Source organism: Nesoenas mayeri (genome assembly GCF_963082525.1).
Source record: "Nesoenas mayeri genome assembly, chromosome: 10".
In the NCBI taxonomy this organism is placed as follows: domain Eukaryota; kingdom Metazoa; phylum Chordata; class Aves; order Columbiformes; family Columbidae; genus Nesoenas; species Nesoenas mayeri.
In genome coordinates this window covers 17,241,757-17,374,124 of record NC_137560.1, presented here as the reverse complement: position 1 = coordinate 17,374,124, position 132,368 = coordinate 17,241,757, and the positions used below count along the sequence as shown (strand labels likewise).

The following is a 132,368-nucleotide window of genomic DNA, read 5'->3' as shown; positions in this document are numbered from 1 at the left end:
GCTGCAGATGCTGGTGGGCAGCTCCTCAATACACAGGCAAAAGGCAGGGAAGGCTCTGAGCACCCAGACTTGCACCGGTGTGTTTGAAAGGAGAGGGAAGATGAAGGCTCAGCGCAGTAGTGCAGAAGATGCAGATAAGAGGAGTGCTTACTGCTTCTACTCTGCTGTGCCTGTGGGGATCTGAGGAAATCACATACACTCAAAGCCATAAAAATATCCAGGTGCCAAAGACCCCAATAGAGTCAGGTCCTTAGTGACTCTCAGGCATCTCAATATTTCAGAGGGACAGCAGTTTCCCCCTGGCCCAAGACTTGCAGGGCAAATGAAAGGCTAGTCAGGAGGACTCGATCCGCATCTTTGAGATGCTCAGATGCTGCATCCACACAAAGAAACAGCCAGGCCAGAACATTATTTCTGGCATGTATTTGGGAAAGGGAGGGAAGACATTATCTCACTGGCCTGAATGCTCCTCTTCTCTTTCCGCCCCCAGAAAAGCTGCCAAGAGTAAAGATCTCTCAGGAAATAAACTCCCACTCCCTCGTTCTCACCATGTTCAAAGGGGATGATGCACACATCCTGGCATGGCTGGGCAGGCAGCGGACAGCAACACAGCTCCAGCTCTACCTGTGCTACCATGAGAGTTACTTTCAAAAGGGGTTTTTGTATTTTTGTTTTTAGAAACATCTAGATCTTCCTCTTGAGAGGAGACAGACTCAGCTTGGAGGTGGAGGGTGTCAGATACTGCTGTCAAATAGGCTCAGAAACAGAGATGCATGGATAATATATGCCAGACAGTTTGTCTGACAAATTATTGTTTCTGCTGTCACTTAAATTGTTCCGTACATCATCATCTCCTCCCATTTCTGTTTCAACCAAACCTGCCTAGAGATGACACTTCTTCCAGCCCTTCTCATGACTAAACCAGTTTAAAACCCAGTTTGCTCCATTTGTGCACTGTGAGATGGACTCCTTTCCCTTTGGAAATAATGGATGGTTGAAAGGAGGGCAATGACAGGGATGTTCTTCTTTTTCTGCTCCCTGTTGTGCTTGATACTACAAAAATAATTATTATTAAAATCAAAGAGCTCAGGAAAAGGCAAAATGCAGCTCCTGTGTTAGGTTTCAGGTACAGGTTAGGTGGTGCTGGTGCTGACTTGAGATCAGTGGAGGAAACCAGACCTGGCTGCTGGGCAGGCGTGGTGATGGCCACAGTGAACTGTGGCCACTGCGTCAGCAGGTCACAAGCCCTACAGAACATCTCAGTCCAGCATACACATTGTGCTATTCTTCCTGGTCAGATAAGCAAATTGAGCCTCTGGCAGCAGAAGGTGGAAAGAAGAAACCCATGTGGCTACAGAGCTGTTCTTCTTGCCTAGTCCCATGGTATGTGCCCAACCTCACAGCTCTACTGAGTTTCACCTTGTACCCTGCCCCACCACTGCACATGGAGGAGAGATGCTGTTAGTGCTCTGCTCACCTGCTGACCTCCATGAGCTTTGGGACACCAGCTTGAACAAATAGCAGGAGCGAAGTCACCGTGTCCAAGACCAGCAAGCAGCTCTTATCACCTGGGAAGAGGAGCTGCAGGTCCTACAGCAGTAGCTGCAACCTAGGGATGGGAAATATGGGGAAAAAATGTGCCACCAAAAACCATGGAGTCTGTTCGACCAGCTCTGGCCCAGCTCTTCTGGATGGGAGTTAGCTGGCAGACACAACACTTCTGTGTACAGAGCCAGGAAAATTTGCTAGTCTTTCCAGGAAAGTGCCCCCAGCTCTTCTATCCTGCAAACCATGCCTTGTGTTAGGAAATAATCTCCAAAATACCCATAGAAAACTCTTAGCATCCACGCATCAGCTCTGACACTGCTGTGCCTCCTACAGTCCAGCCCTGGCCATCAGCACTGGGGCAGTGGTACCACCCACAGAAAACGTTGGAGTAAGGCAGAAAGCAACTCTCGTTTTGTCAGCTTGACCCATGTGTTTCTCCAATCTGCCATGTCAAGGTGAATTCGGCTGTTATGCACCAAGTCAGTCCCCTTGTGGTTCCTCTTGCCAGTAGCCTGTGCAGGTGAATTACAGCTCAACACGAATCCCGTCTCCATCAGTACCCTGAAGGTAATAAATGTCTGACTGTTATTAGGCCGTTACTGTCTGAAGACATTCAACAACAAAAGGAAAGCTTAAAAAATGCTTCTAAGTGCCACAGCTGCTGAAGGAGCGTGCTAGTGACCAGGCTTCTATTTTACTACATAGTTCTTCCACAAAACCTCCTCCTTCCTGGGTAAATGTGCCCTCGTGAGGGTCTTTTAGGAGGGAAACAATTCAGTGTTTCCGCTCATTTCGGCTTTGAGATTTGCAGTTACTGCAGGCAGAAAAGACTGTGCAGAAACCCCAGTTTGAGGTGGGGATATGGAATTTCAATCTGTGCTGTGCATAACAGGAACCCAGGCTGGGATGAATCATGCTATGTTACTTCAGTTTTCATTTTTTTTATTGCACTGCGTAGGTTTTTCTAGGGCATATTCCGTCAGGCACATACTGGTCAAATTCACTTCGAACATTTATTACACTGTTAGTCTGTGGTGCACACACTTCAGATGTCAGAAACAGCAACAAAGTGGGCTTAGCAACTTAACAAAACCCTTCCGTCATTTCTGCAGATCACCATACATTTTCCAAGTGCTCTTTATCACAGCCATTTGACTACTATTTTTTTTGTTAGATTTGTCAGTTCTGAGGTATTTTGATTAAAACCGCACTGAGTAATTTAACTGTTTTTCCTTCATCAATACAGTAATTTGTAAATATCCCAGGAATATTTTTTTGTCCTCCCACTCAGGAATGCAAATGGCCATTATGTGCTCCCCAAGGTATCTCCAAATAACCCTTCTCCTTTTAACCTTAGGATTTTATTGTGTTAGTTGCTAGGTAACTGAGTAAGATTTATAGCCATCTATTGTTAATTTTGAAGGCAGTCTTCAATTTCCCGGTAAATAGCATTTGGGAGTTGGAGTCCACACCAATAAAAACTTGCAGCCCAGTCCCTCTCCATGGAGAGGAGCACCTGTCATGAAACACAGAGCCAAGTGGATATAAAGCTTAGTCCTCTCCCCCCAAAAAAGGGCCCTGCACCTCTATAACCAGCCAGGGTGAGCAATGCTGGGGTGCTGGACGGACCCTGGGCTCCCCCAGCCTCTGGTCCTGGCACAGTGATGTGTCGGTGCTGGGGCTGTGCCATCCTCTCCCTCCTGTTCTTTTTCCAGCCCCCTCCTCATCCTCCCCAAAACAACAATGCTGCAGGTTTTTCCCAGAACTGGCTTTCTTTTCCGCCAAGCTCCAGCCGCCTCAGGCGCAGCTCTACCTCACCTCCCTGTTTGGGGAGAGGTGGGTGGTAGATGGCCCCAGTTCATGCAGTTCCTTAATGCTTCTCAATTTGAGGCTAAACAAAGCAATCAAGTGGGCCTCTGCCAATTTGCACAAAACCTCCTTGCGCTATAGCAACAAGTAATTTTCTGTTATCCTCCCCTCACTCCCCTGAGCTCTCTTGCAATCCAGCAGAATTATTTGCTTTACGCTGTAAATTCACCCTCCTTCCACACTACTCTTACTCTTTAGGATCATTCCTGAAATTGAGAAAACCGAAACCTATTTGGGGTAACTCTCAGAGGGGCAAGTGTCAGCAGCCGAGGCAGGAGGTGAGCTCTCAGGAGTGAAGCCATCCTGCCCTTTGCTTGCAACAGCATGGGAAGCACCACAGATGTTGTTCAGTCCCCCACATTAATCATGCCTTTGCCATCCCACAGGTGGAAAGGTCCTTTTATTTATTTTTTAAAGCTGCTTTATTGTCTCTTCTCATCAAGAGAAAATAAAAGAGCCTTTTCCTTCCTGTTTCACAGGATCGAAACCTGCTGATAAATAAGAGAGTGAGATACCTGAGAAAACCAGACTGTCAGTGGTCACTTCAGGGTGGTACCTCAAATCAGGCAGAAGTTACCTAGCTGCTTGGAGGGAAAATTCAGAACACTATATCTACGGCTCTTGAGATGCCAGAAATGATTTCTCTTCTGGCTGTGAATGTTGTCGAGTGTACCTGCTGGAGGTACCAGTTCTTTGGCCAAGGCAAATAGCTCAGGACCTACTTGGTGTTGAAAGCTTCTGATACTCCCAGGTTAAAGATTCTGATAGTCTCAAGTTAAATGCTTCTGTACATTTACGCTCTTGAAAGGCCCAGGCCATTAGGAGCGATCAAATTGGAAAATACCTGGAAAACACCATTAGTGAATCTGAATGCAAGTTCTATCTGGAAAGCTTCACATACCACTTGCACAACGTAGAGGAAAGCTGATGAAGAGCATATTATCAGATTATCGAAGGCAGCCTCTCCTGGGGCGGGCGTGCAGCTCTGCGGGGTTATTCCAGGTGAGCTACACACCAGCACAAGGCACACCCGCTGCCTTCTCAACAGAGAGTGGGATGAAGCTGCAGATGTTGACAAGAGCTGTTGGAAGGACTTGAAGACACCCCACTTTATGCAATTCAGTGAGCAGAATTTAGGAACATCTCTAAAAACCCCCATATCTGATGGGCAGCCTCTTTCCATTTTCCCCACCCGGATGGGGGCAGAAGCTCAAGCAGAGCGGTCTACTCTAACACCCCTGGCTGAGGTTTCCTTAGATCATCTGGGCCACTGTTCCAGGTAGATTGTCCACTGAGACACTGCGATTTGAAGAGAACTCGTGTGCTCAGGGATGCCTTGGGAAGAGAGCAGTGAAGGAGAGAGGAAGACAGTAAAGTCTTTCAGCAGCTGAGCCCCAGCACAGATGGGAAGAAAGGCCACTGGCTTCTGCTCTCAAAAGGCAATTAGACTCACCCTGTTGATCCCCGTTGCTGCCAGGCAGCAAACCTCCGTGGCAACCGCCGCACTATGCCTCCTTCCAGCAGCTTGGCCCATGCCATATGTGGTTTATTATTTCAGAGCTCAGTTATTTGCCCGTTCAGCTAATGCAGGTATCTGTTTTATCTGTAGCTGCATTTTCTCAAGCAGGGCTGGATTGCCACCAGCGGGTACGTGTTTGCTCTCGCGAAGCTCCGGCAAGGTGCCATCCTCAGGGGCGAGTGCACAGTTGCACGCTACCGACACCACAAGTCTGGCCCTTGCTCCAAAGGGCTGGTCAAACTTGAGACCTGCAGTTGATACAGCTTCATTAGGGGAGCCCAAGCCAGGCATGAGGCCAGAGCTCCAGCCCCTGGCAGCATCTGGTACCTGCTTGCATCCTTTGCTGCAGGCAGCTTCGCTCACGCCTGCTGGGGGGATTACAGAGGCATGAGAGCAACTAAACTCCTGCTCATATTTGTCAGTCACTAAGACCTTCACTGCCTGCACAGTGGCTAACCTGGACACGTTTGTTCTTGCCACTTGGCAGGGAGCCATCCCCACTTCCTTGCTATCGTGAGCAGGAGCAATTAAAGCATTTTGCAGCAAATACTCCTTTCTGTGTGGGGGTGGGGGAAGGCAGGCGGTAAGCAGGGAATAGCTTCAAAGAGAAAGGTCAGCAAGCCAGTGAGGATGGATTAGTAAAGGACAATGCAGCAAAGATGTGATTAATTTAATTGTTCGTCTGAAATGTAGTCACACATTAAAGAAGGATGAAGAAATCATAAGCATATGAATTGAGCCAAGTAATGATTTTAAGGGAGAAACATAGAGAGCCCTGCCTCCCTCTGCACTCTCTGCCCTGCCTACAAAGGGGTTTGTATTCAGGGATTACTCCAGACTTCTGGCTCTTCTTCTCACACAGTCTTCTCGGAGATGGAAACACCAACTACCAACAAATTTTTGAGTAGCTGTGGTTTGATATTGTTGCTGGCAGCTCAGACTGAGCAGGAGCATTAAGGCTCGGCATGTGCCCCAGCTTGTGAGGAGATGTAATGTGGAAACCATTTGGGTTCTTACACTCCCAGCAGAACTGAGGTTTTCCTGGTGGAAGTGGAGTGATGGCCTCAGCCTCTGCAGTTCATATCCAGCCACTGCCTTGGAGGACCTGAAACAGCTTCACAAAGCAGAAACTATTTTCTACCTTCCTTCAGCTTAAAATAGTACCTGCATCACTTACAGTCAACAGACCATATCTCCAGACACTTCAGAAGTAATATTTGTAACTAGAGAGAGGCAGAAGTTATTTTATGAAAAAAATCACAGTAGTGTGGGGTTTTGTTGTTATTTGGGTTTTTGTTTGTTTGTTGGTTGTATTTTTTTAATTTGAACAAACAAACAAACCCAGGAAACAGTATAAAGAGCATATGGGTTAGGTCAAAAAACTATTCTCATTTTGATTTTCCAAAAAAACCTGCACCTTGTGTTTGGTAAAATAAAATAGCTGAAAAACTAAGCCAACTTAGAAATAGAAACTCAGACTGTTCTGTGAAGGCCCAGCATAACTTCTTAGCATTCTTCACCTCACTGCTGCAAAGAGAGGTCAGAAACTTGTCAACTAAATCTGCTTCTAGAAGGCTACACTTCTGATTGCCTGGATTACTCCAGCACAGGCAAAAATACTTGGAAAATACAGGAGTGAGTCCGACAGGCACCGCTTTTGGCCATCAGCTCCTTCTCCCTGCATAAAGCAAGCTGGAGAGCTGCCTCCAGGAATTTGTACTGCAAAGGGACTCATCCCCTCCCACTAAATGTCCAACAGCTACTAAGATTAGCGACTTTTGGATGAACTCAAATATATTTATTAAAAAGACTTGATTGGAAAAGTTCTCAGTCTGGAGAGTTCAAGTGATGGGAGAACTTACCACGTAGGCTGAGCTGCTTCAGCTGTTCAGGACTTCTGGGTTGAGTTGAATTTCTGTTCCTTTGCCTGGTAGATGGAAGAACTATCTCACTTCAATGCTGTTGCCCTGGCGGAAATGCTTTCTTCAAGTCAGCCCACAATTGTCTGTTTGGGAAGGGGAATCATGTGAGAAAGACCCACTAGACCAAGTCTGGAAGTGCCTCAGTGGAAAACTGTCTTTTGAGCCTAGACTGCCCTCCTTGGTCTTTTCTGCCTCTCCCAGTTTTTCAACAGAATTTTCAAAACATGGCTATGCAGGAGAAGGTTTTCTAGCAGGTGTCATTATATGAGACTAGCTCCTTGAGTTATGCTTTTACAACAGCCTTCAACAAAATCCATTTTATTTTTCTATAGAGGAAAAAACACCCATTATAGAAGCAGAAAGAAGAGATGAAGAAATCAACTCTGTCTCTGGACCAATTAGTTCTGATAGGCCATGCAACAAGGCTGAAGAAGACCACTGTAATTTTCTTAGAATAACTGGACCTAAGCATCGAAAGTGATAAAATGACCCTTTCATTATACAGGGCTGGAAGGTTAAATATGATTCAGGGGCTGTGCACAGACCCCCTGCTGGCTTACCTCCATAGCAGCCCATGTTTAAAGCCTTTATGATCATTTATTAAGGACAAATGATAGAAAGGAAAGACACCTTTAAGATACTCGTAATTTAAACTAAGAGTCAAGCTTTTGAAATACTGCATGTTCTGTTTTCTGCATCTGACAGTGATTTAGCATGAGAAAGGTATCCTCTCTCCTTTTTGGATTAAAAACATAGAAGCTGAAAAAGGCTGGAGCTGCCAGCACTAGATCTGCTGCATTTTCTGAGACAAAGCAAGAGGAAAATACAGAAGAGGGAAGAAAAATGCAACTTCTTCACTCCTACCTGCAGCCTCTGGGACAGAGGCGATGTAAGACCATGGCAGTTTATTACTTGGTTGCTCTGCTGAGATTCCATCCCCACATTTGCTTCCTTTTGACCCATATTTCTTCTACCTGAATTTTCTTGTATATTTGATACTATTTTTTTCAAACTTGGAAAAGTGTTGTGGTCTTTTTGTTTTCTTTACATAGCACTGCTAGCAGTGTGGACCAGGTCCAGTATCTCAAATCATCCTTCAAGAGCATTTGCAAAATGAACTGTTTGGCTCCTCTATCATCCCATGGCAAGAGATGTCCCTGGCATGTGGATGGCAGCACCAGCACCAGGTATGTCTAAGTAGCACATGGGGAGTCTCTGAGAAGTGCTCGTATATGTTTTGTACCTCGGGACACTCCTCTCCTGGGCAGAAATGAGGCAACATCTGTCTCTCTCTGATGGCAGGGCACGAGTGGATGACTGTGGCCATTTTCCAAAATGATCCCTGGTCCATGGAGTCCAACCCGAGCTTGGGGCAAAGCTCCATATAATCAACATTATTACTGTCCCTTGTTCCTTTTGCATGGGACAGTCGAGCTTGGAAAGAAACACCAGCACAGAAAGGAATGTTTACCATTCAATGTATTATTCCCTTGTGTACAAAGTAATTTTCCTCTATAATAGCACACAGGTATTGAAATACGATGGCAAATGCAGAAAGACCATACAGACATGTCTTGCGGGTCTTTTCGTTTCCTTTTGAGTACAAGCAGAAATAAAAGAAACACTGTACAGGAAAGTGCTTGCAAAAAACCCCACCCAGTTTGTAGAAAAATAATGGCATTGATATACAAAACCCGGAGTTGTTTCCTGAACAAGAAAGGTCTAATATTTCTGATTCTCAAAGTCTGTTCCTATTTAATGAAACCCATTAATGAACCACAGGATCAGTGCTCTATCATTTTTTCCCTTATAGTTTATTTAATATTTTTTTAGGTTCCTCTCGCTCTTTTAATAGCTGCTATGAAATTATATGGTAGAAATGAATGTGTACAGGTCAAAATAATATTTCTTTTTATAAATAGCCATTCAGTTCATTAGAGAAAATATAATAAGCCTGTACTTTCCAAGCACCGCTGTTTCTTTCTAAAGTTCATAGTGCAATTTTCCCTTTTCCCCTACAGGAGTTATACCTAAGCAATTATCATTAAAAAAGAAAAAAATCACTATTCCATTCTTACTCCTTTCCCCTTTCCCTTTTTTTTCCTCTTTCTCTTTCCTTTTTCTCCTTTCCCTTTCCCCCTTTTCTTTCACCTTTGAAATGGTATTTTTGGCATTTTTCTCAGAAAGGTAGAATTTATTATCGTTATGCATAGACAAACAAAATAGGTGAAAAAGTAATCTTTCTAAGATGTGATCATATCTACTTATGCGCTATTAAGCCAAAACCCCCAAATTATACGTAAGAGTCTCATTCTTTCCTCTAAGTCTGAATATTAGTAAGAGTGACAGAAGTACACACAAAATAAGTGTAGAGCACCCCAACTGTCAGGTCTCACTCTGAAGGCTCAAAACAGCCCAGTGCATGCACGGGTTATGAATTCAGGGATCAAATAATTTATCACTATTGATCTGACACTATTTTGTAACAGATTGATTACGCATCCTTTGGGGAGCTCTGCAAAAGACTCACACAAGATCCTGAGGTTACTTATTTTTAACTATTTGCATCCAAAATTGAAAGAATTATCTGTAGTAGCAGATAAGCTTCTTTAGTTTTCCAAACTGCTGGCAATTTTGTGCTGAAAAGCTTCCTTTCCTTGCACTTTGTGCTTCTGTCTGCCCCAACATATAAGGTGAAGGGGCAGTGTATTCCTATTGCTAAGTAAAATTGTGGAGAAAGAGATAAGGAACATAGTCATAGACTACAAAAATAATCCGGTCACATCACCCCCGTTCAATGTGCTACCAAGCTCTGCAAAAATGTGGCATGCCACCAGCGACAGGCTATGTACAGGAGGGAGCCATCGCACCACCGCATTTGGCACCTATGGGAGCTGTCTCCTCAATTTAAAATAATAATAATAATTTTAAAAAACAGCGCTAAAGGTCTGGTTGTACACGGGATGGCAGATAGGCAAGGAGCGCATATGCCTTACCAGGAAGATCCGAAGCAACACAGAAGTAGGCGTAAAGCAGCCTGGTTTTGAGGGGGGGCGGGCAGAGTTATCTGTGAGTACAGAGTGATCTTGTTGAAAGGAGGCAGAGCCGGCGCTGAAGCCTCCCTTTGCAGATGGTCTGCGAGTGAGTAGGAAGCCAGGGAAACACTGCAGGTGCCTGCAGTGAAGTCCTATGGCCAAGAGGATGGAGTGGCTTGGCTGGGCGTGCTGTCCCTGAGCCCCTGCCACAGACCCCACGGTCCTCACTGGGGAGATAACGCGACAGGGATGCTTTCGGCTTCGGATTTTGGTGACAATGTCTGCAAGAAACTGTGTGGCTTCTGAGCACACAGCCCAGGGAAACATATGGCATGATCAGCCTGTCTGGGATGAGTTAATACCCCGCTTCCAGATGGAGCCAGGAAGCACAGTGGCACATGCAATTAGGAGACAAATACATGTTTTTTTTAAAGAGTGAGTTCACTTTGGAGCCCTGTGAAAAAGGAGCTCAAATTGAAGATCCATCTGCAGGAATTTTCCTAAACCTGGGGTAGATCTCAGTTTATTTGAATCGCCTGAAAATTTTTACTGCTTTCTTTGCTTTTTCACTGATAAAGGCACTGGATTAATTAAAACTACAGAGCATTAATAAATATCATGTTAGCACCAAACCAGTGCTCTTAGCACTGGCCACAGAGGTCATGTGAAATTCAAAACATACCAAAAACATAAAGATTGCTAATGCAACTAGCACTGTATTCATTGTCATGTTTTCCTTGAGTGCTGTTGGCCTAATCCCTAAAATAAAATTTAAGCACATCATGTCTATTTTCCTTACAAAAAGACAGATTGAAATGCCAAAAATACCCCTATGCAGATTGTGTAGCACCGTAGAGGGCCAAAGCAGCCCATAACTGAAGGAAAATTACTGATTGAAAAGTAAACAACTGAATACAGTGACAATAAAGTATCACTTGTCATAATGCTACATATAATGTAGAGTACACAAAATGCAGTGGTTTGACTGCAGGATTTAACAATAAAAAATAAAAAACAGTAAAAGCAGCCTTAATATAATGATTTTACGTACAAAAATATTAAATCAAAATAAATAATTCCAAACATAAATATTATACTGTACATTAAGAATATGCGATCTATATACACATATAAACAGATAAAAAAGTGGAAGGCAGAGGTATTGCATCGCTATCCTTCATCCATCTCATCTCCGCTGGCTGCTCTCAGAGAACCTGGAGAACACAGACAAGGTGCACATTAGAGTCAGATCATCCTCTTCACCCCTGAAACCTGTACCTGGAGAGATCTGCACAAGAGCGGTGCCAGCGAGGTGGGAAGTGTGTTACCAGTTGATGGTGTTATACCCATAAGGATTACTGGCGGAAGCAAGGACTGGGAGAACGGGATCCCATTGCTCCACAGATGCTGCATGGTGTGGGTGGCTGCCACCGATGTGCTCGAAGCACAAGTGCTTTTGCAAGAGTAGTGTGGTCTGCTCTTTTTACAAGGGTATGCAGTGATAGGACAAGGGGTAATGGCTTTAAACTGAAAGAGGGTGGATTTAGATTAGTTATAAGGAAATTCTTCCCCACAAGGGTGGTGAGGCACAAGAACAGGCAGCCCAGAGAAGCTGTGGATGCCCCATCCCTGGAATTGTTCAGGGCCAGGTTGGATGAGGCTTTGAGCAACCTGGTCTAGTGGAAGGTGTCCCTGCCCATGGCAGGGGGATTGGAGCTAAATGATCATTAAGGACCCTTCCCACCCAAACCATTCTATGATCTTATGATTCAGGATGTTTTCAGGAAGATTTCCCTTTGTGCAGAAGCAGCTGGGAACTCACCATCGCTATAACACCTGAACATCGAGGCCTGTTCCAGATGATGGAGTACACTTCCCACAATAACCGCCACATTTTCCTACTACTTTGGTACCATCCTGCAGGGAAAATCAGAAATAACATCACATATAAGGGCTTACGAGCTCCATAATGTAAAAGGACCACATCCAGGTTATTCTTGTCAGAGTTTTTAACAGAAAATGTCTCGGAAGGAAAACAAATTATTCCTAAATCAATCTACAAAATCATCATTATATTTAAATATATGCAAATGTAATTCCCTTTGGTGAAACCAGGTCAGATGGTGAACACAAATAAGAAAGGGTAGTTTTGATGTATTACATTGAAAGATGCCCAAGGAGAAGGCCATTCAGAGGGATACTTCAGGGGTATCTGCTTTCTCCAATTTGCACCACAGTGAATAACTGTGATGAGTAGAAGACTTGGATCGTGCAAGATCAAAACCACATCTAGACAAAACCAGCTCCTCAGTTGTGCCCAAGCATGTGAAGGGCACAGGAAGGATATTTGCAATTACTGCCAAGAAACATCCATTTGTAAGGGAAAGGCCTCGAGTGGCTCCAGAGCCAAGACAAGAAGGAAAGTGATGGGGTGAGGCCATTGCTGAGGTGCCGTCCCCCCTCAGCTCTGCATTCCCACAGCCAGAAGAAACAAAGGAAGATGTGGAGTGGTCCTGGGGTTGACCTGGTCTCCAGGAGAGCCCAGCAAGTGTGGTGCAACTCTGGTTTTCAGTTAGGAGATTGATACCTCCATCTGGCTTTCCTTCTCCCACCTCTGCAGAGTCTTTCTCCTTTTGGTGATTACAATGGACAGACAGTCCTTAAGGGGAATTCAACCCTCAGTTACCAGAAAATCGGACTTAAGTACACGACAAGCTTGCACAAAGCATTTATTTTTAAATGTGCTCCCTCCTGCCCTTGACACTATCGATCTGTGATTGAAGCAGGCTGCTATAATCTCTTCTCACTATGCCTTCCTTTCTTCTGCTCCTGCGGGCAATTACACTCCTGAAACAGCGTTTGACAGATGCCACCGGGTGATGGAGGTAACAGCTGTCCCTTAGATAACCCATCCCTTAAAGTTTGTTTTAATTCTGCCAGCTGTGATAGTGGCTGCTCTCTGCAACCCCAAAGTCAGCTGTCTGGATTCTCCATTCTGAAGGGCAGAAAAACAGCAAAGTATCTGCCAGAACCAAGACACGGAGTCTGTGCTGGTCGTCTTCTATCTGTACTGCTTTGCTGCAGCATGGTTGGTCCAGCAGCATTTCATTCTCCTTTAAGAGCCCCAGTGTTGATGATGCTCATGGTCCCAAGGTGGTTCCCAGAGCCAGGTATAATGAAAGCAGTACGGGAGAGGATATTTTGCAAATTGCTTTTTGTTAAATGATTATGGTGGCCTCCTTTGGAGAGTTTTAACAGGGGCAATCGGGATGACTCACGTGAAGTAACAGCCAAAAAAACCATCCTGGGTCTCTCCAATTTCAGAACATGACACAGAAGAAACAGTGTGAAGGCATACAGCGATGGAGGTGTTAACGGGCAGGAAAACTAAGCTATACAAATTTGAATTTGGCTGCAGAGTGATTTTGAAGGTCTGCCTGGCTTATCTGAAGGTATCATGTCAGCAGAGCTGTGGGCAGCCACAGAGGACGGTGTCCTGGGGCGCAGCCCCAGCCCACCAGAGCTTGGGTGAGTTGGGTGTCTCCCAAGGAGGTAAACTCAGATCAGCCCAATGGGAATGTCCACATCCTCCATACTTTATTAGCCAAATTTTGGGAACAATTCCTACTCAGGGCACTCTCCTTGCACCCGGACCCTTTCCGGCAGGTCAAGCCCCGTTCTGCGGCCCTGACCCTGTGTGCCCTGGTCCTGCCTGCCGCGTGATGCACGCTCCGTGCCGGACATCTCAGATTACTAATTAAGGATATGTCTGCCCCACAACACGCAGCATTTTCAGCTTCACGGTTAAGCAGGTTCACTAATTAATTACAATAACTCAGGCCAAGTTAAACCCCCTAGCCCCTCCCATCCCCCCTCACCCCCCCAGACAATTACAGGCAACACTTAATTTCTGATGTTAGATTTTTGTTAGGCTCTGCATGGAAGATGTTACTGCGAAAGCCAACAGTTAGAAACTTCCCATGAGTGGGTATAACCACAATTAAAATTATAACTTACTGGAGATTTTTGGATTTCCGACACTGCGTAATTCCCTTGCGAGAGCCACTTTGCCGTTCCCATTAAGGACAGGCCTGTCCCATAAAGGTCTATGCTGAAGCGACCCTAAAAAACAAGCAGATGAACCTGGTTATCCTGAAACACTGTGCTTTTGCCACAGCGTCACTTTTCTAAAAGGACCTTGCCAGCAATGTTTTCATTTTTTTTCCCCATCACTCTGATCCTGATTAGCACATATTGTACAAATCACAGTGTATCTCAGGTTAGGAATTTCTTCCTCGTTGGTGGCTGCAGGGAAGGAGGGGCTTTATCTTGGTTTTTCACTGCTTTTTCTCTGTTGTGCACTGCTTTTTCACGGTTTGCCGGCTGAGGGCATTCTTGGCTTTTCCATGGCAAACCGTGGAGCCTGACATGCTCCAGCAGCTGATGGGAAAGATACTCCAGGGATGCTCTGCAGCTGCTCTTGCTGCTCCCTCCTCGACTGGAGAGGGCACCCTTGTCCTTCTTTTCTTTATTTCCCACTGGGCTTTTTTTCTTTTCTTTCCAGACTTCACTAAAATCAGAACTCTTTCATTTATTTATTTCTTAAAAATGTCCTTCGTTTGGTTCCACACTGTCTCAAAATGCATAAATGCACAAAACAGGTGGAAAATTAAGGGCTGTGTCTGCATCCAATGTGGATCCCCCAAGCCTCCCCCTTACCCCATGACAGACCCCAGCCCTGCTTGTTTCTGAACCTAAGGAGGGAACCTGTGTCCATGTCCCCAGGCTGACCCACAGCCCAGCACAGCCATGAGATACCAGATGGCTGTTAGCTTTGCTCCCTGCACTTACTGCCTTGGGAATGTTGATTTTCTGCAAGGAGCAAACTGTCTGGGTCAGGTGGATGGATATTAACATTCATGAGCCTTCCTGAGGTAAGAAGTGAATCCCTAAGCTGCTGAGCTGTGCAAAATGTGTCAGCTCTGAAAGTATGGAGGGAAGGAGATGGAGAGCTTTGCCCTCTGCCGTCTGTTGCTGCAACTTGCTACTTAACACCCCTCACAAATATGGTCTGCCCAACACCTTGGAGTATCCAGACATACCACTTATCATCCCCCAGTGCCATAGAAACCAGTTGTGCTTGGGACATGGAGCAAGCCAACTGTTGCACAGTATTAATTAGTCTCCTAAGGACTTTCAAGAAAGCATATTTCTTCTAAGCAACTGGGCTAGATGTCCTACATCACCTCCTGAAGCTACAGAAGATGTGACTTTGCCTGCACCCAGCTCTGTGCTTTTGTGGCCGGGCACCTCAAGGTGCTGGAACAGGTTGGATTTGCCCTGATACGTGGGCACTGCCTTCATTTTGACAGTTTTCCCGGTCCCAAAGTGGACCGAGTCGTGGTCCCACCACACTGCAGTGAAAATCAGCAGCAGGGCATGAGGATGGTGTGACAACAGCTGGTAGGTACCATTGCAGTCTCTGACTGATGGAACCTGTCCATCCAGCAGTAGAAACCCAAACTGTTCCTGCCTTGCAAATGCGCTCTGCTTCTTGAGCATCCCCTCCCTGAGCTGGCTTGGCAGGAGTCCTGCTGTCTGTCTGCTCCCTTCTCCATCCAGAGAGGTTATCTCACCCATCTTCCCACACCTCTAAAAAAGAGCAGTTGCAGCAGATATGAAATTGTGGAGTGCAGGGGCAGGGTCCCAGAGCATCCCGACAGTCTGACTCACCTCTGCTCTCCCTGCCCAGTACTTCCACCAAACCCTGCCATGCACTGATGCCCCCTCTTTCAATTCCATGTGCAAAACCCAGCCCTTCTCCCACAGCTTATTTCTTCTTTTCTCCTTTATTGTTTGAGCACTCGCAGGGGAATGCAGGAGCCCTGGGGAATGTCCCTTAGCCAGTCCCAATGCTGGTCTGATAATAACCTGATGTTTTCCCATAAGGAAAACGGAAAGTGCTTTCTGCACGGACAAAGGGAAAAGTTTCCAACCACTGAGATGACAATGTGACGCTCACTGGTGTTGGGCTGATGCGATCAGCAGTAATTAATAGAGGGCCTGAACAAAACAAATGGCATCAATTCCTGTAAAATGCTATTGTCGAATACCTGTGGGCATTTGGCAGCGCTGTAGCAGTCTCCAGCAGTGGCATAAGGAACAGGTCGTCCATCATGTGTCCGTGCAAACTGTAAATCAGTTGCTGTGGAGAATAGTTGATAAACAACATGAAAAGAAAAATATAGGAAGAGAGACAAATTAAATGTAAACGTGCTCTTTGTTAATGTTTAAATTCACTAAAGCTGGTTTCATACATCAATCTTGAGAGTCGAGACTGCTGGATTTTTAATACTAAATTCCCCAATTCATCCCACATGTGACTCCCAGCACGTAAGCACTGAATTTAACAGGACATTTATATGCTCTATGTTTACAGCTCAGTTTAAGTACATTGGCTATGTAGGGCCTAGATATAAATAACAACAAACTCAAAGCCATGTCTTGGGTTTTATTCCAATACCAGAAAATTCCCCACTTTCAAGAAGGCCATGTGATGTCCTAAATCTCCCTTTTAAACAAAGGCAAACGACCATCTCAGTGCTCTCCTGGGTGCCCCAGCCCAGGGGTCGGGGTTTCAAAGGGAATTGGGGTAAAATACTCCGGAGGGACTAGTCAAGACTAATTTAGATGGGGATGTGAGATAGCTCCTGTCTGACAGAGGTAGGTGCCCAGCTCCTTTTGAAATTCAAAGGGAGCTGGTATCAAATTCCCCGAGGGTGGTTCCTTTGAGATCTTTACCTAGGAGCTTTTACAGACTATTAGTAGCTTTTTTACAGATTGATAGACTGGGAGGTCTCAGGGCTTGAAAATTAAGTGATAAAAAAACCTTTATCAGATAAAGAGTCATTTTGCAAGAAGGATTTTGATTTGCTAAAAAATCACAGCTATTTACTGAATGAATCACCAACAATATGCTGTATTTTTAAAACATTTGCTGGAAACTGATAGCATCCCTGGAGTCTCCGTGACTGAAACCATAACCCTATGGGACGCTGCAGGCTCTCTGGCGGCAGGATGGCTCCCAGCTCCCATGAATGACAAGACAGACAGGGTATCACTTATATTACACAGCTACAGTCCCCTTCCTCTCCCACAAATCCACAGCCCCAGCTCCATCCTCTCAACATAAGTTATTTCCCCATGGCCCAGAGGAAGCAGCATCCTGACCCCATTGGAATCCCCTGCACTGGGATCTCCTGACATGGCTGTAAGTAAAATGGGGAGCCAGCTTTTCCCCAGTTCAGCTTTCTGTCTGAGTCCAGTCTGAAAATAGAAGACCAAATGAAATTAAATCCTTCAGAAAGTACACTGGCCTGCTGGGAGCACACAAATATTCATTCTGTATAGCAGATGCACCAGCAACTGTCTTAATATTTTCCCATATTACAGAGAAATAGTATGAGCATTTCTCATGTTGCAGAGTTGCAGTCTCTAAGCACAAAGCAGAAAACAAGTGACCAAGTTCAAAAGCAGCTTTTAACAGGAGAGCTCAGGAATATGGCTCACTAGAGTACTACTGCTTGCTTGTAGTTACAGTTGTATTTGTGTAAAATAAACATATTTTTTTTAATGGTAAGGCCCTGTTTTTACTCACTTATTATTTGCATAGTGTTCAGGTCCAGCCTTACTTTGGTGAAGGTGGAAAACCCAGCTGCTGTGTAATCTTTCCTACACTGGCAGTCTTCTCGTCTGCTCCCGTTATATGGACATTCAGTCGGGTTATGCAATCTAAATCAAAAGAAAACCCCTTCTACTCATGACCGGAAAATATTGCCATGGAAAACAAAAATAATGTGAAGCTCGAGATTAAAGGATTTCTTACCTGTATCCATACACTTCTGAAAAATTCTCTGCATCCCCATTTACAAGGGTCACGTACTCCTTTGGGCTGTCAGTCTGCATCCCAGAGCAATACAACTGAGAGAGAAAAGACAGAATTTTGTCAGGCATCATACGCAAAGGGATTGCTGAGAAAACCGAAGGTAAAAAATCCAAGAGTGGAAGTGAAGAGCACACGCAGGGTCCTCTTGCACCTTCAGAAAATGCATTAACTATCAATCTGTTGCTGAAATGCACCTTTAATGTCTTTCCTTTGACTTGAAGGAAATATTCGCCATCTTCAGTGACACCTTTGAGATTTTTAACATCTTTGCAGCTCCTTGGTAATTCACCTGAAAAGAAACAAAACAGAAATAATTGTAGTCACTGAGCAACTGTACATTGAAATTTCTTCTCTGTCACTGTGAGGCATCCAAAGCATCAAAACACCTTGTTTATTTGTCAGAGGTTTCCCTGAAGTACCTTAGTGCTTACTTGGATGACTCCCAATGCTTGGAAATAGTGCATATCTCTAGGAGTTTGATGGAAAAAGAGGATGAAACCAGGAGAAAGGCAAAGGAAGGTGCAAATCTGCAGACTTACAGTCATGGACGTTGTGACACGTCCTTCTCTCTTCAGGTTTCAGATCTGCATGGCACAAGCTGCTGAGCTGGTCATTGTTTGTCAAACACTGCACTGATCGGTGCATGACTCCAACTCCACAGGTGACGGAGCACTGCAAGACAGAAGTTCATATTTTATCTCAGGGGTTTCTGGGCTCCAGAAGAACAGAGACACCCTGTTTCCCTTGTATCAAGAGACAGCAGCAAAGGCCTCAGTCCTGCAAAGTGTTCAAACACAGGCTAAATTTTAATCAAGTAAGTAGTCAATTTGATTATTAATCCCTTCATTATTATCATTGTCGTTATCTATTTCAAGAAGACCACCATACTTTGCTTAGCACTTGCACACTTTGGTGAATGAGGCAGTTGGTTAAGGTGAAACATGTGCTCATATGAAATTGCTTATTTTTCACATTAGGAAGGTCGTACAAAACAGAAATGTTCACCAGGGAGGCTGAATGTAGAAATATTCTGGTGGCTGGGAGACATTGCTTGGGCTACTGACAGGGGTCTCTGAACAAACATTAAATGGATTGTTGTTTTCTATCCAAATTGTACTGAAAAAAACCAGAGCTTCCAAACCCTCTTTCCGCTTGCTCTGGAAAAAATGGCTAAATCTGTGCAAGCACTGGATTATCCTCAAACAGCCCAAATCAAAGGCAATCTCAAGGCTGAAATTGCACAAGTTACTGGAGCCACCAAGCAGGAGGTTGTCCAAGCTGGCTGATGCTGAATGTGGCTATGGGAGGCAGGAGCATCTTGCTTCCCCTCTGCAACTTGTTCTTTCAAGTACTTGAGAACTGAAAGTCAGCTCTTTCTACAGGTACCAGGTTAGGTTGCCAAGAAAATGATGCTGCTCATCTATTTAGAAATGTTTACTCTAAAGGAGTACACTGTGAAGGAGATGGTCTTCAACAGCTTATGGCATTTGCATCTTGGCATTTATTCTTTATTGGGTCCAAATTCATAGAACTTAACTAAGCAGTTGAGCAGGGCTTTCTTTGTCCATCAAAAGGTGATGGTATTTTGCATTAAATCCCTTTGAAAATCAGAGATGAGAAGGGTCGTGGCGCTCAGTTGTCACTGGGATGTTCAGTATCCCAAAGCAAGGAGAAAGGTCTTGCTCTCTGAAATGGATACTCTTCTCAGTGAAATCGTACTAATGAGTTGAACATTTTGCACTGAAATTCTGGGGGAAAATACCAATTAACTGAGGCAGAGCTCTTTGCTGTAACTCCTCTGCCCTGACTCACAGGGAGGATCTGAGACTTCCTACAGGGCAGGAGGAACTTTGGTTTCAAACGGTTCTGCCATTTACTGTGACAGCTTCCACTACATTTTGCTTGACTTGACCCTTGTTGCCTTGTAAAGGTTTGACAGATTCCTACAAATGCCTGAGCTGGGCTAATAAATCAAATTTATGGAGAAACAGTACATTTCAAAGAATGTCAGAAGCCCAAAGAAGTGAAATATTATCACCTTAACTACAATTTGATCTTATAGTTCAGGCCCCAGAAGAGGCTCAACACAAATAACTTTAGCAGAAAGGCAAAGTTCTTTCTCCTGTCCTGTCACAGCATTTGTAAAAAGGAGAGGGGGAGGAGGGAAAGAAAAAAAAAAAAGAAAAATCATTTTTAGGCTCAAATTACCAGTGTTTCAGTCTATTGCTGGTTCCCAGGTCTTGCTCACAAACATGAGCAAGTAGGAGCAAACCCAGCTGCCAGCTAAGCCATCTCTACCTATACTCTCATAGTTTCCAAACCCTTGTTTTGTGGCAATGACCTCACTTTCTGACTAAACATTCAGCATGATCCTCAACATTGCCACAAATTTTGGCTACAACTGAATTTCCGTGGAGATCATGACCTCACTTGTGTCTGCTGGGACTCCCTCATATGATGGGCTTCAGTCTGGAGCATGGAGCCCTACACAGACTGGGGTTGCTGCTGCATGGGGGTATCCACTGCATTATTTTATGCAGCTTTTAAACATTTCCCTGCCAAAATGACGACTGTGTCCCCTGTCGGGGGGGCTAGGGGGGGGCGAGGGGAGGGCTGGAAAGTTTTTCCAATGTTTTTGGTTTAAAAAAGGAAGTTTGCCAAACTTACGCTTCCCCAGTTGCCAACGCGCCAGGATGCTGAGATGGGGCACTCTCCGAGGTAGCAGGGCTGGATGTTGGGCGGCTGTGTGCCCGGACAGTTGACAGTGTTCTGGTACCCGTACTCGTAGTGGTCCTTCCCAGTGTAAATCTCGCTGCAGGACACCAGGCGCTGCCTGTATCCCTTCCCGCAGGTGACGGAGCACTGCAGGCAGAGGAGGGACCTGTTAGCACCACATGCTTTGGGAAGGCTGCCCGAAACGGGGAGGAAAAAACAGCTTTTAACATGTCAGGCTGTTCCAAGGGATCACTAGTAAATATTTAAGCCAGCCATGAGTATTATGAGTGGCTACAAGTGGGCTGGCACCTGACACTGCCTTTGAGCACCCAATTCCTCCCTGTGCTGCTCCTACCACTGCTCCTGGACTGAAGTTATTAATATCTCTCCCCAAGGGCAAAGACAGGAGCAGAAGACCCTTGGGAACTCAGAATTGTCTCTAGTATTTGAAGTGCTGTGTGGTTTTTCTTTTTTGTTTGTTTTTGTTTGTTTTCTTTTTCACCATAGGATGCACAGAGAAAGAAAATGGTCAAGATTGACCCTGACTTGCAGGTACTTGGCAGCAACTGGAAGAAAGGGAAGGATTTGCCTCTAATGAGAGGACAAATAGTGCCCCTGCCCTCCTTACCAAAAGCCTTGAGCTTTGAGACGTGGGGCGAGCTGAGCTCCAGCTCTGTGAGCTCTCACCGACCTCCTCATCTTCACAAGCCTGAGCACTCCCGGGGGGTCACAGGCAGTGGGAGTGGGTTGAGGGTTTCTGGGCAAGGGGCAGCCAGAGCTCCAGCCTCACAGGCACCTTAGTATTTCTCTTAGGACACCACCCAGGAGACCAGGCTGCTCCGAGAAATTCTCGTGTCTCCACATTTCTCCCTCCTGCACTATCTAGGTGGCTTGTCTCTCCTCCCCCTCAGTCCTGGCATGTTTTCTTTTTTCCCTTTTCTTGTTCTTTCTTTTTAATCAGTGCTGTGTCAGCAGCTGCCTTGTCATTTCCCTCTGCTGTTCCTCCAAGTGGAAAATAATCCTTCACTCGCTGCAGAAGGAAACAGGCTGAGATTAGCCCAGGTCCTCCCGCATGCAGTGCCTGCTGCAAAGAAAACTCATCTATTTTCCTTGCCAAGCCCTCTCCCAGCCGTGAGGGTGAACCTGCTGCCTTCGCTCGCACCAGGTCTTTGCTCCTGTGAAAGACGGCAGCACAGGAGGACGTGTCCCCACGGTCACATCCAGGCTCACCTTCCCCCAGGGTGCTCACCTGAGCCCTCACACAGCTCACGGGGCCCCAGAGCTTGGCAGGAGGGGAAGGGAATAAAACCAGGTAAATAAATAAATGAAATAAAATGGCGCAAAACCAAAGAGGTTTTGCTGGATGCGATGTGCTTTGGAAGAAAACTGTCTCTAGATATTAGCTAGGACTCTGAGCTTGCTGGCGTTTACTCTTTAATATCCTGGTCTCCCACAGTCCTGCTCCTTTCTCTCCAGCAGGGAAATTACGCACAGAAACAAAGCGAAAAATAATAATTGAACCACGCAGCACTGCCCTGCCACTGTTGATTTGGGTTGCAATATCTCAGCAAGGCCAGCGGTGAGAGGTGGAAAACGTGGCCCGGTGCTGAGCGGCACAGTCCCTGTGCCAGGATGGGGACGGGGACTCACCTCTGACCACTCCCCGGTGATCCAGACATACTCGCAGGGCGGCAGCCTGCAGCTCTCAATTTCGGGGGGGCGTTTGCTGGCATCGCAGTAGCCACTGTTCTGCACCTGCTTGTTCTCATCCATGCAGACCACTTTGCGGTACCGGGACGATTCACCACACGTCTTCATGCACTGTTTGCAAGAAACAACGGCTCATGCAACCCATGGGGACTTCAGCAAATTAATCTGCACCCGGAGCGAGCCCTCCTCCCAGCAGCCCAAGTGAGTAGATGGCTCTATGCCCCATGTTGGCTCCTCTCATTGGTGTCACCTGGGGGCAAATTTGAGACCAGGTCCCCACCATGCCAGGCACTGCAGGAGCATCCAGTGATGAACTGCTCCCGTCCTCTGGAGATTCTAACCCAAATTGCAGATGCAGGAAGAGAGGAGAAACCAAGGGAGCAGGTATTGGTGTGAGGCAGATGTGAGCTCCAGCTGTGATGGGACCAAGAGACGCAAGGGTGGGCATGCCAGGTCAGGAGATGGGACAAGGGGGAAAGAAAGGGGCCAACCCCCATCATGTCATTCTCCAGTAAATACAGCTGCTTGGAGAATGATAAACCAGCCATTCCCCTTCCAAAATACACACCATTGCACCCTTGGCTGTAGTTGTCATTGGGGAGCCCCTTCCCCGGTCCCTGACAGTGGGTGAGCAGCATGTGTCCCCATTGGGGACACATCTCTGTCACCGCTGCAGCTGAGGGGACCCTACAGCTTTATTCACTTTTAAATGCTGCCCTGCCCAATATTAAGATTAACCCATGCTAGCTGAGCACAACTGCTGCCCTGGACTTCAAGGACTTGGTTCTTTCTCTGCTTGTCTTGGAAAAACCATCCTGGCTGTGAGGCTGTCCCCCAAGGACTGGGTCTGTGCTTGGAGTGGGTCTTACAAAACACACACATAAACCAAAATAAATCAGCATAAGAGCAGCTGTCTGGATAAGACCCTATTTTCTTAAAGTTACCACCTGTAATAGACTTCTAACACTTTCAACTAACTGGATTAACAAGGAGAAAATATGCAGGAAAATAATCATTTTATGTAACATGCAGGAAATGTCTTTCCCCAAGGAAAAGGATAAAACGTTTAACCAGACCATTCCTCTCTGTATAGAAACACTGTTTGAAGTCACCTAGGATTGGAGGACCCTGCCAGTTTAATCTAGTTAGAGTCTCACCCTCCAAATATAATTTCCAACCTTCTTGAAATAGCTTCTGCTCTCCTGGCTGGCCCAAAATTAGCAAGATCTCAGTGGGTTCAGCTAATTGCAAAACACAGACACTGTCAGGCCCCTGTTTCTGTAATTAGCTGTCAGAAGCCAGATTGCAAATTATGTGAGAACTTTGAAAAATCAGATCAATCCATGGCAGGAGCAGTAAACCAGGAGAGCCGCAGCGAGCGCAACATCAGGTTGGTTGTAAATATTTAGTAACCATCTGAAGTGGAGGGAGATGGGGAAGGAAAGGCAGCCCCACAAAGCAGCCTTTATACTGAAAGAATAACCGAGGAGCTCTCAGGCAACAGTCAACGTTGCAAAATCCGCAGTCTGCCCACAGACCCTAAGGGCTTTGTGTGCTTTCAACCTTATTTACTCACTTGCTTTAAGTCCTTGGAGTAGAAGCTCCTTCTAGGTCTGTGCTAAAACAAAGCGACCCTATGGGGGCTGGAGGAATTTGATGGAGTGTGATTTGCCCAGAGAGCAACCCATGCTATATTTGCCCTCTCTGCTACCTCGCTATTATATAAGTAAAATCTGAAAAACTGCATGTGGACAAGGCATCAAAAGCGCTCCATTATCATGTAGCTTCCCTGAGCAGCACCTTCCAAGAAGTAGGAAGAAACAAGGCTGATTTTGTCTCCTCTCAATGTATATTTAAGCCTAAATTTGCAAAGTACATTGGCTCACGCTTAATTTTATGAGGGTGAACCATCTCTATGCCATCAACGCATCTTCTGACACTGGCGGTGAAGAGCTAACATATGAAAAGCCCATCCTCATTTAAAATCATTAGTTGCTGATGAGGGATTGACGCTCTCAAACACACGCCAGCCTGCTTTGGGTTTCTTTACAAATAATGGTCATACGGCCAAATAAACCCAAGTCAGCTCTGTGCATTATGTCATCATCAGTAAATTAAAGTTTGAGTTTTTGTATTTTTAGGGATAACTGGCAATTGAAGTAATACCAATGAGATATTAAATATGGCTCAAAGACAATGAGACCATCATAAAACAAATGTAAGAGAAACACTGCAGAGGTTCCAATCAGCCACCCCAAAGCTATAAAACATTATTCACGTAGAAAGTGGACAGTTCAGCTAGCAAGAAAAAGCTATTTTTCCTTTTAATATGGTGATATATTTTGTATGAAATCTCACATTCATGACTGATCTAAATCTCACATAAAACAGCAGGGCCAGGCTATAACAGCTTTTGATAGCAAGAGCTGAAAACAAGGTCAGGCCTTTTACATTATTTATCTCTTTTGCCTCATTTCCCAAATTCTGAACTATTTTCCTGGCAGTTCAAATTAAGGACCATTTCAAGCCCTTCTGCATCTGTTTTAGAAGAGTAATAATAATAATTAAAAAAACCCCAAAGGCATTGCTTTGCAAAAGCGTTAATTTCATTTTTTTTTTCCTAAATTAAAATCTGACACAGAGATGAAACAAAACCCCACACCATGAACACTTCAAACATGCCTTGGGTAACTCTGCAACATAAATCAGACAAGGATGGCATGATTTACCCCAAATGGCAAACCCCAAATTCAAGAATTGCACTGCAGCTTCCAGAGCTATAGATTGTGCTTCCACAGAAGTTCATAGTAAAAAAACCCCAACCCTCTCCTCTCCCAGTTGTCCCTTTTTGCTTTGTGACCCTGGTCCGAGTTTTACTTTGACATTAGCAAGGCCTTTTCTATTTACTTTCCTCTCCCTGATGCAGGCACTGAGAACAGCTAATTAATGGTGATACACCAACAGAGCAATAAACTGTTTCCAATAAATTCCCTATTCCTTTTCATTGGCAAGACCAACTTTTTTCTAAACAACAACAACAAAAAAGGAACAATAAAAAAAAAACCCACCACCCTCTTGACAGATTCCCTTTAAAGATAAGAAATCAAGAAGATGACAGCACTGGGATGTTACTTTACATCTCCACTTTCATGTCAATTAGGGTTCATTGCCGTTCCCTGCTCAGAGAATACTAATGCAATCTGAGCCTCCTCACTATAAATAACATGCAGCCAGTACCTATGGCTGGGGAGAAGGTGCTATTACTTCTTCTCACTGGGTACATCAGAAGAAAACAAGAAGTGCTCAGAAGAAGAACTGCTTGGAGTCAGCCAAAGCGTGAGCTCACATTGGGCATCTCCTGCATGTTTCTATTAAAGGTTGCTTATGGGTCAGGAAACTTCCAGTGCACCCCCCTGGCAAAGCTTTGCTGGTGAAAAAAATATCTCTGTAACACACTAAAAATTTCCCTCATGCAATGGGCAGTCCTGGAAAACTTAGGTAAACATCAGCATCCACCTCCCCCCAAGGGCTTGGCTGGGTGAGGGCAGGCAGGATCCTCTCACCACTAGTTTGAACAATTGCAAAAATAAAGGAAAGAGGGTAAAAGGATGAGGTAGGAGCCATGGCTTTTCAGGACTAATTACACCATTGGGTAAGGACTGTTAACTGCATGATGTTTGGTGACCTACTTTGCTGCCTGTAAATTTATTAGCTAAAAAATTAACCGGGCTCTGTAAAAGCAAAGTTCATTGCAAGGAATTTGCTGGAGCCCCCTCAGCTATTCCTATGTTTTTTTTTGCAGGCTGGGGTGTTTCCATAGGGTACCACTGCCTGGTCAGCTCGGCTTTGCCTCCTGCTGCATCCCATCCTACTCTGGTTCTCGGGCAGGTGAGAACGGGGCATGGTCCCCTCTGGCCTCTGGTACTTGTGGCTGCATTACACAGGATTATAAAGCAACTTCCAGCACTGCCGAGATCAAGGAATTTAAACTAAATTTGTTTGTATCATCCCAGTCAGGTCAAGATATCATGGTGATGGGATATCATCTAATGTCATGCACCCAGCTGGCTGCAGTCTGGGGTGATCCAGGCAGTAATGAGCCAAGAACAAGCTCATGAGGAAGGGAAGATGAGGGGAAAGCAGATGCTACCTTCACCTTGAATTTTTTTCTAGCTGCAGCAGAACAGTTGCGCAGCCTCTGCGTGAGATGCATTTTTTTCGTATCAGTAAATTTGCGTTTCTTATTCTCCTCCTTTTTTTCATTTTTTTTTTCATTTTTTTTTTTTCAGTGACACAACAAAGGCAGCTCTGGAAGTGTCTGTGAGTCTGTAAACATCAAGATTTTGAGCAAGAAGCTGGCGGTGCCTTCCTATCTTTTGTTATCAGAGCAGGAGGCCCTGTTTTGTTTTTCATAGACACCCCAGCCTCTTCACACCGTCTTGGCAGGCAAAGAGACCTTGACCAATTTCACCCCCTTCAAGACCTCCCTGGGCCATGCAGGAGAGGGATCTTCTGCCCCTGTCCATCCCCTGCATCCTCATGAAGGGCCCATGACGGGCCATCCTCTTCTCCCTATGTGGCAAGCACATCATCTCCATAGGAGTGGTGACCTTTTCTGCGGGCTGTGTGACACAGGAGTCAGCTCCCCAGAGCTGGCAGCTCCATTGTCTTTCCCATTTCCAAGGCTGGCAGTCCCTGCATGGCAGGGAAGAACCTGGGACAGTGAGACAGGGATGGAGGAGAACCGAGGTAGGACTTTTGTACCCAGGGATGGCTAAAAATGTAACAAAACCAGAATGAAAATAATAATTTTGGTGCCTGGTCTGAGCTTTCTCTGCCAAAACCTGTTGCGCACTCGAAGCCTGACACAGCACCCCATGGGAGGGCTTCCCCTGGACCCATTCCTCCTGCCCAGAGTCCCCTTGTCTTCCTGCCACCCATCACCTACACTGCAGGCAAGTCCAAGTCACTCCCCCCGAACCACCAGAGCCATAGCTTTATCCCCCGATCCAGCCTAAGAAGCTGGTTTTGCTGGGGACAGATGCTGCTCACTCAGAAAAGCACCATCTCCCATGGGACAACTTATCTCAGTGCTGCACACGGCTTGGGAAAAAGCACAGACCAGGAGCTCGGCGAAGGAGAGAGCTGTCAGAAGGAGCTGGAGTAACGAGGCAGGAAAGTGGGAACTACCAATATTCCCCAGTTTCTTCAAACCCACAGGCATGGGGCTCACCGTCAGAGCAGTATGGCAGGGCTCAGCCTCCAGGAACAGCCCCAGATTCACCTTAGCTAAAACCTACTTGATATTTGCATAGGCTCCAGCCAAACACAGGACAGCACAAAGCAATAAACCCCACGGAAGTATTTCTCCGCTCTCCCTTCCAGCTGGCACACGTGAGCGTTTCCTCTGCTTTCTTTTTGGGAAGACCGAGTTGCAGCCCCAAAGCCCCATCTCCAGGATCAGTGACCCCCCCTGGTCTCCAGCATCGTCCCGCGCTCCACGCTTGAGAGCACAAGTGACGTGACCCCAGGAAGGGCGGAGGGGGGGACCCAGCTTACCGCTTGCCATTCGCCGGCTGCCCAGTGGTGCGTGGGGCACTCGGGGAGGTGGCAGTCCCGCTGGGGAGGGGGACGGCTGGCCGGGTCACACTCTGCCTCCGGGGCTGCCTTCGGGGTGCCGCTGTGGCAGTGCACGGTGCGGCGCTGGACACCCCGGCCACAGGACACTGAGCACTGGAGGAAGGGACAAAAGGTGAGTGGCCGTTCCCATCGCAGCCGTCACGGTAAGTTCCCAGGGTTCACCCTCTGCTCTGGGCTCAAAGGCAGCAATAGCAAAGCTCTAACGCCGGCATTTAAACTTTCAGGTGAGGCTTTTCATTGTACAAGGGGAAATTTTGCAAAGGCAGAGCAGACAGGCTGAAATCCTGGTCCGCTGAAGCCAGCGGGAATTTTTGCTGTTGGTTTCAGTGAAGTCAGGATTTCCCAGACAGGATTTATACAACAAAAACCTCTGGAAATAGCGGCACTGCTAAACCATCTCAACATGCCGGAGGTGGCAAGGCTCTGTGTATTTCTTCTTAGGCACTCGGCTCAAAAAAGTAATAGTTCAAAATATATAAAATGCCACAAGTGTCACTGGAGTGGACTTTAATGAAAGCAACCTTGTATTATAGAGAAGATGGTCTGTAGCAGTAGAGGGGTAGAGGTGTGGTACAGCTGGGATTTCTTTCAGCATGGATCTAAACATGCACATGCACATAAGGCAGGACATACTGTTAGTTTGTGAAAAGAAATGTCTTCTTTAGATTAACTGCATTTCACATTTCTGTCATTACACTGTGGGTACATTTCTCCTCTCTTCTAGGTATAGCCAGAAAAGCCTGAATTTCTGTGTTTCTCAGACATCTTCAAATTGTTATCTACACTACAATGCTTTTAACAGCTTGCTTTTTCTTTCACGCAACATTTCTTACTGTTGTGACTGCACACTGTAATATGTTTAACAGTACTTAATGTCCCTCTGGTATGGATTCTTCCTTGCTAGATATTAAAGTACATGATTCTTCCTTGCTAGATCTTAAAGTATATGATATAGATTTGGAATAAAAATAATTTGCATTTATAGAAGAAAGCATGTAAAAATCAAAGACACGCATTTAAAACACAGCTATTGTGATTAGCCATTTGCTGAGTTAACAATTAAGATGAGCAAACTTATTAATACATCTGCAACTAAGAAAACAAGTTTAGAGCCCATTATTACAATAGCTATAAAAGCGAGCCTTCTTATGGCAGGGAATTAAGTGGTGCTTAATGGGGAAGCAATTCTCTCTTCTGCAGAGTGTTCCTCCCCTAATGCCATTTGCTTTACTATCTGAACGCCCCATAAAGCCGAGAGGACCAAAGAAAAGCTGACTGTGAATATTTGCCTGGCTCTAAATATTTGTAAGAAGGTAGGGTTGCTTTTTTTTGGTGTGTGTCACTTTTAAAAGTAGCAGTTGCTCTCTGTCACTGGTGATGCAAATGCTTCCCATATGCTGTGCTACGTCCTTGTCCTTGTGATTAACGGTGCCGTTTGTCCTGTGCATTCCATAGAGGACCGTTAAACTGAATAATGGGTACAAACATGGAGAAACACATACACCAGGATGCACCCCATGCTCTAAAATGCTTTTTGGCTTTCAAGAGACAAGAAAAGGTGTTTTTAAACACCATTCCTGGCTATTTTTATCCAGAATACTGGTCAGCCAACCTGTGTCTGACTTGGGGAAATCCAGCCGGCTGACACTGACAGAAGACAGTTAGTCTGGGGGCAGCCAACTTTTGCTGTATTTATATATTGTTCTACGAGATGCCATGAGCCAGGCAGCCTGCTTGTCCTTTCTACAGAGTCTATATGTTTTCCCAGGAGCGCTCCTTTCTCCACTGAGAATGTTCTTCGCCAAACTGCCAAGTGCCAGCTCATCTATGGAGAAGTTCTAACTGGTGCTCTACCTGTGTTTTTAGACAGGGCTGGATTTCAGCCTGTAGCTGAAATATGTAAATACCAGAGAGCAGAATAAATATTGGTATTTTTGCTAAGTGAAAGGTAAATGGCCATAATTGATACTACTTAGGAGATGCAAACACATTAAATCTGACATTTCAGTACAGACACAAGCACATTTAAAACTTGCAGAAAAAGCCTTATTTTCTTCCCTTCTTATTATTAACGATACATTAAAATGCTTTGCTGCAGGAAAGTGGATTCATAACAATCTAGAAAAGAATTAGCTGGCCTCTGAATACAAAACATCCAGAGAGAAAATAACCTGGGAGCAGAGCACTTAGCTTGGCCAGCTGGGATGCATTTTTAACAATTCCTGTATTTTTCAATCCTGTTTCTTCTTAAGCATTCCTTTTCCCAAAAGGAAAAGAAAAAAACCCAAACCAAACCAACCTAAAGGCACATACAACAGGTCCTGTGCACATACAGCGACAAGGAGGATGTGCTTTTATGGGAAAACCTCGCCGTATTTCTCACAGACTTTAGCTGGTTTACCCAGGACAAAAGGCAGCCAGCTCACAGCAGCTCAGCTTTGGGATTATCTCTTGGAGGCAATTAGACCTTCAGAAAGCCTTTTCGATAGTATCTAAGTGCGAACTGATCAGGGCTCTTATTTTCAACCGTGTCACAGGTGATGTGGAAGGTGACACGGAGTTTCTATGCCCATTTAGATCCTGATCTACTGGGTATTCAGGGTGCCCAACCCCTGCCTGTTCCACAGCCTTAATGAACAGTTCAGTACCTACATGCACCTCGGCTCAGAGGCATTAAAGCTTTTGCAGAGCTGTGCAAGCCCTGCGCACCTCTCACAGGGATGGCCACAGCCAGCGCTCCGAACATCTACCAGTCCTGCCTTTCATCTGTCACAGGCAAAGAAACATTATCAGCACAAATGAGGATCAGGACATGAGGAGGCCAAGTCAGAGCATTTAATGCACCTTTAAAAAGCCCAGTTTGATATTGCAGAATAGGTGTTTCTACCTCTTTTTTTTCCCCCAAAACAAGAACCTGGCTGGCTGAGCACATACAGCATCAGGGACCTGGGCTGCTGTGCTACCAGACATGTTGAAATGCCTGCCTATTCTTAGTCTGATCATTAGCATACAAATATTCCTTAATTGCCTAGTCACAAGAGATTACCTCAGGCCATAAATCACCTTCATCTTTCTAATAACTTGGGTTTCTTTCTCCGCTTGCATGAAATTAACTCCGATCATGCGGTGGAACATTGGAAATTTTGAAACACTTACTTTTATCAATTAACATTAGAGTATTTTAACGCAATCAACAGACCATTACATTATTATGTTTACAATTACCAGCTGTAAAAAATTGCTTTCAGGAGCAGTCACTTTAAGTAAGGTGCAGATTGGATATGACAAGACTATCTAATGGCCTCACGTTTCTTTTCAGTCTAGCTTCCTGTATAAAATTGAGGTTTCGGTCTTGCAGATAATAAAGGTAATAATATTGACTTAATTTCCAATCTGGAAGCAGTGCTGTGCATCTCACAGGGCTATGCAGGGCTACCCTGGTGCTCCCAGCCATACCTTGGGTAAAAAGCCCAGACCTCAGTAACCGAACCTCCATTGCAAATGCATGTTTAAGCCTTTACACACATAATGGCAAATACTCCTAGCCTATGGACTCAAAGGTAAGCACTAAAAAATAAACACAAGTCTGAAAAAAATAACAGAACATCAGGAGATTTATTGTCTTTGTGAATAGTCAACATTATACAAGTGTGCTGTCCTAGTCCTAACACTTGCATGGGTGCCTGTAGAGATGTTAATGGTTTATCTTTCAGGGAACTTGCATACAGTGAGAACTGGTGTTTTGTACCTTAATTTGGAAGACAGACGGCAAGAGAACATGATGTTTTACAAGTTAACAGTTCATTTAGTCTGGGATTTTCAATAATTCTGCTGATTAGCAGACTAATGAAGTAGAGAGAAAAGTGAGGTTCAGAGATAAAAATGTGATGCAGCAGATTCAAGGTGATGACAAAGACATTATTTTCAGCAAAACAAGGATTCAAGGTATGCTTTCAGCAAACAAGGTGTTTAATAACTCCAAGCACTTTCACATTTCCAGCAGCCTCTGCTCTACGCATCAGTGTCTGACTTATTAATGAAGGATAATCAAGTGATGAGATTGTTGAGAAACAGAAGGAGGTGAAAAGCATTTTTAATGAACAGCTCTGATTGTTCTTTAGACTTTCCCAGGAAGCTGATAGTAAAATTAATTTCAGTTTTCTCAAAACTAAGGAAGATTTTTCTTGGGATGTGACATAGTTAAATAAAAACAACTTTAATAACATGAATAAATACTAGATCCTCTTGAATATTATCTACTAATGCCTTTTCTAGCAGAAACTTAAAGTATACAACATGGATTTTGCTTTCAGATAGATACTAAAAGTTGCAAGTTCTCCAGACAAATCAGTGCTGCCCCACTGCAATCCGTGAAGCTCCACTGATTTACATCACCTGAGGATGTGGCTCAGAACTTTTACCCTTGAAACATTCAAGAGGACAGAAGTGATGTGAAAACCAGCTTCTAACCAATTTGAGAGAGGAAGAATATCAAAGGGTGCAAAAGGGTATACAACACGTCTCACCTGTCCCCAATCTCCTGCTTTCCACTTCGGACATCTGCCTCCTCTGCATTTCTTTTGCACATTGGGCTTAGCAAGGTGCTTGCAATAATCTTCTTCTACATGCCTCCCTTCCTTTGTCAAACAGTACACATTGCGGTGCCTTTGGCCCCTTCCACAGGAGACAGAACACTGTAAATATAAAGTAACAACAGATCAGCTTTCATGCAGGGCCATCTACATGGTTATACATGGGCCATGGCTACCCAGGGCATTTTCTTTTAATTGGACCAAAAAGCACATCCCCATGTCCCCAGCAGCCTATGCAAAGCTTGAGGGGGATACAGATGGGCAGAATTTAACCGCTGGAAATACTTGCATTTGCACTTAATATTGCATGATATTCTCGGTCAAAGCCCCTCAAAATGCCAATATCAAAATAGAGAAAGCAGCTGACATTCAGCAGGGATAACAGGCTAGATTCCTGGCATTGCTCCAGCGGTTTCAAAGGAGCAGAGTCATCTTACAGGGATCAAGGCAGGAGCCCTCAGTATCTGCTTAGAAGAACTTGAAAGGGACCATTCCCATTTACCTTGGTACAAAGGGAGGTCAAATGTTGGTAAATCAGGAGAATAAAGTGCAATATACACCTTCACAGAGGGAAATAACTGCACAAAGGACAAGGCAAGAGACAAAAAAATGCAGTCTTTCCATGTCCTCAATATTTGAGCTTATGTTTGTTTTACTGAGTTTGTGGGGTGTTTGTTTGTTTGTTGTTTGTTTGTTTTTTACTAAACAGACTGAAACCAGGACGTGCTCATCCTTAAGATTTATGCATTTTGAAAACAACTCAGAAGGTGGCAAGAAGGCAGAGCCTGAAGAATCAAAGCAAAAAGCAAATCAGCAGGTATGTTAGCTGAAAGCTTTGTAGTGAAGCAACTAATTTCAATCTCTCTCTGCAGGTTCACTGAACTTTTTCAAAAGTGGCCACTTCTGGCATGCAAACCTCAAGCAACTTCACTTTGATTTCAGATTAGTCTCCTCCAAAAGATTTAGGAATCAAAGGGGTCTGGAATCACGACAAGAATTTAATATGACAGTTTCGTGTAGAACAAGCCTCTTACTCAGCATGATGCACCCAGAGACTCAGCTGCAATTTCTTCATCACATGTTATGCAAGTCATTACATGCTATGTCACAAGAATCCTGGTTTAATCCTTGAGCACAAACACACTGGTTCAACCATCTCTCAATATAAAATGTTCTGCTTTATTTTCAGAGATGAGGTGCTTCTCCCTTCATTTTGGAGCCACTCCATCAGTGTATTTCCTAAGAAATAAATTACAGCCCAAGTTCTTCTCAGCCTATGAATACATTTGAAACCTAAAGCCCCTATAATTTACATATGTAGCACCTCTGGAAGATCCATTAGAACAGAAATTGGCATATGCATTGACAGCTGTGATTATTTTAAATTACAGCACTACTTCCAACTCATTCAGCCCCTATTGTGTTAAGAGGTGTACAAAAAAACCAGCAACAGAGCAGTAACTTGCTCTGAAATGGAAAAGTTCAGACCAACATGGAAATAGATGCAACTCACAAGATCAGACATTGCTGCTTAAAAGCTTGGATAAGTGATGTTCTGGAAAAGGCTGTTTTCCTGCTGCAAGACCGTTACAGAATGAAAAAAGGCAGCTGAGGTCCCTTGGGATCGATAGGGTTTAATGCCATTAACGATGCTCTAGGCGAGAGGCCAGGAAGCCGGGGAGAGTATGGCAGCGATGGGCACTGAGGAATGGGCACCTCTGAGTTTTCCTGAGCCCAGCTCCAGTTTCAAGATAGGCCAAAAACCCCAAAGAGCAACACAGCATTCTACCTTGCACTGAGAATCAGAGAGAATGCTGTTCCTTGTCCTAAACCATGACTTTCACAGCTTACCCAGATTAATAAATTTCAACTTTTTTCTTTAGTATCAACAGAAAAAAAGGTTGAGCTAATGTTATCCTATCTTTATAAGACTTCACATTGCATCACAAATTAATTTTTTTCATTCTTTCTACGTCTCTCCCCAGGCAATGAAAGTCAGCAGCAAGAAAGAAATGTCAAATCCTAACAAACCCATTGTAAACTTCTAATGTTTTCATTCTATTAAGTCTTTGGACTAAAAGCCAATACTAATACTTCAGCAAAAATCCAAGTGCTCCTTAGTAATTGGTCTCCATGCAAGTTGATGCCATTTCACTGGGACAGCCAAAGCTCAAGGGTAAATTCACACACTTGATCAGGACTCTCTCTTGCCCCACATCCCAAGCTGGTATAGTCAAACACACCTTTTATCTAATTTAAAAATACATTGGGTCCACTACTTACTCTAAAGGAAGAAAACCACATTGTGCAACAACACAAGCACGTTTTTGACCTGATGTTGATTGATAAATATTTAGTCTCGTAATTAATATGGTGCTAGTCATTTCCAAAATTGTTATCTCCCTTCTACAAATTGCTTAACTTTGGCATGGATTCTGATTCTGACATTTATTTCACCATCCCACCATCAAACAAGCCTACATGCATACCTCAGTGCACCCAGAGCTTGAGGCATAATTTGCCCAATTTTGTTACTACTTAAAAGTAATTCCCAAGATGCTGGAATGAATGACTTCCATGCCTGTCTTTAATGTAAATCAAAGTTAGGCAGCTGTGTGTTTTTAGATCTAAACCACCCATTTGCTTTCATGAACACGTGAGTGATGATCTCATTTGCACTGAGAGAAAAGAGAGGTAAAACAACCTTATGTAACCAAGAGACTGAAAATTCCTTTGCAAAGAGTCTACTTCATAAGTGCCTTCTAATTTGTTTCAGGTGTTTCCAACTTTTATTTGGCACACAGATTTTAATCATATGTTAGCCACATGCAGAAAATAATTTAACAGTGAGCTTCATCTCAGCACCATGTGACTTAGGGAAGCAATACACCTAGCTACTGACATCAGCCTCATCGTTTATTTCAGATCCTGGAGAAACTTTACATTTTGCTATCAGGACTCTTTTCATCACTGCAAACACTGCTGCCTGTTTACGGTATCTATAAATAACAGTGCCATAGTGAGGTAAGCTTTGACCTTGCCTTCTTTAAAACATTTGAATAGCACAGACAAAACCACTCCTTTCATATTTCTCTTTATTTTTCCTGATTGCTTTCCTACCTCCCATCTCCATAGAAAATACTTTAAAGTACCGGGCATGGATGGGTGGCCCTCTGTGCAACACCACCTCATCCAAAGCTCTTTGAAGTCAACAGAAAGATTTCTACTATTTTAGTCACCTCTGGATCCAGCCCTGAAGGTGTAGCGAAGGTACCGTATTGACTTTTTTCCCTAATCAGCTTCCTAGAGTCAAGGATCACGTGCATTTGAGCATGCCCATGGTCAGCCTGCCTTTGCCTCCACTCGAGTGCTGGAAAATGTTGCTCTGAAATGCTGTTTCCAGCCTGTGGTTGAAGCACAGCAGCAAATAACACTCCTGGGTGAACCTGGAAGGACAGCCAGGCACAGAGGGGGATGCAAAAACACCATGTTGTGTTGTTTCTTAAGAAAAACCCGAGATGACTGTGACACATAAAATAGTAAAGAAGTGTCATTTCAAAAATCAGCTATGGCCATTACACTGAAGACTCTAGTAAACCTTCCTCTTGTTATTATCTTTACTATCTCCTAAAATCAACGCAGTCACACCTGGTGCTTTACATGGAGAATAAGAACAAAAGGACTTTCCTAAGAGCATTAAGATCAAAGCACTTGAGCAGAGATTTAAGGGTATTACATTTATTGCATGATTAGTTTTGTTAACATGCCAAGAAATGGGGATTGGCATGCTGCTGTGTTTTTTTTTCAAATAAATATACTGCCCAGTTTATATAAATGCAAGAAAAAAGTTTAAATAAATACGACAAAAATATTTCCATATCAACAGTTTCCAGAAAGGTCAGAACATGATGCTAAATCTCTCCTGCGATGTATTGCTCTGCTCCAGCGCAGCAGCAAGCCTGTTTTTGTTTACACAGAAATTTGTTTTCTATTTCAGAGTTCAGGAATGACGAAGGTTATTTTACTAAGTACATGCAAATTGCTTTAAACTACCACTTGCTGCATTCCCTATTCTGATACTTTGAAAGACGAGGGTACATCTTGTTCAGTAAGAACTCTCAAACATAAGAAGGCTCCTATCTGATTCACCAGGCTGGTAGCAGAAAACAAAACAGAATATGTACACCAAAAGCTCTTAGAAATGTGTATAAAATTTCTGGCTGGTTGGGCTGGGTTATGACTCTCCTGCAGTGGACTGGGACCTGCTCTTCTGCACCAGGAGCTTGTGCTGCGGCCGTGCCATTGCCAGGCTGAGAGCTGGGAGCGAGGTTTGTCTGACACCAAAAGGACTCAACAACCCAGGGCACGACTTCACAAATCTTGATGAAAAGAAAAAGGCAGCACAGAGCAATCAAGAGCTACAGAGTGGCTCAGCTTCTCCTTAATTTTCTGCACTGAACAAGCAAGCTCAGATATGGGAAAGAAAAATCAAACCATCAGCAAGAACCTGGGGATATTCTCCCCCAAAAGTGAAAGGTTTCAGAAAATGCTGTCAGACCACTTATCCAGGCATCAGCCAACGATTTGGGAGGTATTTGAGATAATGAATGCAAGCTGGAGTGATCACCAGATGAATTCCCAAAGATAGGTATGCTCCGATAGCTCACCAAGGGCAGGGCTGGGAAGAATTAGACTGAAAATGGCTTTATCAGATTCTGCCAGGAGCAACTTTTTGGAGGAAATTAAAAGCAATCCTTGTGGGTTTAGATTTCCACACATTAAAGATTATGTAGAAAGTAAGTGCTTGTAAGTAAGCCCTTGGTCATCCTTTCCAACAATCTGAGCTGAAATGTGCTAGATGAAATAAAACAGAGAAACGGCAGAGCCCTACATGCTTTACGCCCTCTTCCCATGAAGGGTTGTGCTCCTGGATTTCAATAAGCTACAGGCAGAGCCAAACCACGTACCCTCATAGTTACATTTCAGCATCCTATTAGTCCACGTCAGCTCTTACTATAACTGATGCTGCCACTATCAGATGCTGAAATCACAGCTGTATGACATCTGTACCTCTGAAGCCTTTTGAGCAGAAAAGACATCATAAAACACACCACCATAGGAAGCCTGGATCATTCCTCACCAGCTGAACCTTTACAAGAAGTCTTAAAATGCCTGAGCCTTTGTGTATTATCCAGCAACAGAGGCTCTGTGGCATCCGAATGAACTTAATTAACTTCTCAACAGCAAAGTATTTTAGCAGGTACCTCGTTTGGATTGAGTGAGACAAGTAACAAGCTTAAAACAAGGGTGCAGCTCCATGGTATGGTTTCTCCAGTGGCTGCAGGAGTTATTTGGGAAATGTTTGCTCCTAGCTGCTTTTAAACCGTGTTCTTTCCATCTTTAGCCAAGTCTCATGCCCAACTGCATCAGCAGAGTGAGAAGACCATGTCTGCAGGGTGGGAACCTGGTGCACAGGAACAGGATCCCCCAGATGGACTTTCCTTCCCTGCAAAACTGTGAGAGGGAGCTACACCTTAACACACACAGCTGCTGAGAGCGCATGGTCACGGTGATTTTAGCTGGTACAAGGCCAGAAAATACATGTGATTTTTGTACATTTAAAAGGGAAGAATAGTCTCTCCACTCAAGAGAGGGCAACTAGACCAGAGACCTGAGCAAAACAAACCAAAGCAGTGCACCGCAGTTTAAAAGAAGCTTTAGAAATGCTTGATCCATGCTGACTACCTGAAGAAATGGGAGGAGTGAAAAAAATACATGTACATTAGGGATTTATGGAGTGTGTAGTCCAAGAGTGTCAGCAAGCATTGCCCAGAACCCCTGTGGAAATGTCCTGAGGAGCCCTCCCGGAGTCAAAGGGTGGCCCTAGGTGTGCATAAGAGTGGGCTAAGCCACAGTGTCCCCGAGCAGCGCTCCTCACCCCGGGCATGGGTGAAAGGAAGCACCCATGCTGGGTCATCCTGGCTCTGCAGCACACATGGGGTATCCATCCTCTGGCTGCTCTGCTCGCAGCTCTGCAGCGGGAACAGAGTTTCCCAAGTGATTATTTGCAAAAGGGAGAAATAAAACAATCCAATAAACCTTCACCTTCCCACTGCTGAGCTAGGCTGCAGAGACTTGCAAGTGACTTCAGATGATGTCTCATAACAGGCTAAAAAAAAAAAAAAGGAAAAATAGAAAAAAAAAAATAAAAGGAAATTTCTCAAAGAAAAAGGTACAGCTCCATGTGTTGTTGTAGCAGGGGGAAGAGGCTGGCGTGTCTGAAGCCTGTTCCTCCAGCTACACAGACTGTCCAGAGGAAAGGATGCTCTTGGGCTTTTTAATTCCTGCAAGATTTAAGGTCCTGAGCACCGAAGTTAATATAATAATTTCAGAGCTGAGAAACCTCTCAGGATTATGGGAGAAAAGCAGGTAACTACAGCAGGAGAAGCCATGCATCTCCTCTTCTATGGTGTCCACCTACTACGTAGCACCTTCTTTCCCTATTTCACTTGCCCTGTTGTTACATCCCGTACAAAAACCAGGTACAGATATCAGGAGGGCTATGAACACACAAAGCTGCCCTAACAGCTGCATCTCTGCCCCAGTCCATGCAATATAACTTGAACAACAAACAATACAAAGTCCTCAAATAGCCACTGCAGGTCTCTCCAGGAAGGGAGATGTTGGATGGCATTTCTTTAAATTAGGGGATGTGTGAGTTACCCAGCACTCCACTATAATGTGATGTGGAAGGCATTGATGAAGCCTGTTTTCCATGCTGTGGCACTTTTAAGACAGCAGCAACTGGAGCAGCAAGCAGCATAGGCTGACACTTCACATTTTTAGTGAACAGTCTGGCATTATAATGGCATTTAGAAGTACCATTCAAGAATAGGATTTCTCTGTGTCATTGGGAAGGAAACACAAGGTAAAGAGCTCTCCAAGGAATGTCAGCCCTATTGCACAGGTGTGCATCACACAGGGGGGTTTTGTAGGAGTGCTGGGCTGCTTTTTGCTCCCTGATTTTATAAAGAAAAATCTTGGCTTAATGCAGCAGGGATTAGATAGTGTCATCCTGAATATGGGCATCGGACAGATTTTCATCCATGCTGCTGGCTCACTCACCTTCCCTGTTAGCTAGTAAAAATTAAAACAAGAATAGAGCATTAAGTGTCTTTGGAACAAGATTGACTACATTGTTTTTCTTTAATGACAGCACAAATCAGTCACAACAAAAGTTAGAAATACAGTAAATGTCTCTGTGCTTAGTGTCCCTCATAATCACACATCCTTGCTTCTAAATGCTACAATCCCTAGGATCTGAGCAACAGCTTTTATTGGAGTTTGTGGTAGGCTGTGTAAATGTGTAACACGAGCAAAATTTCTTCCTAAGGCCCATCTCTGGGATCTGCTTGAAGATGCTGAACTTTCCAGCTCATCTTTGGAAGTATGTTACTGTTCTAAAGCGTCTTCTGCAGTCTAACACATATTTCAATTACTGCACTTAAAGCCAGTGCTTTGGGAGACAAATGTTCCCAGCAATTACCCTTTTATTTATTGTTTTATTTCTCCTGTGTGTGTGAGTGTGAGCATATGTGTGCATATAGGAGCTCTGCAGACTTTACAAAGTCAGCAGCCGTGGATGGGCCAACCTTGACATGAGGACTACTGCCAGGTATCGCTGAATAGCAATCCCACCATTTGTTCAAGTTCAGGCCAGCTGTGCACAGCCAAGAAAATGACCATCTCATCTAGAAAATGTGTAAGAGGGGAGGTGTAGAAAGGCAACCACAGAGGCACACTAAATGAAGCCAAACAGCCATGGTACTTCTCTGGGAAGAGAAAGGCAAGTATTTCACCATAAGTTAGGATAGGAGCATGGGCTGGACTATACGTGGTAAGAAACATCAGTGAATTCTAATGAGTTACTTACTCTGACTTCAAAAGTGCACTGGGAAACTTGGGAAAAGATGCAGCATCTGGGGGTAGGGGAAGAAGAAAAGTTTCAAGATATAAGAAAACAACCTTCTTCAGCCCAGCCACTATTCCAGCTCACTTCTGTCCTTGCAGAAGCAACAGGAGAGGCTATCGAAGGAGAGCAGATAGGACTGGCTATTTTCTGCAGCTCTTTACCCTGGCACTTCCTCAGCATTCAGGCACTGGATTACAGAGGTTAGAGGGGATGCTCCTGCCTGGTCCTTTCAGTTCTCCATCACACTAAAAGACACTACACTTAAACATCAGGTCAGATCACAATGGGTGCAAAGACTGAGAGGTGTCTTGCAAGGGAGGAGTGTGATTTGCAACAGCTGAGCATTAAGTTGCAGGAGGCAAAGCACTTACGTGCAGGCTCAGTGTTAAGCACACAGTGCTGCAGGGTGGTCCCTCTCCTGCAGTGCGGCAGATGGGCTTTGATAGTTGTTTTCCTGCCAGTGGAACCTCAATACTAGCAAACAGGAGACAGCAGAATCAATAGCAAAAGCACACTCACATAGTTCTCCTTATTTAAGGAGAAACAGAAGTGGCAATGAAAGATGTCCGGTGACGACAGGCAAACAACAAAAACAGAAATGAAAATAAAAATCAGAGATTTTAGAAGCAGTGAGACAGGAATAAAGTGATGTTCCTCTATCAGGCACCTGTGTACCACTGGCTCCACCCTCCTGTAAGCTGTTTAGAAACACCAGTTATGGCCCTGAGCCTTGGCTGGGACAGCAGGCACGGAGCTGAGTAAAGAGCCACAGCAACATCCATCACTGCTCCCCAGAGGAGCAACAGACTGGAACTCTTTGAACAAAAACCCCAACTGCATCCACTCTCTGGGATGAGTTCTCAAAAGGGAAGAGGCAGTGAATGGGTGGGCGGTAAGACAGCTATCACTCAGGGATGTGCAGTTTTGGGGGGAGTGGCCGAAGTTGGGCACTGGGATGCTCTGGATGGGTGACACACAGGACAGAGTACAGGAAATGCCTGAAACGGGTCTGGTTTGCCTTCTTAAATGAAAGCAAAGAGGTCCGCACTGTCAAAAGTCTTTTTCTGACTGGCAAATCAAAGCAGACAACTTCTCGCCTTTTATCAGCTCACTAAACTGGCAGTCCCTGGCGTCAGTCGGTCTGACTGATCCTAGAGGGGAGGCAGCTGGGAACCCAAGAGGGACATCAGCCTCGGTGGGCCAGCCTAAGCGAACAGTGAACAGCTCTGAGATGGAGACAGCTTCAGACAGATAACTGGGGATACCCATAGGCTACCAAGTTTTCATTTTGGTCTGGATCAGCTTTATTCAATCATGACTAAGGCATCTACCTGTTTTTCTAAAGGCATGCAAGGCACCCAGTGCATCTCTCTGCCTGGGTTGTGGGTGCTGGGACTGTACATGAGGCCTTTCTCTGCTGCAACAACATTTGTCCTTCCCCACAGGGCTAGGATTGTTTTTATTAGTTTTCTGATAATACCTGGCACTACAGAGAAATAGAGGCTTGTTATTGCAGTCTCAGAGCCTGAACCAACATCGTATGAATGAAGGACAGAAAAGGCAATGTGAATCACTGAGTGACTGCAGAGTTCAGCATGCCTATCGCTTCCTTTTCAAGGATGGCTTTGTTATTGCAAAAACACGTGTAAAGCATCATACAGCAGCTCAGTAATGCTGCTGTCACAGCAAATTCATTTTCTGCAGAAGAGAGGAAGAGAACAGCAGAGTTACATACACTTGCAACCAAATCTGCCCCTGGTTATCACTTCTGCCATAGCAAGGGCTGACATCCTGCCTGCTAAGAACATTATCAGACAGACGACATGGAGAATATTGCCGTTGAACAGCCTATTTTCAGTCATCTTCACGAGGAGGGCATTTTATAAACAACATGTTGGGGCTTTAACAGAATTAAATACAAATAACCTGAACTTTCCATTGACACCAATTTTAAGATTAAAATTCCTGAGCGTCAGCTCCCTGACACAGATGCTGGCCAGGCAGTCCTGCTGCTCCCCATTGAGTCCAGAGCCCCTTCACTGCTACCCACATCCTTGCATGCAGCCAAAGAGCCCTGCGAAGCCAAAAAGCCCAAATTCACATTGACAGTAACAGAGTTTGGTGTTTAGCCAGCTAATATTCTAATTATTTTACACTAAGCTTCCATATTCTTCATTGTTGGATCAAAAGACCCTCAAAGACTAAGGTACCAGCATTTCTGCCCATTTGATAAAGAGCCAGCAAAGCTCACACCGCTGTTTTGCAGGCACTAAAAGCTACACAACCATTGTGTTAGCAGCTAGAACTTTTGATACCCAAGAGCAATAAGTATTTGGCAAAGCAGATTACTTTTAAAATTATCATACTTTTTAGGAAAACAAGACAAGCCCCTAAAAAACTGAACCAAAAACCCGCCCCCCGATTTTCCACAGACCAAAGTAAAATGATAACTGTCCCAGTGCAGTGAAGCCCAAATGACTCATTTGACTGAACCAGGAATTGGTGCTGCGAGATATGATTGTTTTACCTTATCTGTGCCCATTTCCTAATGTGGAAAGAATGAGAAGCCCATGACAAGTGAATTCAGCATTATTCATAAATTATATCAGGATACAGCTGGGTATTATGTGAAACACTACAGCACCAAAATTCATGGAGATTATTGCAAGGAGCGGATCTACTCTGACAGAAGCGGGTTCAGCCTCAGGTTTTAAGTGAAGAGATGGATAATGTTATCTGTGAGCATCTCCCTCGTTCTGGAGAACACAGTGAGAATTCCTCTCGGTATTCGAGAGCATGTATGGAGATCTGCATTCATAACGTAAGACAGAGGAGAAAAAACACTCTCTGTATCCTGGTGACAGTCTCTGCATGTTTTCTAAAGCATTATTTTAATAAAAAGGTCAGGCCTATCATATGGTGTACAATTCTGCAGTGTTTAAATACATGTTCTTAAACAAGCAAGGAAATAGAAGTGTCACCTCCTCTTAGTCCTCTTTGAACACACATTATAATGACAAGGCATCTCACCAGTCTCTTATTATAAAATTATCATTTCCATACAGAATCTGTTTAGTCATTTAATTATATTTTTAAAACCTGGATTTAACCAGTCAGATAAAAATCACTTGTTTACTGTTCAAAATCCCAGTGGAATTTTGCCTGAGGATGGAGGGTTGAACTCTTCAGACTCTCTGCTTTAATTTCTATGTATTTTATAGTAATAATTTTACTAAAATTTGAGTGAAGCTAAGCCAATCAGATGCTTGCAAGAAATTAGTTATCCAAACTTCGTCATACATAACACTTTAAACTGTTTAATTACTGTGAATGACAGTTTCTGTTGGAGAACAAAGTAAAATAAAAGCAAGTCAAAAGATGGAACATTGCGGTACCATTTCAGAAAATTTAGTAAAAGTTACCAAAGCTAAGTATATGATCTTAATTTAGCAAAAGACTCAAGAAATCATTATACAAATTCATTTATGATTACATTCTACTTGTCTTTAATTTTCACTGTTCAACATTAACATTAAACATTGTAAATGTATGCAATATTTATATAAAATTAAATAACAATATTGGAAAAATAAATACACTTTTACATAAATACATAAATCCATACTGCTGAAAAGTTTCAGCTAATACTATACTCTTGTTTCAAAAGTGACCAAAAAATATGATAGTGACACTCCATCTCAATAGATGAAGTATGTACAGCTACAGAATGATGTTTGCAATTGATGACAGAGCTAAAGCAACTCCAGGTGATACCACACTAAAGAAAAAACAATTTGGATGTTACTACCTACAGTAGTAGCACGAGGTAGACATATATGGGGTGTATTTTGCAGAAGGGACACAAAGCCCTGTTGACCCCATAGATACAATTTAGTCTTTGAGAAGCTCTGGGGTTCCCTATGTCAGAGCCAAAGGACACCTTGGTAATGAGACCTGAAAGATCAAGTCACTTTGTGGCAGCAACTGGGGCTCAGCTCTGAGGCTGGGGAGGAGATGCTGCAGACAGGATAGGATGCCCCTGCCCTCTGTCTCTTTGTCCAACATTGCATCTGCTCCTGGGAGACTGAGAGCAAGGGACAACCCCCACCAAGGTTAATATGACTTAGCAGAGTTAAGGGAATTTTTCCTGGGTAAAAAAAAAGCCAAATCAAATCCAAAATCCAGGACTGCAACCTGCATATCTGACACAGAGAAGCAGAGTCAGCCCTGGAGCCTGCTCCTGGACAGCTGCGAAGAGGCTGAAAGCTGAGCAACACCAAAAGGCAACACAACTCTGTCCACACCTTTGGTTCTTGCAAATGGTCCAGCACACGTAACAAAGGTTGGCAGCAGCTCCCAGCTGGTAGTTCTGCAGGGAAGCCACTGCATGGGTTGCCAGCTCTGCTTAGCTCACCTCACTCATTTTTAGCACCAACTATATCAGCGTACAAGTGATACATTAGCACCTCAAATGAAATATTTCATGTCACTATCCCTTGTACTGGTGAAGCACCATATAAACACCAGTTCAGCGGTTTTATGGCTATTGTATAACTCACTGAGGTATGATAAAAATACTGAGGAGTGTTACTGAAGGCATCCACACTACTGAAAGAACCCGCAGAAATGAGAATGTGGCTACGTTTTAGCAAGATGACTTTTCAAACAGTGACAAATCAGTCCAATACATTACAAACAGGCCTTTTTTTTTTTTTTTCTATAAAGTGCTTTTGAGTCAAATTTTTCTTTTTTTTTTTTAAATCTTCTTCAAATGCTTTTATAACAAAATACACAATAAAGGTCGACATCTGTTTGAAGGCCACTCCAAAACCAGCAGGTCCGTGGTTTCCAGCACACCAGAAGTGCTCCAGGCAGCACTCGCCTTGGTGCTGAGCAGGTGCTGCTGCTCTGGGCTGGGACAATTTCAAAGCTGTGAGACCCAAAAGAGCACCCCAGCAGGGCTGCTCTGCCCGCGCAAGAGCATCTCCGTAGCAGATTCGTCCAGCAGCAAAGGAGCAGTGTAAGCCATCTCTGCTCCAAACACTATTTTGTTATTAGAAAACTCCCAGGGTTTTAAGCCTTCCACCACCTTGCTGACTAATATTTAGAGCAGCAGGTGGAAATGAGGCCTGACAATAACTCCCCAGAACCAGAGAGATGCATGAGAGAAGCTTACGGGTGCCTTTGCATGACACATCATGTTCATACTATATATACACAGGAACAGAAATAGTATGGGCGTTAATGCACATGTGTTTCTATATAGCTGTGTGTGGGGGCAGGTAGGGATGTGCACACACATCTATACACACTTGTACATGCTTGAGAGTTGATGCAATTTAGTACACATTTTCCTCTGTCATCTTGCTTTTGGCAGAGAACACGCGACTGGTAAACCAGTAGGTGCACAGTGCAGTATTACTGTTAAATATCAGAACAATTTAACTACAATGGAAAGAAATGTACTGCTTAAATGCCAGGTTTAAATCCATATGCGAAGGACTCAGTCAGAACCAAGACTCATAATGCACAGCGCTCACACAGTGTAATCAAACGGACAAAGGTGGCTACTTAGCAGAAAGTGCCTTTTAAATTAAAGGACTTGAGCTCCCCTAATGTAAGCCCTTCCTGAACAGGTGTTATTCTCAATATATTGTCAATAATCCTCTTTAAGTGCAGTTTTAAGACACAAAGCATTAGCACCTTGGTTTGAAGCTAATTAAAATCTGTTGTTACGGGATATCCACAAAACGGTTCACAAAGAGAAAGAGTTTATGGTCGTACCGAGCTCCAAGGACCAGCGCTCCAGGCAGCATCTCTAGGACAGTCCTGTACATTGCACTGCTCTCTGTCTGGTGGCTTTTCAAGGATTTCACAGCCCAGATCCGTAAACCTTTCTCCATTAGGGCGCTGGCACACCACCAGCCGTGTTCTTGTCCCTGCCCCGCATGGCTTTGTGCACTGGAAGTCAGCAGAAGACAGGGCAATCACTGTCTGGGCAGCAAAAATACCGTTGACCGTTCCCTCAAGGCACTAGCACCTCTCAAGATGCGATAGTTGTTTCTGTTCCAAACCAACCCACCACCATGGCCAAATCCCCCCCAAGCGCTACATGAGTCTCAGATGGGGCATCAGCTGCTTCAGCTTCTCTCTTCCCAAAGCTGTTTATGCTGCTCCAAACAACAATACTGACAAACCCAACATGATACTGGAGGTTAATGATTCTAATTGTTCATCTCAGATGAATTTTTAGAAGGGAGTAATGTTTGTATTAAAGAAAAAAAGGCCTTCGGTTAAACTGGACTTCTCTTAAAAAAAAAAATCTTGATTTTTACAGAATTCACTTTTGCCTGGGAAGAAGCTTTTCCCATGAGAAATGGAAAGGAAAACATCCAATCTTTCTAATAAATGTCACCGCAATTTCCCCACTTCTCCCATTTTTCAGCCATCCGCTACTGAAAACCTTCCCGCGCACAGGGAGCCTGGGCTGACCGGTGCACTCACCTCTCCCCAGTTGCCATAAGCCCACTGAGGACAGGGGCCAGATTCGCACGATCTCTGCTCCATGGGTTTGTTTTTCTCATCGCAGTTATTTGCGGTATATCCGTTTTCATCCTGGCACACCACGACCCGCCGCTGGAACCCCCCCGCACACGTGCTGGAGCACTGGAAGACACAATTGCCCACGGCTTTGTTGAATCCAGGGATAATTTTGCATTCCCAGGTCCTTCCCATTGCCTTGCACCGTGGGAATGCACTACCAGAAATTTAATACAGCTAACAGGCATTATTAACTTCAAAACCCAGCTATTGCTAATAGCAGTGCAATGACTTAGGCGCTGACTAAGCAAAGAAAATAAACACCAGCCTAGCTTTAAGCAGGTGAGTAATCCCCACTGCCTTTAATGCAGTGTTTGACATCCCATTTGTGCTTAATTCCCTTTAGGGACTTCTGTGATAAAGCACTGTGAACTGCTTGGGGTGAGAGGAGCTGGCATTAAGGCTCCTCTGTGCTTTGGCAACAGCTCTGCACAGCTGTAAATGTCCCAGGAGACAGCCAAGAAGCAGAGGTTGGCCTTTGCCTCATCAAAAATAATGCCATCAGCCTTCTGTCTGCAGAGCTTTGGAGATGTGAAGTGTGAGAGGCTGAGAAGTGATGCCTGCAGCCTAGCGCAACACTTACTTGTGTGTGCAGAGAGCAGAATGCAGGGAGAAGGGTCCCTCTCTTCCCTGGGGGTGATGTTAAGAAAAGCCCTGGACTAGCCCAGGGAAAAGAAAAACAAACAAACAAACCAACCCCAAACAAATCAAACTAAAAAATTCCCCCCCAGACCAACCAAACTAAACAACAATAAAAAAATCCCCAAAAGGCCCAAACAAACAAAAATCAGAAATAAGAAAATCATGGCACTTACAGCACCCCAGGGGCCAATCCTCCACTGATTGCCTCCTGGTATATGGGCATGGTTTCGGTTCGGGCTGCCTCCAGGGTGCAGTTTCAGGCGATGATCCGGATAGAGGAAAGGGTGGATGGGCCTGCCGTAGTCATGGCTGTTCGGATGACAAGGAGACATGGAGCAGTCTTGCTCGGTGGCAGGAAGGTCATCTGGATCGCACTCACTCCTGTCCACCAGCTGGTCACTGTAATTGATGCAGACCACTTGTCGCGTTGCCTTACCTTGACCGCAAGTCACCGAGCACTGCGTTACAGTGGGAAAAGGAGACACAGTCACATTTCTGGCTTCAAAAATCTGACAGACAGCTATTGCTAATAATAAACAGCAGAAGACCTTAATCCCCCCACTTATAAAACGGTACGTGTGACAGATTAATAATGAGGTCTACAGGGTGGCAAGAGACAGCATGATGCTTACAGAGCTCCACTCCAGGGCTTTCCACTGCCCGCATGGTGTCACGGTGCACATCTCCGTGGCTGATGGCTTCGGGAGGTGGAAACAATCTGACTCGTCGGCCACTGAGCCCTGGTCATCCCGACAGCTGACATATCTCATCCGGGTACCCTTCCCACATGTTGCAGAGCACTAGGGAAGAGCAAAGAACACTCCACTAGAAAGTTTCCTGATATATATTATGAGGGCTTTGGAATGAAAATTTGGACAAATGTACTTAATATCACATTGTCTACTGTTGAGGAATCCTGAAAGTATTAAGACACACACTTACCGGTGTCCAGGATCCAAATCTCCACTGTGTCCTGTGAATACCCGATATGGATCTCTTGGCTTCAGGACTATTTGGATGGGGAGGACATGCTGCTATTTCACAGTCCTGCACATGAAATATATGAGGGAAAAGAGGGAAATAAAGACTACACAGATGTTTCAGTTAAACCGCCTCTTCTTCAATGTAATTATGAACAACACAGTGTCTTTTAAACCTGTGACCAGCATGCTTGTGTGTTGGTGGCTTTTCTCCTGGCATTTGCTTGGAGAATCAACAAAACTTGGTACCAGTACCCAAAGGGCTTCATATGCAGAACCCTCAGTGGACTTTTGGCTTATTGGGAACTCTACAACAGGGATTCCCATAACCATAGGCCATCTCTGTGTATTAAAATTAGACATTTTTGAGGCAAAAGGTGAAAGTTCGTTAAGAGTCCTGGTACAAACACACATCTGCAAAGCAGCAACTTCATTGTTGATTGCAGCCCTTTGGTTCCCTGCAGCCCACCAGAACACTTATGTCCACATGCTGAGCTTCATCACATGCTAAACATGCAAGGTTTTGAGGACAGGCACGTCATTCTGCTCGGTCCTGGCACAGTGCCTAACAGGAGGGTTTTGGTCCTGTCCAGACCTCCTGGGAGGTCTGGTGACAGAAAACATGAATAGCCATGACTTTACTTCATAAGCCTACAAGTAGTCATTGCCAAAAATTAAATTACTACTGATCGTCACTGCGAGGGAGAGGGCAGCTCTTGACAAATGGCATAAATAATTTCCTCATTGCTATGATTTTACTTACACTGGAGACATGCGTGCCAAATGATGGCTGATGACAAGTAGGTTTGTAATCCCTTGACTATCGTGCCATCAGTCTCCATACATGGGAAAAACAGCCCCTTCATAAATGTTGTGGCCTTAGTTAAACTCTGTGAAGTCATGCAGGGCTGAAGCCGGGCAGGGCAACAGCATTACGACTCTCCTAGATGACAGATAGATGGTAATGTTCTGTTTTATTCAACTGCTTCAGATGCCCTGGACATGTCCTCTGCTTGAAATGGGAATTCACGTGTTTGCTTCCAAGTACCAGCGAACACAGCATGGAAAGCCTCTTCAGCAAATTTGCAAAGGGTTTGCAATAGTTCTTATTTTATCCAGTCAGGGGGGATGTGTCTGGAATTGTAGCTGGCACATACAACATATTGTCACATGCAGCAGATGAGAAATGACGGTCCCAAGCTGTCATTTGTACCACACAGCAGCAGTCCTGCAGCCACGTGAGCCCAGACCACAGCCAGGCATCCCAGAGCACACACAACCCCAAAGGAGGTGTCTGCTATGTAGAGACTCCAGCCTCTGAGGCCAGTAAATACTGTCCCTTCTTATCCTTCTGGTCTCTGGTTGCCTTCCTATATTCATCTACAGCTCCTTCTTTAGCTCACGAGCTCTTAGAGCTTTAGCTCTGCATCTGGGCACACCCTGCACATCCCATCCTGTGACTACGGCTCCCTGGATATAAACCATAAAAGACCATCTTTACTCCACAAAGTCCTGATGCCCTCATGACAAGCTGCCCATTCCCTTTTTGGCAATCTGGTTCTTCAGAGTGTAATGTTAATCACATGGAGAGAGTCTGGATGGGAACTCCCTTAATACAGCTTCTCTGTCCTGCTTCTGCCAAAAACATGGTGCTGTGCTGCACCTTTGCAACAGTCATACTGCAGACCAAGGTATTGCTCTGCATGGGCTGGTGTTCAGGGTAAAAGCCTTTGCTGCAGCAAGACATCCCCTGAAGATGCAGCCTAGCTGCCTCTGTACACACACTGGCAAAGGATGGAGACAGGAGAGCAGGATTTACCTGGGTATCTGTTGGCCTGGTTGCAGCATTACACTCATTATCATCCACCACTGACACGTAGGTGCCCACAACACACTTCACCGCTCTCATCTGGTAGCCTTGGCCACAAGTCACTGTGCACTGGGAGAGGACAGACAGGAGAAAGAAGTGAGAAAGAAGTGCTGGGTCTGAGTAGCTGCTTTCATTCGAAAGTATTAATCATCCCTGCCTGTGTTTAGGCATGTAGCATGAGCAGCAAAAATAAAGCTCAGCTTCTCTCTGGGTTTCTCTCCACTTCATGCATTTCAGCTTTAAATTAGGTCAAAGTTTTAATTCACTGTGCCCACCAGAGCCTCACACGCTTCACTTGCTTCCTCAGGAATGAAGGTGCGAGCATTCAAATGATTTACTTTGCTGCACACAGTAAATCATACTTTGGCACAACCTGCATCATATCCTTCTTTAAAACTGGTTGTTGGGCCCCATGGTAGCACAGGCAGCTAATGAATGATTTTGCTGATGGGAAATAAGTCTGACTGGGACAACTAGTCTGAGTTTGTTTTTAAGTCAAGAGCTAACAGTTTTGTGGAAAAGGAGATGCCAGAACACTCTGGGAGAAATGAGCAACTTGTATTTTAACAGAAAAACCTTTGCCAACCCAGAAACTGGAAAACATTAAAAACAACAAAAGCTATTCAATGGGAGCAGCTTTTCTGTGAAAATTAGGCCACATATTTATGTGCCTAAATATGGATTTAGGAGCGTAACCTTGGAAACCCTTTTTTTAAAAATCACGGCCAATTTAGTATGACACAAATTAAATTTAGCACAAAGGGCAGGTACTGTTATTGCTGCCCATCCGCTGAACCCAAACGAACAGAGGGCTGCTTTGGTGTGCAAACCAATTAACGCAGTTATGCTGGTGAGTTTGGATGAAAGGGTAGCACCCAGCCTCGGCCACCAGCACCCAGGTCCCACCAACCAGGAGCCCCGTGGTACCTGGCCCCACGGCCCCACTTGCCACGAAGCACATTCCTGCTGCTGGCACGTCTGCACCGACTCCGGCTTCGTTTCAGGGTCACAAAACCTGTCGTTTAACTGATCTTCTCCAAACTGGCACCAGGTCTGGCGGTGTTTGTGCCCTTTTCCACAGGTGACCAGGCACTGCAAGGAGTAAAGCACAAAAGCTCAGGTGGTGCTGAGGATGCACTGCCAGCTCAGCACCTGCACCAGTGTTGAAAAATAAACCTGGAGACCCCGCTGCAACCACTGCTCAAAAACTGGTGCTGAGAGGTGGTTATTTAGCTAATGACCACGTGTGCTGGAAAACATGTGAATGTCTTGCAATGAGACAGGATTGTCCTCAGAAGCTGGTCCAGAGCAGAAACTGGAGTGTGGAGAGCACAGCCAGGCTGGGACACTTTGGCAGAGTGAGACCATGAAGGATCTTTACTTCCAGCAGCTGTAAGATATAGGTCAAAGCCCTGGGACTGCCCGACAGCACTTTAGCTGTGCAAAACAGGGTGCCAAAGGCTTGCAAAAAGCTTGCTGGGCTCTGAGTGTTACGGGTCTCAGCTCCCACAGGGTGCGAGTGCCTCTTCCACCACCCTGGCATGGGTTGCACTGCCAGCAGCTCGACCCAGAAGATAGATTTTTTTGCAAAGAACAATCCCTGTTCCCACTAAATAGTTTTCATTATTTCCTAAAAGAACACGAGTCAAAGAAATGAGAGCTATTTGGCCACAAAGGTGACAAGCTGCCTTTGAACTGTTCTCCAGCATCACTGGTCCTGCTGCAGGGAAAAGCCTCTCAAGATACAATTTTATTGCATTGCAAAGGACACCAACAGCAGCAGAAGAGGTAATGGTAATAAAAAGCAGCGAGAGGGCTGAGCAGGACATTAGTAGGGTGAAATCCTGCCCTCCAGTGACAGGCAGCGCTGCCAGGGCTTGTGAGGACAATCTCAAGGGAAAATGAGGCCAAGAAGGTATTTTTCTTCCCAAAGCTACAGAAGAACCGTGGAAAAACTGGGGAGAAATTTCTGCAGGATTGGAGAGGAATTAACCCCCTGTGGCTTCGCAGGGAGGGAAATGGCCACTTGACCAGTAGTCACAAGGCCAGTGACTTTGTTGCCTATCTCAAGCCTCCCTGTGCACAGCCTTGGGGACACCCTCTGTAGCAGGCACAGTGCCACCATACCCTGGGACAAAAACAGAATGCAAGGGATGAGCAGGGACAGAGCGATTGCTTTGCAGGCACCACCGGGGTGAACCCATAGTGGTGACCAGCACCTACCTCAGACCAGTCACCAGTTTTCCACTGGGGGCACAAGAAGTCGCTGCAACGCTGCACTGTCAGCTTCTCCTGCTGACTGCACTTGCTGTCATCCAGGACGTCGTTGTAGGTGTTCACACACATGGCTCGCCGCCGCCGCGTGCCCCCGCCACAGCTCTTGGAGCACTGGGAAGGAGAGACACCGAGTCAATACTTGCTGCCACTCTATTACGGGTTGAGAGCCCGTTTATTTCTTTCATCCCACTTGCAGACAGGACTGTGAAGAGACTGCAAAAAACCTCCGGAAGAACAATTTGTATTTTAAGTAACAATCTGTTACTTTATATATTCCTTTAAAAATCCAGTCTTGCTAAGGTTAATAATGAGTTTACAAATTCATTTTGCGTTATTACTTCTACAAGTGTTGCCTTTCAGTTCTCCCAAATGGCTGTAGCTTGTTCTCATTTTAGGAGAGAGAAATTATCTCCAACCAGCCTGTTCCCCTTCACTGTGCCCTCCCTGAAAAGCCCCAGGCTCATCATTCTCTAGGTCTGCATCAGGAATATTCCTGGCCATGGAGAAGTATTCTGCAAAAAAGTGTAAAGTAAACAAATTTCAGAAGTCTGCCACTGATGGTAACACATCCTCCTGGCTTCTGCCAGGAGGGCTGCCTGTGATGGGAGAAGAAAACCAGCCAGGCTCAGTGTAATGAAGACAGACCCTGGGATGTTTAAAAGCGTAGGTTCATTGCCGTGGAAAACAATGAGTACCAGGCTGCTTTGTACTACAGTGTCCTCCAGAAAAAGCAACAGAAGCAGAATCACTGTGGCCAACTTTTATATGCTATATGCAACCTAAACAGCCTGACAGCCCCATGTGAGGGGGAGACAGCGTCTGCCGCACCACTGAGCATCCCTCACCTCTGTCCAGGCCGAGTACCGCCATCCTCCCACGTTACAGTCTCCAGTGCACTTCTCCCTCGTGCTGGGCTTGGGCTGGCTGCTGCAGAAGCGGTCATCAACCTTCTCTATTTTTCCCTCCAGCCTGCTGTATTTGGAGCAGTAGATCTCCAGGGTGCGGTACCCCAGCCCACACTGGGCCGTGCACTCACTCTTCCTCGCGATGTGCCACCTGAGCCAAGGAAAGCAAGTGTCAGCCCTGGTGTGGCAAAAATCCACTACGCCATGTGAAGGTGCCTGCCTTGGAGAGGATCAGAAGAGGCAGAAGGAGCTGTGGGGCTCTGCAGGTAACATGTTTAGGGGTGTTTGACATAAATAAGGAATATACACTCTTGAACTGGAAGTTTTGGCTCCTTACAATACTTCCCAATGCTTTGGAGCTTCCAAAAATCTGAGGCAACAAACCCTGGCACTGTTTCATATGCGGAAGAACTGTCACCAGGTCCCTCTTAGAGACAGCAAAGCCACACTATGACTCTGGGGGAGCCATGCAAAGTGGTGGGGGGCTCCGTGGTTGAGCAGGGAGCAGTGCTTTGATGGCTTTCTACTCCACATTCCCCTGAAGGACCGCCACTTGGGCCTCCCAAAACAAAATACTGAAAAATACAGCATCGGAAAATTATCTGCACAGGCTTGAAATGTGTGACAAGGCATTCCACAAGGCAGGATGCCTGCAAAACAGTTTCAGCTCTCCAAAGCACGAGCTATTTACTTGCTTCAAGACACACAAGCCCCAGAGGTGTCAGCGGGGAGCAGGGTTGTTCCCTCTGGATGGATGGACTTGCACCCTGGTGCCTTCTTCCTGAAAAGGGCAGCAAGGAGTGATGCTGGTGGCCCTTGAGGACCCACCTGAGGATACTCACCAGGGTCACCTGGACACCAGGACAGAGTCACCAGGTCCCCAGGGTCACCTGGACACCAGCTGCCGGGCCGCAGCTCTGTCAAGAGATGCTGGACACAAGGTCTGATCCACAGAGATGTCAGAGACCTTGGAGTCAAGAGGACCTCATTGCACCTCGCCGGGGGTGCTCCTGGGGACAGAGGCAGTGACATGTCCCCTGTGGATCCTGGAGACCTCGAGCTGTCACGACAGCCTGTGTGGGGAGTGCAGAGCCCCACTCCTAAGCCTAGAGAGCAAACTTCAGCACAGCTAGAAGAATAAGATTAAGGGGATTTGGAGTCAATAGCTCCTCAATGGTGGGAGCCCTCATGTCCCTGCCTGCTTTTCAAACTCCTGCATTTGCCCTTCTCAAGTTTCCAACCTGTTGCAATGGCAACAGCTGTTACCGTGACAACCCAACCTATAGCTCCTATACAGCCCTGAGTTTAGCACAGCCAGAGAAACCCCTCAGGAAACTCGACCATCCCAGTTACTTCACCAACAGCCATTTAATGCCACCATATTTAAATTCCAGAAAGGAAAACATTGCTTTTTAAAGGAAAATGGGTTGTAATGATTCCAGCCATGCTCCATCAATTCCAGCTCACCAGCAGTTGTCTAGGGACAGCCCCAAACGTGCTCTACACTTAAGCCTAATCTTTGCTTTAAGCAAACAATGATAAATCCAAGTCTTAGTTACTCTTTTGCTTTAAGCATATGTTTTTCCCTCTTTGCAGGCTGTTTCTAGGATGGTGCTGAGCATTTCTGATCCAGGCAGAAGCGGATTTCAGGCACTGTATTGCACAGGGAGATTTTTCAACACTAGGTGATTTTTTTTTTTATAGTTAGCACTAATTTAATCCAATAAGAGAAATGTGAAAATGTAGAAAAGTGCCTCTCAAAACACAGCTGGTGGATGCCAATCCGTCTTGGTTTACAAAGAGGCAACTGCTAATCCTTTTCTTTTTTTAAATCTAACACAGGCTGGTGAGAAAAGGATTTATGGTGAGAGGTGAAAGGAAAGAGGAGTAAACAGTAAATATATGATGTAATGTGTACACATGGCTGAGTAGAGTGCACCTTAATTCACATTCTGTGCTACAAGGCTCAGTGATGGGGTCAGGCTGGGGAAGTCGATCACATCGCTGGTCCGACACCGTGAGCTGATCCGACTCTCTCGTACACACGGGTTTCCTTTTTCTTTCTCCTACACAGAAAAAAACCCCACACATCGTTTGAGTCATACAGGAAAGTGATCAGTTATTTCTCTTACTCCTCCTATAGCAGCAATTAAGAGATATTTAATTATGCTTTTAAACCTCTTTCAGAAATGGGGGGGTGGGTTAAGACTCTCTAAGATGAGCAGCAGAGCAGTGGTGCACCTTGTACAATGTTATCTACCACTACAGCCCAGGGAAACAGTCACACCCATAACACGAGAATCTCACAGAAAGCAAATGGAGAGGGATTTAACAGCACTGCCCAGATCCCAGATGAATCCAGGACAAAACTGTGTCTTCTTTAAAGCCTTCCCAAGCACCCACCTTGGCAGAGCTTACTGCAGGGCTGCCATGGGCCATACGCATTCCAGTAAAACTGCTGAGGTTTGTCCTCAATGGGGATATTAAAAGTGTAACGAACATCAGGATTGTACAAATTACCCACTGATAAAACCTGAGGGGAAAAAAAGATGAAGCAGATCAAACCAACAGACTTTGCTGCCCACATTTTTCAGTCCAGTAATGCTGGCTGGACTTTTCCACACACACAACATATACTTCACCTGAAGTGTTATTTCTTGCTCAATCCGATCTGTAGAATTAATCCTTTCAATAGTATTATCCGATCCGCTGTATTCGATCACAGCATTCCCAACTTTGATTTCCCTTTTAAACATACTGACGACAAAGTCTCCATTTAATATAAAGTCTCCTTGACTGTTAGATAAGGCTGCATAGGTGCAAAAAACAAGAACTAAAGACGCAGAATTAACTCATACGTACATAATAACGTGGGTCATGTGCTCTCAGGGCTCCCTTTCATTGGGGTGGGAGGAGAAGCCTGCTGGCACTCTCAAACAGAAAGGATGTAAAGAGAGCAGCAAAGCTCTTACAGACATTGTGCCTTCTCCTTTTTCCACCAGAGAGCCTCATTAAAATGAAGGCTCAATGCCTGAAGTTTTTGCTACAGAGCTCACCCATAACCCAGGGCAAAGAGATACCCAAAAGAGATGCTGGCCCGGATGCCGCACACAGAACGCACAGTCTGTATCCTCTCATACACTGCAGAAATAACCCTGCCCATGTCTTTTTTGCTAGCCACGCAGGTAGGGTGGCTTCCCTGTTGTTTCCAGGTATGTTCTTACGCTAAATACATGTACCCTAATTGACCAAATGTCATTTTCCAGTAGATAATTACAGGGAGTTTGGTCAGTATCTCTTCCACTCATTCCCTCTCCCTCCTCCCCCCCTACTTTTTATTATTCCAAATCTTAAGGTATGTGAAAACACTGGAGGCTTAAAGCCTAAATGCTTTATAAAAGGAACGGTTTCCTGAAAACAGCAGTCTGCTGCACAACTTCACACTAATGCGATTATGTAGCTAATTTCCTAAGTTAGTTTCCCCACCATTTCACCCATCACAGCTACATTACTCCAAAGCCTCTGTACTGAAAAATCTACACTTAACACCAAAACACCAAAAGAAAGGTTTTTACGTGGAATGAGAAGAGAAAATAAAGCAAAACAATGCTCAGTAGCAAACAGACACAGGATGGAGAAAAACTCACAAAGCAGACGCTATACTCAAACAAATTCCACACTTCGGAGGCTTTATTGTCATTAGGCAGTAGTAAAACTCATTAAAGGATTCCTTCCCATTTACTGTATTTCCTACAACAGTAGGTACACATCTTGGACTTGATGACAACATCAAATTCCTCCTAAATTGTTAAGCAACTACAAGGTTCACAGTACTGAGGGCCCAAGATTTCACACTCAGTGAGCTGCAAAATAAGCGGACACATGCGCACTTCTCATTTGCTTCTAGTCAGGCCTAATGTGAAGAGATTCTTTCCCAGCAATATTAAAGCAACATTAAAGAAGATTTGACTTCATTGCTTCCCAAGAAGATTAAAGGCCCTCCAAGAAGAGCTGAGAAGTTCTTTGGGGCTCCTTCTGGGGTGGACCAGTTTGAATAGGCACAACACAGGGAGGATTGTTTTTCTAGAAAAGAGGAATAATGAAATGTATCTCCCTTTCCCAGGACAGAAAACTACCACACCTTAGTAAGGTTTTCTTGGTACTGATGTGCATTCATGCTGCACCATCTCATTTCATTGCTGTGAATGTGCAGAAACTATGCAAGGCAGCAAAGCGGCTGGAAGTGAATGGCCGCGGGTGCGCAGGGACAGACAGACAGCCTTGCATGACCCCAGTCTGGGAATGAGGACAGGGGGAACCTGCTCAGCTTTTTGCCTGAATGAAGGGTCCAGCCACATGGATAGCACTGGAGAACAGCCACCAAAGCTGTCAACACCATTTCCCTTTGGTGAGTGATAGTCTCCTCTACTCATTTCTCAAGTGAAGTCCTTTACCTTCCATAGGCTAGGAACCAACAGCCTGGTCCCACTTTTAAATACGCCCAGTTACAGCAAGCACTTGGGCTAAGCCCTGTATTTTGCAAAAACACTCAACAATGCAGGGATTTTGTGAGGTGAAAGGAGATGAAGTGGCCTACTCAGGGGTGTAAATATGGAACCCCCAAACCCAGTGCTGGGTGTGGGATGTGCAGAAGAGGAGGAACAGAGCTGGGAGAGCAGCCACTATCCACCCGGGACTGCAAGGAGCCACAGCCTGACACCCTGCTCCATCAGCAACCCCACCAGATTCTGAGGGGCACAAACAGGACTTGATGGGAAGACCAGCCTTCCACTGGCAGGTGTAATATCAGTTGTAATGTGTGTTGGTGTTATATCCACTATTGAACCCAAACAGAATTTTCTATGGGGTGGACCACTGATCAGCATGGTAGAAAAGAGACACATGGTTGTGTTAAAAGCATATGTGCATGCTGCAGACTGGTCTAACACAGCACCACAAGCATTTTAATCTATGCCCAGAAAGATACCCACAGATTACAGAAAACAGTGACCATGAATGTCCAACAGTCAAAGGCCAAGTTATTGTTAGCTTTAAATCAAACAAACATCTTTGGTGCAGGATATTTCATTACAGTTACATATCACTGTCAGGCAGGGACAAGAAGGGCTCAGTCAAAGTGAAATCAGAATTATTATTCTTGGGGGAATAGAAAACAATTTCTCTGTGAATTTGTTTGTACACACATCTTTCGGGCTATGGCACATTTACTCTCCAGCTAAGGCACAGTGAGTGTAGAGTCGTCTTAAGTTGCGATGAGAAGACTCCAGCAGAACTCAGAAGTCTGTTTGGTTCCCAGCTTAATGCCTCAGCTCACACCCAAAGAACAGGCTCAAGAGTCCTTCCCAGCCCCAGAGACACTCTAAGGGGATATTTCTTAGAGTCCGTGAACCCCCCAAACTTTGCATCAAGGATGGCATGAAAAAAAGAAGGAACAAGATAAGGCTGCATGTTTGGTAGATATATGAGATCAAGTCTCAGTAAGAAAACATCTCCCTTAAGTGAATTCTTCATCCTCCCTAACAGAGAGCAGCCAGTGGATATCGCCACAACCAGACAATAAAGCAGATTTCTAGACTTAAACAAGGACTGTAACTCACCCAGGTAGTTGTCATCCTCTGGTTTCCCTGAGTAACTGTGCTGACGCACATCAATATTAGTCGCACCAGCTGGGATACGGACCACAACATTATAGCCTAGAAAAGATTTAACAGAAAGTCAAAGCTATTACACAGGCATTTCATTTGCTTTTTACAGGGGAAAAGGAAATGATCAAAATTACTTCATGTTACACAAGCTGATACTTTTCATTTAGAGGTAGCGTAAATAGTTATAAAATGGAATATGCTATAGCTAGAAGGATTTTGCATTTTACATCAGTGTTTTTGTAGATTAAGTGTGGTAATGGTTTTTATAGACCTGCATTTTTCACTATAAAGTTTTTAGCAACAGATTCTTACCATAATGCACCGTGTTAAATGTGCCTGCAACAGTTTTGCATGAAGAATTATCCCCACCACAAACACCACATTTATCTCTTCTTGCTTTTGAATTCAACACATGATCACATCCAGCTTGCTTTAAGAGAAAAATTGAAAAAAATAGATTGAGCAAATACAGACTAGAGCAGCATTTACAAACCTTCCAATTAAGGCACACAAAAGCTTTGTATGCAAAAGGCTTCTGTGAGACAAATTGTTTTGCTTCCCCACATTTTTTCCACTGATTTAAAGTGTGGCCATCCCACAGCATTTTCAAACAAAAGGCTTTTTTACAACGTGAGAATCAGAACTGCCATTTGCACCAGGCGATGCCTTCACTAAAGAAAACTTCTTGCATTGGTTGTTCCCATAGCAAAAAGAATGAAAAATAATTGTGAATGGAAATGTAGAGTCCTCCAAGGTCTGACTGAAGGAAACACTCTGTGGATTCAGGCTCAGACCTCCACAGCCCTCAGTAATGAAGGACAGACATACAGACATCTTCCACGCATGGCTCTTGTGGAAATCTGGAGCTTGCCATGAGCTTCAGATCAGCCGTGGTTGGCAGAGTCTGCAGATTCTCCAGCAGCCCCAAGTGAAGAGGGCACAGCAATGACCGGCTAGAGCAAGGTGCAGAAGCACCAGCCTGCCACGAAAAAGTGCAACCACCCTGGCTAAAGAGAAGGGAAAATACTTACCCGGCAAAGGCCCTGCACACAGATGTCATTTGTGTCAGGGCCACAGGGCGTCCCATCGATGACACGATCCCGCAGCTGGTAATACGCTGTATTTCCCGCCACTCGGCAGAACAACTTGCACCGATCCTTCATCAGGACTAGGGGTGGGAGGGAGGAAAACCAGAAGCATGTTATCCGAATGCCATCGGCCTGACGCAGCAATCCGCATCTCCCTTCCCCGGCCACTTACTGCCGCTGTATTTGGGAACCCAGCGCACGTTCGTGGGCAGCCCATTGATGTTAAAGTGCTTCCCATCAAAGTCGGCACACTGCTCGTCCCGGAAATCCTTCTTCAGCTTTGAGCATGGTTCGGTGTTGCAGGATTTAAACTTCATGCGACGACCCACGCAGTATTTCCCACCGTTTTTAGGCCTGCAGAAACAAGACTCAATCGTAGTTTTGCAGCCTGTTCAGCACAGTCAGGATTTGCAGCACCATTTTGCGGGCCAGGTATTTAATATCGCAGGCTGACAGCAGGAAAGGTTATGCAGGTGTCTAATAAAAAAGACCATATTTGCAATGGTAAAAGAAGATGAAAAAGGGAATATTTGCTCTCTTATGAATGCAGCAGTAGTGAGAAAAAACAGAAAGGAAACACATCTTCCTCCTTAACTGGGGATTTAGTTTCACACTGTGGGATCCTGTATGGGACCATCCCTCCAGAACTCGAGCAATCATATGGATTCAGCAGCTGAGGGTTTGCCTCTGATCTGCTGGGTTGCAAATAACCAAACATCACTGCAGAAAGGAGAAAGGGCTTCCCTGTGGAGGCTGAAAGGCCAGGCAGTGCTTAGTCCTTCAGGATTTGTAGTCCAAAATGGTAGAAATGGTAACGCTAGACACTTTAAAACAATTTTATCTCCACATGTTCCAGAAAGCGCCAAAGATGGCCAATAAATACTTTACCCCCATTTTATAGTAGGATGGCTCTGGTAGAAACTGGGGAAAGCAATATCATCCAAGCCACATAAAAAACAGCAGGTAAGCCTAGGAGAAACTGTCATTTTGAATTTCCCAACTCTCAGATTCAGGGCTGGAGTCATAAAACTATTTTTGTCCTCGTATGTAGATGGAGCCTTTGCCAGGCAACAGCTCACTTCAGGGACCCGAAAAGCCTTTCCTCCTGCAGCCACTGTCAGCAGCGGCGTGGGAACGACCCAGCAGAAGGCACCTTTCTGGTAAGGATGCCTTTTCAGCTATGGTAACACTGTGAGGAAAGTACCCTTGGGATATAAGCTATCTTATCTACTGTCTGTTCAGTTCTTCTAGGAACTAGGGTAAGGTTTCATACTCCCATCTCTGTGCAGCCTTCTATGCATATAATGAATTATAACAATAAAAGTTAAAAGGGTGCACTATGCTTTAAACGTTCCAAGAAAACCCCATCATCTCTGATGCTCTCTTGTGAAACTTCAAATGAAATTGAGAGGGCATGGTGGAGGCTTCTACAAGCTACCACCATTAATACGCATAATAAAAACTGCCCTACCATCCAGCTTTGTTTTTCCCTGATGCCACAGAAGCACAAAGTGACCCTTGAAGCTCAACATGTGTGCCCAGCTCCAGCTGCTGCTGCAAAATAACCACCAAACCTGCATCTTCTACCCAATCCCTGAACAAAATAAGTGCCTGTGCTAGCAAGAAGTAGAGATCAGAAGAGCAATGCACTGGGCGCTGAAGTCCTGGCACCCACATCTCCTGCCTTTTAGGGCTTTTCTTCAGGATCGGCTCTGCCTTGCCCCAGGACCAGACGGCTGTCAGTGCCTCCAGGATACTGGCAGAATGCATCTTCCCATTGAGCCTCCTCAGGAAGAAAGCCAATTTGCACACAGAAAGACCTTTCAAAATGCAAATTAATGAGTGATAAACGGGAAGCACCCCTGCCCCTAGCATAGAGATGCCCACTGTAGGCTCTCCACGTTGCATGCAGTCAGCATCTTCTACCATAACAGAGACAGAAACCCCTTGCATATGTATGAGGGTCTCTACACACAGCAAGTCAACAAACTCCTACACCTTAACACAATTTTTTAGCATCCTTTGAAGTACAGGCACATCAACAAGCTTACGAAGACCAGGAGCGCTTGTTCCTCCACAAGTAATTCTTCACTCTGACGTCTGAAAACTATTTGTGACTCAAGTAGCAGGGTTCCTCTTAAATAAATGAGGAGACAGAGGCACCCAGAGGGGCCTGCCCTTGCCTAAAGGCTACCTGAAATGTAGAAAAGGGCGGGCGGACTTCCCACCACCACGCTAGCACCAAGCTAGAGATGCTCACAGGTTTGGCACGAGTCTGAGGGTGAGATGCAGAGCACCACCAGCTACACACATGGGATTTCCCCTGCCAGCATCCTCTCCTTGCTGAGATACACACTGCCATGGTACAGATCCCTCAAGTCCCATCCTAAATGCTGAAGAGTATGGTTTGTCTTTAGGCACGACCCGGAGCTGTAGCTGGTAACACCGGCTCTACCTGCTCTGATTGTGAGACATGAGGAAGAAATTTTTTACAATAGGGTGGTGAAACACTGGCCCAGGTTGTCCAGAGAGGTGGAGGGTGCCCCATCCCTGGAGACATCCCAGGACAGGCTGGATGAGGCTCTGAGCAACCTGAGCTGGGTGAAGATATTCCTGCTCATGGCAGGGGGGTTGGACTAGATGAGCTTTGAATGTCCCTTCTAACTCAAACTGTTCTGTGATTCTTACATACCATCTGGAAACTAAACATGCATCACTTGCAAAAGTTTCTGGTGCTTGCAGTTAAGCAAGTAACAGGGCTTAAAGTCACAACCAACTGCATAGCACTCACTAAAGATATCAGTTTACAGAACGATTTCACACTACTTCCTAGTGGAGCAAAGTCTAAACCTGGTTTCTACCAATTTAGTCTATTCTCCACCTTGGATTGGCAAACAACTTGATTTAATTTAACTGAGCATGCTTGGGACTGCTCCAGAGCTAACTCAGTGCTGCAGCCCCTGTGGGTGCGTCCAACACTCCTCCTGCCTCCCAGCCACCATGGTGATTTCTAGGGGTTTCCCACCATCGGGGCCATTCCCACAGACTATTCCTATGAAGGCACATTATCATTATCTACCTCCAGCTACAAAGGGACATCTCGACTCTGGGGAAACCTCTTAGCTGTGGCAGCAGCACACCCCAGACCTCTGTGAGTCCAAATCATTCATGAGGGAATTAACTGGATTCCTCATTTTTGCTTCAAAAGCATTTACACTGCACCAGGACTGTTGTGGTTTGACAAAGGCTTTAAATTATGCAAACCTCTAGCAGGGTATTTCATTAAAAAAATTGCAATTACCACATTTTTATCACATTGCTTCCAATATGAATCAATTTAATTAAAATAAGACTTTGAAATATTAAGTTAATTAAGAAGAAAATGCAGGAGTTTGCTTTTTTTTTTTTAAGAGTAGGTCTAACAAAATCCAGAGATTCCAAACTACTGTATAACTTCCTTTTCTCTCGACATGACCTGCAAGATTGAGAAAACATGGAACACAGCAACACACCACAAACTGAAGGATGCTGAAACTTGACATCATATTGCAAACTGTCAGCTTCGTAACTGCGGCAGTAAACCTCCCTGCAGCCAGCATTCAGGGCTGAAGCACACTCACAATTCTGACGTTTTAAAACCAACCTCAAACCACCCTGAATGTTTTAAGGTGGTTTTAAACCAGCATTGCTTTTCACAGAGCTTGAGTAAACAGAAAGAGCTGACCCTCGAAAATAAGTCAGCCTCATATAAGATCGATTTTCGACAACACAAAGAAATACCAGATTCTTCACACTATGCAATATTTTTATGGATAATCATCAGCGATGCACTGCAGAGACAGAAGGGAATGTAGCAAACCTTCTTGTTCTCTCTTGATTTCCCTTCTCTCTGAATCATCTGTTTGATCAACTAACTGCCAGTGTGGACCTGCTTTCAATCCAGCATAATTCCCCCTACAAGCTCCTGTGCACACCCCGGCGTCGCTGCGTTCCTCCCAGCACGTCAGAAACTCCCAGGACACAGCAGACAGGCCTGGGGAGCAGCGGGCTATGATCCCCGCTCCCACCTCAACACATTTTCAATATACGAAGCTTAACGCATCACCTGCAATTACTGAGCACGAACGTTTTTGCTCGCAGACCTTAAGGCAGTGCCCAGCTCGCAGTGGTCCAGGAGCACCGGGTACAGGTACCTGATGGAGATGCGCTTGTTTTGGGGATGCTCTGCCTGTGCTCAGGCCCATGCTGGGAATACTTCTTACTGACAGGATCCAAAGGTTCGGCAGCACAGCTATTTTCGCATGTGGAAAAATATTTTGGTTTTGTGTCTCCATGGCTACTGGAAGACCATATAGTATGTGCTGACTCAGCATGGTGAGATGAGAACTCCTTTGTTCTTGTGTGTTTCTCAGCATCCTCTTAATTGACATACTGGAGTCCTACTCCCTTAACTTCAACTCTTCTCTTTCGACACCTGCCCAGCTGTGCTGAGCAGCCTCTCCTGTCACTTCACATGCTGCAGGTACGAGCTCTCCCTTCTCCCATTAGAAGTGATGAAACTGTCACTGGTACATCACTAATGGCCATTTCCTTGGCAATAAGCCTGCTACATCTTTTTAAGAGTCCTTGGTCCAACCAGCTTCACAGACCCCTCACTCCTCTCCCTGTCTCAGTACCAAACGAGAGTCTGGAGAGCCTCCTGCCCACCCCTTCTTGCTCTCATGGGCTGAAAGGAGGTGGTTAAACAGAAACCAGCACAGTTCAAAATTTATGTAAGCAGCCTGTTTTCATACCAGTTGCTCAAGCTATTGTTAATATTTCACCAGCCACACATTCATCTCCTTGAAGCCCACGGCAAAATTCCCTGCCATTTCAAAGGGTGTAGAATTTTGCATTCCAGGCTGATGGCAAACATTCTTGAGTGCCACTTTTTAATGGGGCACAGATTTCTGCTGAGGTTTGGCTAGTCTGCGCCAGCTGATGTGTAACTGTATAAAGGATCAGCTGCAAAGCCAGCCAAAGCAGGAATAAAATGGTAGAAAACTGTCTAAAGGATCTGGCCTGTAGGATCAGCTGCAAAAGCAGCCAAAGCATGGGTAAAATGGTGAAAAATAGATAAAACCATGACTCCTTCCCTTCTTGGTCCTTTCTGATCCACAGGTTTGGAAGAAGAATCTCTTTAGGAGTGAGACCCCAGCTGTGCCTCTCTAGGAAAACAGGAGGCAATAAACCTGCACAGATATTAGCTTTTTTTCTTCTCTCTCCATTGAACAGATCTCTTTTTAGTGCACTTTTCCCACAAACAAAACCTGTGACCAGCTACTCCTGGGTCCCCATGATGATCCGTGCCAGGCAAAGCCACCAGCCCCTGGGGTGACACACAGGCTGGGAACAGCTGAAGGGCACTTCAACCCATTTGGGTAATCCAGCTGCTTTTCCCCATTTCCTCCACCAGTGCTTCCCCTCTGTGCACTTACTCGGGCCTGTTGCACTCTCGTATCGCCGTCTTTATGCCGCCGCCGCAGGTTCTCGAGCAGGTCCCAAAAGGGCTCCAGGTCCCCCACGCTCCATCTGTCACCGGCGCCTCTCGCTCTTTGGGTACGCACATCCCAAACCGGCAGTGCTGTGCGCAGAGGAGAGAGACAGGAAAGGTGAGCTTGCCTTGCTTTTCATTACCACCCTGGATGCCAAGGCTTAGGCTTACTTATTTCTCAACCACTCACAAAATGTAGCAAAGATTTTGCAATCAAATAAAATTTAACTTCTTTAGTTTTGTCTGTTGCACCCATATTTTTTTCTCACTGCAGCCTTAAATGAAGAAGAGAAGACAAGCTGCAGAGACCAGTGGAGTGATTTATGGGAAGAAGACTGGTGGTTGCTGTTGTCCTCAAATATTCCCTGTTTACTGGTGCCGAGCAGCATGGCAATGCTCAGCTCACAGCACTGGCTTTTCAAAAAGCCGCTTATCTGAATTCCTGGAGAGCAGCAGGAACCGCACCATGTCAGGGGAGGAGACAGACAGAGAGTAGGAAAAACAACAGGGAAAACTCAAACCTCCACACAGCTGTACAAAGCCCCAGGACAGAAGAGGGAAAGGAAGCTTCCAAATCTAAAGGGCAAATAAAATAGAAAAATTCCTCAATGCAAAGAATTTTTCTTCACTCAGTCATAACATGGGACTTGCCAAGGCCTGGCACGTGTTTTGTTTTCCAGCTATAACTCTTGTTTTCTTTTGTTTGGAAAACTGGTTTTAATTATCTTGGCAAGTCCCTGTCCCTCATTTCTACAGTATAAATTGCGTCCCTTTGGATTGTGTTTGCTAGTCTGACTACAGAGACTTCTGGAGAGGTGAGATCTAGGGGAGAGTCACCTTCTAGTTCCACCAGAGTGGATGGAAAAGTGTCCCCAAGACCCATCAGAGCAGGGTTTCCACCCCACTGAACAGTGCTTGCTAAAGCAGATTTAAACCCAGAGTCATGTTCATCTGCTGGCAGATGCCCAAATCTTTGCAATTATATGAAGCCCAAACACTGCTGATTGCTCACAGATTGGAAGAGGTTACAGACTCAAAGAAGAAAACATAAAGTGCATCATTAAAATATTCACTTCCAATACTTCTCTGCACCTGATGCTGTTCAGGAATGGAAACACCTGACAATCTTTATGGCAACCGGGTCAAATTTACCAATGTGCTGTGTTTTTCCAGCGGTTTCACTAATGCCAGAACAAGACATTCCATAAGCTCATCCCCTTTTTTAGACACCCTTATGAATCACCTTAGAGAAAGCTGTCTAGGAAAACAGAGCAAAATCAAAGTATCAGAAGGTACCAAAATCAAGGGGGTCGAGCATCCAGGCCACAGGACACTGGCTCTGCAGCACATTTAACACCTTTAGCCCATGATGGCCAGTTTGGCTCATTGCTTTGCTGATGAAGAAAGCTGATCTCAGGTGCATTGGCGTTTGGACACGGTTTGCAGGACAGCCAAACAACTCATAGCTTGGGCCCTAAATGTGGTGTTTGCTCAGAGATGAACATGGTCTCAAGACTGCAATGTGCCTTGGATTTGCTGTCATCTGAAGATTTCATTCCCCATATAGAAACTGGCTGAAAATAATTCTGCTAGAGTAAAGGACAGGAATAAAATAAGCTGAAATGCCTGCTTCTTTGCTGCAGGACAAGCCCTTCCAATGCACAACTCCTCCTGGCATTTAGACAGTTGAAAAACTGTAGGATGGAGACCCCTATGCCAGCCCTGTACCAGGGACAAAGAGGTCCAACAGCATCATCAGTGTACAAAAAATACACAACACCAATTCAACAGTGCTGTCCCAGTAGAGAACTTCTCACAGCAATGTTGATGCTCACAGCTAAATATATAACCACAGTCATGCTTGGCATCACTGACCCAGAGAAGACGACTGAATAGCTAACTAGTGAATGTACACAGCTAACAGAGCGTGACATGACCTATATGTCTCCCGTCCAATGGTTGAGAATTAACCAGGAAATCACCTACATCCTCTTGATTTTATTAAAAATTGAGGGTTTGGAGTGGATGGTAAATCAAAAGGGGAAAAAAAAAAAAAAAGGAGCAGCTGTTTTAAATAAACAGCAAGATTATCTTATGGAAATGCAATGGTGTTTCTTGGAACCACACTGTGAATAGTCTGGCTGTGCAACCTGCGAGCCTTTTGTATTTTAAAAATAATTTCTATGTTGAGTTACAACAGAAAAACTAAAAAGCCTGCCAGGGTTCTCTTTCCTATGAGCTTACAGATCAGAGAACGAAGAGAATAAAAGAGTTTTTGTCTGTAGCAAGTTCAAAATAACTTAGACACACAGTTGAGCAGGAGAGCAACGGCAGGAACAGGAGACACTACAACAGGCTTTCCTTTTCTTTGTCTTGCCACTGAAGTCCCAGACAATTCACCAAATCCAGCTTTCATCCTTGTGCTGACTTTAGCTGAATAGATTAGCAGGGGGCAGACAAGTGCTGTGAAGCTTCACGCATGCATAACATATACGCTACCTGCTGCCATACGGCAGGAGACAGAAATGATTACTATTCATCTACTCTTCTTTTACCATTCTTTAAACAACCCTGAAAACCACAAGAGACAGAGGCCCAAGTTTACGACCCTCTTTATTTTCTTCCAGTGATTTATTTCCACCCAACAATGTGCTGGTGCTGTGAAACCCTGAGAACGACGACTGGTGCTCACCCAGCAAAGGTCAAACTCTGGGCTGGGCTTATTACTTGATTTAGCAATATCAAATTCACTGTCCTCACACGCAAAATATGCATAAACTAATACTCCCATGTTGTTTTAGCGTCCTTGATTTAAGAATAAATTTAGAGTCTGGATAAATCTACATCCCAGTAGTTTTAGCTAGATTTTTCTTAGCTCTTCAGGCTCCCTCATTTCCAAATATATGACCATAAAAAATGGGACGGTATTTTCTCCATCTGTCACCTCATATATCACAGGCTTTAAACACACAGACTTGAGGCAAAGCATTAGTCAGCATGCAGCAGTTTGATGGGGCTCCTGGCCACAGCAGAGTACCTAAATAGTGATTTATTCCAATGAAAAGCACTTCAGACTCGCACCTCAGCACTTCACAAGCCCAAATAAACACTAAGGAGAAGAGAGTTTATCATGATTCAAACCTTAAGCTTGAATTAGACCAACACACAGATAGAAGAATTACTCTGTAAAGCCTTTTTGTGAGAATACATTCAAATGCCTGAACACTAGCAGACTGCATTAGCTTTTTTTAAGAGCCCATCTGCTCTCAGCTGAGAAGTTCAAGGTCACACTTGTCTAATTTGTCTAAACTTGTCAAATTGTCTAGATTTGTGGACTGAAATGTTTTTGCTCACATGGTCTTTAAGAACCATGCAGCTGGACACTGCCACTTGGATGACATGGTAACTCTGAGAAGGTGATAATCTGCTCAATTGCAGTTGTTTGCACATCACTCTGGCCATATCCAAGGGTAACAGCAGGTCTGTCAGAACAAAACTGCAGCCCAGATTTTTGCAATTTCAAGAAAATAGTTATTTCTGAGCTTCCAGCAGTGAGTAGACCCGCTTTATCCCGAGTCTCAAAAAAGGGGGCATTTTACATTAAAACATTAAATATTGAAGCACTGGCTCCAAAGAGCAGCACAGGAATAGGATTTTCCAACCACATCTCTAATGCACATTATCAACAAGAAAAACAAATGTGTTTGCTGTGCTTTTCCCTAAGAAAGGAAGGCAAATTGATAGACTATGCCCATCATCTTGAAGGAAATCAGTCACATGTCATTGAACAATTTACTTTTCGGCTACATGCAACAGAGGATTAATTACCAAGCCTTTATGGAAAATGATATCTAAAATAGCATCCAGATATTTTTATTAAATACATTTGAAAGACTATGAATTAGAATGTTGACTCTTTCTAAAGAAAACTTTAACTACTGATCATTAATAGCCAGAAAAGCAAAGTTTTATGCTATACTTTGTAGAATAACGTCACACTTTTTTTACTAGATTTAGATGAAGAATATTTTTGTTCAGACAAAAAATATGAAAACTAGTTAGCATTTTTCTTCACAAGGTTCAGTACCTCAATAAAAGAGAAAAATCCTCTCAAGTATTTTTTCTCTAGATCTAGACAACTAAAAACTAAATACTTATTCTACAAACCACAAAGCTAGCTTGAAACTAACATTGCACATGGAAATTGAAAGTTTGTATGAATTACTGCCAAAATTGTTCCATGCAGAAAATGTCAACGAGTTCTATATTTTACTCGGAAGTTGTCAAGATGAGAAGCCAGTTGACAAATTTATGTTACACAAAATTACTAATTACTCACATCACATAGGAAATTTCTAATAAAAGCCTAGTGAAGCTTTGTGAAAGTTTTGCTCAGAAGTTCACTCAAGGGCATTAATTTACCAAGATAAGCACTGCAGAAGGAATACCTGCTTAAACAACACTATGCCAAGCAGTTGATTTTAATCACATTCTCCGGTGCAGAGCTGACCCATGTGTATCAGGCTTAAAACACACAGAGCTGCTTTGGGCTTCCATCCTCAAAGTCGGAAGCTGTGCCCCATATAACTGGCCATTGGGATAGGATGATTTTGACTGATATGCTTAACCTGAGATCTGGAAAACATCGCTACGAGGCACAAACCATCAGATATTACAGACCTTTCCTGGCTCGCATTCTGTCCCATCAGCCCAAGGTGTGTGTTGGGTACGACATCCCTTGTGTGCGCCATCAATGTTAATACACCAAAGTCGCCGACACTGCATCTGCTTGTTATTGAAAAGATGAAGACATTAAACAAATACGTGCCACATGTCTTACCAGATAAATGATCCTTAATGAAATTATACCCCTAGGATTCATCAATAACTCATAAGCTTGACAATACTTTGATGGCTTGTGAGCCTTCCATTCATGCACACCCCAAGAGGCCTTATTTTGCCCTGGCAACAGCAGGAAAACCAAGGTGTGGAATTTCACTTACCATATACGGGCACACTTGAGATCCAGGTCCAAAAATTAACTCACATTGTTTGTTGACATCATAAATCAGCCCCGGGAGCTGCTGAGGCAACGTGTAAGTTCTCGATGAAGGTTCATCAAGCAAACATTCCCCATAACCAGTACTACAACACAAAGCAGAGAAATGGTGTTAAACAGGAGGTGATGTGACAAGAACCCATTGGTGTTTACCTGAGCCAGCCCTGGGGCAGAGGTGCATCACATTTGGCATATTTATTTATAACAAGCACAAGAGCTGCTACTGCAGACTTGAGCACAGGAGGGTGCATTACCCTTTTCCCATCAGCCCAGGCTGCACTAATAACCATCCACCACAACGCAGTCAGCTACCCTGGCAAAAGCGTTTCTGAGCATGCACAACCTGAATTTAGTTGCTGAGTAAGCAGTGGTGTAATATATATTTAGAAAGAAAAAACATTTATTAGCAGAAGAGCTGGGGGATTGAGCTTCCGTATTTGCCAGGACCCCATCGTGTCTCTCGTTTTGCTCCCCATCACAACGTATGGGAAGGCATCATGGCAAAATGGGCGATCACTGCTCATCGAACTGACCTATGGGCTCCTGGAAGAGTGTTCTCACCAGGGACTAGTGCCAAGGCCTTATCTTGACCTGTGGAGCAGACAGGTAGATTCAATCTGCCTCCTAAAACATGGCTCTGTATCTTGGCCACAGGGCTTGGAAAACTCATTCTTCAGGTTTGAGGAGAACACACATTCCTTAAAAGCAATATCCATGGGGGAAGACTTATTCTTCCCCATAGAGAGGCTGGTCCTTGCCAGCTTATCACGAGGCTGAACTGGCAGGGACTGCATGCCAAGGATGCATTCCTGATCTACCTAAAGGATATGTGCACACACAAATCCCTCCGATTTCCTCCAAATGCTGCACGTTAGGACTTCAGAGTAAATTATGAACCCTACTGGATGCACGCACTTGTAATAACAGCCTAACATGCATATATGTCCTTACTCCAGAAATTCAGTGATGTATTTTCTGCTGCATTTTGACCACATCCAGGGATTGGTGTAGAAGTTCAGCGTTGGTGCCATGACATGCTGTTGATTTTTACCTCCATCTTCTTTGCATTTATGATTGTCATCGTGTGGCATGTTAAATCTAGGAGAAACACAGCAGTGAAAAGCACAGTCAGTTTAGTGGCAAATGTCAAGTATTTAGCATAGCGAGAGCAACAGTGTGAACTAAATGTAAGCAAATGGGGGAATTTTTCCTAGATATGCTACTGACATATTACAGAATAGAAGTAATTAATATGCACATACTCATAAATGTCAACAAGCATTGCTCAAACTGGGTTCTTAGCATTTGTGTGCAAGAAGCTCGGCAGCACCCTGGTAAGGTCACCAAATCACGGCTGCAGATATTCAGCCAGACAAGTCCTTGAGGGAGCCTGCAGTAAGATGCAATTTCAGCTGCTGTTTCCTTTTCAGCTGACAGTAGAGATCCTGCAGGCAGGCTGGAGTCCGGCCCCACCTTCATAAAAATGGCAAGAGTTCTCTGGAATTGAGCCAAAGAACCAAGCTTCCGAAAGAGATGAACGACTTGAGCCCACTGACCACTGGTGCCTGAAGTCCCTCGTGTGTTGCCAGCATCCTACGCTGGCTGCAAAATGTCTTCTAATGCAGTTGAACACCTCGGGCCATGCTGATCCTTCATGCTGTTGCCTAAATAGTGCTGCACTGGGGATAGACTTGGCTTCTCTACTTTATGTGGTAGGTTTACAAAATGCCATCAAGCATCAGTATCAGCAGAAACCCACGCGAAGTCTGCAGCACATGACATATTGAAGAATGCGGCAAATACGCTAACAGAGACAGAACGGCTTAAAGCACTTTGCCTTTTGAAGTGGAGAAGGGGAAATGACCCAGTGTGATCCTGCGTTCGAAGGCTGGAGAGTTTATATCCCATTAAGATTACCTCCGGTGAACCACCTTTTCACTCAGTTCCCTGTAAAAGAGTAAAGAGGCACTTCCCGCCCGGCAGCACCACAAACCCCTCCAGCAGCTCTGGGGCAGCATTCGTGAAGAAATTAGCCACAGGTTAGGTGTGGGGAATGCCAAACCTTCGGGGACTTTCTCTTAGGAAATCTTATTTAAACAAACACTGCTGTGGTTAAAAATAGACCATCTCAGCCAGCTTTCTGTGCAGAAAAAGGGAGTTTAAAACAATGAGTGACTTGTTACTGGGTATTCATCCATCCCACACCTACAGATCTCCACTGCAAACCAAACATGAGGTGATTTGGGACTGAGCTGTAGCTGGGAGGTAAAGGACTATGCGATCTAAGATGATTTTTCTCACTACTACTCTAAAAAAGAAGTCAAAATCGGTTAACAGAAATTTCCACTGGAGGAGGTGCATCTTGAATGACAGCATCTCTTTTGGGCATGTTCAGCATCACAAGATTTCCCTTTGTGAAATGGTTCAGGAGGTGGATCAAGCTCGCTAACACATCTCCATCACCTGCCAGACACACTGGCTGAATTTCTTCCTTCAGCAGCACCATGTGTGGTGGTGGGCCAAGCTGTGGCAGGCTGAGAACTGGCTCTTGGAGGAGACTTCAGTCCCAAAGCCCAGGTGAGATGTGCCTGTGGCAATTGCCCTGGTCCGCCCCAAGGCACCCAGCACGTCCCAGCCCTGGCCAAAAACCCGGCTAGTCCCAGTGACCTGGCCAAGACATCACAGCTCCAGGGCAGATGCTGCTGACATCTGCATGTAGATGTGAGAAGATGCAGTAATATGAGACATTTTGTTAGTTCTCCTTCCCTGCTAATGTGCTGCTTGGGGTACTCTGTCACTCACCCTCCCCAAAAATGTGGGTCTGCTGGCTTTACTGCTCTCAAATGGACTTCAGAGCACCCCACCACCTCCCAGAGTCACACCACAGCCTAATTTTCCTCAATGGTACATCTCCTACCTGACTACATTCATCTCCTCCCAAACAATTAGGCTCAGCAGGTACCAAGTCCTAGGCAGGCTGGCAAGCCCTAGCTAGCATAAGTCTTGGGCTATTTAAATGTAAATATATTTACATAAAACATACACGTGGCCAAGTTCATGTGCTATTGTGAAAGCAGTGCTCAGTCCGTTATCTTCACTAATTGAACAGCTCCTGTATGGGTCACATACTGTGCCCAGCTCCGCCAGACCTAGAAGAGAACAAAAAGGTTTATGATAGAAAAAGAAATGTCACCCAAAGTTCGGCACAAACAACTAACATTGTCACTACAAAAAAGTTATTAAAAGACAAAGGAAAGTTTTTCCTTACCCAGAGTATCACATTTGTCGTGCGCTCTACAAATATCCTGTCTGAAAGCAGAACAGACCTGGCACATTAATTTTCAATGCAGCAGTGAGTTAAGGTACAAGCACAATAATAACAATATCCAAAAACAATGCTTGGTCCTCCAATGGACCTTCTCATGCTGGCTTGCCACATCGTCCAGAGTCTGAACAACTCCCTACCACAGTCAGAGTTTTTCATCTTATGGACAGTCTTGGAAGTCTCAAAGTCATCCACCACTATGCGGGACACATTATCCCAATTCTGCTCACAGTTACACTGCTCCCACAGTTGCAAATATCATTACACCTACATCAAAAACTGAATATTTCCCAAAGCTGCATATGTTACATGCTCACAGCCTCTGACACACAGCTGGCTACAGTTTTACTGAGAATATTCACCATACCTGGTAACAAGCACAGCTGTATCATGTTGAAGGTGACTTCCTTCAGGGTGGTTCTGGGATTGCTGCCATTGGCAGAAGTTTTTCAGTGTTGTCTGGGCATTGTAAGATATTGCAGGACCATCCTAATAAGCAACACACAGAAAGCAAGTATTTCAATTATTCATCATACAACTCACTACAAATGCCATCATCAAATAGAAGGTGAAGAAAATAATTTCCATTACCTGTTCATTATGTATCACGACCAATTTCACAATAACAATATTAATTAAATTTCCAATGCTTGGGTCTCTGTAAATAGAAGCCACCTGTTTAAAAAAAAATATTCAGAATTATTGCTAACATTCAAGGAAACAAACAATTAAGACAACACACACGTTTTCAGTTTTGCAGCTGTTGTTCTCCTGAGCTGCCCTTCTGCCCCACTCTGTGCTTTGACGCTACTTGGAGAGACCTCGTGCCAGAAGCACAATTTTAGAATGAAACAAGTCTGCTGGTATTGCAGAAACCAAACATTTCCTTTTGCTTTAACACACATTTCACCAAATTACAGGATCATTCTGCTCTGAGATACAACCACTGACTAAGATTGTTAAAAGCAACTTATTTTCTCAAGTGCCTTATTTGGTAACTGCACTTCCACCCTCTAATAGGATGAAAATCATTCCAATGACACCACTACGTTGGATACTTACTTCCACTCACTCTGCACCTACAAAACTGCCTGTTTAGAGGCTGCACTACTGCATCCTATTCCCAGCAGCTACCAAAATACTTGTCCTCAGCCTGGGAAGCCAACCCCAGCACGATGTTAAGGATCAAGGTGACCGCAGACTCCTTTCCCTTGCAACTGCAACACCTACTAGCACCAGTTCCTTGGAAGGCACAGTCCTCAAAGTACCTTTTTAATTCAGTTGCTGTTTCACATGGGCTTAAATAAAGAGCACAGCATGTAGACTAAAGGGCCAGTGATCTTTGTTGTGCTGCCTGGGGTTCAGAAATCTGAAAGGGAGAGGTGTGGGAAGGGATAGGAAACATGATGGGTATGGGAAGGAAGAAGATTCCAGCCAGTGCTCCCCAGCCAAGTTTTACCGAACTTTACATTAATCTCAGCATTATATCTATGCCTGGCTGAGGCAAACTGATGGTATTGCATATGAACACAGCAGAAATGGGGCTCTGTGACTACTAGAAAATGATTTATGAGTGAATCTACTCCCCCTAGTTGAATACTCACTATTGACATTAACGTTAAAACATAGTGCTGCAGATTAGCTCCATGGTAGGCGACCATCCTGCTGTCAGCCACCACCATCACTTCCACAAAACGAGGGTAGGAGAGAAAACGCTTTGTCCGTTTGTGGCTCTTCTGTTCAGTGATGTTCCCAGTCTTGTTGCGATCCGCAGAAAATGAATTCACTTCCAGGCTGTGCTTCAACATCTCCACATCAGACAATATGCTGCTTTCTGCCCACTGTCTTCTCCAGTGTTTCCGCTTGTTCTTTTTGTGACTGTGTTCATGATCTATGATTTAAAAGCAGACGAAAACATGAAGTATAACACATTCTGGTGTGAATAAAGTTAATGCCACATGCACATTACATCAAGACGGCTGTTTATTTCAATGACAGGTTCTAGGAGGCTTGTTCCAAACAGCTAACCAGAACAGAAGCACTCTGTGGAAGCCCACCATGTAACCCAACATATGACGTTTTTCTTAAAGTAACCTTACAGAAGCCAATGGCGACTAAAGGCAGATGTTCCTGTAAAGGCTTTCCTGCAGCAGAGCCGTCTCCCTTGCGCAGGAGGGATGGAGCTGGGGCTGCAGTTCAGTTCAATGTGACGTGAGCCCGGCGATGGTAATTAGCCACCACGGCAGCAGCGTGAGGATTCTGGGCACGTCCAAGGTGGCCAGGAAACCACAGGAAACAAAGGTTCAAATCCTGTATTTCTAACTGAGGCATGAAGGACGGCAGGATTTGGCCTTCATAGCAAAGCAATTATATATGATTTATTTCTGTCTCTAACAATAACATGGCTGGGCTTCAATTTCCCCCCTCCCTTTATTATTCTGTGCTACGGGAATGGTAAAGGTCATCTAATAGCACAGCTGCCACTGGCTAAAGAATAGAATTCAGGAAGTTTCACATATACTGCTTTTGATATTCAATTAGGCCAAACATAAAAGCAGCCTGAAAATATACTCCATGCTGATACAAAGACGACAAAGTGAAGAGGGAGAATAGGCAACTGAAACATATGGAACATGTACAATTAAGATTTACCATCTGATTAGTATGTAATTATAGCATTATTTAAATGTAAGAGCAAAATCAGTCTTATTTGATGCCACTTAATTTTTAATCAGTTCATCGTAGGAAGTACTTAATTGAATGTGATTCATCCATGAGAGACTGTTTGCTTCTGCATTTAATATAAAGCCAGATCTGAACTACTCATCTAAGACTCCAGGCTACAACCCTCATAGCTCTTTTGTAGCTTTGGTTTAATTTCATCACGGTGGTGAAAAATATCACATTTCCTTATCTGACCCACTGAGTAGGTTAGAGGAAGCATAATAGTAAGGAACAAAGGAATATTCAATGCTCAGACAAGATTGAAATGATAGGAAACTTCTTGGCTCTTTTTCCTGTGCAGTTTCCCTTTTAGGATATTTTGTAATAATTTCCAAAAAAAAGAAATATAAATACACTCTCTAATATTGAGGCAGGCAAAGGGGGTCAGCTGGCTTCTACTTATCTGAAAAATACTATCCTTTTGCCCTATGTGTAAATAGGCAATAGAGCATTTAAGAATTAAATCCTGTTTACTCTGCACTAAGTCCTATGAATTGCCCTTTCTCGATATAGTCCAGACCACCTTAATACAGCAGAGAGTCCGCAGTTATTTGAGTAAGAATTCGAGAAAGCCAATAGCATTTGTGGTTATAATTGGATTGCCCTAGTTCCTCCACACTAATCAATGCCCTTGGCTTGGCAAGGTTGTGCTCTCACGCTGGCACGGCTTCGTGGGCAACCGTGACATTATCCCGACTCGCTCGGTGCCAATCAGTGCAGGAAGCCAACTCTGCATACAAATAACTTAAAGGTGAGAAGAAGACCAGACTGAGCAGAACGTGCTAACCTCAGCCCTTCAGCCATCTCCCCTCCTCTCTGCACCCTCTGCCAGTCACTTAAATTTCCCTTTTAATAACTAACATCCAAAAGAAGCAGGTGCTCAGGGAAAAATGCATTAAGGATGGCGAGATGCTCAGCAAGGCTCAAGTGAGGCTGAAGGCAAGGCTGCTGTGCAAAGGCACAGCTCTTCATCATCCACTGCAGTAGCTCCCAGAGCCCCAGATGGGACCACGGGGCCCAGATGTCTTCTCCTCCGGCCAGTCTGACAGAGGGAGGTTAGATGGCAAAAGAAGTTGGAAGTGCAAAGGATTATTTGAAGAGGCACCTGTTATAAAGGATGTTTAAAAGAAATTAACTGATATTCAGCAGGCTTGCACTGAAATCCTGCAGGTAAAAAACCAACCAAACAAAACCCTCCAAACCAAACAAGCAAGAAGCCAAAAAAAACCCAACTAACCAACCAACAACAAACAGACAAAATCCAAACAAAACCACAAACAACAACAACAAAAATCCCAAACCAAAAAGCAAATAAACAAACATTAAAACCCACAAAAAACCCTTCCGCAAAACCAGAGAGATCCCACGTGAAATGCCAGGTCTGTTTCCAAGAGCTCCAACCTGACACAGCACACAGGAGAACCAGAGCCCGCTGCAGCCAAGTATGCTCAGCACAGAGGAAAAATGACCTTTCTTTCTGTTGCAGATATCTGGAATGTTGTCACAGAATCACAGACTCATTCAGGTTGGAAAAGACCCTTAAAATCATCGAGTCAAATCATTAACCTAACACTGCCAAGTGTCGATACAGTATCAGTGTACTTCCCCTATCCGGCACACAAATCAGTCAGCCCCATCACCCCTTCAAAAACCAAGATTTTTTTCCAGGTATGAAGTCACCCCGACACTTACAGCACACTATCTGGACAAGTCACGTATAGTATGTTTGCCAGCCTAGTTACTGTAAAACCAAACACAAACGACTGGGGATGCTTTGCATGTAAAGCCACTCCTGGACTTTGATAGTAGTGAACTGTTATCTTCACTCATCTTTCTTCCATATAACTACGCTCAGAGATGGCGCACATTCACCTGTAAAAAATTAAACACTAATGGCAGTGCACTGCTCTCAACCCATCCATAAAATCCACTCCCAGCCTTAATGGGAGTTGCACACAGGCAGTGCCAGTACTCCCTGTGCCTGATGCTGGTGATATCTCGCTCCATCATGATGGCCACAACAGAAATGCTCTTACTGCCTGGCGCAGCATACAGCTGTTTAATCAAGCAGAAGTGAAAATCTCTCACATTACATAAGAAAACTGCAGTTTTACAGCAGCAGCTTCCTACTGCCACACACACCACCAAAACAAAAGTGTGATATTTTTCCACCTGGTTTTGCTTTTTTTTTTTTTCCCCTTTCCCCTATTGTGTTAACATATTAACAGAAATCAGGAAGGAAAATGGTTTGCTTGGCGAGCTCTCAATCACTGCAAGTGACCTGAAAAACATCTACCTACATATGGCAGTAATTGGATGGGTTTAAGTAACAAAATATTTTCTTTAATTTGCAGAGAAAACAAACCCCAATGAGTAGACAAACACTTTACGCCAACTACAGATCAATAATTCATCTCTAAGGCAAGCCTATGCACCTACTCAACAGTTAATATTCATTTAAGAGGTGGCTAAAAGACTGCTGGAATAATGTCTGTTTCACTACTTGCTTTAATAAGACAGTCTATGGTATTTGCACTGTCTTTAGACAGACCTGGAGGCGTATGTTCATTTTTTTTCCTTAGTTTCTTCTTCATTATGTGGGACTTAAAAGGAGACCCAGTCCTGTGACAGGGATGTTCCTTCCTGATGGCATCTTCCCACCCGTGCCATTTATTTTTGCTTACACAAGAAGCTTCTGCCCAGAGCCCATTGAGCTGATTCATGGATGATTCCTGCTGATTATTGGACTTTGGATCTATCCCAAGGGAGAAGGCAGGGGAGACTCTGGCCCTGCGCAAGTGCTTTGCCTCCATGAAAGGGTGACAGGGCAGAGCCAGGGACTGCTTTGGGAATAGTAGCTACTGTTACGCTAAAAGCAAAAATTAAAAGAAAGAGCAATTGCTTATCCTAACAGTTCTAATATTTTCCATTTCTACATTAACTTGTCCTTAGAATAGAAAGCAACTTGCATAATTAAATAAGACATGTGACAATGCAAGCAATTCCAGTTCAGCTCCAAGTTCATGAGAGCTGCACATAGCAGGGGAGAAAGGAGAGAAAAAAAAAACAACAAAAAACACACAGAAAAATTAACCTATTTCTCAAGCTAATAACATTAACAACCTCTCCCTGCTAGAAAAGGAGCATGGTCCTTTCAAACCAACTTACCATCATATGTTTTTTCAATGTGTGACCTAGGATTTTTAACAGAAACTTTGCTCCTCAGTGGTGGGCCCATGACATTCCCAGACCTGCTCTGACCCAGCTGCATAGATGAGAAAACTATTGTTTAGAAGTTAGTTGTTTATTACACACCTCCATAAAGCAGATCCAAAGGCAGTTGAGCTCCCTCCAGGCAGTCAGTCAGAGTGTGACCTGCCTCCCTCGACTCCCAAAATATTTGGTTTCTACAAAAAAGTTTCCTTTGCTACTAAGAGAAATATTTATGTGAACGGATCATAAACCCTCATGACCCAGGCACACCTGCTTGTTAATTTTCTTGCCTTCCTCCACTTTGAATTTTGCACATATGCTTTACTAAGTAGCTTCCTAGATGCCCAGCTGGAGCAATGTTCAGATCCTCAGAAAGGTCCATGTCCAGGAGCAGCTGCTGCTGAAGTCAGCTGAAGCACAGAGCCTGGGAGTTGTGTTTGTAATATCAGAAAATACTGCAAGGCCAGAAAGCAATTCTATAGAGCCATGGGCAGTTTAGACCAGCATGAAGCACCACTGATATCAAGATCAGGAGTTCCACCGCTGCAGCCTGGTGGCTTTGGCTATGGAGACTCCATCCTTGGAGGAGTCAAAGCTCAAGGCAATGCTGAACCCACCTATGTTTTTGAGGTGATCCTGCCTTTCTTCCTACTGCTTGAACCCGAACACTTAAAAACCACGGACTTGCAGTTAGTACCAATCAGCTTCCCTTAGGAAGAAAATATTCTCTGGTTATATACCATGCAAACACCAAAGACCACACATACTCTGGATGCTTCCTTCCCTGATGATGTATGAGAGAATACATTCCAGCTTTAAAGAATTTTTTTCTGCCTAAGGTAAAAAGTTGCACGTGAAAGCTATCAATTGTGCACAGTAGACAGGAACCAGACTAGTGAACAAAACAATAAATTGCCTCTTTTAGAAAACAGATAGTAATATGTGAGCTGAGCATGTGGCAGAAAATGATTCAAGATCATCTTAGAGACAAAATAACTGAATAACTGTAGCTCATAACCACAAGGCACAAAAAGCACCACTGAATTGCTACAAAAGGTTTAAGGTATGGCTGACACAAAGTTACAGTGCTCAAAAATCACTGATACCATTTCCATAATCTACAGGTTCAGAAAGAAAAATAAACTAGCCCTGTAGAATAACTAAAAAACCCACGGTCAAATACCTTTGAGAACCATCCTGACACTGCAAAAGGCTGGGCAGTTCGCTGAAGTACATCCCAGTGTTTCACCTATGAGCAGACACACATCTGAACCACGCTGTGGGTCAAACCAGTATGAATATACCACAGGTACACTGACACACACCGGCAACATTTCAGCATGTCAGGAAAAGAGGCAGAGCTGCTGCCTTCTGCACTGCCAGGGCAAACTGAACCTGTTTACCTGCAGAGCTCTGAACCTGCATCTGCTGAACCTGATCCCTGCCTTGCAATCCACCTCAGCACCCAAGGCCATGTGCCTGTTTTCTTGCTCTTAATACAATTTTTCAGTGCATAAGTCACAAGTACATCAACATGTTATCTGCCCTCATGTCTAGTGGTACCTATGAGGTACTAGGCCAACAAAGACAACACTGAGATCACCGCATCTCTGGACTGAGAGCAGAAGATAAGAAAAAATCCCATAAGAAAGAAGCTTTGCTTTGCAATTGGCCACAGGGATGCTGGTAATGACAATACAAGCATGTGGGAAGAGAAGTCACAGAATAGTCAGCTTGTTTATTTTCAGTAGCATATGTCATGGGATACAGATGGAAAATACCAAGGTTCATACCTCCCTGCTTCTCCCACCTGCCCTTCACCAGATATCCACATAGATGATGTAAAAGTAGATGCAAAATTACAAGTACATCCATTTTGATTCCAGAAGAATAATTTCACTATGTTCCTTTATCATGTCTAAGCTGCAAAGCAATAACAAATCAACAATAATTTGTTTAGACACAATCTTGATCTTCCACCATTAGGGAAATAAACTTTCTTGCCCAATGGATGCTTGATACATTTTCAATACTAAGAGTAACAACAACAAAATGTGTGCACCTTGCTTACAACTCACATCGAGAAATTGTCACACAAAACTGTGGTTATAGGACCTGTATCATTTGCTGTGATCATTTTTTTTACCTGAAGTCAGTCCAATACCCTATTTCTCTTGCCAGTACCACAGTAACATATCACAAACATTACAGCCTGATCCCTTCCCCAACTCAGTATGGGAAAAACTTGTGTTTGACATCCCAGGCCCATCTGACCAAGTTCTAGTTGGCTGTTACTGTGCTATTACCTCAATAGGAAGCCAGAAATAGAATTAATTACATTAGCATATGGTACTTGTGACGTAACTCTCTCGTTTGCTGTTTTTGGGAGGGAAGGAAACCTGAAATAATTACTATATGACTATAAATTACAACTCACTTCCTTAAAACAAGGAACTTTCTGAGGGAAAGAATGAAGCCGATGTTTTACCCTGAGGCCAAAACCAAAGCTGACAGCTTAAACAGACTTTTGAAAGACCTCAAGGATTGCTCAACCTGGAAGCAAAGGCTTAGGAAAACCTCCCTGCAGATCTTCTGCAACTCCACAGTTACGTGAGACCCAGCAGGACACAATTTGCCTGAAAACCTGCCTGGAAACCAGACACCTAGAATGAGAAATTCTGCTGGATGAAGGACTTGAAAACCAAAACAAGGTCATGGTTGGAAGCAAGACAGTCCAAAAGGAACAGCAAAAATAATACAACGCAGCTCCAGACCAATAGCTTGACTGCAAGACATCTGGAATTTCACCATGAACCACTCACAAGAGTACAAACATCAAGCCCTGAGGAAAAGGCTTTCAAAGTTTCTGCCTCAAAACTGCTATAAAACAAGAACATAACACATATAAATGGTCTGTAGAGTAAGTATGAAATTCTTCACCTCTGGCCTGTTTGGCCCTGTTCCTCACCATTGCCATGTCTAACACTGGGCATATACCTCAAACCACAGCTCAGGTAGGATCAAGCGCCCATTACCCACCTTGCACTAACAAGAGGCCACATTACATGGGAAAGGACAAAGTCAGGCTTCAGCCACGGTGCCAGACTCTCAATACTTTCCCCCCAGGTCACCTCCCCAGTCATGACACTAATGACACATTAACAAATCCCCACCCTGGCAATCTCAACCCAGCCAACCCTTCCCAAGCACGTGAGAACACAGTAGCAGGACCATCTCCCGCTTGTGTCATGGCTCCAGCAATAACTTCCTGTATAGCCAGGTGGTATTTGGGGAGAGAGATGACAACCATCTGTAAGGGCTGAGCAGGCTGGTGGTAATTATCACACAGAAAAGAGATTGCGATCATTCTGCTGGCAGCACCAGGCATTTGCTTGCTCAAGACACACAGCAGCACACCTCTGCTCTGGTGACTCCCCAGTGTCACGTTCAGTGGGAAGGGTTGTTAAAGTTACTATGAAAGGGTAATCTATTACAAATTACTCATTAATGCAACTGAAAAATCAGTGACATATTACTGATTATGCCTGTGTCACGCTAGCTCAGTGGAAAGACTTGGTTCACGCTGCCAATTCATCTTGCGGTTATTACAGCAACTTTCTCAGCAAAACTTACACACACACTCAGCTGCTCTTCCCCTCCTCACCTGGATGAGCACATGGGCCTTGCCTTTTTGAAGCTGCTGTGTCTGGCTACACACATGCTGCCTCCCCAGCAGCCAAACTGCTTTAACGCTTTGCAACGCAATACCTTGTTGCAAATTTGAGACCCTTTTGCGTCCATTTCTGGCAGGTACTGGGACATGCTAAGCCTCCAGGCTGTGCCCAGTAGCCACTTGTGCTGGTAAATGCTTGGTGGTTTTTGGAAAGCAACCTCAGCAGCCAAGTCACCGGGCTCTCCCATCTCTGCTGGCAGCAGGTGGGGACAGCGCCAGCTCTGCACAGGTAACATCTGCTCCATTCTGTACTCATCTGAGACCGCTTCCAAAAATCTCACCACCGCAGCGCGAATTGCTGGAAGGCTTCTTTGCTGGCTACAGCCCCCTGGCTCTCTTCCAGAAACAGAAAAAGCTCTAATCATCTTCCTACTAGCTTGGCACCATCAGAGTGTTATTGCTGCTTCTGCATGAGGAGTTTTGCCCGTGGTGGATATTCCCACTTTAAGGGCTCTCATTAAGGAGCCAGGACTTTGTGCAAGATCCTCACAGGCAGTTCCAGAGCCTGTGTCTAACACCAGCCTCAGGATGGGCATAGCTGATCAGTCTGGAACAGCCAGCACTCCCTATATATTTGGTCCTTGATTTACTCATCCCAGCCACAGATGAGTCTTGAATATAAATGCATTATGAAAAATGAGACAGGATCAGGGAGGTATTTAACTAACGAAGCTGAGAAGGAAACAGAAAACACAGATGTGGAGAGCAAAGTGAACACAGTGGGAACAAAGAACGAGCTGCCCAAAAGAGTTCACTAAGTCACAGTACAAGCTGCAAGGAATTTGCAAAGTTTGAAGCAATGAAATAGCTGAGCATGGAGCAGATGTGGGGAGATGAGAAACACCAACTCTTGCATTTATTACTCATGACCACAGGGCAATTGTGGCTCAGTGACACCAGATAGGTAGAGGTCACATCTGCCTCAGAAAAAGGAGTGGCCAACAGGCAAAATGACTGGGTAAGATCCAGTAAAAGTCTAAAGCTATCACAAAACCCAACAAAACTGGAAGAGCACGAGGGAAGCCAATGAACAAAAATGTATGTATATCAATACATACATATCAACATATCATACAACATATCATATCAACAACAAAAAGCATGGGAAACGTGAGAAAAAGGAGAGGCAGCAGAAAGGGACATGAGATGCAGAGCAAGAGGTAGCCTTAAGTGCTTTACTTAGATAATGACCAGAGGCACTGCCCTGTTGGCATCTGGAGCTGGATGTCTCTCCGAGACCAAACCTTTGGGGTTTCACAGCGAAACTGCTAGGGAGGGCTTGCTGGTCTGCTACTGGCGAGAGGTCAGACTGGTGGGGGTATGGGAGAGCTGCTGCCGGCCTCCCGAAACCAGCCAGCACGGTGGACACAGCTCCCCACGGTGCCGCAGGATGCAGCTCCGTGCCTTTTATCATCGGAGTCATATTGTTCCTCTGCAGGGCGCAGGAAAGCTCCACTTTCCAGCTTCGCAATGAGCCACTTCCTTTTTTTTCTTTTTTTAGGATCAGAATTTCTTTTCTCTTCCTCCTCCACCTCAAAAAAGCGGATATTTAATAATTTGGATCGGAAGAGCTTGCTATCGTGAAGCGATGGGTGGTAGCGGTGCTGCACCTAGTGACATCACGCCGTGAGCCTGGCCAAGTCTTCATCCCATCAGGGCTATTCAGTAAAACACAACTAATTACTCTGCCAGATCCTCGACCAGATGACAAATTGATTCATGGTACTAACTAAAAGAAGGGAATGAGGAGAAATTGCACCATTTCCTATGACTGAAACTACATTAACCCATTACCCCAAGGAAAACTTTGTCAAAAGTTTTTATTGCAGCAGTTGAGCTATACACCAGACGGCTGAAGTGCACTGCCAGGAGACCTGGGTGTTGGGCTATGAAAGTTCATATGCAGAGCACAGATTGCATTTGATATCCATCAGTGTTCTGAGGAGAGAGATCTTTTTTTCAGAACATCTGCAGAGTATCTCGTATGTCAGAGGACCTACAACTGTCATCAGAAACTGCTAATTAAAACTTAACAAAATCAACTACCTGTTTTTCTAAGCTGACCCGAGGACACTGAAAATGAAAAGTAACACCAGGGAGACCACTGGAAATGAAAGCTTTTACTCAATCTGTCAGTCAGCTCACAAGGGAAACTTTTCCTGGATACTGCAAGAAGTCTATAATTACATCATCACGGCAAGGGCTCACCAGTATGTTGCTTATTAATCATTTCCAGGAAGAAGACTATCAGAAAGCCATTCTTAATAGCACCACTGCCCGGCAACACAGGCTCCATTGCTCACTGCAGGGTGGTTACTGCAGATTTCCCTTGCATGAATTTCCTCTTCGAGCAAATTTCAGTCCATGCCAGAAGCTTGCAATGTAAAGGCATCTTTTCACATGTTCTTCTGACAAAAGGCTGGATCGACACAACACCCTACAGCTATAACAAACTCTCAAACTCTCACAAAACCACTTTTCTCTGGTAGGAGCAACAGATGCACCCCATCCAAACCAGTAAGAGCTGCTCCAAAGACACGAGGGATACCATCTCCACTAGATGTAATCCCAGGGTGGAACACCAAGGTTCAGCATAGTCCAAACTGCCCTGCACTTGCTCCTTAAACAAAGTGACCAAGGCTTGTTCATCAAACACATATGACCAAAGCATCATTCCCTATCAAAAATTTGGACAGTGGTAAAAGAGAGAGGGAGAGATAGAGAGGACAGGAGGACAAGCAAGACTGTCATACCTGTTTGGAACCCTTAAACTTGTACTTGAGAAGCTACAACTACTCTCTCCACTACATGAAGTAACTAAGAAGAGCAAGGAAACAAAGACAAGCAAGAAGCAAAACACACTGGAAAAGAGAAGAAATACACACCGTGTAGGTAATGTTGATAGGGTATTATTCTTGTGAATCATAACCCAAAAGAATAATACCCTAAATAGAGGCTGTGATACATGTAAGTGGGGTGAAATACAGCAGACTGTTAAAATGGCACAGAGTAAAGTCCACAAGTGAATGTGAGAGCCCTCCCGGCTACCTTTGCTTCAATGAGTCCTGTGATCTGCTGCTCCGTTCCTCCAAGGGCTACTGATGCAATGTGCCAGATTCCGTGTTTCTTTCCAACTGTTCTGAGTCTCCTGCATCTGATCTCAAAGAAGGGAGCAGAAACAGCTGGAAGAGAGAAACCAGAATGGCATAGTCCAGCAGCAACCCTTGGAAGAACAAACAATGACAGCCTTGTGAGAGGTACCATTGTCCCCCAGCACGTATGTTTGCACGTGGACATGTATCCACATGTTTTCTAGAAGAAACACATATTGCTAGTGCATCAGCCCTAGCTAGTCACAGAGCATCTTCTGGCTTTGCGTGATCAGTGCAAGCTGACCAGAACAACAGCTCAACAGCACAGCCACAGTCCACAGTCATGGGTGTCAAATGAATCACGTATGCTCAATAAAGCCCAAGTTTGGCACCACTCTTCTATTTCAGTGGTACCTTTACTCCCTGAGCAACTCCACCCGCTTTGCAGCACATGAGCAGCTCACAGCCTGCGCAAGGGAAGCCACTCAAGGTCTACTCTGTTTGGGCTTTAAAGTTCCTGTAGATCTAGCTGCAGGCCAAAGGAGGAGGGCAAAACAGCAGGTGAAACAGGAGACCGAAGGAATAAGCTTCTTCAGACAGAATTTAGTTATTTGCTGCCAAAGGAGAGGATTAGTTGTGAAAATCAGGAAGTCAACGAAGCAGAGAGCAGCAGGAGGCCACTGCAGATAATAGGGACAGTAGGAGGAAGGCTATTGCTCACCAAGGCACGTGAAGGGGAGATGAAAAGGCTTGTGCTCTTTCATATGTGCAAAGACTAGAAAAAGGGAGCAAGGAGGTCAGGAAGATAGTGCTGGTGGAGGAAGGGCCATGAGGAAAAAAAAAGCCTTTGAAAATGAACCATGAAAAAGTGATTAATAAGGGAAGAACTGTCAGAGTTGGTGTTAGGACCTTCTCATTTTCACTAGAAAAAAATAAGATGTTGCAACTCACAATCAGATTTGGGGAAGGAAGACCAGGACTACAGCAAGACTAAGGCAGAAGATTGTCATTTAAAGGACAGAAAGAGAATTTCAGACAGAGAACAAAACAGGTAAGGGTGGTTAAGAATTACACATAGGAGAAGACAGAAGGTTTAACGGCTCATGGGATTTTAAGGAAAGACAGCTCAAAGGATCTCTTGCCAGCCTTACAGCAGGAATGAAATGGAAACCATAATATTTTTCCTGACCACAACTTCCTTATAACCGATTACTAGAAAGCACAGGCACATCATGTTTCTCCAGGACAGCAGTACCACTGCGAGCCCAGTCCTAGCACACGCGGTACCATTTCTAGAGGGGTCCCACTGACACCCCTTCTGCCCCACACAAACCTACTGGCTTTTTACTGGAAATTTGTTCCCTTCCATAAGTGCCAGGTAATCAACAGCAGTAACAAAATGAGTACCTGGAGTATCACAAGTCTGCCTGTCCCCTGAAGAGTTGGTTGGAGATGTTCGGTGTCGGTAGACTAGATGCGGTTTATTGTGCTCTTCTTCATATTCCTGTTCTTCGAGCGATAGCAACGGTTCTACGAAATAGTCGCCATCATCAGATTTGAATGTGCCTAGCTGAGAGAGACCAGAGAGGGGCAAACAGTCAACTTTGGGTAATGACAAACCATGGGGCAGGACTACTCAAGAAAATGAGTGGTTAACAAGGGACTTGCGTGAGTGCCCAGTTCTGCAGCCATTCCTGCGAAGGCATGGGCTGGAGCACCAGTTCCCATCACACCCATGCCCAACTGCACTGCTCCCTGCAGCCATCCCTCTGGAACTTAAGGAAAGCAAGTTATTAATCCATAGAAAGGGAACGAGAGGGGCACATCTGCCAGACCTCATCTCTATGCAAGTGACATTTACCAAGCCACCCCTGCCCAGGGGGAGATGATGCTGCAGTGTGCTAGAGGCCTCAGTGCAACCCCATCACATTGCACTGGTTTTCATACAGCAGCTCTCCCCAAGACAAGCTTTAAACTCGGACATAAGGACCAGAGAGAGGTGTCCAGCCAGTGAAATCCCTGCTTATGAGAAGACACCAACACTCCTAATTCCATAGAACTATGAATGTAACGATTTAGCAAGTAAATAAAAGATAACCAAGACAAAAGAACATCCTGTAGTCATCCTAGTCTGGGATGTATGACCAGTAACTGGAAGGAAGTCCTGCCCAACCACACACATGTGCACTAGCCTGGGTGAACACTTTCACCCAGGGGAGCTCCTGGACCAGACAGAAACCAGCAGAGGAGCAGCTAGGACAGGCACGGGGGTGAAGAAAGTCACCAGGGCAGCCTGAAGGGTCAGCCCTGCTGGGAGCCACTGCTCATCACTTTGCCAATATTCCCCTGCACTGAAGGGCATCAGGATGGCAAGAGGAGCTAACAGGCAGCCTGCCTTCGTCTTTGCTCATCCTATGCCCGGGCTGCAGAACGGCGCTGGGGTCAGCGCTGCTGGGGAGCCCCCACTCATCTCTTTGCAGCCCTCATCGGCACCCCGGGAAGAGGAGGGTGTCCGTGTCCCGGGTCTACACCCGCTGATCTCCCCCCCGGGGTGCCACTGGGTGGCAGTTTTTCCACCAAAACCCGCGGAGCAGGAGGGGTTCACTCCGCTGCCAGAACCCGACGGAATAAGAAAAGCAGGGTGGGAGAAACACCAGACCGGGCTGAGCCGGAGCAGCCCTATCCCGCAGCCGGAGGGCGGGGGGAAGGGGCCGTCCCCATCCCTCTGCCCACCCTCCCTTCGCCCTGCTCCTCCTCCTCCTCCCCGCTTCCGCCCCGGCGCGCCGCCGCTGGGCGCCCGGTGGGGCCGGAGCCGGGAGCGGGACGCGGGTCTCACCATCCCGGAGCAGAGGCTGATGACGGCGGTGTGCCGCGGGCGGGCGTTGACGTGCCCCCGGTAGAAGCAGTGCTTCACGTCGGCGTCGGCCGCCTCGGCGTAGAGGCGCCGCTGGTCGGCGGCGGGCTCTCCCAGGAGGCTGACGGTGAAGAGCGGGGCGATGAAGGCCGAGCTAGCCGTCAGGTTGAAGAGGAACTGCTGCCCGAAGGCGGAGAGCCTGTAGTGCGCCTTGGGGGAGGCAGCGGCGGCGGCGGCCGTCCAGGAGTCGGGTCCAGCGCTGGTGCTCCGCCGCCGCCGCCTGAAGTGGACATCGGTGGGAAAGGGCTCGCCAAACTCATTCACCCGGGTAGGAGTCACGATCTCGTACTCGCTGAGTTTCTCCAGCAGCTTGGCTGCAAGGGAAGAGAAGCACATGCCCCTGAGCGGGGAGGCCGAGCCCCCCAGCCCCCCGGGGAAGGCAGCCCACCAGCCCCCAGGTTCGCCCTCCCAGCCCTCCCCGAGCACACCCTTACCTTGCCTGGGGTGCAGCTTCTGCCTCCTTGCTCCTGTCCTCAAGCCGTCGATGAAGAGCGTGGTGAGTGCCAGCGCCAGCGGCGCCAGCTGCATGGTGCTGCGCGCTGTCCTCGGAGGAACGCAGCCTTCCCTACTCTCCTCGGGCTCTTCTTTTGCTCCTTCTTCTTCCTCCTTTTCTTCTTCTTTTTTTTTTTTTTTTGCCCACTTTCTCCCCCCTCCCCGCCCCCTCGGTGCGCAGCCGGGGGCAGGCGCTGGAGCCGGGTGGCGTTAGGGGAGGGCGGGCCGGCGGGGCGAGGGGCGCCGGGGGCCGCGCATGGTGCGCGGGGGCGACGGGCCGGGACCGACGGGCCGGGACGGGGCAGCCGGCCGCCCGCCCGCCTGCTCTCCCTCGCTTTCCGCTCTCCCCCTAGTCGGGCTCGTGGACGGGGCGCTCCCGGGAACCAATTTAAGGGGGCGGGATCCATAGATCAAGCAGGAGAAAAGATCCCGCCCTGCAGGAGCAGGGACAGCCCTTCCTCCTCTCGCGCCCCCCCCTCCTCTTCCAACATGTCACTTTCTTTCATTCCCGAGGAACGCCGGAATCGCAGGTTTTCGCCAAGAGAAGTCCTCACTGTAGCTGGACGGAGGGGAGCCTGGACCCCCGGCCCGGGCGGCTGCAGCTGCTCCCCGCCGGCTGCTTCGCAAGGTAGGTTTAAAAACGCGAAGTGTCCCAGGCACAGCAGCACTGGCAACTGCCTGATCTGCCCCATCCCGTGAGGAAGAGCCACTTTCCTCCCGGTGGGTGACAGAGCTGAGTTTTCTTACATAATTGGTTTTTTTCTTTTTTTTTTAATAGCTCGAAGATGTGTACCAACAATTGAAGACTCCTCCTGATAGCAGTTGCTTGCATCTCCATTTCTCAGACAGGAGCTGCTTAAACCAAGGCTTAGAGTTATAGTTATGATGCTCAGTCTTCAGGTAGCCTGAAGGAAAAGAAACATTATTTCCTTATCTGAGTTTGTTTTGTTTGGCTTTACAATTTGGAAGTTTTCTATACAAAATTAAGACATACTTTACAGCTAAATGTAATTAAGTATTGTCTTTTACCTTTCCTCAAACCAAGACTTTTTTTTTTCCCAAAATGAGGAAAGATGCAATAAAATTTAAAGCCCGTAAGGTAAGGCAAAAGAAATTAGGTGGAAGTTTGAATTTTCACTTCCATAGAAAATTTCAAAGTTCTGTACTTTCTTCACTCAATTTTTGTACAAAGAACAGAAATATCAGTATTCGCTACCGAAAGGGAATCTTAAAAAAAAAAATCAATTCAGAATCCACTACTGGGCAAAATAGCACCGCCCAGCTCTTTTAAACTAACTTCTGAAGCCCTATGAACCTCAACCACTAGCAGTAAATTATTAATTTTGTACAATGAATATAAAAGTCAAATAAGCAAAGGATCACCTGCAAAGCCATGTGTCTTTAACACTGCAGCTGGCTGGCCAGGGTTGCTGGGCAGGTCCTCAGCAGCAGCTTTGCAAAGCTGAGTGTGGTGCAGGAATCTCCATGTTGGTGAAGACCCATGTCAATACACCTTTAGGGCAAGACCTAATGGCACAACCTCCCAGCATGGCATTGTGCCCACACTCATAAACTATGTTTAATTTAAGTCTCAGATGCTTGCAATAAGATAACTCACCCATATTGGCTTCAAGGGTTTGGCGTAGCTGGGCTGCTTCCAGACTTGAGTTGCCTTGTGTGCAGTCAGCGCTGGCAACCGTGTTGATTCTTCCCATTGTGTCCAGCCTCAGGGCTGGCATGAGCACAGCCATGGTTGCCTGATGGTCACCCAGTTGTTCTGGGGAGCAGAGATGTTTCCTTCCTTCCATCATGGGATGCACAGGAGTGGTGACATGCCTATTGTGGAAGGTGTCATCTACTGCCAGGAGCAGCTCTTCCCAATAACCAAATGTGCTTGTATCTCTGTGCACTCACCTGTCTATGAGCAAACCTGGACCAGATTTTCTTTTAATGCTGTAAAGGGCTTGTACAGTAACATCTTCCTATCCTAGCACCTAATTGCTTGCTCATGCACACACGCATTAAGAAGGAAATCCTCAGAAGGGGAGAAAGACCAAACTGTTCTAAAAGAACTTCAATCTGCAAAGCCTGCTGGGGCTGCCACACAAACTCCTGGCTTGCAAGGCCCTTCCTGGCTCGGCACAAAAGCGCGTGACATCCCCACTCATCCTATTCTGAATTGTGTCCTGGTTGAGTCAGAAAAGCCACTGAGATCCTTCAGCTGCTGGATGAACAAAAAGGGGAATCTTGTAACATCATCGCACAGCAACCCAGCCTTCCCTCTAAACGTGTTTCCTTGCTCCAATTCTTTGGGCTTTTCTCTATCTTGTCATCAAATGAATTGACTTAACTCATAGCAGGAGTAATATCTGCTTCCTGAGCTGCAGTGTAGCTCTGCCAAGATAATGGGAGCACCCTGTACATTACCAAACCCATGACAGTCCTCCAGTACCTTCCCAAATCTCCCACGTGTGCCCCAAAGCTTTCAGATTTCACAGGGAGAGGTATATGGGGTGACTGAGCTTGGGATAGGGCCCCAGAAGTTGCGGCAGGGAAGGGGAAGCCGTATCCCAAGCTCAGGTGGGTGCAGACAAGTGTCCTGGGAGTGCCTGGGCAATCCAGCACTGGCAGTTGGGTGTGTTGAGCGATATCGAGCTGCTGGTCAGCAAAGGAGGAGTGGAGAAAAGTGAACAGAGATGCCTGAGGAAGGAGAGAGTGAAAAGCTAAGCATAGCATTAGAGCTGAGTCAGAGGGGAGGGAAGGAGGCTTACGTGGAGCTTGTCTTGCCGACGTCCTGGGGGAGAGAGGCGCAACCCTCACTCATCTCCTCGTTTTCCGATCAGGATGATATTGGGAAACAGGTCTGCTGCTGTTTTATCTGGGTTGTAGAGTGCCCCAGGGCAGCCGCCGCCGTCCCTGTTTCACAAGAGTCCTGCATCCCACCACTCCCAGCCTCAGCATCTTCTTGTGCCGGGTCCAGTGCTGGTGGGAGCTGCCTTGCTCCTGTTCAGCTCACTGACACATGAAAAAAAACAACAAAGTTTTCGTAGGTGGTTTTTTTTTTCTTCTTAGCTTTCTACCTGGTAGCCAGTTAATTTGGCTCTGGGTGGTTGAAGATACTCAGGAGCTGGCACAGCCTGAGAAATGCCAGCAAATACCTGTGACTTGGGTGGGCTGGATCCTTTTCATTTTTGGCACTGAGCTGAGTGGAGCGAGGTTGTCTTGAGCATCCTCACAGAATCGTTCACTGATCTGAAATCTTAGCACGGACAGACATGAGGGTAGGCAAGAAACAAAACCCCTCCAGTCTTTCAGAAAAGGGGAGCTGACCCATGGAGGGACTAATAAGGTTTCATTTATGAGGAAGAGTTGGGAGTGGACTGATGTGCTCCCGAGACGAAATGCTGGCTTTTCAACAGCACTAAACATGTTCTAGGGACATGGCATTACCTACTTACAATGCCATTTCCATTGATATACGTCAGAGTTGTACGTTGTGTAGCATCTGAATCTTTACAGCTGGAGATTAGAAAGTGCAGATGGAAAGCGCTAGTGTAAGTAAATAGATGATGCAGAGTTTAGAGGAACTAAGCTACAATCTTAAATTCAAATAACTTTCCTATTAGGAATGATCTGTTAATACTTACGGCATGGTAATTGTGCAGACTCCAAGTCCTAACCCTGTCAACAGTAACCTCTAAGAGCCCATACCTACCCATGGAAAAACCCTTTAAAACACTGGGAATATTGCCTACGTAAATACGGCAAAAGTTGAGCTGCAAATGCTGCTTCTATAAACTATGAAACAAGAACTTGATCACAACAGCAAAACTTCAGTGGGTAATTTAAGGCAGTGCAATGCTGCTTCAAGAATGCACTCAAGGAGCCCAGATTTCCTGTGTTTTTTGCACTGCTTTTCACCCTCGTTACCATTTCCGTTTCCTCATAGGTGAGGGCAAGCCCCAGTCACTCATCTTTGTTCTTTTCCACTTGGCCTCTCTGGGTCAGTGTCATCTTCCTTTATCTGCTGCATCCACTCGCTTGCCCAATGATTTCCCAGAGGGCAGACTGCTTCCCTTTGATGGTTGCTCTTCAATGCCACAAGATAACCCAAGACAGTAAACATTTTCTCCTCGTGTCTAATCTGTGTGGTCAGAAAGTGAAAGATTTCATTCCCTTCAAACAGCCAACCACTAGCTGGCTGGGTTTCAGTCTCTTGCTCGTCTGCCTGTGCTGGTCACAGGGATACTGCTCAGTTTAGGAAGCTGTTCTGCTCATGTAAAGGCTTCTGTTCTAAGGAATATTTTCAACAATTGTGTCAAGGCTGGCTTGTTGTTTTAAGCCTTTCCCAATTGTTTGGAAGGGATGAGACTTGCAGGTTCTTGGTGTACTTAGTTGTCAAGCTTGTTACATGTGCCAAGGCAACTCTTTTTGATCCTGATTGAAAGGATTTAAACATACAGTTTAACTAATTTAGAGTAGCCATTTAAGCTCCTGCTTCCTCCGTGGGACTCTCCGTTCTTACTCCGAGCCATGCCTCGTGCAGCATGCTGCTGCCATCGAGGTCTGAATCATTTGGTTGTTTTGGGTTTGCTCCTCTGACCCACTGACATCTGGGAAGTGGTACCTGCCATTCACAGCAATACCAGCACAGCACTTCTGTCACTGCTGGCACAGCTTGTCCTCTGCAGGTTCATATCCTGGTCCCTGTTTTAGGGCGAGTGGCAGAGGGAGATGTGAAAGTATGTGCCTGGATGCTGCAGAGCAGAACTCAATTCTTGGTCCCGTACCGGTCCCCTAAATGCTGAGATGTGCACTTGAAAGTGACTCATACAAGGTCACCAGGCAAATAAGACCCAAATGTCCTCCTGCCTGGTCCCGGGTGACACTGTGTTACACAAACATCTTCCCAGCCAGTGCATTGCAGCAGGAGCTGTGTCCTGTGGGACCCATCCCACTGCACAGAGGCACAAGCTGGGTGCAGTGGTGCTGGGTGCATTCAAGGAACCCCTGTCCTTGCAGACATCATTCCTTGCTCCTTGCCTGGGTGGAGAACCACCATTTGGGAACAGAAGGTGAAGGAGGAAAAGCAAACAAGGTTCTTACATTGCTTCGCTCACGTGCGAGGAAACCGGCTCTCAATTTGCCTTACAAACAACTTTGACCCTGGAAAACAGATACATGAGTAGGAACTAGGGACTGGGTGGGAAGAAGAGCAAAGCCCACGTAGATGCTGCAAATGTGTGGGATTTTCAACTTCAGGTCAGAATGGATGGACGTGAGTATCCCTTGAGGCTTTTCACTTAAAACTGCTGGTTCCAGCTCGCCCCTCCCCTGCTCCCAGCATTGCCGCAGACTGTTTGCACACGGAGCCTTTTGCTTACTCCTCTTATCTGCCTTGTGGGAAATGCATGCTCAGAGCAGCCCAACTTCTTCGTCTTACTGCAGCCTAGCAGTTCCCTTGGCCTGGCAAGCATTTATAGATCCCATCCCCTATGCTTTTTACTACAGGTAGCAATGCGGGGCAGGTCCCTAAAGCAGCTGACAAACACTTAATTCTGGGTCTTCCCATTTTTGTGCAAATTAAGCCGTCAAGTTAAACATTATATTAGTTTATCTTTTGTGTTTGACATGCTATAAATCAAACAGGAATTGAATACACTCCTTTTGACTTTTGATATTATGAACATGTGCATCTATGCTCTGTTCCAGGTGCCTTTGCCAAAACGTTAACAGTAATACTAGGAGGACTAAACAGAGCAGATGTTCTGTAATCCCACACCAAAAGGCAACCTGGGAATGTTGTAAGTTCTGCAGGTACAAAAAACTTTTCCCCCTCAAGCCATGTACTTTTATTCATATAAACTAATTATCATAACAGCTCTGCAAGGTATCACCATCACCTTATGAAGAGGAGACTGTGACAGTCGGTTTGGCAAAGGACAAAGAGTCGTGGAGCTCTGACCCTGTGATCAGTTCCACCCTCCCACTCAAGCCTGCATGCAGCATAAGTGTACAATGTAATATTTCAGTGCAGAGATCATTAAACTGCAAAACTCTTTTAGGAGCGTTGTTTTCATTCTTGCCCCAAATAGTAAATTGTCTCCAGAGATGATAAAATACAAAAATCTATTAGAGAAAGAAAAAAGCCAAACAGCTTTACAGATACTGAATTCTTTATCGCTAAACTCTTTGATTTCCTTAGGGGTGTCACAAGGTAGCCAGCTAAAAGCAAAGACATCTCCCTGAGGGAAGTCTTTACAATGCTGTATTTGTAAAGTGGTAGGAAGTCTGTACCATCAAAAAAAAGTCACTGGCTAAAAATTGTGAATGTTTTAGGCCTAATCCAGTTCTTGTCTAAATTCATCAACAAGGCTTCCACTGACTTGGAGAAGTGTAAAATGTGGGCCTCTGTTTCATTTCCAGGAGCTATTTTACAGTATCACATCATGCTCATGAATATCCACCTGACAAGCATATATACCACCCAGTATTTCATTACCAAGATGCAACAACTTGAATAAAACATCTCTCTCTAACTTGGAAAAATGGTTGTGCTACCCCTAAGGTGCATCACCAAAAAAAAGAGCATTTTAAAAACATTGCCTGGGTCACTGAGGGTTGCCCACACAGACTGGCACAAGGAAGGAGACAATAATTTAATGATAGCTCCATTGCTTGGTACAACTGCTGGCATCACATCACTACTGCAGCCAGAATGTGCTCCAGACCAGAGTAGCGATGTAGGATTGCTTCCCTAGATGCTAAAGGAGCAAGAGATACAGTGTTGAAATGCGATGGTGCAGATGCGACTTCCCACAAGTTCCTGACTTGCTGAGTGCAGGATGTCCTGAGAAAGGAGATCTCTCTCCTCCTACATGTGCTCCTACACTCTTTCACCCAGTTTCCTCATTTCCCCTGAAAGCAGCATTGATAAGGAACATACTAGGGATGCTGAGGTGGTGGAGAGTCAGCATAACACATGGGATTTGGTCTCCTCCCAATTATGTTGTGTTTGCCCTGGATGAGCGAGTGCTGAGCATGCTCTGTTTTCAGCCACGTGCTCTGCAACAACCTGCCTTTTTCTCATGGTGGCTCTTGGCCAGCATGAGCAGTTGGGCACAGCTAATGCAGGATCTCTCACACCAGGTTTGTACCTGCATCACTGCTTTGCTGTCAGGTGCCTGCAGCCTTGGCTTTGTTACCTAACTTCACTGTCAAGCTCTGCCTGTGCAACCAAAATAAGGCACTTAATGGTAGGAATTCAGTGTTTCTGAAATGATGGGGTTTAGGTGAGATGTTAAGGAATGGGCTTAGATGTAGTGAAACGCAACCAAGGGAGAACAAACTCTGGATGATCTGCAGAGCTGAAACAGAGTTGTCCTCCCCTTGCCAGCTGTTTCCAGCAGCCATCTCTGCTCCATGGCTTCCTACCTTCTTTCTCACTAAATACCCACTTTTAATGGCAAAATCTGTGTAAGAGGAAGCCTGGAAGCTCTATGTTCCCTTTGCAGGTGTGGGGAGAGCTACACAAATGATGTGAATTGGCTGCAGCCTTCATAACCACATTCATGTCATGCCACTTAGGCTGAGCCGCAGTAGAGAGAATTAATGGAGTGTAAATCCCTATTTGGAAATACACCGCGACTCCAGCTTCTCCCTGTAACTCCTTCACTCCCTTCGCAAACCACATAAGGAAGAGATCTCCCCAAAAAAACACAGCTGGACATTTTGGGCCATGATAGAAAACAGTGGAATATTCGACACAGCCAGAGCTGCCCGGCTGACAGGCTCCAAGCTAGCTGCAGTACTTCCAAGGGAATCCATAGTCCTGAGACTAAAGCCTGCTCACAGCAATCGTCTTTTAAAGTTATTGTATGCCTTGGCTACAAAGATAAGGCACCAGATGGCTTGGGAAGAATTTTTAGGAGACAGTTGTGCTGGTATGCCTGAAAGGATCTTGAGAGTTTACGTTCACAATAGACTATTTCTTTGGAGGTGAATGTTTGTCAGGATCATCAGTTTTAATTACTCAAAATGTAGGCTGTTTCTAAATGCAGGCAGTGTTAAAAGAAGTGGTTTTTTCCCCTGAAGAGAGCACTGCTAGCAGGAATCCCTTCTTTTATAGATAGCAGATTGACTCATGGAGACTAACATAAGCAGTTTTCATCCCAAATAGTATCCTGCAGCACTTTCTTTCACTGATGAATTATTCATTGAACAAGCAGGGATTTCATTTTATCCATTTTCAGTCAAAAAAGTAAGCAGTTAATTTTGTCAAGTCTAAGCACACAAGTACATAGATAAGTCCTCAAAATTCCCAAGACATTTAAACCAAGCCTTATTTTGCCTTTTGGTTGCAAGGAAGGATGGGATAGGATTGCTTTCCATAAGGACACCAGGAGGGATATGCTGTAGAGCTGAAAGAATTAGCTAGCAACCTGCCAGTAACAAAAACGTTGCTTTCAGTCACCTAACTTACTTCTAAAATGAGGTGCAATAGGGTTTTAGTACAGATTATAACACTATTACCTACAACAGCAAGGGCTAAAATTGATGATACCAGGAACAGAGTTCCCCATACCCAGTTTGGGCACAATTATTTTTTTTCTAGCCAGAAGTGTTACTCGGACATAGTTAGAGGATTTGGGCCATTTGAGCCTTCCTAAGAACGACAGCCCCCCTGGAGCTCCTCATTGCCTGCAGGTTCATGGCAGACGTGAGGTGATGTGCACGTGGACAGCTCGTCTTGTATGCCTGAAGATACAGCAGCTCTGCTAAGGAGGCAATTTTATATCCTACAGTGCAAGTATATTGGGATAGACACATTTTTCAGGCCTCTCTACTTCCTGTATACACTAGAATACAAATAACGTTACTGAATGTTGGTGATGGGAATCAGGCTCATGTTTGTGAGCCAGCTGTTTCCACATTTTTCTCCCCATGTTTTATCAGCTTAATGCTTAAATATCCCTAACATTTCCACCCAGAATTTTTAAAGAGAGGAAGCATGACTTGGAAATGACTGTAACGTGAATGGATTTGTTGACTTAACTGACATTGTTTTGACATGACAGGGCCTACCAAGGGACCAAGACCCCTTTGTGCTAACTGCAGAACAAACACAAGACTGAAAATGGAGCTGGTATCAGAGTTCCCCTGCCTTATCACACTCAGTTAATGCATTACTTCATGCTAGCTGGCCAGCGAAGAGTGGCATTTGTTACAGGGAGAGGGAAAACTCATACGTAGCAGCAGCATTGTTTCTCCATAGTGTTTTCATAGGAGGTTCCTGCTCATGGCTCTTTGTAACTCAGAGCCCATATTCAAAAGAGAGAATTGTCCAAATCTGAACTGTTTCATCTACCAACAAGGTGGATGTTTGTGTTCATGCTACACCAGGACAGGGAGATGCTTGTCCACGGCTGAGAGCCGGAGACCTGTCATAGCTTGTGAGCCATGCTGGCATCACCTAGCACCCACAGGTCAGCCAAACACCCCAAGAGACAGAAGGACACCCCTCACAGAACAGATGTGTAGCACCAGGCTCATTAAAAGAAACATATGCTTATCTTGCTTGATTCTATGAATTGATTAACCCATCTGAACAGTGAGACTGTAATTTTATAGCTCTGGTTATGTATATATAAAACCATCTGGTTTAGAGCAGCAGTATCTAATTAACTGCATTAAAATTTTTTGAACACCACTATGAATAGAAAAAAGGCCCCTGGGCCAGGAGTCAGCAGTTGTCAAGATTTGACATGCTTCTACTTAGAGCATCAGGAGGGATCCAGTCACTACCAAGGCTTTTGCAGCCTTGTAACAGTTCTGACCAAGAACTCTCCTCAAGCCACTTTCCTACAAAACACAAGGAATGAAAGAGGAGCTTCTGCATTTCTTGAACACAGAAGAACTGTGCCCTGTTAGGGCCATTTCATGCCATCTACAGGGCATGCCAACGGTGACCATTCAACAGTGATGAGGTAAGAACAAGGTAAACTTAAAGCAATGCCTCACCTGAGCACCAATCCAGCTTCAGAGGATCTGCCACAGTGTGACCCGTCCATGCCAGAGGTGATGCCCTTGTGCCCCTCTGCTGAGCTGCTCTGGGAGAAGACGGGCCAAAGTCCTGCCTGGGGAGATAAAAACATCATCACAGCTCTTGTCCTCTTGTAAATACCATCTTGGTGTTGAAAAGCCTGACCTTGCACTGCCCTACAGTCTGATGTTGATACCAAGTGTGGTAGCTTAGCTTCCACTGAGCACCCAGAACAGACATGGCTGTAGAAATCTCATATTAACAAATTCTGATTGAAAAAAAAAAAAAAAAATCACAGTCTCAATAGCATTCATGTGCAGCTGGACAAGGGTTGCCAATGGCTGTGAGCTTTTATCAAAAAGGGCTGCAACATCTCTCAGTGCATGGAGCTATCATCACAGCTGCTGAAGAAAGAAGTCCATTTAGCTTTTCTGCCTCATGTCCTAAGATTTTCTCATGCCCCAGCTCTCTCCTTATGTCCTTCCTTCAGGCCACATGTCATCTGTCCAGCTCTCCAAGGAGTCAGGTTCCTGCTCGCAGAAACCAGCTCTTGTCTTATCAACAGATCTTTTTCTTTCTGCATCCATTGAAATCTATACAAGTAAGACAATGGATGAGTAGCTTTTAAATCTAATTATACTTATATTTACTTAGCAGAATCTTAGCTATTTTGCAATCAGTTTATTTGACCCAGCAAAGAGCTTCCAGGAGGAGACATGAGCCTGTGATACAGAGACAAGGATGTTTGCTGTCTGTCAGTCTGAAATGTGGTACAAGTCTGCACTTTCCTATCCTAGCCCTTTGGCAAAAGTGCATGTAGGAAACACATTCAAATGCAACCAGCCTTGCCCTGCAGCCAGAGGTGTCTGGAGACCGTGCAAGTGTGGGTACAGCAGAGTCATGCCACAGCTACAAGCCCCCTGGCAGTGTATGAATAGCATAGCAGTTGGAAAAATTCACACAGAAGATTTTGCAAACACATTTGCTGGCTGAAACTTTGTCCTAGAGGCTGGGGTCTCCTGCAACTGTGAGAAAGGAGGCTCCTTGTCATTTATAGCTGAGGTCAGAGGAGGGCCAGAGCAAGGAAGTTTGTATTGCAGCAATTTATACCTTATCTTGTTTATAGATGTAAACAGAAGATTTACACTTCCTACACCAAAAACATTCAGTGGATAGAGGAGAAGAGGGATAGGCAATATGTGTGCACACTTACTTCTTGAGCACATTTCAAGAAGGACAGTTAAAGAATCCAGTGTTTCTGAAGCATTTGTAAATGAGGATTCCCCTGCGGTAACTGAAAAGCCCAATCTCTCTGCAGACTGGAGAGGTCATTCCAGGATCTCCATAGGGTCTGGATGTAACTCCTAAGTCTGCCATTGAAGCAAAGAGTCCTTTCATGAGCTTTAGGTCACTCCCAACTGCTTCTGAAGTCATTGCCCAGGCTTTTCTCATGTTAGTCACAGTACCAGATTTTTGTATCATTTGAAAAGCTCCAAGGCAAGGGACATATGGAGCCTACAAAAGCATGGTTATTGTGCTAGCTAGCTCCAGTCCCATGCCAAGCAAATTATTCATGCACACTCAGTGGATACGAGGCACAAGCTTTCATGTGGTTATATGGATAAAGGGAGGAGAATTTGGGCCACTGACTCAGCCTGTCAGCAATGTTTCCCCCTACATACAGCCATGGAGCTGCAAAGCAGATTTCTCATAGCAGTAATAGTGGGGCAGTACTCCCTTTGGAAAATGTGGCCTCTTATTTACGTACCACTTGGAAACCGGTATCATATAAGTGAGCCAAGCTCTTCTAAAAGTCTGGCCTTTTGATTATAACCTTTCATGAAAGTAAGCAATTGAACAAAAGCAGCTTAGAGATAGCATTTCAAAGGAGAATCAGGCACCTTACCTGGAACAGGAGCAATAGCAAACTGCCCAGCCTGCTGGAGGCCTGACCATGCCATACGATGCTGTGCTCCTGCATCCAAAAGGAAACCTGACATTCAACAGGTGTTCTACTTTTTTGGTAGTCTTATGGAAGGAGAATGAGTTTGAGGAGACACACTACAAAAAGGTCCTTTAAAGGCACGTACCTTCCCATTTCAACTCCATGACCAAAGGACTTTTTATTTTTTCCTCTCCGCTCAGTGGATTTTATTCAATTATGACTGCAGTGGCCTCTGCAGAGTGCAGGGTACATTCCTGCTGCAGTCGTCTTTGTGTCCACTTGGCAGCAATCCTGAACACCCAGAAAAACTGACAATTGTTATTTTTCTCCATTTTTACTTTCCCTTTAGGAATATTTCTTATTTGGCCTTGCTACAATAAAAAAAAAAAAAAAAAAAAAAAAAAAAAAAACAGAAAAAGAAAAGAAAAAACCCTCCAATCCTGTGACCCTTTTATAAAGGAATTAAATTTACTCTATTATTTTAGTTAGTGGAAATAGAAAAGCCAATCAGCTGCCTGTAATTGTACAATAAAACCAAGAGTAGTTCATTTCAATCCTTGTTCCATAATACTTATATAATTCAGACCTGGAGACAAAAGCACTAAGGTCATGGATTAACAGTGGCTTAAAGTTGAAAATAGCCTGAGGAAGCAGGGATGACAAAGTAATTACTAGTGGGCAAATCATATGTTAATGGGTATGGGAATTATTTAGTGTATGACATTTAATCAATGTAAATGGAAGAACTATAAAAGCAAATTCAACTTTTAAGGTCTGCATGAATATATATATATATATGCCTTGTCACTGTAATTGACATAGATCTACAAAAAAGTAAATTTGTAATGTCAATACATGAAAATAAGTGACTTTATAATGTTGAAAACAGTTGTTGAAATACAGAGATAGTTCTCATGTATAAGTTTGCTTTTTCCAATGATATATAAAACTAAAATCTGAAGCAGCAAGCAACTGAAAAACACACTGCCACAAACTGCACTTTTCTAGATACAAGGTCACAGTTCAGAGGTAAATAATTTTGGAAAGTCACTTTGCTATAGCACAGAAAGTGAATGACATAAAAAACCTTCATGTGCATACCCAGAACAAATTAGCAAAAACCCATAATAAAAGCTCTGGTGGGGTCTGCACTCACCAGTGCTAGAATTTCACAAGACACCTCCCAGTGTTTCATTAGGTTCACCTATTGCAAGAGTTACAGCTGGAACAATCGTAGCTGCTGTGCCAAAGATAATTGTAGAGATTGCATAAGTGCAAAACACAGGAAAATTAGAAAAGGAATTCTGTAACAAGAATGCCATGCAATTTTTCCCACAACAAATAAGTGAAGAAAATTAGATTTCTAAATAGAGAATGAACACTTGTCAGAATAACAGCCACTGCCTGCACAGGAATGTCCCTCAGATCCTGTGGGATATTCAGAACCAGAAGCAGCTGAACATATTCAAGGAGAACAGCGACAATTTTTTAGTGCTTCTATGATAAAAGAAATCACACCTACACACATTATCATTGGGTGGAAAAATGACACATCAATCAAAACACCTATGATCCATCTCCGTTATTGAACAAACCACCTTTGGCCTTAGTGTCCTGACCATCTCTGTGAAGGTGAGTGCCTTGTCTCGGTGGCTGGAACTTACTGGGAGAAGTTAATCTTGGCCTTAATTCACAGCTCAATTAGAATAGAGAGTTTAGAGACCTTTTAGGTCCTTGTAACACTGTGTTAATAATAGCAAAAAAACCCCCTCACTGTCTTAGGATAACATGCCTTCTTTTATACAAACATTTAATCTCCAAGTCTTAAATAGGCAATAAAACAATATTTAGTCTTATAAGTCTTCTTTGTTTAGATTCATAATGTACCAACCTACCACATACATTCCTCACATTCAGAACACCTAGAAACCTCTATTTATTAGTAACCCATCCCAAAGTAAATGTACAATTTGAGTCAAAACCAATCTATTCCAAAGAAGGCTGCTAGGCAGGTCCTGTGGATACAGGAGGTTAAGGTGTTCTTAATTATTGAACAACAAAAACCAAAACATGCACCCCAAAAACAAACAAACAGAAAAAAAGAAGAAAGGAAAAGTGTTTTCCATTTCAGAAGGGAATTTTTGCACAGCCTTATTCAAAAGCCATGTTTTCTTCATTCAGATATAGGTTGGAACCTCAAGAAAATTCTCACTGAGACCTTTCTTACTCTCACCCTTTGGATGCCAACAGCAGGCAGGTGCTGAAGCATCGCATCCTGTGCCCACACACACAACACACTATCTCAGGCTATTTCAGTGTTTCACCTGTCCTCCAATTGCCCCATGCAGAAGCAAAACAATTGTTACATCTACAACTTAAAGACCACTTAACAGGCTGCTTCTGATTCTTTGTGTCTTAGGAGCTACGTAATCCTATTTAGTATTTTAGCTGTCACATACATGAATTGGTGGCTTTGTGCAGTTCCTTGCCCAGTGATAGTAGATATCAATGCCTTTGGCATGCAGCACTCAGCTAAGGCACGTATTGAGAGTGTTAACTCAAAGGTAGGATAATGTCCTATTTGGTTGAAGTAAAAAGTAAATAAATACAGGATTTACTGCAATTTAAAGCTTAAGATGAGCTCACATGCCTGTCATCTGCAAACACCTCTTGATCAGCAAAAAATAATCCTTCACAAAATAGATTGTTGGTTTTTGGTGCAAGTTTTTCTGGAGCAAATGGAGCCATATATTATTCCTGTGTAAAGTGGAGGGAGATATAAAGTATATAAGATATATAAGTATATAGAGATATATAAGTATAAACTCAGCTGAAAACTTATCCAGAGCTTCTGGCAAGCGTAGGCTAGAAGTGTGTGATTTGTGTTGCTTACCAGATATCTGCATTTCAAGAATCCCACATGATGTGCAGGGGGAGGCCTTTAAAAGGATATAGGAAGTGAGAATTGTCATCAGATAATGAAGAGGGCAGGGAAATTAAAAAAGAGCAAAAGGGAGAGCAGGCTCAGAGCTCCGCTCCTGCCACATGTAAGGGAGAATTCGGTCATGTCCCTAGGAATGACTGTGTCAGAGCCACCTGTCTACAGGGTTAACTTTCTTTTCCTCTTTGTTTCAAACAAGGGGAGTCAGCCTAACCTTTACTTTCAGATCTGAGAGAAGCCTTGAAAATGAGAACAGCGAAGCCGTGCAAATGCAAATGCTGGCTACAGTAGACTTATTTATAAATAGTTTAGAAGAACACCATGAACTGCAGAAGGAGGGGAATTTCCTATCCCACTCACTCCCCCCAAGTTTGCTGCCTCAGTGAACACAGTGGCATGCTTGATTTTGCTTTCTTACATACCAGGATGCCTGTAGCAGAAAATGAAGTTAGATCCATAACGCAAGAACTGATTCAGTCAAGTGGCACCCTCTCAAGTTTTGCTGCAGTGCATGAAGGGGCAGTTCTGCAAAGTGAGTCCCTGGTCCTGACACAGTCCTTCAGGCTTTTGTTAGTTATCCTACCTCATGGGAATGGCCCCAGACAGGGGAAAATCCCAAACCAGGTCAGGCAGCAGGGAGGAGATCTATCTCCAAGGGAAGAGGGGCTGGGGAATGCCTACCAGGATGCTTTCATCCTTCTAGCTCTCTCCAACCTAAAAAGGTTTTCTTTTCTAGCGTTCATAAAGAATAAATCAACCAACCAACCACTCAACTGCGACAGTCAGAGGTAACATTAAAAAATAATCAGAAAGTGAGAAAAAACAAACCCAAGATAACCAGCACCCAAGTCCTCATGGATTCTCATAAGAATTCAGATTCATCGTAGCCCCATCTTGCTACACAACTCACATCTGCTATTAACACACTTCTGCTGGGCTGTTACTTTCAGTTTTGAACCTTAGCCCTACAAGGAGTTCTCTGACCAGATGTTTAACCTTTGTTTTAAAGGACGTCATAAGTAAAAACAAACTCCAGACTTGCAAAGTTTCCTTGTTTGTATTTTTTCCCCCAGTTGCTTAGAAAAGTAATCCAACAGATTAAATTTCCCTTTCTGAGAAGTGTTATCTAATAGCAAACCAGTGCTGATGTCACTGTGCAGATGATACATTCACTAAAGTGCAGCTAATTTGTCAGCAGAGGTGGCTCAGATGCTTGAAAAGGAAAATGCAGAAGTAGCATTTCATCCCTTTTCTGTCTGCCCTGCACACATAAACACTGAAGACTAGGACAACTTTCTGGTGCCTGGCAAAGTTAGAGCAGATCACAGAGAAAGTTGGCTGGTCACATTCTATATTATTTCTGAATAATACTTAGTTACTTGTAATTATTGACACGTCTTGATTTTTCATATCTGCAGACATCACAGACTCTCTCTTATCTCTGTTTGCATTGTATCACACATGCCACTGGAGTGTATGAGGACTGGGAACAGAAGTCACATAAAGGTGAGATGCAGAGAAGAAAAATGCACATCTTTGGCCCATCCTTATACATAAAGGTTAACCCACTTTCCCCTCTTTTGCAGGTCACTCTCAAAGTGAGGTGAATTTTACCAACCCAATCATTTCCAGCTACCTTTATCTTCTGTTTCCCATCTAATTTCTTCTGAGGCCTCTCTAACAAACTTCACAGGTGATTTTTGGAGGTGAGGGTAGTGTCTTTGTATTTATATTTCATAGCCCTCAGTAGAATTATTTTCCACAAACTCATTTGGGTATTTATGAACTCAGGAGGCTCACAGCTGTAGAAAGAACCAAAAACGATATTTTTTTTCTTCCTGTGGGCAATAGTCACAAGCAGGCTCCTCTCTCCAGTCAGATGCCTGAAACATCCCGCTCCGTGTCATAGGAAATGATCTTGCTTATGGGTTAGCTTGAAGGGTCATTGAGCAAGTTGCTGGCTACATCAACAGCAGACTTGGTCTTTCAGGATAGCTGTGGCTAAGTTACTTTAATTTCTCACAGGTCCACTTTTGAATTCAAGGAGAATAAGGAAAGAAGTAAAGAGAGGTGGGCCCACCATGTCAGCCAGGCATGGCAGCCTCCACCTTGGACAATCTGTTGGTGAAGAGTTGGAGTCCCCAGAAGTTTAAGTGTGTCTCAAGGTCTTTGCAAACCAGAACGTGGTAACAGCCAGGGTGACGAGGAAAGAAGCCCTGAAAATGCTTGTGTCTGCACTGAGATCCCTGACATCACTGGCAAAGCACCCATTGAATTTATTTGCTTTGGTTTAAGCTCATTAGAGAAACAGCTGGGAAGGTGAGTGTCTTTAATTAAATGGACAATAATTTATGAATTACATTGGATGCCTCACTGTAAAAAATAAACTGTTTATTAATAATGGTTTTAAAGCTCAGTTCCTGTTTTAAGCAAAATAAATTTAAGTAAGCAATCCCAGCTGAGCTTCTGGTGGGAGGGAGTTTACTGGAAAAATAAATGAACTTTTAAAAAAGCTACTCAGAATTTACCAGTGTTCATTTACCATCTTTAGGTTTTAGGAGGAACACAGTGCAACCAAGCACTTGCACGTCAAATGTGTTCATGAGCCACTAGATATAGGCATAATTCTCCTCTGGAAGAGAACTTGGAGTCTTGGAAGCTCTCTTGTTTCTTATTTTCTTGATACTGTAAATATATTTTGTATACACATGTATATGATATATATAGACACACACACACATATACACTTATTCCTCACACAAAGAAGTTGGGAGTTTCCCTCAACAAAGAATTTGGCAGCCGAAATGTGCCCAGTTCAAGCTGACAAATGTTACAGAATGCACCATGTGAGATGGAAAGGGCAACAATTAAACACCATTCTTGTTGCTGAAAAAGGATCAGTTCCCTGTGATACTTCAAATTCCTTCTGTAACCATGGGCAGATGATTTAGTGCCAGACATTCAGAGGGATTTAGGTTTGCAAAGATGCAGAGAGAAAACTTATAGGAATTTCTTTAATGCCTGGTGCCAAGGGGAGCTGGACATCTGGGGAGAATTTTGAGAATTGGTCTGTGTGCCTCTTTCTCCCCTAAATTGCTTCAACAGATGCACTTTTCTCTGCCTCAGTTCCTCCTATTTAGAAAATGTCAAAACCAGTGATTTCCTCTCTCATCAGGAAGGATCAGGAGACTGAGGTGCTCCAACAAATAAGTCAGCTGAAAAAAGGAGATAGAAAAAGGAATATGAAAGGTTTAACATATTGCTTCTCACCTTTATCAGACATGAATGACCTGTGAAATATTTATCATCAGAACTACTGTCCTCATATTAGACAATGCTACCTAGAGCCTACATGGCATCATTGCTTCCCTTCTTTTACACTTCTCAACAAATGCTTGTGCAGACTTGGAGGACAACTTCACACCTGAATGTGGGGTTCAGCTCCATCGCTTTTTCTGAGCAATAACAGACCCTCATGACCAACTGCACAGCCTGCCAAAACCAGAGTTGAAAAACAGCCCGTCTGTTCCCCACCATGCAACAGGGCTGATATCTGGCAGAAACCCACCATTTTATCAGCGTTCGTCAGAGGACCATGATGGTCCAATCGTCAATGTCTCAGGCAGAGTAGTGGGGTCATGGAGACATCACACCACATGATATGTATCTGGCACATTAGCATTTTCATCTTATACAAGCCTCTGTCCCACACCAGAGATGTCAGGTTGTCATCTAATGCAAGAAAGCTCACTGTGCCTCCTGCCCTCAGGTTCTATTTCCCTTCTGTGCTCAAGAATTACTAGTAAAGAAAGTACTGGAAATGCAACTGCCAGGACAGTTGAACAATATTTAATGGAAAAACCATCTTTATCTATTTAAAACAAAAAAGCAAAAGCTGACACACATCTCTGATGGTGAAGTTAGGAAAGCATTTAACAAGAAGCTAATCTGTAAGTAATGGAAGCTGCAGGCCCTTGTTTCCTTTGGCTCTCTGGCTCAAGTTGGGTCAGTCTCTGGGCAGTAACACACAAAATCAAATCAGAATATCTCCTATAGCAGGAACACTTTTCCCATGAGTAGTCTGTGGGATCTGGAAATTTACTTGAGGTTACAGTGCAACTTTTGTTCCTGAATGGAGGGCATGAATTTAATCTCTCCTCAGCTGCTTATCTTGCTATTGCTGACACATCTAGCTGTCTGTCAAATTTAGATGAAACGTAGCAATGTATTCAGATGTGAAGTCCGACTTACAGTGTTACGGTGGAAATATCTTTAGGAAATCAGGCTCAAAAAACCCCAACAAACTATGTAATTGTAGTTTGACTTGTCTACTTCAGCTGTGTCAACTCTACTGATGACTCATGGGAAGTTACTGAAGCAAGTTCATGAACCATCACTGATGCACAGCGTGGGAACCCTGCTGATTGCAATTACTAGGAAGATTGGTTAGAGCATTAAATGACAGCCGTTTATGGGACTAATAAACACAGAGGCTTAGTGTTCCTGTAGGAACACTTGTTCACCAGAAACTTTTGATGCAAGACAAGTGCTCATGGAAGATCTTTCCTTGTGGATGTAGCATATGCAAAGAAGCAGCTGTATTTTTTCCATCAGAATCACAACAAATTTCCAAGTGAAGGACCATCGAGAAACCAAGACATAGTCCATTTTCTCCCCAGCTTATATCCTGATGGGTTTTCTTACAGGCCATTAATATGTTATCTCCTGAGCCATAAGACAACAAGCAAAGCCAGAGAAATGCAGTCTAGTGAAATTGGACATCAGCAGAGGATGCATCAGTTTGCTACTTAAATAAATAAATGTTTAAATATTTAAACAAAAATTTTGGTTTAAAAGGAAAAGCCACATGAGAGGGAAAGGACAGATGAAAGCTGATGTTTTCTGGACCAACAACAGATAGAATTACTTATTAAAAAAACCCCAAACTTTAATAGAGAAAGCCCTACCAGCTTCCATTTGGATGGATAATGAATGGATGTAGTATTTAAGTGAAAAGAGATGTTATGTGATGCTAACATGGAAAGCTCAAAAAGAATGAAGCTTCCCTGCTTCAATCAAGAGAAAAAAAAGAAGAAAGTCTCACCTTGGCTCTCCACAGTGGAGATGATTGTCTTGGCAAAGCTGAGGAGGAGAAATGGCTCGATTTGCTCTGAATTAGTGTCAGCAGTCTCTTGGTGGCTCCCCATCTGACCTTGCTGGAGAAGAAAGCCACAAGACAGGGGAGAAGCAGTAGCCCAAGCAGGAGTGGCAACCAGGACTGTTCTGCCTTCTAGGCTTCAGTAAGAAGGTTTCATCTGCTGGCAAAAAAACCCCCCTTACAACTACAATATAATTCTGCTCTGAATGTTAGCAACCAAATGACCAAAACACATACTAATTCACAATTCTCTCACAGGGAAGGTGATGCCTGGAGCTTCAGGAGCTCAGTGTCTTTCCTTCCTTCATATACTCACCAGGAAAACATCTCACCTGCCTCAGTTTTACAGTATTTTTACCTCCCTTTCACTCCAGTTGTTTACCAATCTCCAGCCACTTTATCAGGCAGAACTGGAAGAATAAGAGATTGTAATATCTTGAGGGAGTGTAACCAGTGACTGCAAATACCAAATAAAAGGTATTCAGCTATTGTTCATTCAGCACCATGCTCAAGAAAAAATGAAGTTCTGATCTTTGGCTATGGTGTAACCTAAAAACTACTGCTAATATTAAGGCAAATATTTTCTTGCATACTTGTGGGAGACATCTACTGAAGTCAAGGGATACATTCCCACTACTTTAGAGCTGAGGGCTTCTGAGCAACCAAAGTTTTCAGAATATCTTGCAGGTGTCTAGTGTATTACCATTAAAAGGTGCACTCCAATTTCAGGGAGTTTTGCATACAGAGCTGGCCAAAAATCAGGCAGCCTTGGCTTGAGCAGAAGATACATGTGCTCAATGAAGCAGGCCAGAGGTGTCTCAGGCACGATGTGATATGAACCTTCCCCCTCCCTTTGGAGAGGTCTGTGCACACAAGTTCACTTTCTGTTGTTGATTCAACAGCATTACCAGCTGGAGCCCTGGCCTGTATCCCTGACTTCATGTTGAACACCTTGATTCCTGACTAAAGACCTGGATTTGTGAAAGCATTTGTAGCTATGTCCTATCTTCACAAATCCAAACATCAAAATCTTCAGGTTTGTAGAGCATCTTCAAACCGAGTAGATTCTACAGTCTGCAGTTTCAGAATATTTTACTGCTGGTACATCCATAGATTTAGGCTGGAATATTAGCTCAATAACTGTACTACACAAATTTTTAAAGCTGCTTAAACTTAGCTATCTTTTAAAACCAAACACTTCTCAGAAGGTCCTTGTTCCCTTGCAACAGTATGTGCTTCTTTAAATAGCATAGTGCTCAAAATCCGCATATATTTTAAAATGATATAAGGAGTTTCACATATCAAATTAGAAGTTAGACAGAAAACTTCATATGGACCATCTGTGTCTGACCACTCAGTTAAGATTAATTTCTGCAGTCCTGGGTCACAAAGTTATACTCATTTCAAAAGTTGGCTAAAAGATCACTTGGATTTTATCCTATTGGCTTGAATCTTGTATATCTTGTACAACTTCCTGGCTGTGTAGATGACACGTTGCAGCAGTAAGCACAGAACACTTCAAGGACTAAAACTGAGCAGCCTTTGGACACTGGAACAGTTTTCAAAGGCCATTGCAAATGCACTCAATCTATCTTTTTTTTTTTGCATTACTTTAAAACACATACATTCCTTGGGAAATAAAAGTAAATTTGGTGGGGAGAGGGAATGGAAGAGGGCAGGAGAGGCAAAGCAAGCAAAAGGAAATACTTGAAGTGGAAATTAATGTTGAAGAAATAGTTATTTGTGCTCAACAACGATTCCCAGGCTGAATATTAAACATATTCTATTTAAACATAAACCAAGCTATCTGCGTAACGTAAGCATTACATTATGTAATGCATTGCATAAGCATCCCATTTGAGTAATAGGAGTTTATTTCAAGTAAATATGTATTTTCTCAACTAAAATAATCACTCAATCTAGTGTTATACCTCAACCAATTTTCCAAGGATTTAATCAAGGCTCTGCATGACTGTTGGGATTTTGCACAGAAAACAAGCATTTGCTGCACACTGGAGCATCAGAGGTTAAAGACTACCCTAGTGGCTAAGGCCACTCCTAGAATGTTTCTTGAGCAAGTTTCTCTTCAGAGAGACTTCCTTTCTCCTCCAGCATTCCCTTCTTGCAAAATAGAGATAAATATGACAAACACAACTTTGGAGACCTAAGCTTATCCTCATACTGTGAGCTCCTTGCCCAACATCAATAGAATTGAAACAGAAGTCTTCAGATCACCTTTCTGCTCCTCGCTTGGCCTGGAAGAGCTCCCCACTTCATTTTTCTCTTGCCCTCCCCAATTAATGTACCCTGTAGCTTATTTCATATAGTTGTCTTCTTTCTTTAGTCCTTTCTCTATTGGAAAAGTTTTTAAAAATGTTGTCTGGCCCTAATATGAAATCAAGTAGGAACAGTGGACAGTACTCAGCTTAGGGAAAGAACCTAGACAGGAAGACAAGCATGACCTATTCCTCCTGCTGTCCTCTCAATTTCTAGAAAACCTGGTCCTGAGATTGTGTCTGAGCCATCATTTAAAAGCCATTCATAAGCTGTTTCCCACGAATTTGTGTAATTCCTTTTGATCCCATTCATGCTTTTGCTTCCTCAACTTCCAGCAGCAAGGAGCTCCATGACTGAATCGTGCTTTTTCTGGACAACAGCGCAATAAGCCAAACAATACCACGGACAGATGGCATTTTGGCTTTCGTCCCTGTTCCCCTCAGTCCACTCACAGCTGCAGACATGAATGCAAGACCTGCAAAGCTGACCCCTGCATGCACAGACACCCTGAGCTGAGTGTGTCCACAGGGGACACGTCAAGACCCTTGATCCAGCCAGCCACTTTATGTCAGTTCTGTTCACAGCTCCCTCCTCTTTTACTGCAAACATGAATCAGAAATTAAACAGAAAGGTTGTCCAGCTCATGCCTTTGCAGTGGAACACGCTACTGCTGAGACCTTCCCAGCAGATGTTTTACCTGCTCTTAGACACTGCCAGTGAATGCCCTAATGTCCTCATGCCCTCCAGAAGCAAACCATTTCCATTCTCAGATACCATTGCAGTTACAAAGCTCATCCCAATGCCAGCTCTGAGTCTCCTGTACTACACTTTAAGCCCAGCCCTTCCTGTAGTGTTTACTATGATGATTTCTGATTCCCATCCCTGCTTCTGGAACAGAGGAGGATACAAGAACATACAACCTGCAAGATGCTTGGGCAGGGGAGAAACTTTTCCCAGTGGGCTTTCAGAGCAGGCTGGTTGTCTTTTGAACTGTGGTTGTGTTCAAGCCACACTGAGCTTCTTCACACCCACAAAAAGTTGCTCACATCTATTAGTCCTTCAAAGTGTATGGGAAGTAGAGATAAGCTCACTCAGTTCCTTTGAGGTGGTGACCACGGGCAGGAGGGTCTGTCTCTAACCTGTTGCTAGTGGAAGTCCAAGGTTTCACTCCTTGGTCCTTCTCCAAAGTGTGACATACATTCAGCTCACTAGTGCTGCAAAACATGCCATGGATCTAATGATGTATTGCATCACATTTTCACAAAACAAAACAGCAACAATGGGTGCAAATCAAGCATTAGCAAGAAGACCCTTACTAGAACAAAATGATTTTCAGGCTGGAGAGCTCAAGGAACGTTATCTTCAGAGAACTGGGTTTCTGAGTTGCTTTGATCAAATAAGTTTCAAAGGTGATTACAGCCCCATAAGTGTTTCCCTAAGCAGAATCCTGTGGGATGGGGAAGGCCAGAATACAGGCAGAAGCTTTCTCTTGTACAAAAGCCTTGCCACTGACATTGTCAAAGGATCTATTGCACTCCATTGTGTCCATAATCTTCAAATTAAAGCTCCCTAAATCCACAATAGTCTAATAAACCACAAGCCTGTAACAGCCCCTTCAATTTTCCACGTTAATAATCCATGGATTAAGAGTCCCTCTGCTGCTACAATAGACAAAACTGATCTTCTCTACTGTGTCAATGACCCATGAATTATGGGGCTGTGTCTCAGATGGTTAGATAATACTTCACTCAAGTCCCCGCGATAGATTTTTCTAACAGGGCAAATTCAGGACTCTGTTTTGGATTAAAAACACATTGTGCCATTCTCACTTTTGGGACTGCTCTTCCTATTCCTCTTAGCAGTATCATTTCACAAAAGCACAACCCCCTTTTTTCATGAGAGTCCATTTTTTTCAGTATAAATGGTCTACTCACCTTTCCTTTATAACTGTATATTTAATATGTCATTTGAAAGTTTAACAAGAAGCACGGTTTCGTAACTGGTTAATCAACTGATGCAAAAATCCTTCAGTTTTCTTGTAATAGGGTCTTATAATAACCTGGAATATTTTATACTGATTTGTTGATAGCACTTCTTAACACACTTGTATCACTTAATAACCCTTTATTATATCATTTACTATGAAGCACATACAGCAGCTACCACAGTCAAATCAGAGTGCAAAAGGGAGCAGAGTAGAGTCACTTCAGAAGAACTGCCCAAACCTATCATCCATAAAATGCTCATCGACTTTTCTGATCGTGAGCAAGCAAGCTTCTGTAACAGCTGCATGGTTTTCACCTTTGCAAATACCACTGCAATCATCAGCCTGGATTTTTACATGCAGATGGAAGTGCCCTGCCAGCCACTGGGATGGAAAGAAATGTGATGGGCAGGAGCTGACAGATTGTCTCTGTGGCATTTTCACTGGGGAACATAGTCCCAATGGCAACGTTGCCTGCTAGAACAGAATGCCAATGTAATTTTTCCCCCCCTTTACTTTTTAAAGCAGAAACCTTCATATTGAACTCAAAGCCACACAAATCATTGCACATTATAGCAGGGTTGTTAAAGCCAAGGAATGTCTGTTAGGTTAGCCAGCCATGTCTCCATCAAAGCCTAACTGTTCCATACTGTATCTTTTATGGCATTTGGTCCAGACTCTTATTACTTGGGACATTTAAAACAACATTGTCAGCTCCGCTAGACATGGGAAGATGGTCTGCTCTGCAAGAAACCATCCACTTCCATCTCTGTTGCTGCATCTTAAAGTATATTAAACCAGAAATTTGGTTTTATTTTGCTCTTTACAGGGCAATATATCATCTGTTTAAAAGTTAGAGAAGTAACGGTTTGGGGCAGGTAAAGCTGTGGCCTTGAATTAGGGACCGGGCTGATTCCCAAGAAGGATGCATGCATTACTTGCTGAGGAAATGTATTTGCCAGTTCTCTGCTTTACCAGACAGCCAGTGAAGGTGAGTTTTGTAAATCATCCCTAGTAGCTATAAGAGTCTATTAAATAAAATAGTCACAAATAAAGACTTGTTAACATCGATTCTGGACCTCAACTTCACTGTTAAATCTTTCAGTGTCAGAAAGAAGATCAGTGCAGCCTCTGTAGACAATTAAAATTATAGTCAAAATTATAGTGGTAGCAACCACTGTCGTGGGTGATTAAGGGTGAAGATAAATCTCTTCTGATGCAAGGAAAAGAGTGTGATAGGAGGATGAAACAGTAATATATGCTGCATTTTTATTGTTTGTATAGCAATTGTGAAAACACGTGTCAAGCCAAAGTGAAGTAAGTTTTGTGCTGCTGGCTACCACGTGTGAAATGTTCCTGCAGCAAAACCTGCAATGCCACAAATAATTAGATTCACCTTAGTTGTATACCAGGCAGTCAGCTATCAGAATCTCACCTCTTATTTCACCCTGGTGGAGATTTTCATTACTTGCTTTATCGTCCTTTAGAAGACGATAAAACAAGGCTCTGAATTGCCTACATATATCTTGAGCTGCAGCTCAGATTTGTAAGACCAGATGTACTGCACTAAATGGCAAAAATAAAGAAACCTGACCCATTTACCTCATGGAGAGGCACTAAAATTCTGTCATCAGTTCATTTCCCTTTGCAAACAGGTGTAAGAACAATAACTGTATTGTCATTAGCCAGCATATAGAATAAATAGAAGGAACAAGCCCATGCTAGCTAATCCACATGCAATAGAAAGTGCTGCTTTACCTCCTATGACTGCCAGGACCGGTGCAATGAGTCTCCCCCAATTTTAACACAAAGTCAGCATTGTCTTCTGAGCCCATCTCAGCCTTTAAGTTGACCTTGCAATATTTTTCTTGGTTGTCATGCTGAGCACAGTGTTTATCTTGTTACACTATTTATACAGAGCAGACTATTTTTCCATAAGGGAAATATCAAGTGTCAAACATCTGAAAGTCCAGAGGGCTGTATACTTGGGCCAGGCTCCCTGCTCCAGAGATGGGGTGACCCTGCTGTACCCCAGTGGGACCACCATGCCAGCACTGAGCTCCCGGTGCTCAGTACAATGGCCTTTAGACCTTCCTGTGATACAAACAGTAGTGGCATCTAATGCATTCACTCATTCAGCCCTCATTGGAATAGTAATTGCTACCATGCGACCTACGACAGATTTTCAGATAAGGCAAAACTATTATTCCCATGTAATGATAAAATACTAAGCCCAGAGAAATAAGGACAGTGCAACACATGCAATTGCCGCACAAGTAGCAGAACCGGTCACTCTTCTCATGTGGAAATGGTCCAGTTCCCAGGGTGGATGAGGCCAGGAGAAGCACTGCTAATGTGCTCCCCAGCCAGACATGAGTCTGTTGGAGATGAGGGCAGAAGGGATGCCTAAAGGACAGCTCAGGATAACCCCAAGCCCGTTCTACCAAAAGGTACTGTGTATGCTTTGGGTTACAGAAGTTTGCACACCCCTCTGCCTCCCCTGCCTCCAACATATTCCTATGTGCTCTCAATATACACACAGCTTGTTAGTAGCTCCACAGGGTTCCAAGGAGCAGTGAATAGACAGAAATGGGGATTGTAAGATCATAACAACCAGCTCAGTTTCTCCTGCCCTCTAAGCTCCCCTCCCTAAGCAGAGGAGGAGTGGCTCTGGAGGAAAGGCTATGAATTTTTTTATTTCCCTGACCAGAGGGTAATTTTGCCTGGTCAAAGCTATATACATTGTTCTTTGTTACTAAGGCAACAGGCACCTTACAAATGCTGATAATACATAAACTAATACAACTCCGCAGTTTGCTTTTCTTTCCAGTGCAGCTTAATAACCTGTGTGGATGCTGCTGGCCGCCTCTCTCCTGCTGGGCTAAACGAGCCCTTCAGGAAGCATTATCTCCCTTCTAGCCCAGGCCCCGCAGTGCCTGCACAAAGACAAGGCAGTGAACTGGGGAGCTGGGCCACTATCAAAAGGCAGAGGGGTTTTAGAAAGCTCCCAGGAGGAATGGGAACTGCTGTGGCAGCACCATACAAATCTGCTGCAGCACTGCTGCCTTCCAAAAAGCAGCGAAGGATTCTTAACACTCAGCATCCAGAGAGAACTCGTCACTTTTACAGTCCCATAAAGGAAATCCTGGAGCACAAACCCTTTAGTTACAAGTTGTGCCCCCGTCATCAGCATCAAGAACTAACTGGATTAAGGGCTGTTTGTTAAACTCCACCTTGCTCCCCTTCTCATATATCAGCCTCTTTGATACACATATCTGGTTATTATGTGAACACACCAGGTCTCTGCTGCTCTTGCGGTGAGAACAGGGTTAAAAATGCTTCACTGGTCTCCTTAATCCCTCTCACATGATTTAGTCAACACCAGTGGGAGAGGAGGACTGGCAGGTTTTGCCTCCATGGCTCCCCCCTCTTCAGAAGTCAGAAATAAAAGATTAATTCAGTATTTTATTTGGCCTAGATGCTGTGGGAGCTGTCAAAAAGTAGTAGAAACTATCAACACTGAGCACACCCAACAGGTATCAGGAGCTGCATCTGCAGAGCTCATGGGTTTGAGAGCTGCTCCTGCCTTGAAGCTTGCCTTTTTCTATGCTTGGCACCATTTAAATCTTGAAACAGAAAGGGAAACAGAATTTGAAATACAGATTTCTGCTCCTGTGCAGAGCTGCTGTAGCATTAGTTCAATGTTGCAGGGATGATGACTATGCAAGTAGCAGAAGGAAAAGCCACCAGGAAAGAGGAGCAATTGCGCACTGCTGTGCTGGATGTGCTCCCCATCAGTGGACTTGATATACCAATCATCTGTCTGAAGAATCTGATTTTCAAGAGCAACTCTTCTGTTAGAATAATCAAAGAGATGGCCTTATTTCTATGGACCAGAGATAGCCTGAGATGCAATAGGCAAATAGGAGCTCCGAGTTAAAAAGACAATCCAGAAATGAAAGTAACTGAACACCTAATGTACGATCTACACTTTTATTTCTCTCTCTTAAACGAAAAAAAAAAAAAAAAAAAAAAGGACTCATGGGGGCATATATTTCACCTATTTTATACTTACTACCAGTCAGGCCCTTTGTACCGATGATCTGACAATAACACAAATAACTTAAATAATGTATGTTTTACTTCCTTCCAAAAGCAAAACACAGGATGGGTAGCACGCTCTCTCTCAAAGAGCTTTACAAGCATGAAAAGAAGACAGTTTTACAGACCCCATTCTTGTGCTGGATGACTTGGTGCTGCTGCTGTAAGACAAGGGTCTTTTATTGAAATCTCAGCAGAAAAGTAAACATTTGAAATAAAGCTAAACAAGAGTTTAGTTGTTGAGGAAAAGACAGTCATCTGTCAGTATTTGGCAAACAAGCTCTTCTTAAGAATGGCCTTCCGCAGTGCTGGGCTGGGACCCCAGCACTTGGATTTAACCACTGTAGTCTGAATCCCTTTAGAGGGCTCCTTACTGTATCAAATTTGTGACACTGTTGGCTGCTGGAAGCACTATTCATTTGCCAAGTAGATCTTAGGAAAATGAAACTGGGTTACAAGTCTCAAGAACACCACAATATGCTGTTGGAGGAGATTTCACTGAGAGAAAACACCATGAGCTCACCACCTCCCATTCAAACTCATTAGCAAATGGTGTTTGTCCTCTAGTTATGAATTCACTACCTTCCAAATCTATCTCTCCAGACCTTGCCTGCAGTATTCTCTAACCAAAACCAGCCTTTCAGGGGACACATGGAGATGTCTAGAACAAACGTGTGGGCTGCCAGGCTTAGAGAGTGGTGGTCAGTGACTTGATGCTTAGCTGGTGTCTGATCATCAGTGGAGCTCCTCACAGTTTGATGCTGGGGCTCACTGTGTTTAACCACATTAACCTAGCCAACGGTATAGAGTGCATCATCAGCATGTTCACATAAAATAATAAATTGTTCAGAAAGGCTGATATGCCAGAGGGCAGGGCTCTGTTCAGCTACATGTTGACCATGAGGTCAAGTCAACTGACAGAAGCCTCATGAAATTCAACCAAGTCCAATGCAAACTGCTGTATCTGAAGCAATAATCCCCACACACACAGCAGATTATCTAAATAGAAAGCAGTTTTCCAAAGAAGGAGATTGGGACTAGGTGGACAGGAACTGAGTGTGAGCCAGCAGTGCACCAAAGGAGGTCAACCAAGAATGTAACCAACAGTCCAGGGGAAGTGATTATTACACTGTATACCTCTAGGAAGGCTACCTCTGAAGTACTGCAGTCAAGAAAGATATGAAGATGCTGTAGCCAAGGCAGGCAAAGGCTGGAACACAGAACAGACTGAGAATTCATTTGTTCAGCCTGGGAAAGAGAGAGCTGAGGATAGGTACATCTAATTTCTTTCTCCAGCTACCTCATGGCTGGTGATAATGAAGACAAAGGCAGATGATCTTGCTTTGTGCAGGGACTGGTCTAGATGACCTGCGATTTTTCTTTTCAGCTTCAATTGTTCCATGAGTCTATTAAACCATTCCAGTGAGAATCATTTGCAGAACACAACATTTGAAGTAAGTGACTCCTGGAAAGTATGTGAGGCTTGGATTTACCATAAACTCAAAGAAAAAAAAGTCATAGGGCTGCTTCTAATCTACCAAATGCTTCCCTTGCCTTTGGGTGACTTGCCAACCCAAACACCTGTTTCATATGGGTAGAATGCAACAAATAGCCGACCCATATCTGTAATTAATCTTGAGGGCGTTTTGATTTTTCAGAGGATTAATGCACCCAATGTCCTGAATAGAAAACAAAAAACCAAAACAATCCAACCCTTCTTGAAATCAAGCAAAACCTAAAGCAGATGGTAGACAACAGTTACAAAACAAACACATATTCCATGGTTCAGCTCAACTTCAAATAACTTCAGCACTGAAAACCTGAGTAGGCAAAGACAGTGTGTTACCTTTGGCAACCTGCATGGCTTCGGGTTTGCAGTATCATTTCTGATCTATGCAGTCTGCTAATCAAAAATGATTATTCAGATTCTAATCAAAATAAACCTCCAAATTACTTCAGATGTAAACCATGATTGAGACTGAAACATCAAGTATTTGAAAAAGTTCTTTGTCTGTATACTCTAGTTCAGTCAACCTCGTGCCAACAGATTATGCTTCAGTCTTTGATTACATGGTGTGTGTGAAAACTAATAGGAGAGAGGTGGCCTACCAGCCCCATTTCCCTCTCTGCTTTATCAGAATGAGGCATTTCTCATAAACAACATTGATCCAGAACTTGAAACACCACAATCCTTCTCAGAAAATCTTTGAGTGACCAAAATTTGCCTTACTCTCTCTTAGTATGAACCTCCCTACTTCTCAAGATATAGTTGTAACTGATTTCTTCTGAATTTCTTAGTTTAGAAATAATTTATCAAGAAATAATTAGTTTCTTCCCTCTTTAGATTTTCAGGTGTTACTCTGTTTCTCTGGCAGATGAACCAGAGTGACAGCATGTCTTAATAATAAGACAGAAGTGCTCTGGGAAATCCATTGCTACAATACATGCAAAAGAAGATGAAGTGATGAGAGAAAGAGAGCATGAACACTTGAGACCCTGAATAAGATTTGGATCATTGTACAGACCCTTTACACCATGATTCCTGGAGGTGTTGACAAGCACCATTTTTCCTGGAGGATATAAGAGACAAGGATTAGTTATGGCCGACATTAGTGCACCTGACTTGCTTCACATTGAAAAACCTCTTCTGTGGTTGCTATTGGGGTGGCTCTGGGAGAAATCCCTGTTGCCAGATATCCCATTTACCCTTTTTCTCATGCTTTTTGATATCTATCACCAAGATAATATCTGGCCCATGCAGATGTACAAGGCAGAAGCTTTCTTTTCACTGTGCCCCAGCCAACATGAGACCATCTATAGCATTTCACAAATATGCATCTTGTCACAATTTTTTTTTTTGTATTTTGATACCAGGCTCTGGCAGACATAGCTTAAGTTTCAGCATATTAATCATACTCCTCCACACCCCATCAACACTGATCTTATCACACAGCTACTTTTGTCTCAGGAACTCCTTGAACTCTGTGCTCTGAGCCTACAAAAATTCCCCTTGTCCCCCAAACCTTGGGAGACCGATAGGGTCATGGTCCTGGTGAGGAGGGCTGAGAGCACATCCTCCAAAGAGGAGCAGGCACCGAGAGCTCTAAATTACATATTTGTATTACTACACTAGAAAGTATGCTAGTATCAGAACTAACCCTGCCTAAGTACCAGCACTAAGCCTAAATCATGCAACACACATAACACCTAAAATGTAAGGTTAAGAGGTATTCTAGCTAAGATTTTTTTTTTTCCCCAGCTCTTGGCCATTTCTGCAATGGACAAAGAGAAGCAGGGGGAAAAAGTACAGCTTTCCTTTTTCTCTAGGAGTCAGGATGTCTTTCCACAGCAAAGTATTTCTGACAGTTTCAATATTCCTCCTAGGTCTCTCCAGCTGACTGAAAACTCAGTTTGGAAGAGGAACTGGAGGTAACCTGGCTGCAACAACGTGTATTTTACTCCTAACACTGGGTCACAGTGCCCAAGGCCAAAGAGACTGCTAAAGCCCCATCCATCCCTCCCAACCACCCCTGTTTGTCTCTCTGGTTGCATTTTCTGCTGCAAGACACTGCTAGACCATTGCCTGTAATCAGATATGTTATACACATCCACATGAATAACAGTTCCTTTGATCTTCAAAAGAGTTTTACTTCTTTGATTATGAGTTTATCAGTAGCACATAGTTAGGCTGCAGACACACACAGTTTATTCTTTTGATTGCAGGTATACAGCCAACACATGTCCTTTATGCTGTATCCAAGTATTTATTGAGACAAACTGCCTTAGCTTTTCCAGGAGACAGTCTTTCTTGGCAGGTGTAACAGGGTGAGTTTTTCAAGACAGCAAAAGCCATCACAGCTCATAAACTACCTGCACCATGGCTTTTCCCTCAAGATGAACTTCCAAATACTCCATCTATCCCATGTTGGTCCCAATAGCAGTGTATTAAACATGCAGCATCTTTGCATGTGGTTTAACTCTCTGGCCATGTCTAAGCAAAAGGGTGTCAGGAAAAACAAAACAACCCACAAGTAAAATCTAGAATTACAGGCAGTAAAGGATGTTTTTCTCTTTTAGCTCACACCCAGGTGAAAACAGTAATGAAGAGACAACAACCTGGAAACTGCCCCACAGTCATGTACAGCACATAAATGAGAAGAAATGCAATATCTGTAAAGAGAGAGCTGAGAAGTACTACAGAAGTAATTCTTTTCCATCAGTATTTGGTAGTTGATTTGGTTTCTGACCCATATGGAAGTGCTGGCAGAGTAGCCCAGGACACCTGCTGCCATTTAGGCAAAATGCATCAAAACAAGTGTAAAAAAAACAGTTGGCTATTTTGTGTTTGGAAGCCTACAGCTAATACTATTAAATCTGTTTAATTTTAATAGCAATCTGCTTAGCTCTTCATTCATTAGAAGAAGATGAAATTCTGTTTGAGGTGCATGTGATGAAGTTGTGTCACCCAAGTGTATTTGAGGGGAAGGGACCTGCTAAGGAAGCTCCTCTGGCCATGGCCTGTGGTCTCCTCCCATTCCTGCTACCTCCACTTCATCACTGCTTTTGCCAGCTTTCTGATTGTACTCCAGACTCATCAGTTCTTTGTGTTTCTTTCCTGTGAGCAGAATCAAACCAAATACAAGGATACTGTCAGAAAATGGACTTGCCCAAAATATTCTGAATCAGGAAAAAAAAAAGTCAGATTTTTTTTTTGTTTGTTTTTAAGAATAAAAATCCCTTCCATAGCAGGCAAGAGAGGATCAGATTTTTCAGAAGAGTTCAACATGCTGTTTAACATATCCAACTGCCTAAAAAAATTCTGGCCCCCATTACAGCATTGAACACCTGGAACTGGCCACGCTTGGTTTGGATGTCTGCTCTTAAAAGCAACAATAGCTTGTGCTGTTGCCGGTAATTCAGTTTTGGAAGCAGAAGCCTTGATTTATATAAACTCCATACTAATGGAGAATTACTTTCAGTTTGTTACAGATTTCAGCACTGAAATTAGGTGGTTTTCTTGCCAAATTCAGGCCCAATGTGATTCCAATTGAATGGGTTTTGAAGAGCTCCAGTCCTTTTTATAATACTGCAGCATGGCTTGCAAATGAGCTTTTACATGTTTGGGGTTACCCAGCACTACAAATCGTTGTTTTATCAGATGCAGCTGACTGAAAAATGAAAAAACACTCCCTCTTTCCTCTCACTCTAAAAGCATTTAAATGCAGTATTTCCGGAAACCTGCCTGGGTGGAGGGAATTGGCAGAATGGATTGTAGTGCATAAAATACGGAGGGACAGATGTTCAGCTGATTACTTTAACAGATACAATGGTGACACAAGGATGACAGCTCTATTAGATTTCAGGAGGTGGTGTGTCACTCCTGCAGTAGGCTACTCCACATCTTCATAAAAAGCACTTTTTATGAAGTGAGACAAGACAGACTCAGATAAAAGCAACGCAAGAATGCTAGTCAGCCATAATCATGAACTCTATTAAAGATTTGCAGGAAATCACATTAAATAGGAGCTCAAAACTACACATCAGCTCTGTGGCATCCCCAGTCGGTAGAAGAGCCTTTATTTTTGCAGGACACTGCTCCCTGGTGCACCCTCTCACCTGGTGCTTTCACCCAGATGTAGATGGTGCTCTCTCCAGATGCAGAGAACTGCCTATTTCATGGAGCATTGCTACAGGAAGGACTTTCAGAGAAGATCCAGTCCTGAACTTGCAAAATCACAATAGCATGGTATCACCAGCGACAAAACCCAAGCTGGAAACCCATGTAATCCACAAGACAAAAGCAGCCTCATCTCCAATGATGTCTGCTCCTCTATGCTATTCATTTTAGCTTTTCCAGTCCTTGCTCTTTGCCAGTGACCTTCTTCCACTTCAGTTTGTATTTACTTTTAAAATGTCTTTTTCAGCTCTTGAATCCCAGGTGTTTCTCTTTCTTCAACTGACACTCAGGCTGTGCATCAGGCAACCATCATGACTTGGCAAAGGTTTACGGTGTCAGTGGAGGAAGACCCTCAAATACAGATTTTTGCTATTACAGTTGTCAGTCATATAAGTCCTTAGAGGCTGCAAGAGCATGAGAATTAAATCTACAGATTGAATGATGCTGCTTAAGTGCACATGTGGTCTTGTCATCTTCTCAGTTTTATCATGGTTAGTGACAGTCCCCAAAATAATATTGGACAAAACCATCAAATTTCTTATTCCTGCTTAAGCTGAATACCAAATATGAACTCCCCAAATTGCAATGACTTACTCTGCTTCATCTGTCACTTTGTTATTTTTTTTTTCTTTTTAATATGTAGAAAAGATAGGGGTACCGCCCACTCAGGACAAAGCAAGGAAGGTTACCAATTTACTGATTTCAAATTCCAGTGATACTACACTGAGATTCCTAAAAAAATTAGACCAGTGACTCAGAGCACACAAGGAGAGTTATGCCCCAGGCAATAATGTACAAAATTATGTCCTGATATCCACAAGTGGGGCCACCTGAAAACATCTGTACTGTGCTTGGCAGTCAAATTGGAGGAGAAGCTAAAACTAATAAAGTAATTCTGACCTGTAGATGTCAATCCTTGGCCAGTCACACTTGGTCATTGGGAACAAAAACACTCAGAAGAGCCCCCTGGAAATCCAGGGCATACATACATATATATATGTAGCTTCCCCAGGTGCACTTCTCTAACCATCTTGTGAGTGGAATCAGCTCTCAGTCTCTCCCACCCTTTCCAACATTTGCTGAACCCTGCTGACATTTACTCACCATTGAGGGCTGGGGATAAGTAGGCAGCTGACAGAGGTTCCTCAGTTGAGTTTTCCACTTGTTACCCTCTGTGATTAGAAATTTTGTTTCCAAATTTCTAAAGCTTAGACCAACATACATGATCAATGCTAATAAAGCACTAAAGATTTCTGTTCTGTTTCAGTTCTATTCTGTTTTCTGTCACGTGTCAACTCAAATTAATTTGCATAAATTGTGACTTTTATATAAGAGTTGTACAACTCTAAAGTCGCATTTTACTTGCAGTTCTGTACACTGCTCCACTGGTGCTAATTTCCTGAAGAGCCCAAGAGTGTAAGTGTAGGAAATGTTGTGCAAAATGTCAAGGTCATTTTAGTGGTGAGTTCCTTTTCCAAGCAGGATTGCAGGAGAAAGGTAGTCCTTTGAGGGAAAAAAAAATGAACATATGTACTCAGTAAATTCTTGGTGCTTCATGAAAAAGCTTGGCCAGGATACAGTTATGGCTAATAGCCCAAAGCAAAGCTAGTGGGAAAAAAATTCCTCATACACAAACTAAACAGTGTAAAAGTTGAACTTAAAGCCTTCTCCTGAATGAATGCCCAATCCACATTAATTATTTCATGCACTAAGCGTCTAGACAAAGAACTGAGAAACAAAGTTAGGATGAAAAATCTGAAAAAGCCCCAAATCTCTGTATTAAAATTATAATGGTATCTCACCACTCTCACATTGATATCCACAGAGAACAGGGCATCAGTATGGAAAGGGATGCCCGCATGCCACTGTTTTCATAGAAGCCTTTCCAACATGCAATAAATGACACTGGAGAAGCTTTGTGGAGATACTTTGGGAGATGATGGAATTAGGTACCTATACCACAATTTGCTCAAGCACAAAATGATTGCTGAGCAAAAGACCTTGCTGTGGACATTGGTAGAAAATACAAAGCTAGAGATATTAAAAATAAAATATTTTCTTCCTAAAAAAACCCCAAAGCAATAACACATACAACACACTCCAAAAAACCCTCCCAAACCCCAAATCTTTGTCCCTTGAAGGCACACAGGGGAAGAGTTTGTTCCTCCCCATATCAGATGTCAGTTCAGACAGGGAGCCTGGCCCATGGTGAAGGATTTGAGCATGAATCCTTCATACTCTCAGTAAGGAGCAGTGACACCATTTTGAATGAAAATGTTTTGACTGCTAATGAAATATTATTGTACCCATAGGAAATAGAAACTTAAGCAAAACAAAAGCATAACTTTTACTAGAGCAGCCCGGTTTTTTATTAAGGAAACTATTCAAAGTTGGGCTTTTTACCAGCCACAGCAGAGCATCGTTGCCTGTATTCTAATTGTAGCTTGACCCAAACTGCACAAGGAAAAAAAACCAAAGCCCACCAAAAAATAAACCCAGAGCCATTTCCTTTCAAGCAATCTTCCCCATGACTTGATATCTGAAAGGAAAGTTTTCTGTAACAAAAGAAGGGAGAACAGCTATACCCATTTAAATCAACGAAGATTTGGCTCTGAGACATTCAGAAATCAAAAACACACAGCAGATGCAATTTTGTCTTGCAGCAGAAATAAATATTCAACTTACTACAAGAATGTCCCAATGGGCAACTTTTTTAGACATAAATTTCAACCAGAATTCATTTAGTTTTGCAACAGATGCTTTGAATTTGAGTCTGCTTGGTCTCAAAAGCATAAGACAACAGCTGACTGTAAACCATATTTTCCTATCACCCCCATTCACGTATCAATTTATAAACTGCTGAATGAAGTTAAGAATAGAATCGATTTTGTGCTTAGGATTTACAAACCATTTGGAAGAGTTCAGCCTGCTCTGACTTTATTTTTTCCTCATCACTAAGGCACATTCATTAACTACCATTAAAGAATCTCTGAGTAGTTTCTAGGGACCATAACACAACTATTAGAAGCCTTTTGGATCCAAACAGTAGTTACTCAACTCCAATCTATCTTTCTAACTCTCGACAGGCACTACATAGGCAGACATCAAAAAGAGCCAAGTATTTGATGAAATTTTCATGGAACGATGTATGAGCAGCAGAAAGGTTACACACTTCCTGCATTCATGCCAGGTTTATCTTGGGGTGCACAAGCTGGAGGTGCCTCTGATGTACCTCCAAGAGATTAACGCTCAATATCTTTATTCACTACAGTATTTGAAACATGAACAAATCTAAAGCCTCTCAAATAAACATTGTTTATAATATTGGGCAGAAAACAATGTTGGAGTTAATGTACTCATAGAAAGGGAGTTTTAAAAATGTGTTCTATTTTCCTGTTTCTTTGAAAGGGTCCAAATGAAAATAACACTGTTCTTGTGCTCTTTGCCTTATCTGTCAAAGGGAAATATTTCCCTGAATGCCACCAGCTGTTTTATATCCTAATTAGGGGATTGGTTTGTTATTGGTTCTTGCAGAAAAATATATTTTACTGATAACTACAGAGTAAATATTTATGCCTATTAGTTACAGCTAAAGAGAAATAGTTCAGAAACAGCTTTACTCAGTTCTCACTCTACCTGTTAGCAGTGTAACTACTCGAAGTGTCATGAATGTTCAATTAAAAAGAAAAAAAATCAATAACAAGAGCAAGTGAGTCTTCATACTTGTTCTCCCCAAAAGCAAGGAGACACCCTAGTCCCATTTTTACTGCATTTTTTTAAATCTCAAATGTGTTGAATTTAAAATACTATCAGTGCATATGTGATGGCTGCTGTCTGTAGTACCTTGTGTGCAGTTGTTCTACCCTGCAAATGAGTTTGCTTCAGTTGTGCTACTCTGCAAGTATAATTTTTTAACAAATCTCTCTGGTATCTCACCACAGAAACAACAAGTTTTAGGCAAAAATTGGAGCATACTAATGAAAAACAATGTTTACAGTTACAAAATATATTCTTGAAACCAAAGCCTGGATACCACAACCACTTGTCCAAAGTTAACTTCATGTGCACTAGAGATTTTGCAAACTTCAGGACCACTGCAGTGCTTGAATAAAGTGACTCATGTGTAACCCTCCAGAAAATAATAGCAGCATAAATTTACAGTTGTTTATATCTGAGAAAAACACTTACACCCTTAGTTTTAAGCACGTATTTAGCCTTAGTAAACTATGTTTAAATTCTTAACTGTACGGGGGTGAAATCTGATTCAGAGACCTCATGAGATAAGAAAAATCTAGCGAGAAACAATTCACTCATAATTGGAAAGTTGTTTAAAACCAGTGACATACAAAATTGCTGAGTAAAAACATGGTCTGTTGATCTTATCCTATTCCTCATAAAAAAGGCAAAATTTAACCAAAATCTGGTGATATATATGGATTATCCAAAGCATGACTGAAAACATACACTTTGACAGACAAAACATTCCCTTTGACAGATTTCTTAAAGTAGAAACACTGTGTGGGAAGGAATATAAAACTTGAAGGTAACTCTGAAGATTTTCTGTAATTATTTCCCACCCCCCACTGCAGATCTTTGCACACCAAGTCTATCTCAGAAACTCTATGTGCCCCACCAGTTCCACTTTTTGATTGCAAAAAACATACAGAGAAATAAAGAAAATAACATGAATGAGTTTTGTTTAAGGGAGATAACCTGCTCTTACTCTCCCTCAACCACAGTACAGCTTGGCTCAATGAGATCAAACTAAAGCATTAATGGAAGACAACACAACAATTCCTGACCCAATACTTGTAGATCAAGATCACTTCAGGACCTACATTCTGGTAAAGCTTTTTGCAGTTATGTTATTCATTATATAACAATGTCCATGTAGTTACACATGTTTAAGTACCCTAAAGGATCAATACTGTTGGAAAACACATTTTTGAGCATAAAACTTAACATAAGGATGAACTGTTCTGTGCTAGAGATGATGCTACAGTGAGAAGTTCAAATATCCCCTTGCCATCCCCTGAAAAGATGTGTGCTGTTTTAAGAGCTGTAGGCTTTACTCTAATGCTGATAAACACAGAGAGGCAGATTTCCCATTGATGTCCATGACAGCAGCGGAAATTGGCTGCTGGGGTGGTGAACACAAATCCTCTGAGCAGGTTTCCATTTTCTTGCAGATATTACAACTATTCAAAATCCTACCATTGTTTTTGCCCATCCCAAATTCTTCATGTTTCCCAAGAGCATGACACTGGTGACTGAAAATGCGATTGCCTTGTGCTGCTGGGAAAAGAACTAAGCAGTTTGAAAGGAAAAAACAAAGAGCAGCACAGCCTGCTGACTGCTGTTGAACAACAATCACCACCCAAAGCTTTTTCCAAATATATTCCCATCCTCGCAAGTCAACATAAGGGCTTTCAAACAACACCTCCGGTCAAGCCCTTGTTTTTCTTGGAAGCTTTCACTCGGAAACCTAGACTAATAGATTCAGGCCATGAAACAGTCCAAGCTTTTGGATTCTGGGAGAAAAGGGTTTCCAACCAGCTCTCAGTGAGCAGATATCTACTACCTGTCATCACTTCCCTTCTCTGTGGAGCAACTGGAAAGGATTAGCCCTTTAATTCTCCCAGAGAACCTGGTTGTGCCAGGTATCAGAAGATATCAGACAAGTATGTGCCAGGTATCTCCAGGCTTGTGTGTGCACAGTCACACCCTTTCTGTACAGATAAGGAACGTGCTCTGCACGAGGCTGAGGCACAGTCACAAAATCAATCCCCTCTCCATGCCTTTGTGTTCTCCCCTTCTACTGCCTTGTTCCAATCCCCACCTAACCAAAGCACCAATGCTGGACACTAACACTGATCTCCCCCTGCCCCATCTGATGGCTTCTTCAGTACCAAACCGCCAGCTCAGGTTTTCAAGTTACCAAATTAATTTAGCTTCACAGAGTACTTTGCGGATGCTGAAAGCATTAAGCAAGGAGGAGTACACAGTCATATAGCCTTGGTATTCTGCACTGCTAGTGAGCCATCTTTCACAGGAAGAATTATTCATCAATCTGCCTGATGTATATGAAATGCATGACCAATATTTCCTATTCTAATTTAAGTCAGTTTTCATTAAGCCCTTTGTTTCTGCCACCTGAAGCAGCAAGCTTTGAACAGGGTATTATAAATGAAGAACATTTTACCTTCACTCCACACAGAACAGACTGCTGACTTAATTTAAAAAACAACTTAAAAAAATGAAATCAGACAATGATGCTATTAAAGAGTTTCATAGCATTGTAATTTGAAGTCATTTTCTAAATGGATCTAGAAAGCATAAAAGACAAGTGACTGAATAATACCTCAGAAGACTGTCTAAACAAGAAATATTTTTCTTATTTTCATCTCTGTGACGCACACACGGGCAATGATAATGATAGAAAGGAAATAATTTCTTTAATTACTGCATGATAGAGTATAATAGAATAAAACAGCTATTGTTGGCTAGGATTAGGATCAGATGGATGCCTCAGAAGGAAACCCCCGAGACGTGACTGGACAAACACCAGGCACAAATACATGCAGAAATTCCACGAAGCTCTTTATTAGTGGGGCCATTCACTGAATGGCAGCTGATAAGGTTTTCAATAACATGGACATTGCTAGTTGTTTAATGCTCTGTAATCTAAACATAATTAAAAGTGTTAACAATTTTGTAGCCTTTATCTGAACACATTTTTCCCACATGCTTTAGGTGACCGGGTCATAATCCAAAGACAAGCAACTCTCTTGTTTTACACTATTAGTCTAGCGAGTGGCAATTTTTTTGCTGTGCACAAAGGTCATTATACCCCAGGCAACGTCTCTTGTCAGTATCTTCCACAAATCCAGGATGCACAAAAACAAACACAGATGGATTACATGTTGCCTATTAACTCAGCATTTCTTTTCCTTTCCTCAGATGCCAAAAAATAATTAAAGAGCATTTGTGTGTGAGTGGTGGTAATGCACTCATATAATTTGGCAATTATCTTGTCAGCTACCTTTATTAGATTCTCAGTTCTGTAAATTGCTTTAAAGTATGTGCTATATGGCTCTACTATGCTTACTACACCAGTTTCTGCAATCACAAGCTCAAAAATATATATTTTAACAGTAAACAAGATTTGAAGAAGCTCAGGATGTATTTATATTAAAGATTTTTTTTCTTGTTTAAAGTCAAGAAGCTAAATCCTGCCCAAGAGGTTAAGTGGGATTTTTTTGCTTTGCTTTTTCAAGAGAAACTCAGTTCTCTTTTAGACACATATGCAAGTAAACCAGTTTTGGAAGATACAATGTCCCCAAAATCTCCCCTTTAGTTATCAGTAGGCACATCAGATTTTTTCAATGAATTTAAAAATTTAGCCAAGAGAATATCGCCCCAAAACAGGAGTAGGAAAGAAAGTATAGATGCTGGCCTCTGTTGGAACCCAGCTTAAAAAAGAAGTCTTCACCCCAAACCAGAAGACAGTGAAAGAAGAACTGAACCATTGGCAGGGAAAGGTACAGGGGCACCAAAGTTAGGATTACCCACGGAAAAGTGCCAAAGTTGGAGACACACAGGAGTAGAAAAGTGAGATTTTGTGAAGAACATCATTACTTAAAACATCAGAACTAACTGATAG

The 132,368-nt window shown here is 44.0% G+C and overlaps 1 protein-coding gene across 1 annotated transcript; it reads right to left on the bottom strand.

The window, feature by feature from the left end:
* Positions 1–11,720: 11,720 nt before the first annotated feature.
* ADAMTS9 (ADAM metallopeptidase with thrombospondin type 1 motif 9) lies at positions 11,721–90,616 on the bottom strand (the record flags this gene model as incomplete). The annotated part of the gene is made up of 38 exons (XM_080350777.1): positions 11,721–11,810; positions 13,911–14,015; positions 16,007–16,098; positions 17,551–17,684; positions 17,779–17,873; positions 18,033–18,127; positions 18,378–18,510; positions 20,506–20,700; positions 22,204–22,374; positions 27,823–27,996; positions 32,430–32,597; positions 46,252–46,428; positions 46,972–47,133; positions 47,883–48,167; positions 48,342–48,509; positions 48,652–48,756; positions 50,509–50,628; positions 51,487–51,651; positions 52,783–52,947; positions 53,682–53,892; positions 55,681–55,807; positions 56,145–56,274; positions 56,384–56,550; positions 59,360–59,455; positions 59,720–59,837; positions 60,439–60,575; positions 60,668–60,849; positions 65,973–66,118; positions 70,709–70,813; positions 71,032–71,173; positions 72,039–72,185; positions 74,131–74,236; positions 74,356–74,396; positions 74,780–74,901; positions 75,004–75,087; positions 76,017–76,303; positions 88,582–88,744; positions 90,011–90,616. The coding sequence occupies 38 exons, from the start codon at positions 90,614–90,616 to the stop codon at positions 11,721–11,723; spliced, it is 5,916 nt and encodes a 1,971-aa protein (XP_080206903.1).
* Between the last annotated feature and the right edge of the window lie 41,752 nt (positions 90,617–132,368).